The sequence below is a fragment of the Glossina fuscipes genome, unplaced genomic scaffold (genome assembly GCF_014805625.2).
Source record: "Glossina fuscipes isolate IAEA_lab_2018 unplaced genomic scaffold, Yale_Gfus_2 0, whole genome shotgun sequence".
NCBI lineage: Eukaryota > Metazoa > Arthropoda > Insecta > Diptera > Glossinidae > Glossina > Glossina fuscipes.
In genome coordinates, this window is record NW_023998414.1 from 1,893,191 (window position 1) to 2,035,537 (window position 142,347).

General features: G+C 34.4%; 17 protein-coding genes, 1 long non-coding RNA gene and 1 other non-coding gene across 23 annotated transcripts in view; 11 read left to right on the forward strand and 8 right to left on the reverse strand.

Annotated features, from left to right (window-relative positions):
• Positions 1–10,232, forward strand: part of LOC119632450 (tRNA dimethylallyltransferase) — a 108,877-nt gene extending 98,645 nt beyond the window's left edge. The window contains exons 5-9 of the mRNA XM_038025366.1: positions 4,056–4,194; positions 7,175–7,278; positions 7,561–7,715; positions 9,326–9,651; positions 9,727–10,232. Of these exons, the coding sequence (XP_037881294.1) occupies positions 4,056–4,194; positions 7,175–7,278; positions 7,561–7,715; positions 9,326–9,651; positions 9,727–9,891 (889 nt within the window). The 3' untranslated portion in view covers positions 9,892–10,232. The remainder of the gene's footprint in view (positions 1–4,055; positions 4,195–7,174; positions 7,279–7,560; positions 7,716–9,325; positions 9,652–9,726) is intronic.
• A 7,644-nt stretch (positions 10,233–17,876) lies between these two features.
• Positions 17,877–32,817, reverse strand: LOC119644207 (sodium-dependent neutral amino acid transporter B(0)AT3). The gene is made up of 10 exons (XM_038043743.1): positions 32,781–32,817; positions 28,778–28,854; positions 28,389–28,702; positions 27,948–28,317; positions 27,618–27,852; positions 21,559–21,911; positions 21,298–21,501; positions 21,072–21,229; positions 18,882–19,145; positions 17,877–18,794 (listed from the first exon to the last, which is right to left on the reverse strand). The coding sequence occupies exons 1-10, from the start codon at positions 32,791–32,793 to the stop codon at positions 18,590–18,592; spliced, it is 2,193 nt and encodes a 730-aa protein (XP_037899671.1). The 5' UTR covers positions 32,794–32,817; the 3' UTR covers positions 17,877–18,589.
• On the forward strand, positions 29,974–30,045 carry Trnae-uuc. The gene has a single exon. It is a non-coding gene; the product is annotated as a tRNA-Glu (tRNA).
• Positions 32,818–32,941: 124 nt separating the features above from the next.
• LOC119633039 lies at positions 32,942–36,363 on the reverse strand. Its single transcript, XR_005246845.1, has 3 exons — positions 36,220–36,363; positions 35,667–35,709; positions 32,942–33,135 (listed from the first exon to the last, which is right to left on the reverse strand). It is a non-coding gene; the product is annotated as an uncharacterized LOC119633039 (long non-coding RNA).
• Positions 36,364–39,779: 3,416 nt separating this feature from the next.
• LOC119644726 lies at positions 39,780–43,242 on the reverse strand. Its single transcript, XM_038044445.1, has 5 exons — positions 43,021–43,242; positions 42,599–42,965; positions 41,644–41,841; positions 40,390–41,577; positions 39,780–40,318 (listed from the first exon to the last, which is right to left on the reverse strand). The coding sequence occupies exons 1-5, from the start codon at positions 43,093–43,095 to the stop codon at positions 39,780–39,782; spliced, it is 2,367 nt and encodes a 788-aa protein (XP_037900373.1). The 5' UTR covers positions 43,096–43,242.
• A 2,132-nt stretch (positions 43,243–45,374) lies between these two features.
• Positions 45,375–45,950, forward strand: LOC119633017. The gene has a single exon (XM_038026212.1). The coding sequence runs from the start codon at positions 45,375–45,377 to the stop codon at positions 45,948–45,950; it is 576 nt and encodes a 191-aa protein (XP_037882140.1).
• LOC119632985 (alanyl-tRNA editing protein Aarsd1-B) lies at positions 45,941–47,601 on the reverse strand. Its single transcript, XM_038026165.1, has 4 exons — positions 47,427–47,601; positions 46,853–47,362; positions 46,536–46,789; positions 45,941–46,462 (listed from the first exon to the last, which is right to left on the reverse strand). The coding sequence occupies exons 1-4, from the start codon at positions 47,463–47,465 to the stop codon at positions 45,988–45,990; spliced, it is 1,278 nt and encodes a 425-aa protein (XP_037882093.1). The 5' UTR covers positions 47,466–47,601; the 3' UTR covers positions 45,941–45,987.
• A 79-nt stretch (positions 47,602–47,680) lies between these two features.
• Positions 47,681–49,621, forward strand: LOC119632999. The gene is made up of 3 exons (XM_038026187.1): positions 47,681–48,091; positions 48,157–48,261; positions 48,317–49,621. The coding sequence occupies exons 1-3, from the start codon at positions 47,709–47,711 to the stop codon at positions 48,675–48,677; spliced, it is 849 nt and encodes a 282-aa protein (XP_037882115.1). The 5' UTR covers positions 47,681–47,708; the 3' UTR covers positions 48,678–49,621.
• A 413-nt stretch (positions 49,622–50,034) lies between these two features.
• LOC119633009 lies at positions 50,035–50,993 on the forward strand. Its single transcript, XM_038026199.1, has 3 exons — positions 50,035–50,417; positions 50,483–50,584; positions 50,637–50,993. Exons 1-3 carry the CDS (start codon positions 50,224–50,226, stop codon positions 50,971–50,973), a joined length of 633 nt encoding a protein of 210 aa, XP_037882127.1. The 5' UTR covers positions 50,035–50,223; the 3' UTR covers positions 50,974–50,993.
• Positions 50,994–51,061: 68 nt separating this feature from the next.
• LOC119633029 (40S ribosomal protein S28) lies at positions 51,062–51,587 on the reverse strand. The gene has a single exon (XM_038026222.1). The coding sequence runs from the start codon at positions 51,482–51,484 to the stop codon at positions 51,287–51,289; it is 198 nt and encodes a 65-aa protein (XP_037882150.1). The 5' UTR covers positions 51,485–51,587; the 3' UTR covers positions 51,062–51,286.
• A 329-nt stretch (positions 51,588–51,916) lies between these two features.
• On the forward strand, positions 51,917–53,605 carry LOC119632993 (translocon-associated protein subunit alpha). The gene is made up of 3 exons (XM_038026175.1): positions 51,917–52,095; positions 52,248–52,967; positions 53,030–53,605. The coding sequence occupies exons 1-3, from the start codon at positions 52,032–52,034 to the stop codon at positions 53,140–53,142; spliced, it is 897 nt and encodes a 298-aa protein (XP_037882103.1). The 5' UTR covers positions 51,917–52,031; the 3' UTR covers positions 53,143–53,605.
• A 2,521-nt stretch (positions 53,606–56,126) lies between these two features.
• On the reverse strand, positions 56,127–64,165 carry LOC119643611. The gene is made up of 6 exons (XM_038042991.1): positions 63,661–64,165; positions 62,083–62,469; positions 58,308–61,309; positions 57,797–57,908; positions 57,468–57,715; positions 56,127–56,568 (listed from the first exon to the last, which is right to left on the reverse strand). Exons 1-6 carry the CDS (start codon positions 63,979–63,981, stop codon positions 56,127–56,129), a joined length of 4,512 nt encoding a protein of 1,503 aa, XP_037898919.1. The 5' UTR covers positions 63,982–64,165.
• Positions 64,166–65,397: 1,232 nt separating this feature from the next.
• Positions 65,398–67,621, forward strand: LOC119636426 (L-xylulose reductase). Its single transcript, XM_038031761.1, has 3 exons — positions 65,398–65,515; positions 65,582–65,828; positions 66,921–67,621. Exons 1-3 carry the CDS (start codon positions 65,476–65,478, stop codon positions 67,339–67,341), a joined length of 708 nt encoding a protein of 235 aa, XP_037887689.1. The 5' UTR covers positions 65,398–65,475; the 3' UTR covers positions 67,342–67,621.
• Positions 67,622–67,725: 104 nt separating this feature from the next.
• On the reverse strand, positions 67,726–88,594 carry LOC119632142 (AT-rich interactive domain-containing protein 4B). Its single transcript, XM_038024923.1, has 6 exons — positions 88,294–88,594; positions 87,507–88,112; positions 86,413–87,448; positions 70,647–75,725; positions 69,742–69,891; positions 67,726–67,993 (listed from the first exon to the last, which is right to left on the reverse strand). The coding sequence occupies exons 1-6, from the start codon at positions 88,297–88,299 to the stop codon at positions 67,803–67,805; spliced, it is 7,068 nt and encodes a 2,355-aa protein (XP_037880851.1). The 5' UTR covers positions 88,300–88,594; the 3' UTR covers positions 67,726–67,802.
• LOC119632151 (sulfite oxidase, mitochondrial) lies at positions 80,951–86,152 on the forward strand. The gene is made up of 3 exons (XM_038024933.1): positions 80,951–80,995; positions 84,290–85,271; positions 85,344–86,152. Exons 2-3 carry the CDS (start codon positions 84,293–84,295, stop codon positions 86,150–86,152), a joined length of 1,788 nt encoding a protein of 595 aa, XP_037880861.1. The 5' UTR covers positions 80,951–80,995; positions 84,290–84,292.
• Positions 88,595–90,513: 1,919 nt separating the features above from the next.
• Positions 90,514–91,757, forward strand: LOC119631575 (tRNA (cytosine(38)-C(5))-methyltransferase). Of its 2 annotated transcripts, XM_038024036.1 has the most exons (3): positions 90,514–90,585; positions 90,643–91,152; positions 91,204–91,757. In XM_038024036.1, the coding sequence occupies exons 1-3, from the start codon at positions 90,525–90,527 to the stop codon at positions 91,617–91,619; spliced, it is 987 nt and encodes a 328-aa protein (XP_037879964.1). In that variant the 5' UTR covers positions 90,514–90,524; the 3' UTR covers positions 91,620–91,757. The 2 variants fall into 2 exon arrangements, with proteins under 2 accessions (XP_037879964.1, XP_037879882.1); XM_038023954.1 differs by having other exon boundaries at positions 90,643–91,757.
• Positions 91,758–95,654: 3,897 nt separating this feature from the next.
• LOC119631689 (probable E3 ubiquitin-protein ligase HERC2) lies at positions 95,655–113,521 on the forward strand. Its single transcript, XM_038024163.1, has 15 exons — positions 95,655–95,691; positions 96,781–97,497; positions 97,564–97,957; positions 98,023–98,986; positions 99,044–101,087; positions 101,162–101,315; positions 101,371–102,285; positions 102,353–103,443; positions 103,501–103,880; positions 103,987–111,174; positions 111,257–111,782; positions 111,843–112,326; positions 112,396–112,572; positions 112,634–112,987; positions 113,094–113,521. Exons 2-14 carry the CDS (start codon positions 96,917–96,919, stop codon positions 112,784–112,786), a joined length of 15,051 nt encoding a protein of 5,016 aa, XP_037880091.1. The 5' UTR covers positions 95,655–95,691; positions 96,781–96,916; the 3' UTR covers positions 112,787–112,987; positions 113,094–113,521.
• Positions 113,522–117,922: 4,401 nt separating this feature from the next.
• LOC119644727 lies at positions 117,923–118,768 on the reverse strand. Its single transcript, XM_038044446.1, has 2 exons — positions 118,715–118,768; positions 117,923–118,653 (listed from the first exon to the last, which is right to left on the reverse strand). The coding sequence occupies exons 1-2, from the start codon at positions 118,766–118,768 to the stop codon at positions 118,177–118,179; spliced, it is 531 nt and encodes a 176-aa protein (XP_037900374.1). The 3' UTR covers positions 117,923–118,176.
• A 5,572-nt stretch (positions 118,769–124,340) lies between these two features.
• Positions 124,341–142,347, forward strand: part of LOC119644555 (protein piccolo) — a 197,533-nt gene continuing 179,526 nt past the window's right edge. The window contains exons 1-3 of one of the 4 annotated variants that reach the window (XM_038044138.1): positions 124,341–124,574; positions 125,583–125,877; positions 141,371–142,347. The exon at positions 141,371–142,347 is cut by the window's right edge and continues 2,904 nt beyond it. In XM_038044138.1, the coding sequence (XP_037900066.1) occupies positions 141,375–142,347 (973 nt within the window). In that variant the 5' untranslated portion in view covers positions 124,341–124,574; positions 125,583–125,877; positions 141,371–141,374. Of the gene's footprint in view, positions 124,575–124,687; positions 124,789–125,084; positions 125,878–141,370 lie in introns of those variants that run through there. The other 3 variants (XM_038044136.1, XM_038044137.1, XM_038044134.1) reach the window with 3 other exon arrangements.

Sequence of the window (142,347 nt, forward strand, 5' to 3'; positions counted from 1 at the left end):
AATAGAAATCGGCAATGTCCTCTTTTCGTTTTTTCCTTCTTTCTCTGGTCTTTTTTAGAAAAACGGGTGTAAGTACAAGATATTCGGTTGCAGTCGAATACGATTTTCTTACTTGTTTTAAGCTCAATTTCTTAATTCGTCAGTTTAGACTTTAAAAGTACACCCACGGTCCCAATCAGCCAATGCCTGGATATTGCAAAAATAGTCTCAAATAATATTCTTAATGTCGCTTGTGAACATGAACTATCCACTTGATCTGAAAGTTACTTATAGTGCAGTTCTCGTACATATGAGTTATGAGAAGAGCATTTTTCACGAAACATAAAGAGAAGAGGACAAAAGGATGCTGACAAGACAACTTCTTTTTTAAAGGTCCAATTTTAGGTATCGTCAGAAGAATCGAAGCCGTCGATTGAAGCAAGCAGTAATGAAAAGGAATAAGTCTTATTATCACATCCATATCCGGGGATAATCTCTCATGTTTCCGGGACAGGTTCTGCTATATTTGGTCAACAGTGATTATGGTGTGAAAGAAATAATTTTATCGCTAACTACTTTACCGCTAAACCAAAAAAAAAAAGGGTTTAAACATGTTGTCTTCAGTTTCCATTTGTGGGAGACTTTTTGAGAAGAAGTTTTAACATATTTCTTGAACTATGCGAATATAATGATCAGAATTTGTTATTGTTGTTATTGACAACAAATTTTCACCTTAGTAGTTATAGTAGTTATAGCTGCCGAGAAGGTTACACATATTTTTTAAATATTAATTATTTTGAAGTTGTGAAAAAAAATAGATCAAGAAAGAGGAAGAAGGAGAAGAGGAATAACTTGTCGTCACCCCTCGACTTCTTCGAACATAACTTTCATCATTTGTAAAATGTCTAAGCATTACTGAGAGACTTGCGGAGCGGGCAAAGACATCAATGACAACAATTGCAAGGCAATAGATTTGTGGCTTACGGTCAACCATTCAAGATATTTGTAGACGTAAGGTGGAACGCTGTGTCACAATTTTAAACAAAAATGGAGACAAATAGTAATGGAAATGGAAAGTAGAAAAGTTTCACAAAGTAGACAATACTCGAGCGCTGTAATTGCAATCAGTCTCCGCAGAGTGCTCTATAATAATGGTTGGTTCATAGGAGAATATCGAAAACATATATATATAACATACATGACATCACTACTGACACACCTGTAGAATTTCTAAATAGTACTCATCTTCACACCATATGTGCCAAGTTGCAGTTGTTTTAATGCATTTATTTTATAATTTTTAAAACAATTGAAAAAAAAACCTGATTTTCATATATTGATTAATAGGTGGTTTTTTATGAAGAAAAATACATTTACGAGAAGCGCTGACTTAAAAGATGTCATAGCGACTCTCACCCGTCGAAAAAATAAACTTGTGTGTGTGGTTTGTCAATGATGCTGAACGCTTTTGTTCGTCCGAACCAGCAAACTTTCGCTTTCTTTCAGAAAAAAGAAAAAAAAATGTGTACTAAATCGTTTTGAAAGATCGAAAACTGACGTCGCTTAAGATAGCTGACATCACCTGTCAGAGATGTCAGAAGGCAGTATATTTACTATTATGCATGAACATTTCCGCATGAAAAAGCTCTGCTCGATGTGTGTGCTGTGTTTGCTTACTTTTAGCAACAACATGTTTATGACTCGCAGCGTTGCCTGACGTTGTTTCGACAAAATAAAAGAGACTTTTACGCGATATTTGACAATGGACGAATGGGCTCATCACTAGACAGCCGAGTGGACAGCAAACAGCAAATGCCCTGTGCCGTATGTCGCGTACGCGTCTTGTGGGTTACGCGAAAGCCGATATAATGGATAATGTGCTCGGCTGACGACGATCTAGCTGGCTTATAAATCTAATCTAGGAAGAGAGAGAGAGAAAGAGAGAGAAAGAAAGAAAGAAAGAAAGAGAGAGAGAGAGAGAGAGAGAGAGCGAGAGCGCTATTTAAAGTTTTTTAAGAAACTGCATTGCTTTAGATTTATTTCTTTGTCTGTACAATCTGATCGACTCCAAGTTCGTTAACTCGTCTTCTTGAAAGTTACTTAGTCGCTGTGTATAAATTGCCGTTTCTTCCTGTTTCTTGCTTGGAATCTGATAATTGCCTGTAGACGTGTCATGTTGCCTATGCTTCTTTTGCTTGCTTGTGTTGTAGTGATTTCTGGGCCGCTAGTTGGCTGAATTCCAGTATGTTTGTGCAAGAAGTTGCTTAAAAAGACACAACCAACTATCTTCTGCGCGTAATGAGGTGAACGGATCATACGGATTGTATCAAAATTTTACAAAAGGTGTATGCAATATTAATTGGGAATTCGATGCTCACCTTTCGCTGCGCGGATTGTTTGAACGGTTCATCGGAGGCATTCCTACCTCAGCAGCTTCAACAGGCCGTTAATCAAATCATACGGAACTTCAACATAAGATTTCAAAAGAAGTTTAACTCATGCATTAACGAGTGATGAAGAGGGCGGGCTAGTCAAAAAAAACCGATTTTTGGAAATAATGCCGAGTCCACTTTCTCGATATTATAGTCATGCGATGCATATAATTAAAATCCGGCATTGGTGCTGAGATACTTTCTCGAATCTATATCAATGAACTTCTGCCGCCACTTTGTGTGAAGCTGAATGCTTTATTCAGACAGCTGAATAAGAATGGTAAAATGGTCTTGCGATCCGAAAACGTAATCTAAATTTCTATCTGCCTCTAAACTGCTTAACATACGCAACGTATGTTAACAATTATATTTAAGTGTTTTCTGAGTGCCCAAGGTATAACTTGGCGACCATATCCTCTCCATCGTTCACGTTTTTTGAAAATTCTCCTTTCGAGATTATCTAAAGTTCAAATTGCATCTCGCCCTCTACGAAATTATTGAAACTCGATCTCCAGCCCTATTTAAATGTACGGCTGCAGTTCTTTAGATTGAATAGAAGCCTTTTCATATTAATACCACATTTTTTTAACTCATCATCCAATCGATCATTTGCTGTTCGTGTTGCTAGATATCGAAATGTCTTATCACTAAGCATGAAATCTTTCAATTATTTTCGAACAGAATTGATTGGATTGCTAAGCTCATATGGTATATTTTATTGCTACTGGTAGGGATTGATGATTGCGGATTTTATGGAGCAGGATGTTTACATTAGCAGTCATCCAGCTGACTTGTAAAAAAAATGTTCTTCCGGAGATCGAATGTTGGCTTTGATAGGAAACGGATAGCATAAATAACTATTTGAAATCGATACATGTATGTATTGTTCATATGTACGTCCACGTATTTATTTAAGCTCGAAATTCTTAAGGAATACTTCGTATGCATGCATCCTCTCTGATGCAAAATACAAGTCAATTAATGCGAAAGCTTCATAGGATGAATTTAGTAGACATCCTTTTGCTTAAAATACAACAACAAACAATAAGAAACAAAAAGAGTAAACACTAATCGATCCACAAGTTATTAAGCGTGAACATCTACTATAACTTAGTATATTGCCCAGCCCTGACTATTCATACATACGGCAATAATGATGTTTATAGAAATCCTATAGAGATTCTATTGAATAACTCTCCGAAAGAATTATTCAAAGATTTTAACCTATGCATTTTATCCTAACATTTTTTTATATTACTTGCTGTAACGGGTATATTCGGTTTGTGCGAATGTATGCAACACACGAAAGGACTTGTGATAGAGCCATCTTTTATTCGAAACTGGTTTACTTGTCCGAAGTCTGTCTATTTTTAACTTACACTACGTAATTTTTAAGATATTTCTACAAAGTTATGTGCACGGAGACTTGCCTTGACCCAAGCACAAAAGGATCAATATTTTTACCCACTTCCCATACGATTCCTTAATTTAAAAAGTCGTAATCGTATTAAATATATTGTTGTAGAGTACTCGATGATGCCGGCTGTCCTGTTATCACGTGCTTGCTTATTATTTTTTAATTGTATTTAATTGTTTATCGAAATTTAATTTATTTATGTTTTTATTCGATTTATTTATTTGCAGAGCCATTCAATATTATCAAGATAGTGGGCAAACGTTAAGTTTTAAAATTAACGAACAACGCCAACAACCTGGTGGTAATCGCTTAGGTGGACCGCTACGTTATCCTCAGGCCATATTGTTGTGGTTGAAATGTAATCAGGTAGGAGAACGAATACTGCCTAATAGTCTAATAACATACCATCCCGCCTTGAATTGTAAGGTGCCCAACGTAATAATCTTATATTTTATGCAAAAATTGCAATATCTTTTTGTCAGTACTTAGTTAAATATATAGAAAAGCAGGCAATGTGTGTATGAGAAAATGTTCAAATCAAAATACGAAAAGTAAACGGCCAAGCCATGAAAAATCATAAAATGAAAACTCTATTGCTTTTGGTCATATTCATATAATTGGCATAAGCGCATACAGCATACAGCATACAGCGTACAGCATTTCCATTGTACCTCTAAAAAACATGTCTACCCAATATATTCTCCTATCGCACGCATCTACTCATAGTTTTACACATGCATATCGAATCAAATTGTTACTCTCTCATGTTCTCTTCTATAGCGTTCATTTGTATTTCGGGTCCTGAGGTACGACATAATAATTTTGTTGCGCAAATGTTGGTAGCGTAACGTTCCAGCCAGCTCTGCTCCCACTTTTCAGAGAAGAAAATGTAGCTCAATCATAGTTATAAGCATAGTGCCGTTAACCTTGTCAGAACGATCTACGCGCTGAATAGTAGCAGAATATCAAACACTAATTGATCACTAATATGTCGTCTTCGCTATAGTCGAAATGACAGTGCTGCAACAACAACAAAAGAAATGCTCAAAAAGCAAAATGATTTTGAAAACAATTGACTTTATTCACTGACAATACACATTTATTTTTTGTGATATTCATAAAGGGCTGGCTAACCATCATTATTCTACGTTATAGATGCTTGAATACCTTACCTTGTATCGTAATGTAATTCAAAATTTTAAAATAATTCGTTTTCTTCAATATTATTTACTTTGTTCGTATGTACATATCACCGAAGAATGCGAGATATATTCATTTTATTAAAGCGTTTGCAACGCCCAGATGAAAACATTAAAGACTCCACCAAATACTTATATTCTTAATTAGTATCAAATTCTAAATTGATTTAAGCATGTCCGTCTGTCCGCCTGCCTGTCTGTGTAATGTCTGTTGTAATCATTTTCCTGGCCGCAAAATGAAGCTATCGACTTCAAAATTGACGGAAACATTGAAAGTTCTTGCACGCAACTTGGTATTGGGCCAAATCGATCGAAGGATACGCCCACAGCTTCACGTAAACTGAGAACACCTCCGTTTTACAAAAGGATCGAAAAATTGATTTTTCGCTCATTACTACTCATTACAACAACAGTAAATAAATGTACAAAAATTTGAACACATCTTGTATGGGCCAGACTCTAGTATTCGTGTACAAAAATTGACCACGGTTACCCAATATTATAACGTATCAAACCTTTAATTAAATGTTTTCTCAATACCTTTAGAACGCGTAGAAACAAGCTTCAGAAACTTTACAAAGTATATAAATTCTTGACCAGTTTCAAATTTGGAATACACCTAAACATTTCCGCCTATTCCAACTGTCCATCTGTCTGTTTGTTGTCTGTGTGTGTGTATGTGGTACACATACTCGCGTTATCGTAAATGAAGATATCGCCTAAAAATTTGCAAAATAGTTTGAAATTGAGCAAAACTTTTCAAAGGACACACCTATAACGCCCACATGCGTGTACGATAAAAACTTTTTTTTGAAAATAGAAAAAATCTGCTGCGCCCACTTCATATTGTGGAGCGTACAAATTTTGCTCTTTTAACTCTTTTGTCTTTTTCAGGATAACGCGTATAGGTATAAAAGATACGATCCCGACCGAATTTAATTTTCTTGGTTGTTTTTTCTTAATGTTATTTTAATATATGATGCCTCTTGATTAGGAATCGCTTTATAATAGATATTTTTTTTGTTTGTTCGTTAGCATCGTAAAATTCATCAACACTTTCACTCTGATCTGGTGGTAAAGTTTGTTTTTGATTCTCATTTGGGGCGAAAGTTTCTTTACATTTTTGGTTTTTGGTTTTTTTTTTGCTGTTGTAAAGTTTCTTCAGATTTCAAGCTGATTTCTATGTTTCACAACACTTATCCACCTGGCATAATTCTATTCTTCGTTGTTCAAATATAAAATCCTTTCATTCATTCACCAAAAAATTGCGTTTGTCTTATTTACAATATTGACTATAATTATCATGATGTTCTATATTTTTACTTTTATACTTGGTTGATTGTCCGTTAACGTTTGAAACTTCTCCTGGGGAAGACGTAAATAATATTCGAGCTTTATACGTTATAGGAATTAATAAATAAAAATAAAAGTAAGTCCTTTGGCGGGAAAATGAAATATTTAATTTTTTATGCTGAAAATTGGTCCATAGTAGTATAAAGAACATAATCTTAAGCAAGCAGATTAAGTTTGCTAAATTTGGATCACATGAGTGAGTTGACGTTTTGGACATAGTCCAATATGATTAACTAACTCTATTAGGCGAAGTTACCTAGAGTGGAGTAGATTTTATCCGCCTATGAAGTTTTTCCATGTTTTCCTATTAAGCACCTTATTTACTGAACATACTCCGCATTGTTTTTATAAATTGTTTTTCACGTTATTTGCGAGCCTATCCCTATCCGATACAGTTTCACTGATCTTCTTTCTTTAGATGTTATTAAGAAAAAAACCATTGCAAAACTCGAAAAAAAGTTGAGCCCATGGTTCAAAAAAGAAAAGGTTCACTTTTTTAAAGGAAAGAAACAGAGAGAAAGAAATGGACAGAATAAAAAAGAACGAAAGAAAGCGAATGATAAAGAAAAAGAAAGGTTGACTACAGAGAGAGCGCTGAGAAAGAGGGCCAGGGCGTGAGTGAAAGAAGTAGAGCTAGAACGAGAGAGAGAGAGATAGATAGATAGAGAGAGAGAAAAAGAGAGAGTAACAACGTAGAATGAAGCGCATCACAATTAATTTAGCGTTAAATCAAGGCTTGTTCAAATTCTTCTATTCATGGTAATTGTTGGAAACCTTTATACCTATCATTACAGGATATATTAAATAGACGTTTGGAGAAGCGCATCGACTCTATGCTAGAAGGAGGTCTATTACGCGAAATACGAGGCTTTTACAATGAACACAATCCAAATAAAAAGTAAATACCTAAAATTTCATTATCTATATATATATATATATATTGCTCTATGTGTATGTATGCATACCTATGCACGTGTAAATTTATGAGGCAATTAATCATATGCGTGCATTTGTTTTGCCCTAATCATTTGCCATAAATCTCTTCTATTTTTTTCTTACCTTAAAAAAAAGAAAACAACAACAATAACAATAACAAAAGCTTGCTACGATACCTGAAGCGCTTTTATTTATATATTAAAAAAGCAAATAACTAACTATTCGTTTTCTTTCTCTTTTTAAGCTTATTTAATGCGGGCAATAATTTATATACTAAAGGGGTTTTGCAAACAATCGGTTTCAAAGAATTTATACCATATTTAGAGCAATTTGATGCGGCAAACGATGAACAAATTGAAGCTTATCTAAAAACAAATGAATACAAGATGCCAACTGAAGGTGAGATTTGACTGAAGTACAAAGTAAAAAAAAAAAGAAGAAAACAAAAAAAAAAACACTAGTAATAATGATATCATAAAAAAAGCAAAACCTAAATCAATCGTACAAAACTAAGAAAAATTATTTTTAATTTTTTTTTTTTTTTTTTGGTTTCAACCTTACATATCCTATAAAGTATCTTAGAAGCTTCACTAACTATATCCGAAATATTCGGTAAATAATGTGATTCATTCGTAGGAATAATTCATTTAACTGATGTTACTGACGTCATTTTTATGTTAGAGCAACTTTATTCTTTATATAACAATTTTGCCTCATTATACCTCACATCGTTTGCGGCTTAGGGTATATTAAGCTAATACGGATATATATATATCCGCTTTGAGACACCTCTCCCACCTCTTCTTATGACAGAATCATGTTCAGAATCGAATTACACTTCTCTGTCCGCTCGCAAATTTTCACGAAGCCTTGGCAAAGTTTGTTTTGTTTTGGTCCAAGGGAAAATGCATCTGAAAATAGATTGAGTCGGACCAGTTTAATGGCTTACACATATAACGTCCTGTTATGAAAAACCAGTAAAAACCTTACTGCCTAATACAATTCATAATTTACTTCCATGATAATATACCAAAAATTTTATCTTGTTTTCATATGAAGCCATCAGAAAAATTAAGCGGCCTGAAAATTGAACTAATGAGATTCAAAATCTAGCTCTTGTCAAAGATCTTTTTCGTCCTAATCTATTTTCGGCATAAAGTATTAAAATTTCGATTTTATTGCTATATAAAAGCTTATAATTCATAAGAAGCCTTACACGGGAAAGAAATTGATTCAAATTTGGTACAATCAATTTCTATGTCAAATTATTATTATGGATCAATTCTCTTTATCAAAATATAAAAATTAAAACTTTTTACCCATATAAAGGTTCACTTTTCATCAAAACCTTTATCATGAATCTGGCACACAAAAAATAGACTCAGATGACTCAGATTTAGTACAGCTGATTTTCATATCAATCTACTGCTATGGACCAATTCTAACCGTACACTATTGGAAGTTAGGCAATTTGCTCATACAGAGGCTACTTTGGTGTTATTAGTTTGCTGTTATTCAAAAATAGTAACGCAACAAATACGTAACGGATCGCAATTTATTTTTAGTAAGAAACGCGAATTTTTGCTGCACAAATTTTTTAATTAATTTCAGGTGTGCCAACATTCTGCAAGCTTACCAACTTTTTTACATTCTAAATATACCTTAACAAGGTTGCCATCAAACTTGAAACTGTTATTAACATAACAGAAGATGTAAAACATCGACCCATTCAATTCAAATTTTTCATGTCAATTTAATTATTCAACGAGTTTTATGCAATTTTCATTTTTTGATAAATAACGGGTTTTCTAAAAAAAGTGAAGTGGTCCAGTCAATCCGATCAATAGAATTCGTCCTTGTGTATAGTACCAAATTTCGCTAAAATATCTCAAAAATTTGCAAACTAAAATACATGGACATGTATAAAAATCGCACAGGAAAACATTCCTTGAATCCTTAAGTAATTATTATCAACTATAAAACTTTCTTATTTACTTGTTGTCATAAAGGTGCAATGAATGTAAGTGCCGGCGGTGGATCGGAAACACAATTACCAGTTGGCTTAAGTACTTTAAATACATGCTTGAATGAATTGAAATTGGTTACACGACGCTATTCGAAGAAGCAACAAAAGTGGATTAATAATCGTCTTTTGGCTTGCACTGATAGAGATGTTCCCGATATCTACGAGCTGGACACTGGCGATGTCAATCAGTGGCAAAATAATGTTTATAGACGTGCCGTTACCATAATTGATTGCTACCTTATGGGAGACTATTGCGAAATGAAACCGTTAAAGAAGCGAATACATCCTGGCGCCGGTTTAAATCAAGAGGTATAATGTTCCCTTCGTGCACATTTTTTTTCTTTCTTTCTTAAATTTTCTTCTTTTTTTTTAATCTCTTTGTAGATCTCAAATTATTGCACAATATGTGAGAGGCAATTTATCGGTGAATATCAATGGTATTTACATCTAAACTCCAATAAACATAAAAAACGTAAAGAGAGCAAAAAGAAACGAGAAAAATTGGAAATGGTCGAAAAGGATGACAGCAAAGTCGGGAGTACTCAATAAGAAAATGTCATTTTTATTGATTTTTTTGAAAATATTAATTACATACATACAAGTATATAACAATATTTTATTGTTTATAAACTGGTTTTGTGCACAAAATCGCGCGAAATCGTGATGCACTCTGCTATTTATTAACGATTGATTACAAGCTGGATAAGCTGGATAACATCTAAAAATCAAACATAATAATAAACTGTTACATAAAGACAAACACATTTAATAAATAAAAGACAACAAAGATTTTATACATAAACAGTTTGTCTGACTATAAATAATAGATATGTGTGTAGTGTAGTGTATAACATTGAAGTTCTTTATACGTTCATATTATAGTATAAATAGACTTAATTAATTTTTTCTATTAAAATTATTAATTAAATATAATTTAATTTTAAGTTATTCATTTCATTTTTTTTTTTTTTTTAATTTTATTTCATTTAATTATTTGCTGTTACGTAATTTCGATCTCATCTTACATTTATATATATTGAAACGTTGATAGAATTCTTGCAGCTAGCTTGTACATCATATATTCTTCTTATGCGTAATTGTTTTGCTTGAAATTAATAACTATGAACGGCTTTGATTTCATTTTAGTTATACCCAACACTATCGGGTAAGTTGTTCTCACAGAAATATTTTACAAAAAGAAAAAAAAAAAAAACACGCTACGTCTTTTTTGAATTCCTACAGTGGCGAGCGTTTAAGCTTCCAACCGTGTGTTGCCAAAAATTTCAAATTTCATCTTAATAATTTTCAAAAAAAAAAAAAATTTCAGGGAATAGGGAAAGAACGAGTCTTTGAACGTTTGCTGCAAAATTGAAATAAATGAAGAATAGGCAGAAAGACAAACTATATTCATCATGTCAAGAATTGCAAACGCTTTACACCCAGCTACTGACTGTCGCGTTCTAAAAACTTTTTTTGTTTTCTTTAAATGCCTTTCCCTCAAATTCCTAACTATTATCAGTTGATAAAGAGCGCTTTTAAGTTTGACTTGGAGGCATTAGTTAAAAACATTTTGATCATATTTTAGCATTAAATCTTTAGTCCTCAATTGTCCATAACTATGCCGTAAGGTTTTGAAAAAATTGCATAAAAGATTATGGCTACCTTCGACTTTCCATGTCCTTCCGATTATCCATTTTGCTTTTTACACCTTTGAGAAGTCAAACAATAGCTAACCGATAATATAATCGTTAAAGGGACCCGACTAAATGAATGTCGATTTTTAGTTCTCATCAAGAATTTGAACTTCCGTAATTCTTCCACACGCAGACGTCCACACATTACTCATAAACTTATAATATGCATAATTATGCTAATACTTTGGTATTAGACTATGTAATAAATAATATATATGTGCAAGCGAAAATAATAAATATATAATATATAAAATACAAATTCAAATCCATAAATATATACATATATATACATACATAATACATATAAGAATATACGCACATGCAATATCACAATTATAGGCAAAACAGGAGAATGTTATATTCGATTTCTGCCGAATTACGTATTAGGCAGCACCGACTGAAGCAATTCGTGGACAAGCTCTTGAGTACGTCTACTTAATTTTCGACCTTGGCATGAGGATTTGTGTTTAAGAAAAAATGGTATAATTAGGAAAAAGAGGGAAGTTCTTATCTCTTTCTTATCGTATCTCGCGCTACTGGCGGGCCCGGAAATCATGGATCGGTTTAGCTGACCTTGACATTGAATTCGACGAATACGGCGAAAACAAAAAATTCTACATAGATTGAAGTTTTCACGTCTTAGTCATAATAAGCAGCATAAAATCGTTTCACCATTCATCCTAACAAAGATCATATGTCCCCATAATTATGAAAGTGGTCTAAGTCAAAATTTAAAAGATATGACTTTATCAATTATTTCGAACCATTGTAATGTTTACGATATCGTCAATAATGAACCAGTAGACATTGGTTTTAATTTCAACATTATAGAGAATTCATTTAGTGTTAGTTATGAAAGCGGTATAAGTTAAAACACCAGAGCTCGTCATACTCTTAGTCGAAAACGTTTGAGTCGTGATTTCGATATTATGAATTGATAGAAAAGTGTAGAAGAAGAAATACGTATTCGGTAAAACGAATCTTAACGACAGGAAGAGTAAAAAATACCGCAGATGAATCTATCTCTTGGCTGCAAATTTAAAGGATTCTTGAAAAATGAACCTTATAAGACGTTTTGTAAAATTTCTTCAGATGATTCTAAATACCATGTTTTGGATCTTTTACCTAAAAAGGGGAAGCTTCAAAATATACGGATATATGAAATTACTTCCATTATACGCAGCTAGTACTAGACCAATAATGGAAGAAAAAAATAAAGATATTATGTGTTTACTACCATATATCCCTCCACTTTTTCAGGAACATTTTAAGAATCTTAAGAACTCGTAATGAGAAAAGCATAAAATGATAAAAATGAATTACTTCTTCAAAATAATTAATAAATGTATTCATGAGTTATTTCAATAAAATTCATTGTTTCATAGGACATTCAATTCAATTTGAAAATGGTCCAAGTCAATTCAAAATTTAAAGACAAGGTTTTTGCATGCATAATGCATACACAAAATTTTATATTCATAATAAATTTCCGTTAATCAAGATTAGAATAAGGAAGAATAAAAAAAAGAAATTAAAATATCGCATAATGTACAAATATTTTTTGATTCATTCAAATACAATTCATTATTAAATATCTCGAAAACGGGAAATATATGACTTAGACCACTTTCATAATTATAGGCACATGCACATATATACATATTCGATGCATATTTCTAGGCTTTATAAACATATGCAAAATGAAGGAAGTAAAAGGCAAAAAAAATTCCATTTGCCCATTGAAAATATTTGTAAACGTAAAGATGACCTTGAAAATGTGTAATAAATAAATAACTATTATTCATTATTGATTTATTTATTCATTCACTTATTTTCTACGTACTAACTTTCTTTATGTTATGTTACATAATGCTTAATGATAAGAAAAGAAATATGTTTGTCAAAAGATGAAAATACTAAGAAAAAAAAAAAAAAAAAAAAAAAACTTTGTATTAATAATTAAGCAGTGTCGCTCGTAACGATATTTCCGTCGATACGTGAGAAGAAAAGTTAAATGAAATTACTTTTTAAAAAATTAATAATCATATGCAAATATACAGGCCTTGTACTTTATATGCGGGCAATGCAAATTCCAAAAGATTTAATGAGTAACGGCTTTTTATTGAATTCTATTGTCAAATCTTAAGTACTTGCATGTGTTTGAGATCATTTTCTCAAGTATGATGTGGCATGTATCGACATAATTATTGCTATAGTAGAGTATATTGATCGCAATATTTGCCATCATTTTTTCGAAAAAACGATATTGGTTTGACAGCGATCCGGTCATTGGTCCATTTTCGCACTTCCTCAGCATTTCGAAACCGCGTGCCAGCCAAGCCGTGCTGCATCGATCTGAACAAATTGTAATCAGAAAGCACGATATCCGATGAATATGCTGAGTACAGAATAACACTCCATTCGAGCTGACAAGTCCGTGACAACTCTTGCAACGTCATGCAGGATGACTTTGCATCTTTGTTAAACACTATTGCTGATCCTTTTCCCATTTCGATTTTCCCTGGCTATGATAACCATTTTCCTTGCTTATCGATCTTTCTTATCGCATTTAAATATCTAGAAAAAATTATTTGATGAACTGCTAAGCTGTTTGATGTTTGCGAATCGGGCTTACAACCAATAAGTCTTGCAATTCATTGTCTTCGAATTTCTTTATTCCTCCAGGACGTTCTTTGTCATATGATGGAGTACCATCATCATAAACTGCTTAAAATGTTTGATGGGCTTCGACGGCAGTGTTCTTCATTGAAGAACAGAGCAATTTCGAACGTTCCACCGAAAACTGTCATTTTATGTAAAGAAAGATCGAAATCTCATCGAATTTAATCGCATTTGCATTACTTTAGCGTTTTCATCAATACATGCCGACGATCAAAATATATGCAAGCATCTATTAATACACTTTAGAAAGTGGGCGAAGTATGCATTATTTCATTATGATTAGCTTTTTTAAGTGTTTAGAAAAGGATAGGCTTTATTTATTTAAGACCACCCAAGAATGGAACGATGCGATATTCATTTTGTCACTCAAAAAGAATCTTCAGAGGCCCCATAGAGTATATCGACATATATATGTTCATGATCAGCAGTAAATTTTGAATCGATTTCAGAATGTCTGTCTGACTGTCATTCTAGCTCTCCGTGCGTGATAGTCATTGCACGCATTCCAGCCCTTGAAAATGGCCTAAAATCCTTTAACAGTCATAACCAAAGGATAAAGTAAAATGAAAACACTTTTGAAAACAAAAGAGAAAAAAAATTTGCCTATAAACAACAATAAATAAAACGATAAAAATTCTCATTTTCTGTTTTGATATCAAGTTGGTGGGTATAGAAGGTTCGACGATTGCCGAATATAATTCCCTACTTGTGTTATATGTTTTAAAATCTGTTATAAATTTTTCTTTTAGATTTTTCTCTCATTTTAAAAAGGCTAACGATATTTTATAAATTAAAAGTCCATCCGTCCAAGATATATTTAAATTGAAATGAAATTAACATTTGAAATTAAACGCCAGCAGCATTTTAAAAATAAGTTCACTTTTCTCACCATCATAAGCAAGATCATAAAAAATTTTTAAAACAAAATACGATTGCAAACTGTTGCAAAACTCTAAGTACATGGTCAACTGGACAAGCTGTCTTCAAGATGGATAAACTGGAAATATGCTTCAATCAATATAATGGCGGAATGTCGATGCGTTTTAACTTATTCAATAGTTGCACAGAATATAATAATAATAATAATAATATTTAATAATAATATTTGCCCATAATTAATTAAATTTAAAAATAAATACAAGATTTTTTTTTCTTTCTTTTGTCTTTTCTATTATGAAAATAAATTGAAATTCATTGACAAATTCTTATACGTTTGATTAAATGTATATTCTCTATAGTATGTATCTATATATATATATATATATATATATATATGGTAGGTATTTTTGTATGTTAAAAGATATGTATTATAGTAAAAGATATGTACGCATATGATAATGACAAACTATTTATATAAATATTTATATATTACATATATATTTATCAGAACTTATATATACAATCGTTTATATATAATATGAGATACAAGATGGATAACATACGAACATTAATCATACAATCATTTTCAACAACTTAGGCGACTTCTCAATGTAAATCTATTATCATAACTATATAATAAAATAATATATTTATGACTATATGCAATTTCTCTTAACGAAACTTAGTCCTGAATTTAGTTTTATTTCATTTCACTTCTAAGAACTACACACACATATATATATAAATATATATATATATATATATATACATATGTATATGTATACAAAAATGATTTTATTTATTTTTTTTTTTTGGAATTTTTTAATTATTTTATTTTTTTTTTTTTGCTTTTCTTTTCATATTAAGTCAAATATGATTTTGTTTTATTTTTCACATTTAAACTGTTAGCTTAAACGAATGAATTTCTTTCATGCAGTCTTTGTGGAGGAAAAAATAATGTAAACATTTAATTAATTCATTTTGAATATATGCTGATGTTAATGTATATGCATATATGTATATATACAATATATATGTTTATCGAATAGATTTCGTTTTGTTTCTTTTTTTTTTTTTTTGTTTTTTTTTTTTTTATTTACGAAATGATTTTATTGTCTTTTGAAAATAGCTGCAAATTATTGTTATTGTCATAAGTTACTTGACATCGCGTGTCATAAATGAAAAGTAAGAAAACCACATTCGCTCCGAGATGAAGGTTGTTTGCCCATACTATTGCCCACGTCCTTAATTATTGCATTAATCAGAGAATTTGTCTGATTTCGATTACTTTCATTAATGATCTGCAAAATAAACGCTTCGAATATTAAAACTGAAAATAAAATATTGAACCACTATCAACCGCTCTGAATGTATTATAATACGTTTCCCATGTTTAATACACGAGAAAGAATTACTTCTAAATATTTCACAATTATTATCGAAGGATATCTTAAATTTATGATTTTACATTATGAAATACTTTAGAATACTTGAGGGATTGATCTCACTGCTGTGTGGTGATACGTAAATTTTTACTTTTCAATTTAATAATATATGCATTGATCGGATCTTTCGCTTCTTAAGTCGCCAAGATAAATTGCTTATTTACCCTATATCACCTTGCTGATCTGTTTAATCTTATTTAACTGAAATATATATATGTTGCTATGCAGATTTCTTACTAGGTACGCTTTCCACCAAATTTTGAATATATGCTAGTACGCTTGTTTGCATTAGGGTATGTATAAATACATGTTTTATTCATGTAACTGGATCTACAATTCTAGTGTTATTGGAAACCATGTAGTTCTTGTAGTCTAGGTTCAGTAAGTAATAAGCTAAAAATTTACAGCCCTTAACTTGTATATTTAGATACAGCTAAAACATAGGATTGGCCAATTTTTGCTCCTACTCAACACGATAATTCCGTTATTTTTGTCAAAAAATTTTAAAAATTGCGAACTTTCTCCATATACGCTATTAGATGAGCAATGGCCGTAAAAATTGTTCAAACCAAATTATTCTCCAAAACATTATTCAATATTGTCAAGTTCAAAAGCAAAAATCTTAACACAAGCATTTAATGGGCTTTAATCGATTACGAAAATAATTCTGAATCAATTGATATAATAAGTGTATCGTCAGTCTTCGTACAAACTTAAGTTACCCAGTTGGGTAGAAATTTCATTTACAGAGCTCGGCAGCATTCAAAATTTATCCGGTTCGGAGCAAACGCACCTTTCTCGTCTTGTGAGTTACTTAAATTTTCTAAATGATCTTAAAATAATATATATGTATTATAACATTTAATAAAATATATTTCGGTGGCTAACTCTCTCTTTACTTTTTTACGTAAGTCGCTCGCTTGCATTTAATTTAATCATAAAATAAAAAAAAGGGCGTAATTTTTTTAAATTTTCCAAAAAAGAGATAATAAAATGAATACAAAGAATTACTTATGCTCATTATTATCTATCTATTATAAATTAAGTCATATTTCCTCGAAAATATAACAGAATTTTCGAAAACCGAAGAAAAGGGACGCGTACTGATTCCTTATTCTATATACATTGCTTTCAACAACTTTTCTAAAGCGTTTAAAGTCTTTTGTTATCGCATTGCATTTCTTAATCGTTTGCGTACCAGACGGTTTTGAAAAAACACTGTCGAAGAGCCCCAGGCAGCGCGATCGCGCTGTTTAGATTTTATGTCGAGAAAACCCAGCACATTTCGAGCATTGTCGACATCTGTCGGTACGTTACGTATTGTCGAAGTCGAGCGTAGTACAATTACAATAGTACTATAGTAGTGCAATAATATATTACAAAATAAAAATTTGTATTTTGGTGTTGTTTTTTTCTATAATTTTTGTGAAACAAACTTGAAATATTTATTAACAAACAATTTAAATACATAAAATTAAATAAGCATTATGGCGCCGCTTGGTATTTCTCGACATGAAATCTAAACAGCGCGATCGCGCTGCTTGGTACTCAAACGGTTAATAATGAGAAATTTGATCTCTGCAACTCTTAGTGAACTTCCATAGACGCAAGAAGTTGCGAAAGTAAAAAATTACGATATATCAAGAAGGCGGTAAATTATGAGCTTAAACAAGAATCAATTCATTATGGGAGAAAATCTCTGTAATTGCCTTAAGGGAGTCGTTTGTTTTACAACATCTTTGAATGAAAGAAAAATTACTAGAATAAAAATAAGTCCAAGAAGTTATTAAATACAAAAAAAAAAAAAAAAAACAATGATTCTTGAAAACCATTAAGCGGCTTTGTGCCACCTAGCTATAGCTGGTGCAAGTTGGCGAATGAGAAAAATAAAAGGAAAAAAATTGCATTAATCTGCATGAGAAGTATGCAGATTCTTAAAGAGATTGATTTCTCTGTGATTGACTTGTATTTATATCTGAATAGTTACATATCTAGGGTCTTATGGAATGCTGTTACGCCCACAAGCATCTTTTTTTTTTACATTATTCTTATCTATCTAAGAGATCGTTGCAGCGTTGGAAAATTTATAGAGCACTTGCCCCCATTGTTATATTGTTGCCTATAATTATCACATGTGATCAAGACAACAGTTTTATTTATTTTCGGAAACCGGGTAATTGGATAAAAAAATCTCGATAAAAACTAACCCATAAAATAAAATAAAACAAAAAAAATAAAAATAAAATAATTTTTAAAAAAATATCGATTACGCCCTATTTGTAAATGTTGTCGTTAAAAATTAACCTTAATTGTTATTATTATATGTGTTACTGAAAACACGAAAAATATTCTCTTAATTCTAAATTATATTTACAAATTCTCTTTTTCAAGTAATTTAATTGTATTCGGGTAAATAGGTAAATCGGTAGATAGACAGGTAGGCATGTTATAATGGTATGTTTAAATAAATATATTATCTTAAATACATTTAATCTTAATTATAATTTTACGAATTAAAAAGAAAACAAAATAAACTTATATTGAAATTTATTCATCATCCTCCTCTTGTAAGGATTTTTCGGGCAGGCCGTATGTAGGACAACACATACCCTCCGTGCCGTCCATGTTGAAGCAAAATAATGTACGCTCTAGTTCGGTTGGCTCGTGCGGTACAATTCCATGCACTTCTTTTAATTCGGCTTCCGGAAACCACGCGGCATCAGAATCTTCGATAATTTTTATACCGAAAAGTCTAAAACAAGAGACAAGAGACGAAAAAAAAAATAAATAAATAAATAAATATTTTTGATTAATTGAAGAGAACTCTTGCTAGACCTACCTGAATATTGCGACAATTGGTATCCATAATATAGATGAGAATATCAAAATGAATGCAATGACAATACACCAGTGAGGCCATTCCATTTTTTCGGTCATGCCTTTCGAGGCGATCCATGCTGGGTAACTACTGCCCTCGGTCATCAGCTGATAAAATGATGCAGTCAAAATGGTAAACATAGCGCATGGTGATAAATACTTCCAGCAAAACATCCAATATACACCTGGGCGAGAGCCAGTCATCATTTCAATATCATCCGAAAATCTACAACAAAGCAACAAAGAAATTTTATATGATTTAGATCGTATCCTTTGACACACATGGAATAATTCTTATGGCAAACAAATGACAACTTTATGATTATAAAGCAAGACTGACTATTACAGACCCCCCCCCCCCCCATAACGCTCCGCTTAATCAACTCCTTCATATATCTTCGTCATAAAATATTTTAAAAAAATTGTACCTAAATGCTTACTCTTCAAACAGATGTATGTAGTCCGAGCATGTCACAGTAAATTTGTCTGTTAAATCATTATTTTATATCAACTTTCATCAAATAAAGCTAAAAACTGCACATTGTTACTCGATAAAGTCTCTTATTCTTTCAAGAAACCATGATTCATCGAATAGTCCTCGTCCTATCTCATTTAAATTTCCCACATTCACTTAGTAGGCTAGAATAGCATTTCTGTCCGCAACTATTATAGGCCACACATTTTTTTGATGTAAGGATTTTTTCAAAATTTGACGTTCTACGGGCAATGTTCGGAAAAGTAGCCCGCTCCAATTCATTTTCAATATCGTTCATCCTTCGGCCAAAAGTACAAGAATGGACAGGTAGACTTGATTCGATATGCCTTGGCGTTATATAAATATACATATATCGGCATAAAGTTAATATAGTCCATATCGTAAGTGGGGTAGGGTAAAATGACTCTGGACCGACACATATATAGTAAAAGTTGAGTATACCTCAAATACTCCTATATACATACATGATGCAAGAACTTACCATACATGGTCTAAGACTTGTATATCTATGTTTGCCTATTTGGCTGTGATAAGCATTCGTACAATCGCAAAAATGAAGATATCGTTTTTAAATCTGTCAAAGGCATTAGAAATTCTTGTACGCAAGTTGGTGTTTGAAACGAATATATACGACGGCAATGCCATAATACATGAAAGTGTCTGCGTCTTCGAAAGCAATCAAAATAAGGATAGTTGGCCCGTTATACGAATAGATACAATCAGAACAGTATTCACGTAGATTCTGTAGATGATCTCATGGAACTGGTATAAAAGTGCAAAAATTGTTCAATTTGTTTTCTTTTCTTTCCAACTTTCCTTTTATATGCAGATGATGAATTTGAAAAATTCCACCACTGCCGAATACCCATATATATATGCCTAAAATACCGTAAATTTCAAGTTTATACGAATGTGTGTAATGGCCGAGAGGATTTAAGGTATACCCATTTTTTAGTACAGCGGTCGAATTAAAATTATTCTCTGAAACGAGGTAAGCTTATCTGTGTGCCAGTTTTTTCTATCATCCGTCTTTCCCGATGTCCGTTCACGTAATTTTGCTTTCAACTTCGCAAAGTCGCAATTTTTGCAATATTTTCCCAAAATTTGATAGACTGATAGGTTTCAACCTGAGACCGAACGCCCCTGAAAGTTGATTTGGGCGAGACCATTTTTGCGATCATTGTCCATATATAACGTCTTACTTTGAGATAGTCATTAGACGAAAAAAAATTTCCGAAATTTCTCGACATAAATCGCTGAGTAATTATATATTATCTATCATTCATGCAAAAGATTTGGATACGATGGGTGAGTTTTTCTAACTCCCTACCCTATATCAATTTCTACGAGAAGTCAATGTTTAAACATTTTTGAAATTTTTAAATTTGATAGTGAAAACTGGTGGAAATTTGGACCAAGTTAGTCCACATTTGGAACCAGCTCCCATCGAATGTTTTTATATTTAAAGGGATTCCCTTGAAAAGTATGGTTGTGTAAGTTAGTTACTAGTTAACGTTGTCCGACTTGCATTTGTTTCATTCGTTCATGTTTAGATTAACTAATACCTACTGCTTAGCAGGAATTCGATTTTGGGTCAGCATCTGGTGGATTTCGATTTCCGATTCGCTATAAAATGAAAACATTTTTTATGCTTACCTTCTAATACCGTAAATATAGCTAATGCTTATACATTCACACAAGGCGATAACCAATAATGGAAAATTGCCAGCAAAACTATCCATCAACTGAAATATGTAACTACCGGCACCGTTCGCAAAGCACATAGATATCATGCAGCAAGTGAGACATAAACCCTTGCAGAATGGCGAGGAAATTTTAATGAATATTTTTGTAAGAAAAAATGATGAACAGCATAACTTACTCCAACAATCCATTCTTTAGGTAAATTCGGAAATAATTTCATATCCACAAGGGAGGTAACTACACCTTCTAAAGTGCCAAACTGTGAGTCAATGCCCAAAGTGAATAGCATTAGAAAGAATAAGACGGCCCATAATTGGGCGCCAGGAAACTGATTAATAGCCTCGGTGAAGATAATGAAGGCCAGGCCGGTACCCGAAGCGCTCTGAAAATTAAATTTCAATAAAGATTAGAACATCGGACATTAATAGCTACCACAGACATTGGCTAATTCTTTTTCCAAATTGCATAACGGTAAATTGTTGGTTGCATTTTGCTTTATCAAATGATCGCGTTCGGCGATGCAACGTTCATAGGTGGCTGTCGCTTTAAAACCGATAACTGAGAAGACGACCACACCGGCAAACATCGATGTTCCGCAGTTGGTAAACGAAACAAGTATCGCATCACGATAACAATTATTATTAGCCGGATTGTAGGAGCTGAATGCTATTAAACCGCCGAAAGCCAAGCCCAATGAAAAGAAAATTTGTGTACCAGCCTCCAGCCAAACTACTGGGTCGAGTAATGTTTCCCAACGAGGTGTAAATAAATGTGCGACCCCATCAGCTGCGCCTATGAAATAAAAGTCAAAAATACATTTTTTTTTTTTTTTTTTCAATACGTTAGAAATTGATTTACAAAATTCTAGTAAAATAAATTTATTGATGCTTGGAACTCATTTAAAATGGGAAGTACGTACGTTCTTCGCCTAAATAAGCAAACAGCGGAGAACTCAATTTTGCCGAAAAGCCGACGAACATGGCAGAAAAACTATGCATGGTTTCCCGGCGCGCAAAAAGCAATTTTCTCCGAAATGGAACGTGTCTACAAAGAAGAGTATAAGAAATATGGCGAGGAGCTATTCAAGGAATACGCTCATAGTCGACGTCTCAATACACGCATCTATTCCGATATAAACGCTAAACTTATGAAACACGCTCTCTACAACAAATACGATGCGTTGCGGCCATACCGAAATGAATTCGGTCGTTTGCCTCTTTTCTATTATTTGACCGCATGTGCGCAAACAAATACTGACAATCGATAGCAAGTAACGATTCGAACGGGATTCAGTTATTCAATTTGTTATAATTTATTAATTTTTGATAACAAATATTTATTTAATAATAAAATAATATATTATATACATGTATATTTTAATTCTCAAATTTTTGATATTTCGCATTATGACCGAAACGATAAGGATTCGCGTCTACTAACATCAGCTTGGAAACAAATGTACATTTATCGCAGAAATTGCTTTCACTTCCAAGTCGTCTTCCAGTCTCGTTCTAATTTAACTATCATCAATAGATATATTTTAAGTACATATAGGCCGGCCTTGAGTTATGAGAAAGCGCATGATTCCGAATAATAATGATAGATAAAATATCGTTTCTTATTCAAAGTTCTTTAACTTTGTCATTCGTTGCTCGGCAGGGACTAAAACCTCGTTGGCTTATCATAGTCTATGACAGTTCGCGCTTGTGGAAGGCGCGAATTTTTTTTTTTTTTTCGTACTGAAGTGTTAATAAATCTTGATTTAAACATTTATATCGAACTAATAATTATGTTCCTTACTAGACAAGACATGAAAAAGGGGGACAATGTGCTGGACTTGACTCGAATCGATTGAAATTTGCTTGAGTTCTAAAATAAGTTGCAGAATACATTGGCAATTTTCGGGGCTTGTTGTAGCGTTCAGATCCTGAGGAATATTAAGATGGGATTTTATCCGAACAATAATCAGGATGACATGTCGCTCGGAAAATTTACGATTATATACCTTGCAAGTTTGTAAGCGACGACCCTGTTAAAATCCACTTTCAACTATTAGAATCGTACCTATTGGTATTCATGCCGTGTTCGATTATCCCTTGAAATGATTTCATTCGAAAGAAATGAAGAATTTTTTAACATAATTTTTGTTTTTGTATTTATAAAATGGAACAGTTCCGATACCAGATGCGTATGGCCATGATGAGTTGATGCGCGTGAACTCATATTATGACACTGATAAAAAATTTTGTATATCTTGTATTTCGTCTGAGACTTATTCGAAGGTGTCTTAGAGAGAATCCTTTATTAGAGTGAAATAGTTACAATTCCCGTTCATGCATGTTTTGGAAATGCCAAGACTATTAAGGGTTCATTAACATCTGAGAGTCTAGCCGAACGTATGAATGCATCAAAAAATGTTAGTATTTCTATATAGTCGGCCTTGTCCGATTGTGTTTACGGATTTCAAATGATATTAAAATAGACAAAAAAAAAAGAATTGCACTGATGGAAAAGGAATTCGTATAAAACTGAAGACTATGACAGCAAAAGCGAAACCCTAATCGCAAAACCAATTTTAATACTTTTTCTCGGAAATTAGCCCCAGATCGAATAAAAAATTTTTATTATTAATCACTACTTTATAAAGAAGAAGAGGAAGAAGAAAAAAGAAGAAGTTGAAGAAGACAAATCGCAACGATTAGAAGTGCCTTATTTTAGTCTAATAGTTTTCCTCTATTCCCACGAGATTATCAAATTTTGTTTTTTAAATTCATTTCCGACCGCAAAGGCTGATGTGCGATGGCATGACTTGACGACAATCGCCTTTATTATTATTGTTGTAGTGAAAAAAGTGTAAAAATGCAAGTATCAATGTGAATAAGTGTTAACGAAAGCCCTTATTAGGAACGAAATCTTGATGCCACCTATTGGCAATATAATCGAGATTAAATATCGCGGGCATTTGCTGAAGCAACACGTCACAGTCCTTGGAATAATCGACAGATTGAAGAAGCTGCCCACTTAAATAACATCCTTACTGTCTATTTGAACTTGGAAAACTAATTCTTCATATATATTGATGTAATAAACTGATCGCATTTATTGAAAATGAAGATAATTCCGTTTTATTTGCTAATCTCTGCTCATAACTATCTGTGGTGTAAGACAATGCATATGCTTGCTTTATTGATGATTTAATTTAACATACATGTGTAGGCGTTGAAGTGTACTTCAATCAAACAAGAAAAGGGGGAAAAAAATTTACATTCAAAATATTACATAATCATATTTTTTAGTTGACAAACATAATTTGCTCGTGTACTTAATAGAAATGGAAGTAATATTTTATCATCAACTGACACATCAGCGAACAATTAGCGGTACAATAGCAAAGGCTCGACGCAAATACAGGAGATATTACTCATGGTTTCCCGTTCAGCAGAATTGCCTTTACTCAGAAATGCATAACGTTTATAAGGACGTGCGTAAAAATTATGGTGAAAGCATATTCAAAAGTTACGCCAACGAGCGACACTTAAATGAAGCCATCTTTTGCGATGCGAAAGTCGAAAACTTGGATAATGAAATTTTCATTGATCTTAAGAATACAGACATAAAAGATCGCATGGAAGAGTTCTGTAATTTGCCCACATTCTACTACGAAATTTCTAAAAACTCTACGTGCAAGTTAAATAAATGAAAAATCTTGTTAACAATGAGATACCAAAGAATAAATATATTTATATACATATATCCTTATATATATATACATATATATAGAAATACAAGGCATTTTTATTAATGTAAAATCAATAGTGAAGTATATTGCGGAAGCGTGATTCAAAGTCTCAGCACGAAGTAAACGCGGAATTGCAAGCTAATTGCACGCGAAAGAGTGAAAATTTTCCGATAAAACTTGAAAACTCTCCGATCTCATAATCCGATATCTTCACTTATTCAATATATAGTTCGAGTTTTTTTTTGCTTATCAAACTGGTTATCAAACTTTAGGAACCTGCATAGAAGAGGATCGGAAAATGGGTTCATCACTAAGTGCCCCGCATAATTTCGCTTAATACAATTTCCCATTTATGTTCATGATAAAATACCAAATATTATACCTTGCTTCCTTGTAAGAGCCTATAGGATGGGATCCGAAAGATAAGCTTATTTACTCCCCAAACTTGGTATAGTTAATTTTGTTGTGAAATTACTCCTACAGACCAACTTTCATTATAAAATATTAAAAATTGGGCTTTTCTGCTCTATAACTGCCTATTTTTCGTAGACGTAGTTACATGACAGACCCATCCAATCAGCTCTATACGTTACACGATACCTGAGTGTATCAAATTTCGCAAAACAGTTAATTTGATGCGAATTTTTTGTAAATCGTTACAGCCGCCAAAAATTAAGAAAGGATACTGAAATTTCGCAGAAGCATTCCTCGATCGTTTAGGAAAACGAGGTAAAGAAATTGGTGTGATCTGTTCGCATACATGTCCCCTATATACGCTACGCTACTACAACTAAGACAAACTCGAGACAACGCCGACAAATTTTTAATATTTTCATCTACATCTATATTTTGATATCATGCATATATAGTTTCGAAAAACTCTTAGTCAGATATTTGTCAGAGCCATTTGCATGGTCGGCGCAAAAATGTTCCCGATCGATTCGCTAATGCGTTCACATTTGACAACTAAATAGGCGCATTAGCATTTATATTCCATGTTACGCTCATTGAGTTATTAGATTTATGATCGTTGACTTGATCGGTTTTATTTTCGTTGTCTACGGTTTTTTGACGGATATATAAAAAAGAAATTGTTATTAACCATCTTCTTTTGCATGTAAAATCTATCAATGTGTTGTTTACTTTCCGTACACATATTTTTACACTGATGCCTTACTTTTTATACTCTACACCACTTGTGGTATAGGGTATATTATAATTTTGTTGCGGACACACGTAACATCCAGAAGGGCTTAAGATAAGATGGATCAACCTTTTACTATACCGATAGATTTTAAATCACTTTCTGAATCAGTGTAAGCTTGTTTGTCCGCCCGCCTGTCCGTCTATCCGCCCGTTTGTCTCTGCGATTTTTGTTCATGTATTTTTGTGTTCATTGTTCAAAGACCGCAATTTTGGAGATATTTTGATGATATATAATACGCTGCCATGCTTTGATCTAAGGACGAGCGCTATCGAAAACGGTTCGGAACGGTCCATTTTTCCAAAAAAGTTAACAATTTTCAAAATTTTTTCGACAAAACTCTCAGCATTTTAGTAGTTTCGCAAACTAATTTGATATGAAAAATTTGGTTCGGATAGGGCAATTTTTTGAATCGCCTGCCCTATAACCGTTCCTACGAAAACCGAATGTTTATGCGATAAAGAGATAGAAATTTCAATATTTCATGGTGTATATTGGTTCATAGGAGTAAGTTAATAAAGCTATCAAACTCACCGAATTTGGACCACATGGATCTATTTTTTGGATATCACCAAACGCCAAAAAGACCTAATTAGTAATGATTTATGATGAAAATTTCTTCGTCATATTGATTTGGCATAAAATCTAAGTGGACCAAGTTTGTATTGCTTGTACTCCGCTCCAGATAAAAATTGTCGTGAATAGTAAATCGTTTGTAAAAAAAGTTTTAATTTTTAATATTTTATGATGAAAATTGATCGTTAATGGGAATTTTGCAAAGAAATTACCGGTAGGAATTTGGATCACATAGATCCGTTTTTTAAATCCTAACATATATAAGGGTCATCGTAAAAAGAAAGCCCTTATATGGAAAGAAAGTTTAATTTTTCTAGGAAATAAATTAAATTTGCTGAATTTGGATCAGGTCACGCGTTGTTTTGAGTATTCTCCAATATGCGGGCTTGCATGGAAGGTATGCGTTTGCATCGAAATAATGCATAATTTTTGGTTTATTATATATCAAAAGAAAGTGAATAACGGTATTAGGCAAAGTGATGTTAGATATTTAACGCTCGGCCTTGCCTCGCTATAATGTTCTTAATTGTTTATAATGAAAATAGTTGACGAATTAGGTTAGGCAAGGCCGGGAAAGGCGTTAAATAGGCCACCTTGCCCAATTACAACGTTTTAACCTATACTTTCTCACTTCGAACAATCGGAGCAATTTTTTTGATGAATCTCTTGTTTTGAAAGTGAAAATTGTTTTTTTATCCAATTTAATAGGAACAATGTTAATCTAAAGGCAGAACCGATTTTTTCTTTCCTTTTAAGCATAGAAATTCAATGCAACTTGATTGAATAAAAAGTTCTTCGAAATAAGAAATTTTTTACGTGAATGAAATGAAGTAGAGAACTGTAGCCCTTTACACATGCGCATCATTTTTCAGAAAATTTGAGCTTTTTAAAGTTCTTGCACGACCGAATACACGACTTATGCTTTCTTTTTATAGAACGTAGGCGTTCCCTTTCTTTCTGTGGTTTGAAGTGAACTAACCTTTTAATGTTATGCCACGAAAAAAGAATATAATCAGCACCACATAGGGAAAGATGGCAGTCATGTACACGATTTTACCGCTCGACGTAATACCTTGCACCATACAAATATAAACAAGAAACCAAGAGACAATTAGGGCAATAGCCATATGGTAATTGAAAGTTTCCGGTTCATCAACGTTCTCCGAACATTGCAATGTGGTGCGATACCAATAAAATTGCGTTGGCGATGCCATCTAAATAAAGATAAGTAAATAGATAGTCAGATATGACAGATAAAGTAAATACAAATTATCAATCCATATATACATATATATGTGCTTATGCTTACCACACATTCAGGTTCATGATCATAAGTATAATTGGCATAAAGACGCGTTGGGCAATCAGCCCAGGGCAGTGGAGATTCGAAACTATGCAATAAATATATGAGGCACCAGGCAATTATTGTATTATAATATAACGCCACAATGTAACTGACAACGGCCGATGAGATACCAATGCCACCCAAATAAGGCGACACTTGACTCCAAACACCGATAGCACCCTTACGTAAACGTTGGCCAATAGCCAATTCCAGGTAGAATATAGGTATACCTTGGATGCACAACATAATAAAATATGGCACCAAAAAAGCGCCGCCGCCGTTCTTTTGAGCCAAATAGGGAAAACGCCAAACGTTACCCAAGCCCACGGCATAACTGAAATTATAAATGCAGTGTAAGATGGGATGTAGCTACGTGTATATACGATATTCAGCTTAAATAGTTACCCTATGGTAGCGAGCAGAAACATTATTTTACTATCCCAACTCTCACGTTCGTCACCCTCTTTGTCGCCCTCGACTAAGTCATCGGCTGGTGGTGCACTTTCAATTGCTGCCACCAGATCGGCCACTGCCTTAGTAGTATCCACTTCTTTCGCTTCTTCCAGTTCGGACGATTCGTCGAAGGCGTCCGACATAAACGCCTGATTAGTCGCTCCATACATCGGTGTGTGATGCAGACCATGATGATGCGATCCAGGACGATGACTTCCCGTTGAACTACTTGTACTATGCTCTGACACGAGACGGCCGCGCAATTCCTTCAAATAGATCAAAGCGAAAGATAAGACAACTGCACAAGCGCTTAAGTCCGCATAATTTAAATATAAACTTACTCTCAACTCATGCTGATCAATACTTCTTTGAGTTTTCAATACAATATCTCTTGAGCTTTGTCTGCGCAACAATTGAGCTATTAAAAAAAATTATGGAATATCTTTGAATCACATTAAAAGGGTTGCAAAAGCTAGATAGTCTACGAATAATCACATAAAAACTCAAATAGAACTGCAGGTCTTCTTACAGGACCCCTATGTAATAGGCCGTCCCTTATAGAAACGTGTACGTATATAATTAATGAATGGCCCAAAAGATAGAATAGAACAATGCCGAGAATTCTAAAGATTTCGAGTTAAGTTTAGATTATTTAGTAGCAAGTGTTCTTAATATTGCATTTGATGAATAAATTTGAAATGAAAAACGAAAAGTAGGTAATCGAATCATCTAATGGATGCTAGATAACGCGCGGTATGAATTGCTTGAACGCCAATTCCCATTTAACCAATGTGAGAGTATCTGTATTGGTTAGTAACGCATTACTGTTACTAACGCTGACTGAAGACTGAAAACTACTGTAATAGGTGCCTTTGTTTTTTTTTTTTTTTTTTGTCAGATCGCCACAGTCATAAATATGAAGATCAGAAGGTAAAGTTCAGCACAAACATTCCTTGATTCATTGAGAAACCAAGGCTAGGAAATGATTGTGCTTTGCCCACGTACAAGTCCATAATAGACTAGAAATTTGAATAACTACGAAAAAATAACGACAATTTTTTCATGATTTCATCTATTATCTAACTTTGGATTCTGTGAAAATATTTGGAGAAAAGTTCTACCCAAGTATTCATCGCAACCAGCTGCTTATTTAGCCTGAAAGTGGTGCGAACTGGTTTATTATATTATTACTACATCCGGTTATTACGTGTACAATTGTTAAAATGTACACAATTAACAATAAAATTTGAATTGCAATCCATTTCCGATTTATTTCTAATTGAATGAAGAACGTGCTAATTAGCGTTAGTACAAGATAAATATGCTTGAATAAATTTTTTTTTTTTTTTTTTAATTAAAAAAATAACTTTTTTTGTAAGTAAGCATATATCATTTTTTTCTGCATTTTTATAATTTTTTTTCATTACTTTTCCTCTTTGCCTAATTTTATTAATTTTTAAATTGCAAATTTTATATTGAAACTATTTATTGCACTGTTAATAACTTTAGTATGATATGTTTTCATTGCAATTATGTATCCCATATGGTCTAGTGGCTAGGATATCTGGCTTTCACCCAGAAGGCCCGGGTTCGATTCCCGGTATGGGAACTCTGTCGTGGGTAGATGGTTTCTTTTCATTTTTTTTTTTTTTTTTTTTAAATCTATACCTCGCTTTTTGCTTATTTTAATAAAACTTTTACGACAATTCGCTTATAAAACTAAAAAGATTGATCTCTTTTTCGATATTTTCGTTTCTCAGCGACGAGCTTCAGTGAATTCAACGTTACTATGATTTTTCTTTTTTCTATATCAAGATTGCAATTCGTAAAGCAATGAATTTAATAGCTCGAAGAAATCAAAGAGTTATTTTAGAGAGAGCGTAGTAAGGGAAAAGAAAAAGAAAAAAGCAATCGAATGCTTTTACGAAAAACTTTAAAAACTCTTTATGCCTAAACATATGCTGTATATAACGACCTTTTTTAATTCAAAATTTTTTCAAATCTTTGTCAAAAACATTTGGTCCGTTAGATAATGTTAAGTTTTTGTTTTGCCGACGGCTTTTGTTAATTTGGTCCGTTAGATAATGTTATTCACAGAGTTGAACCCTTCTGGTCTGTTAAGTTGCGCGTTTAACATAGCTGATTGGCGTTAACATTTAAGTTGTTAGTTGGGCACTCAACCGTTTATATATATTTGTTTAAAAATTATGACGGTTTAATTCTAAGCTAACTTGTAAAATAAAAGAAACTAAGAAATTTTATCTGTGCTATCAACTGTGTATCTTTGTTAAACCGATGGTAATTAAACATTCGCTGTAGCACCCTGTATTGCCATTAATTCGTACAGCGCCCTATCGAAATCGTGCTATGTGAAACTTTTTTACTTCTTTATTTAATCTAAAATTTCACATACCGATTAACCTAATTTAAGCGTAGACATAATATAAGTTAAAAAACATATATATGTATATAGGTATATAAACCGAAACCGTGCTTTACAAGTACAGAGTTAAACGCGGGTTACGAATGTATACATACGATTAGTGTAGTCTATCGCACGGAGATTCAAAGCCGCGACCACTCAATTGATAGTCGCGAGTCTCGGTTTCCCTCAGTTATGCGATAGCCCAAAAAAGTAGAAATATTAATGCAAGGCAAGAGCGGCCATAATTCAGTACAATTTTTCATCGATTTTCGTAATAAAATAGGAAAAATTGTATATATTTTCCATATAAATATATTAAGAATTAAAACGAATCAAAAAGATGATTCCGATTCGATGGATTTATTGCGAATAGGCTTTGTATTCATCCTGACAAACTTTTTATATCTCAGTATCATAACTAATGTAGCGTACAAAAATATTACAAATTAATTACTTAATGACATAATAACCGATATGGAAAGTTTTTTATGATTTCGAAAACTCAATGTATTGTGTCTACGAAAAATTCATTTTCGCAATTGCAGCAAATTCTGATTCGAAGTTATCGTAATTTTTTCTTAATTGCTTCTCAAAAAAAGAAAAAACCCATCGCAAACACGTCACAAGACAAGTGCTATAAATGAAAATTTGTGTTTTTACTAAGCAGTACAGTTAAGACCTTAATCGACCACCATTAGCAACTACAGAGATACAAGTATAACCTTCACTGGTTTGCTAAATATTCTTTTTATGATATGGCATCGATGGAATATTTTCATCAGTTTTTATTAAATATAGTCTTTATATATGGCATATATTTATAATAGATTTCGTATACGATAAACACCCTAAAGTGATTGCTCAATATACGGCTTGAGAAGAAGTATAATAAATATATCGCTAATTAGCGATAATTTGTGTATTTAGAATCCGTATAAACAGAGCCGATACTCTTAGCTGGTAATGTTCATTCGACTTGAGTCCTTCAATTTGTTTTTTTTAGTGAACGTTATTTAAATGAATTTTAATACCAACAATAATAATCCAAGTTGTTCGATCTGTTCCATTATCGTTAAGCGTTTAGAAAGTTGGTTAGGCACACTGTCTCTATGGTCCTTATTTCCATAAAAATATCGAGTAAAAAAAATATTCACATACACGTTCGAACGCGTTCGGCTTTCTTTGACTTCAGGAGGCTTTAGAAGAGCCTTATAATCGAGTACAGCTCCTTTTTCTTTTGGACCTTGAAACTGAATTGTAGAAGTAAAGTAAAGTCTTTGACGAAACTGTAAATAATCTTAGGAGCATCGTGATTAAAGTTCTTCTTCTAATGCATTTGTTTCGAATGATTTATTTTGATTTTGGCTTATCAAACTGTCAAGGATATAATGCACGTACAGCTATTTCTCGCCTGAACGTGGGACAGCCGCTGTTACGCGTCTAAGCGTCTCCCGGAACCTAAGGATAATAATAGATCGCTGTTTCCTGGTATAAGAGATAATCATGCACAGCCATCTAAAAGGCATCTATGGCTATTCCTTACTATATTTATCGGTCACGATGGCTTCAAGCAATTACGATCTGGATCAAAATTTATCTCAATACCTATTGCCAAACGCTTCTTCTTCTTCAGCTAATCAATGATCGTAATAGTGACACGAAAATGTAACTTTAACCCATACGAGTGGAATGAGAAAACACTTGTCATTCGTAGTTCCCGAGAATGAGTCGAAAGCCTCATAATTTGTATAAATGGTTAACCTTAACGTGTTGAATCATTCGAATGCCTAAACGATTAAGACGCTAACGAGACATTTTCAATAGTTTTTCAATTCATTTTTTCAAGTATAAAATGAAACAAATAATTTATTTTTTTTTATAAAGGAGAGAGAGAGAGAGAGAGAGATGACTTCACTCACCTGTGTTGGCCATATTTGCAACTTTTTAATGTGTGTGTATGTGTGCGGCGTACGTATGCAAGTATTATTATCTTTTTTCCTTTCTTTTTCTTTTTGTTTTTTTTAATTTTTTTTTTTTTTTTTTTTTTTTGGTAATCAATTATTTATATATAGATATATATTTTGGATTTATATTTCATCAAGAAATGCATGCATATGCAGGAGCAACTTATTCATTAAATTTTCTGTGCTGGTGCATGTTGTGGTTTTGATAAGACGGTGCGATCATTATTGCTTAACTTCCGTATGTGTACAAGAGGTCGTGCAGCCAGTGATATTGTGCAATGCATTCTATATTCACAGTTTGAAAAGTTTTCTTTTTTTTTTAAAAAAGTACAAAAAAAAAAAAAATGAAAAAAATTAAATTTATAATATAATTAAATCAAAGTGAAAGATACTTTTTATTTTCTAATTAATTGCATATATATATATATATATTAATTTTTTATAAATTAACACATACTTAGTTGTTAGCGATACACTCTGGCTATGCAGCATAATGAAAGTTGATAATAAAACTTACTAAGCAATGAAATTTAACATACACATACACATACATATTAATTATTATTATACAATAAATATTCATACGTAAGAACTAATAGGATTACTGATTACTAACTATATACACTTATAACTCAAGATTATCATAATCGTATTTAACAATCAAAGAGATTTGTTTAAAAATGTATGTTTGCTTAAAATTTAATGATAATTAATTCGAATCCTTTCCTTGGATCCTTGGACCTTGGACCTTGAAGTAAATACTTTTCGTAAAATGTTACCAGAAATCGTTTGAATAAATGCTTTTTTAATTTTTTTATTTCAATCACGGGACCTCCCCAATACGAGTAAAATGATAACCGTTAGAAAGTGTTAGGAAAGAGAAAGAGATAATAAATGCGAAGCGGCTGCAGCATGGCTAGTGGATGTGTGCCCAATCGCTGTTTTTACCGACAAAAAAAAAAAAAAAGACTCAATTGCAAACTACTTTTATGCATGGTCTACCGTAGCGAGATTTGAACTCGCGTGCATCAATCTGGTAATCGCAACTCCGGCTTAATCGCTTATGCGATAGCTTATTTGAATATCTTTGCCAGCAAATAAATTTTTTTTATTATTTCACTTACTAACGGCATCGACAATCACAAATTAACGTCAAGATAACGTCAAGCCCATTTACTGAGAAAGAGCAGTCAAAGTGCAAGTGCAATGCACTTTCGTTTTCGTTAGGATTGGATTTATTCTGAAGTAAGCGAGAAAGGAAAAGTCTACAAATTCTATTTGTAATTCATAGGACACGTATCGCTGCCGTAAATGCAATTTCAATAGACAGACATACTTAGCTAATGTCAACTATTCTCGCTAATAATTAAAATACTTTATCTGGTACTGCGCGTACTGCTGCTGATATTTTAAATACAAGAACAATATGAGCTCACTTTTTTTAATGATTGTAAAATTAATCAAGAGATAAATGAATTGAAATAAATAATGCCGAATATGATGGTGCACATGAAGCTTTGCAGTGATTACATGAATAACAAAGAATGGATCGTCAAGATCACAACCGTACTTCTGGAATTATTTTTCTGTATAAATAGAAAACGATTGATAGAATGCCTACCGATATTATAATGAAATAATTTGAAAAATTGAGTCAAAAAAACTATTGAATAAGCATAGCCAAGGAGCAATCCCTTGCCTTGCATTTATTATATATATATTACATTCCCATAATCCCCTAACGAGACGAAAATATTGCAAATTATCAAAGGGAAAAAAAATTTCAAATCTGGTCATATTGTCTTTATACTAATTTTTACCGAATCTAAATTCAGCTGATGCGATATCATTTGTACCAATAACTCTTTTTTTTTTTTTTTTTTTTTTTTAAATTATGAAAATTGTAAAGAATTATCTCACCAAGTAAATGTGGTCTTAAAACACACTATACCGACACATTATAACAATACTGTAAGTAATAAAGAAATTTTACGCATAACTACGGTTTTCGCTTACATTATTCATATATGTTATCTTAAATATATATATATCTGAGTAGTTGTGATATTAAACCGTCTAGAAAATAATAAGCATTAAGCCTTGAACTTTGTAACATATCTCTTATAGGGCCCAATATTTTCTAAACATATTCACGTTATAATCTGGAACCAAGATTTCATCTAAACACGCGAAAAGGAACTACTCATACACTCACACACATGTATTTAATTAACTACACACAACCACACGCATATATATATATATATATATATATATATATAAGAACAGAAAGAGTGGTAGGGAATATAAAATAATGTTCATAAAGCAGAGATACCATCAACTAATTTACTTGTAGAAGTAAAGTAAATAAGTTATGCGCATAAAAGTATGCTAATAAATAATAACAATAACAGCAATACAGATTTAGAAACCTTATATAATAATAATGTCAGTTATCAAATCATACAAACAGATATAAAATGTAATAAATAATTTATTGATATTTCGATCTATCGAAGACACCGCACACATACTTGTTCAATATTTTATTATTTTTTAAGCAATTTTTTTTTTTTTTTTTTTTTTTTTTTTTTAAGAAAAACCAGCCAAAAAAAACGACAATAGTATAATCATAACAATCGAAACACTATAAACTATGAACAAAGATTATATATAATAGACAAAAAAAAAAAAAAAGGACAAAAAGAAATCATATAAAAAGAAACGATATTTAAACTTTGTATTTGTAAGCGAGGTAAAAAATTGTTGAATAGAACGATACGAGTTTCAACGATTAGAATGTTATGTTTACAATTGCTGTATAAAAACACCCACACCTACCACTACGAATTTTTCATCCATTCAAAATAAGGTAGCATCTGGTCTGAAAAAGCAAATTAATCCTGGTTATGTTTAAGGAACAGAGCAATGCGGATGATTGTAAACCCACGCACGCACACACACTTATTTATGTGTCTATGTACATACGTGCAGGTATTCTATACTCTATTTTTATATACGTATGCTATATATATATATATATATATATATATATGTATACATGTTCTGTATATATATATAAACATATGCTATATATTTATATGTATAAACATATATATATATATATATATATATATATATATATATGTATATATGTATGAATGAATAAATGTATGTATGTGTTTATGTATTTGTGGATGAAACGGGCGGAGAGTAACAGAGGCTATGTATATGTTTATGTGGATACGTAAATATATATATATATATATATATATATATATGTACGTGTGGAAATGTCCTGCGAACTTTTGCATAACAGTCCTCTTTTGAAAATTTTCTCTCCTTTTCAAATATTCGATAACTACGATTATATTTCATTGGTTTACACACATACAATTATTATTCTAGTATGAAATCATTCACAAACATTTTTCGAAATTTTAGTCATCACAAATGACACACAATTAAATAATTGCCTTTTTTAAATTAATTTTTTATGTATTTATTACATTATCGACCAAAAGCGTTCTTAGCCTTAACACCGAACCGTTAAAACTGTTGACACATAGCACAAAGTCAAGAGTGACTCTTGTAGTACTAAACTTGAGAAACTTGATACACGTATGCGTAAGTACTAAAACGTATAGTGGGATAATTTTCTATCTTTAGATATACGTACATCAGAAACTAAATATCCTGCGGAGAGTTACAAAAATTATATATAGAGAGCAAATATAAAAGAGAGCGAACGCGAAAAAAGAACAAAAGACTGCGTGGAGCTCACGGAAAATGAAAGTATATGTTATTTATGAATGGCATACAATTTCACGTATAAAAGTAAGTAAGTGAAAGGTAAGTAGTGTTCTTTAAATTATGAAAAAACGAGTAACGATAGATTGCGAATAAATTTTCAAAACATTAACAGTAAAAGTAATTGTTGACATTTTAACTTGACCTTTTTTGTTTTGTACACTCACTGCACTTAGCCCTAGCAATAGATTGGTTCAATAGCAAACTTATTAACGAACAATAATGTACAATATTCTTTTTAATATACATTATTATTATTATTATAGTAATCTACTAAGCATGCAAGTCTTTTGAAATAAATTTATCAAAGCCCTTTAGGTACTTTAAGCACTTAATTTTTAAACAATTTCTCAAATTTGTTTACTTTAATAATCAATGTATGTATTCAAGTATTTCGTATTTCGTGTGTATTTCTGCCTTTTTTTTTTTTTTTTATAAAACTAAGATCAGTCGATTGAAAGCGCTTTCGCTGCCCATTTATTTGTCGTCCTGCTGTCATCAGCGTGCACTGTACACAGTGAGACATTTCTTTCATTTCCTGGAAAATCCATTATAGGATCTTTTTTCTTATTAACGGTATAGTAACATCATCATATAGTCACTGCATAATTATATACTTCGTATATCAATTAAACTTACGTACAATTTAATAGCAGTTAACAGGCAATTAATTATACAAATTGAAATTCATATTGATGTTTATATGATTTTCCTTAACTTTGGACAGATCGATTATCTTGATTATGTATTTTACTAAGAGAAAATTAAAACTCTATCTTGATTTAACTTTAAATTACAACAAGTAAGAAAGCCATATTCGGCTGAGGTTGATGAATCTCTCTTTTGCTGCACTAAAAAGTGTTGGTAAGAAGAATTCATCTACCACGTCGTGACAACCATCATAACTAATTTAGAATTAACGCACACAGCTTTTCGCGTTCTTGCCTCCACGACTAATTGTCCTCCGTGTCGTGACGTTCCCCACAATTCAGTTAAAATTAACACACTTATCTTGTCGCCCTTAACTCTCCAAATCCTTTTATTCGGCGCCCACATCGCCCGTATTATTTAAAAAAAAAAACTTAATCCACCAGATCGTGGTCTCTACCATATTTGTTTTAGCATTAACGTATTTCTAGCCACGTATTCATATCTTTATTTGAACAATATACATTTAAACATTCTGACTTGTTTACCTAATAATTGATAAGCACAAGAAAGAAAAGAAAAATTTAATCACTTGCAATTTTGAGTGGGCACAGCCGATTTTTTTTCCATTTTTGCACATAAATAGTAGAGTTTTTCGTTCGTTCGTTCGTTCGTTCGTTCGTTCGTTCGTTCGTTCATTTGTTCGTTTGTTCGTTTGTTCGTTCGTTTGTTCGTTCGTTCGTTCGTTTCGCGTAATGAGCAAAACCGCCAAATTTTTGTTTAGAAAATCGGATTTGCGTTAACTTAAGATTCGATAGCGGGCTTGCGTTCCGGCCAATCGGGCCCATTTTCATTTCAATAGTATCATGCAAAGACTACTAATGTTTCTAACAAATTTGAAGTCGATATGTTCATTTTTGCGACCAGGAGGTTGCCAACAACGGACGCCACACAGACACGTAGACGGACAGACATGGATCAATCAAGTCAGACTTCATGCTGATTAAACATATGTATACTTTGGTAATAGGGTCTCTGACGTTCCCATTTGGATACAAAAACAAAATTTGCATGAAAATAAATAAACTTTTTGAAATTGATGAATGAAAAAACGAATTTAAAAAAGGTTAACAGGAAACACATGATGGTTAATATTACGGGCCGAGTTAAGCAAACCAAAGAAATGCTTCTTCTTTTTTATATGACCAATCACTCAGGGCATGTCTCTCATTCGCGTAACGCTGAGATGGGACAAGCGAGACAAGCGAGAAAAGTGAAAGACGTAAGAACATAGTGGGCCCAGCCGAGTGGATGTGTGCGCAATAGTGGTAAGTATTATGTCTTTATCAATTGAGCACGCACAACTATGGCTACGGCCAAGGTAAACTCTACCGCACTGAAATTAGAAACCGCGAAAACTGACTTAGCAGTCGCGATTCGGATTGGGACTTCAACTTTTCCGAAGAAATAAAATAAGTCATCAAATTTAAGCACATCTTAGATACCATGGAGAAATGACATAAAGAAACGTTTATAATTAAAAAAAAAAAAAAGAAATCCAGACTTGGAAAGCCAAACAACAATAATGAGTTTGCCATCAAATGCACCAATGCAATGCAATACAGTAAACCATACATGTTAGTGAAATCCTGCACTCATTTCTTCCATTCACGTCCGTTGGCCAGGGATATGCATTCAGTTATTAAATTTTCCCATATGAGTTATCATATTTTGTAAATAATTTTTAGATCAGTTGAAACGCTCATTCTAAATGAAAGGGAGAGATTTTGAACACGATCACTATACCCCAAAATATCGAAGGAATCATAGCGAATTTTATTGTATCCTTCATATGAATGTAGTACTTACAGGAGTTTGGGAAAAGGTCTACATTTACTTCAAATGGCCGACCGAATCGAATTTTTATGAAATTGATTTTTGAGAAATTCATGTAACAAATCGAAACTACTCAGGTTCATCCTTACAATTTCTTGAGCTATCTCATCGGTGGAATGATGTCGCAAAAACTTCACAAGCATCACATCTTGCAAAAAGTTATTGTAGGACATGCTAATAAGAGCTAAGCAATAGACGGTTTTTTTATATTTTTCCCAATACACCTAACACCCTTTGGCCGTCCGACATAAACACAGCGAAGCCTTGCCCTTAAATGTAACGCTTATGATCCGGCAAGAACGTATTACATATATACACATATAAATTTATTTTTCAAAATTTTTATAAGTGACAAGGCTTTAATAAATTGCCTACAGCTAAGAATGCTTTAATAAATTGCTTACAGCTAAAGTGAAATACTCATTATTTGCAATTAGCAAACATCTCTAAATGTCCAGAAAAATAAGTATTTAATGACCAATGTTATTTCAAATTGTGAATTTGTGGCCAGTGCTGTCGAACATTATTTTTGAAATATTAAAATGACGTTTGGTTCGGTGTATTAGAATATTAAGGAACACTTTATTAATTGGAAACGCTTTAGAAACCTTTTGTATACTTCTTTGATTTTTTTCGACTTTTTGATGCGTTCAAATCATCGATTTGTGTAGACTGATGTACATCTTCAAAATCACGTAAGATCTGCTGACTTTGACTTAAATCGAATAATTGATCATTAACAATGCTGTCGTCTTGAAAGTATTTAATAGCTTCGCTGGGTGCTATGGAAGTCATTGGTATGTGTTCAACGGTTTGAGCGTTAAGCCAATTATTCACTTTCGTTTCAGCTTTCATACTTTGATTAGCTGACAAATTCTTCAGTTGTATAGCATCTCCTTCCACTTCCATGTCAACATCCCAAATAGATAACAAGTCTTCTACCAAAGCATCTTTGTAGGAGTGAAGTTGAGTTGATGATTTTTGCCAACGGCCCATATGGAATCGCTTTCTTTTGCCGGAACTGTTAACGCCTTCTTGTCTTAATGCTACTTCGTCTTCATTGTTGGCGTCTATTGTCGTTTCGAAATCATATTTTGATGGATTACTTAAGAATTCGCAACGAAATATTTTACGCATTCCTTAAATAAATAAAGCAATGGGTAAATAAGTAGCTGGACAATGAAAATGTAATCAAATGGAATTAATTCACCTTTTAATTTAACTATATCACTATAATGTAAAGGAATTGATTGAAAACTACAAATATTTTCTGCATATTTGCCCATCATTTCATTGCTAACTTTTGTTGTGCGAGCATCAGTTTCTACCTTGTCACGTTTGATCAGTGTATGAGCGTACACATCACCATTCGAATTTGAAAAAATCAAATATTTACGTTTACAACTATCGTTCGCCCCTAAATCATAAAACTTTAATCCCGTCGTGCAGCATTGAAGACGAGCGTGGAGATTAGCTTCTGGCTGAAGACAATTGCCCTGCAGGCGAGCACTGTTATAAGCCTCCATTAAAGTGGGGGGTTGATATGGCAAACAGAAAGATTTATATATAAATGCAGGTTTTTCGGATGTAGGCGCCAATTCACATATTTCCGAATTAGGCGTGCGCGACATTTCGCAAATGCATAAATCGCCCGAAACGGGAGAAGAAAGTGCTATATATTCCTTATTTTCATCTTTGTATGTTTCCATCATTAGCGGAGCATATTGACACTGATGCGTCCAACGGCAAACGGCGTTTTGCGAATTAACAAGACTACTTGTTTTAAAATTTCTGATATCGAGACAGTGGAGAGCATGATTGGTACACACGTACAATAGATTATCGAAAGCACTGGTTGTTAATGCCGTGATATGATCACAAATACAAGTTCCATTTCGATTGATGTTGACATTGTCCGGCCATTGATCAGACGGAGTACGTAAATCAATTAAACTCAACTGCTTCTCATTAGCATATATGAATGTATTTTCACGCCATGGCTTAATGGTATTCCAAAGCCATCCCGATTTCTGCGATTTTACATCGTACAGTTTTACCAAAAATGGTGCACTTGTCTTTAAATCATATTGACGTAAATGCTGCTTCATGTTGGATATTAGCAATGTATCGACATTTCCCATAGATTGCGCTACACTAATAAACGGCGTGTTTTGGTTTTTAAATAAAGCTAGCGTTTTCGTTTTGGAACAATCGTCCGTAACACCATATATGGAGACAACATTGCGTTGTCTACAGATAAAACGATTTAAATAGGTACTGTTGGTTGAAGGGCTCAGTGACTGGACTTCAAATATTTCAGTATTTTCTTTCAGATCTAACGTGGCCAAGTTTTTCATAGACGCGTCAGAGGTCTTTTCTCTACTTAGTTTGCCAAGATCTATTATACAAATTAGATTAACGTAAAACAAAACTTGAAATTCATTTTGTATCTCTCTTTACTTACTCAACGTATGTAGATTATTGCCCGTAACATGCACTATTTGACGAGTTTGTGGTAAAATGCAGAGATTACCGCCGGTATAATAATAATCATAACTTCCATGAAAATATGGATCAGGATTCAAGAATACTCTCTCGGCCATATCAAAGGCGGAGCAATGGTATATTTCTTCCTTTTCAGCGGCTCTGATTTGTTTTTTATCTAATCAAAGGAATAATATGGTTTTTAAATAGATAAATATAATCGAAAATAAAATCGCTCTCTTATTATTCTTAAGATAAATTTGCGAGCGACAAAACTGTACTGCTAGGGTATCGTACAGATTGCTCCGTTTGGCGCATTAAAAGATATATAATACATTTTTTTATCTTCTACACCATCTGCGGAATAAGGCTATACTAAGTTTGCGTGCATGTATGTAACAACTATACCGACTTGAGGTAGATCCATCTTTTAAAAAAACCATCGATTTAGAATCACTTTCTTGTCTATTAATGAGCCCATCTGTCCGTCTTATTGTCTTGTGCCCCACCCCGGCCGCAATTTTTTCGGACGTGCTTTGTCCCAACGGTGAACCCTATTGAGAATGCTTCAAATTGGACCATATTCCATATAACGTCTCATTTGGAAAAGTAGCAGCTATTTTGGGCAAGTATAGACGGATCACATTTGAGGCCATTAATCAGCGAATTAAGAGCTTTATTATCTGGCGGGTCGATTTATGATGAAAACTGCGAAAAGAACTATCGTTTGTTTCCTAAATATAGAATATATTCCTGGTTCCATTCCTCATTAAGTTGCCTGTAGATAATGTCAAATGCATTATTAAACGTTGATTGCCCACTGGGATCCCGTTGGCGACGCGTAATTTTACTAAATTATCTACAAGTTACAAATGGGTTTTCTCGATTTTCTCACTAAAGGCAGCAGAATATTTCGATCGTTATATTCAACTTACTTTGCACCGCTCTCTGATATGTAGTCCGCGTGGTTAACAGTCGCTTTCTGTAAAAATCACGCGTCATAGATCGTTTATGACATAAGTCGACTGTTTCGCATTGTTTGTTAGCCACATATATGGGATGTGGTGCTGACACTTGGCAACTGGGATATAACGGTAGCACTTCTCGATTATCATGGGGGCACAAGGTTACATTGAATGCAGGAAATGCGCAGTGGCTGGCGCGCCAAATTAAGGATTGGCTATTGTCCACAAGTAGACGGTCTATTTGATCGATTTGTGAACCTTTCAAAATTCTCTTATCGTAATACTCGTCAAGCTCGTCCGAGCTCAAGTCTTTCTCCTCTGTGGCTTTGTCGGCGTCCTATAAACAAAAAATAGTATATGATTTTAATTGCAGAGCTAATAGTATTTTTTACCTTTTCCAATTTTTTTTTATTTCTTTCAATTATCTCGGGTTTAAATATTCGCGTCTTCTCTGCGCGCTTAGGCATTTTGAAATATTTCTAAGGTGAAGCTTTCGATAATCAATAAATTTAAAAGTTTCTCCTAACCCTTTTCTTCTTTCTTATAATTTTTCTTTTTTTTTTGCTTCACAAAACTTATTGATAATCTGCTCGACTGCCAGAGTACTCGTTGAGTAAAAACTCACCAATATTGACAGCGAACTAAAATTAGAAAATTTAGATACAATTTCTGCAATTTGTAATTTATGCAAGCAATAGAGGAATAATGACATATCTTTGAATTAACGATCGTTCGAAGCAAAGCTCATAGTTGAAAAATGAAGAGAATTAGATTGTGTTGGGAAAATCTTTTCAAATGAATAAATTTGCTACTTTTTCTGCTTCTTCTTCTCCATTGAATCTATCTAACAGAAATAAGGATGTTTTCATGTTAGAATTTCATAGCCGAGACATTCGAAGAAGTTAAAAAAATGTTTCTTCATGGCAGAAAAAAGAATTGCAGTCTTAAGATGACAAAAAAGACTGTTGAATCAATAATCCTTTAAAATTTATCAATTGACGCCAAACATAAGCTGAATTATAACTATAAGATTGACGGTGGTGGCCAAAAAGGCGTTCGAATTTTCAGCTTATGGAACATTTTTTATCAACTGCGTGCATTCTCTTCAAAGCAAAATGTAACTCGTACAATACGAAATTTTTTTTTGCGCTCGAAGAATTTCTCAAAACTCGATATTATCCATAATGGGCACAATGAGGCCTCATTTTCGGTTTCGGGAACCACGTTAGCATCTTGTTTTACAGGAAAATGTAAACAAACACATATGACCAAAACATAGAAACAAGAATAAAGAAATCAACATCAAAATCGATTCTAGATTGAGGGTCGTCCAACTTTCAAATGACACATAATGCCACCGCCACTTTAGACACCGTACACTCTAATGTCAACTGTTTGTCCATTAATATTTTATACTCAAGCAGCAGCTCGCAATATATTTTATTATTGTCAATCGTAATCAAATCCTTAACCTTAAGTTAGTTAGTAAAATATTTTCTACCATACGTATGAGGCTGGATGGCATAGTTCGTATTCTGTTATTGTCCTGTTCGTTTTCCCCCGTGATTTCCATTGTGTTCCCATCCTCTTCCATATCCTCTACTAATCTTTCTTCCGTATTTCCTATTAATCTTGCTTTCAATCATCGTCCGTATGCTTTGTTGCCTAATTCTTCTAAAATTTGTCTACTACGTTCGTGTATTTTGTCCGCATTGTCGAAATCTAAAATTTCTTCATCAACACTCAATGTCTGCCTCTGGGTCGTCAGTCTTTCCACCGTCATCGTAAACCCCAACTCCCTAGTGAACCATATCTAATCTATTAAATTTGAAAATTTTCCACTGCTGCTACTATTCAGTCGTTTCAAAAAACTTCTAATTTTTCTAATATTTTGTAAAACTCTCTGTTCTGTCATTAACTGTTCCATTTTCTTCTACAGCCTACCTGCAAGTCGCTTGCATTCTAACATCCAAGACCTACATTTTTTAATACCCCACAATTTTGTTTGTTCCTGCAGCAACTGACTAAAAAGTTCGTTTGGTAATTTTGCCATATATATTAAATTACAATAATAAACCAATATATAATATATAAAAATATATGTAATAATAATAATAATAATAATAATAATAATAATAATAATATAAATAATATATAACCTGGAAATAAAAAATATATACATATATATAAAAAATTTTTTAATCTTTCTATTTATTTCTTAAACACTGTTCAGCTTTATAAGGAACACTTCAGAGCTTTCATCAACCTCTGAAGGTTCCCTTTAAAGCAAGCCATTTAGTCACATTTCTATTAATTGAAGAAATTTCCGCTAATAAATTTAATACTTGTTATATCCACAAAAGCCACAATAGCTACAAACGTCTTACAGCATTATTCGGATGCTTCGGATATGAAACATTAAGGCCTGCCAACTACGTAAGTATGATTGTTTCTATATTATTAACATATTTTCATATAATAGATCAGTATTGTAATATATCTGACATTTAAAAATTTATATTTTAATATACAAACAATTATTACAACGTTGTACGGGATTTTGCAACAGCCGACTTTGGGCGACTTACGCCACATGTACTAGGCTTCACCGCAAATTTGAATGCCAAAATGCAATGCTGCCTAGTTAAGCTAACAGCTGATGTATATTTGTAAATGCCGATGAGGTGCATAATTGTTTTTTTTTATATATTAAATTCGTATTTTTTTAAAATAAAAATACCAAAGAATGCGTCTATTTAATCTTAGTTCTCGATTAAATAAGGTGCGCATAGGAATTGACCAAGCATTCACTTTCCCGGAACGTTTTAAAGGCACCATTGTAGAAAAATGGGCCAACTATTGGAAAGGATTATTCAGTGATTATACCGAGGTTGCAGTAGGAATTTTTAGAGAAGCTAAAGATAATCCGAAGAAAAGCTTGTTGTATGCATTAACCAGTTATGGTTTGTACGCTTGCGCTAGGAAAAATCCAGACGAAGAGGCCTTCTTAAGGCAATTTCGTACATCTTACAACGAAATGATTTTAGTCTCATCTGAATTACAAAATCCCGCATCGGAAGATTACATAAGACGACTGCAAGTGGATTTAAATCAAAATCGTTTAAGATTTTTATCACTGTGGCTTTTTACAATAGTGTGGGAAGACCTATATGATAAAGATGACTGCACGTATCCGGCCATCTGCGAATATACTAAGGTTACTTATTGGAGCTTTCATGAACAAATTATTGATATCGGGTTTTGGAATAAATTTTGGCGTCTAAATTGGAAATTAATAAATTATGATGTCAATTATCTGTAATTATGTTTCTTTTTTTATTATTAATATACTAAAATGTTTATGAAGCCCGAGCTACAGACTTCTCTGGTTGAAAGTATTCATCCAACAAAGCCTCACATTCCGGTATTTCTTTCACGTTGTTAATTTTTCCTTGGAAATTGCCATCTTTACCACTACCTTTGCCTTCGAGAATTTTCAAAAATTTTGTGGAAAAGTGATCTACAAGATTCGGTTGTCCTCTTAACACCATGTGACCTTTAGTAGGGCTATTACCAACTGGCGCTTCAGACACAGTAAGAAAATATAAACCAATTTCCTCAGGTGCATGTCTTAAGAAAGTGTTAATAAATTCAACTTCTATGCCATCTTTACGATGCAAAGAAAAATATTTTGGCAAAGGTCTAGGCATGGCTTCTAACTTCTCTGCCTCTATGATGGCCAAATCTTTAAGAATTTTTTGAAACGATTTTCGTGTGGCCTTTAGGTTATTTTGCAATTTTTGCAACAAGTCCAAGTGTTGAGTGGGACCTCCTCTAATAAATTACAAAACAAAAAACATTGCTTTTCATAAAATAATACGCATATGCAAATAATTGATTAACTAACTTGAACGCTAGATTTAATTGCTGCTCGCGTTGAAAGCAATCACCCAAACGTTTAATAACACGTAGGCCGGCGACAAAATAAACATTAATGCCAGTTTTTGTTTTCTCCGCAAACAAAAGTTTAATGGCTTGCAACTGTGATAAATTAGAGACATGAGTACCGCAACACATATTATCCCGCTGACCATCTATGCGTATCACACGCACCGGCCCTTCGACATCTTTAGGCAGATTACGCGCTCTAACTCCATCCATCTAAAATTACGAAAGCAGAATATCCTAATATATTGCATATAAAATAACACATATGTTCATTACCTCTGCTGATGCTGGATCTATAAGAACCACTTTTACCTCTTTCCCCTCTATAATTATATCATTAGCCTTACTTTCAATTAAGTCTAAAGATTCGCGACTTAATAAGTGCTTGGTATTCAATTCAATATAACACATCTCGGAACCCAACCACCATGAATTGGTTTCATAGTTGAATTCCGAATCGAAGAGTTCGGTAATCAAATGTTGTCCCGAGTGTTGTTGCATATGATCTAGACGACGTTGCCAGTCAAGTCGCTGTTGCACTTGTGTACCCTCCTCAAAACTTTTACTTGATTCTACAAAGTGGACAGCTTCTGAGCCTCTTCGTGCCACACTACGGACTGGCTCCCCATTTATGGTTCCATAATCACAAGGTTGCCCTCCACCCTCAGGAAACAAAATTGTATCTTCTAAAATCACATTAAAGCCAGTTAGCTCTTGTGATTCCGTTATGCCGGGAGGACACCATTGAAGTGAAGCTGGCTCACAATTTACGACTTTGGTTGTAAACTTGATAAAAGAATATCCGGTATATCCATTAATCATGCTTGCACATTTCTATAACTTCACTTACCTGCTTTAGAAAGCTATCTTCCTGGCACTTGAAAACCATTATCGCTTTCTTAATATTGCAATTAAATGTGGTTACGCAAATTAATAGCAAATAATTGGCAAAAATTCAAGAATTTTTCTTTTTCCTGTTAAAAAACAAATCGAAGTAATCGTTCAAAGCCAATTCTGCCAAGTTTTTGTTTGAAGTTTCAAAATATATAAAACAATATAAATAAAAACACATCGCATTTTTTTTTTTTTTTTTATAAAGATTTATTTAATTTGCATTAACTTTTTTCCAAACATGGAAAAAAAATACCCGAAGGATTGCGCGTTGATACCATCTGAAGTCGAGTATCCAGAAGAGCCGCCTGATTGTGTTTTTTGTTGGAAGGTCCGTCAAATAATACCACAACAGAAAGTGCGCCTTCTTAATCCTCAGTACTGCTGGCTTTATCCAAAATACGAACGCCGGCTATTAAAAAAAATTGAGCCAAATTTCGATCACTGCAAAACTTTGTATACGAAATGCGATTATCGTTTGGAACAATGCGCTTATTATATAATAATTCAATTAGAGGATCAATTTCGGGCGCACGACGAGTTGGTTAAAAAGGAAATGAAGCTGCAAGACGAACTGTTGGATGATATGTGGTTGCAATCTCAGAGGTTTATGTTATTAACTGGGTAAAATGTGAAATTTTTAAGAAAAAGAGGAAAATTAATTATTTTATATCGATTGATCTTATTAGTCAAGGCGTTTGCGTTAAACCTTATCCGGAAATCATTTCGAAGAATACTGAGAAGAGAGCTCTCTGCAAGTTCCATCGTGAACTACGACTTGTTCATGAATCCAAGTTAGTATCTGAATTCATCTAACCACGGGGAACACGATTTAAACTTTTCAATTAGTTGTTTGATAGGATCCTCAATGGCAGAAATACGAGTTTCGTTCACTGAATTAACGCGACGATGTGCTCAACTAGATATGACTGTAGAAAGCCCGCTCATAAAAGGAGCTTGGTATATGCAATCTTTAAAATATGTAAGAAATTTATTGGACGATTTATTTCAATACTTCTATCAACATATATGCAAATTAAAATGTTGGGCTCAACTTTTGGACCCCGGTGACCCCGAGGCTATTGAAGATTACATGGCCTTGATTAAGACGTTCGAGAATAATGGAAATAATTTAATGCAGTACTTTGATAAGTGCCTGTGTATGCGCACAAAGCGCAAGGAGTGCCTTAAGCCTCACGAACCGTGTTAAAGGGATATAAATCGCTTATCAGAATCGCGTATAACATATATTTCGAATTTCAATGAAGCATAAATTCGACTTCGTAGCTATGTGGCAATTTTCTAAAAACCCACATAAATTTGAAAACTTTATAAAAATTATTTTGTGGGAGAGAGAGAGAGAGAGAGAGAGAGAAAAAGTTGGAGAAATTAAATCGTGCAGTTACATTTTTGGAAATATTTTTGAAGATCACTTCCATTTCCCTTGTATCAACATAATTCGTGGAACTTTCGTTTTGATCCTAGAGAATATATTTACAATTTAATAATAATTGTTGCGGGTGGCATTATTTTTTCCATAGCACCACGAGCCTATCTAAATTCTTATTTAAGATATCGTCGGAACTTTATGCACCTGCTGAAGTATGCTTTTATACCAAAATGAAAAGTTTTTGTCAATTGTGGCTATACTGCACTACCAAAGGCCATCATCTGCCCGATGGATTTAATCAAATTTTATGCATATATTTTAGAATATTTTGTTTTACGTCTTTTTTGCCTTATTTTTCATCGTTTTACTGCCTTTGAAGTAACACCTGTTGCTGCACAAAGTGAAAAGCAAGACTGGAAGCATCATCTCAGAGCCCTGACATAAATCCAAGAGAAAATCTGTCGGATTATCGCAACAAAAAGGTTCAGGAGCGCACGGTTCCCAGCAAAACAGGAATGCGGAAAAATACCAGCTGACTTGCAACTATTTAATCGAATCCATACCAAGCAGACTCAAAACAATGAGCTGCATAAAAAGTATCTATTTTCCATTAATTGACGCTTTTTTAAATTTAATTAAAACAACAATAAATCAAATTTTGCTTCCCGTTTTTTATAGTTATGTAAATGTACAATGAAAACTAACTACATAAATTTTTGTATTAATTCCCTTTCGATAGATTTGCCAATACCGCGTCCCAGTTTGGCTTGGATTATATTATGGATGTAATATACACAGGTTATAAAGCCTGTCCTTTTGGGAAAATTCATAAAACATAGTTTCTGTCCGCTTCTCCGTGTAGGCAAAGAACACTTTAAAGTCTTACGGTTCTTATGTTTGAATATGTACAATATTTTATTATGGGAAAAGTGTCGACTAATAACTCAATGGTCGATCGGAACCTCAAGTGCGGTAGACTTTTTAATTAAAGCCGATAGCCTGAAAATGCTAGTGCTTTAAAACTTTATTCATAGAATTTATTCTCGGGCCAAATTTATAATAATTTTACGGAAATAATTTTCCTTTTTTGTAATAAGCTATTGCGTCTTGATTAAGTTGAAAAAATATATTTTCAAAATTTAATTTTCACTTTTTAAACTATCACATGACATATTTTCCTGCAACTGCTTCATATTTATTCTTTGATTTTCTTTTAGTTTTTGAATAAACCTGGCAGCTCTATTATAGCTTGAAAGTCTTCGGAAGCAAAGTAGGCTCCGTTCATATTTCAAAATATATTAGTCCCCAATACAATTTTTGTTTTTGCGATATAATTAATAATTTAAGGAGAGGGCGTTTAGACCATATGTCTTTAGCAGAGAGTGCAAGCGATCGATCGGTTCAGCATTATGAACTTGAGAAAAAAATCCTTAATCAATTGCTGCTGCTGGAGAATGAATTCCGTTCTCACTATCATTTCGCGAAAAAGGAACTCGCTCAGCAAATAGAATGGATTAATCGGTTATGGGTGATATCGCAAAGATATATGCATCTAACAAGGTAAATGTGATTTTGTTTCACTTTTTTCATTCATAAAATTTAATTGAAAATATTGAATTTTGAAGCACTGGACTTTGCTGCAAACATCCACAAATTTATACATCACCGATAGAAGAATCTATGCTCCAAGAAATGGCAGAAAAAATCAAGGCTATAAAAAATTCAAAGTAAGATACCGAAAAAGTTTTGACTTAAATTTAAGAATTATTTTCTTTCCAGCTGCCGCATATATACGTCAGTTAAAGAATTGAGAGAGTTTTGCACCATTTTTGAAGAATTATGTTCTCAATTAGATATGGCAGTAGAAAGTCCTTTCATAATAGGAGATTCATCTCACAAACCGTTAGCTTTCTTCATAGAGTTGGTTAGCGATTTATTTAAATACTTGCATGCATCTATCCTGCGTCAGAGGTACTCAGTGCATTTGATTGAACCTTCCGATTGCGAAACTGTAGCCAAATATAAAGCAGTGATTGAACCTTCAGAGGATTTCGAAGAGTACATGTCTGTAGGCCTCACATATTGCAGGTGCCTTATACCGAAACGAATATGTTAATTAATATACTGAACTGACATCCTGCACACAGTTCGAATATTCCATGTTTTATTTTTGATCAAATAAATTGATATATTCTATGTCAAACTGATCGTGTTGAAAATTTTAATATTTTCGATGTTTATTTATTTAATATTACAAAATTCGAAGTAAGATTACCGTTCAATGTACAGATTAACAATATTTATTTTTTGCCAGTAGTTGCTGCAAAAAAAACTATTTCTATACATTTTGCTTTTGTACATGTATTTACTTTTTAAATACAACATAGTAGACATTTTTAAAGAAAATAAATCTTTAAATACTTAATTTCCTAACGTAGTCTTCTTGCTTCGCGCTCGGACTCTAGCAAAGTTAAAATATCACCTTCCCGCACAGGTCCTTTCACATTGCGAATAATTTGCCGGTTCTGTTCACCAATAAATTCGACTTTTACTTGGGTACATTGACCTTGGGAACCAGTACGACCCAATACTTTAATGACACGAGCGCAAACAACTGGCTTATCCATTATTCTCTAACAAATCTTATTACTTTAAATAAAATTATTCACGTGCGATATAACTCAGTTGAATGCCGGATGTAAAAGAGATAAATGTCTGTCAATCCATTAAAACAAGTGTTTAACACAGGGCGACATTTATTTTAATAATTTTTACAGACTAGTTTTTTCCACGTATTACTTTAACAAGTTATAAGCAATTGGTGTATATTATATCTTTAAAATAATCAATAATTTTTTAAGCAAATAATTTACTCTGAAACAAAGAAAATAAATTTAGTTAATAGTAATCATTTGATGTGTTAATAAAATGTTATATTTTCAAATACTGGTAACTTTGCTAACGAAAAGTGACAGCAATGACACGTATTAATACAATTGCATTTCGGCAAAAACATAACAAAGTAACTTCGTTTTTGTTTTCTCTTTGCGTTCGGTTTCATACGTTTTTCTGATTTCGCTGGTTAACAACGTTTCAATTAGGTTATCTTTCTTCTCACATAAAAGTTAAAAAAATATAAAACTTTTCGATAAATCTTCAAATAAATCGACAAAAATGAAAGATCATTTGGTGATATTTCTGCTAATATTGCCCACAATTATTTGTACATTCAATACCCGTAAGTTTCAATTGAATAATTGAGTAGTAAGTTAGCGATATCTGTGGCCAACGCGGCAATAATTCTTAACTTTATATATATTATTTCTGATCGAATATTATTTCAAATTTGAGTTTTGTTAGATTTATACAAGTTCGTGTTATTTTTGTTAGATAACAAATTGTTTGTTTATGCCGAGGATGAGGCGATCGAAGACGATATCGTGGAAGTAGAGGTTGAAGATGGAGCGGTCACAGGCGATGATGCAGATGCGGATGATGATACCGAGAGTTTATCGTCGTCATCTCCATATGCAGACACATTCTTACTCTTTACTAAGCCCACTTATAAACCTGGCCAGCAATTGGATTTGCCGGGCGGAAAACCAGTTGAATTCTTAATAGGCTTCACGAATAAGGGAACAAATGAATTTATCATTGAAACGGTAGAGGCTTCCTTTCGCTATCCGATGGATTTTAATTATCATATACAGAATTTCTCGGCTGTGGCGTACAATCGCGAAGTAAAACCTGGTCTGGAAGCTACAGTCTCTTATTCATTTATGCCATCCGATCAATTTGCTGGTCGTCCGTTCGGTTTAAACATTGCCTTAAATTATCGAGATGGCAATGGTGTGCAGTATAGTGAAGCAGTTTTTAATGAGACTGTCCTAATTTCCGAGGTAGACGAAGGACTCGATGGGGAGACCTTCTTTTTGTACGTTTTGCTGGCTGGTATTGTAGTGTTGTTATTGGTTATTGGCCAACAGTATCTATTGGGCTCTTCAGGCAAGCGTAAACGAGCGGCAGCAAAAAAAATTATTGAGACTGGTACAACTAACGATAGCACAATCGATTATGAATGGCTGCCCCAAGAGACACTGCGTGCCTTACGTAAGATATTCTGCGAATATTTAAAGAAAGGAAAAGAAATTGTAATTTTTTTTTACTTACAGAGAAATCTTCACCTAAAAACAAAATTTCAAAAATCTCACCCAAACCGATTAAACCAAGCAGTCCTAAGCAAAGTCAAAGTCCCAAACAAAAGAAGACTGTCAAGCAGCAATAATTTTCTTAAAATTTGCCACGCCATCACTTTTTACAACAATTCATCAAATTTTTTTCGGATGGCAGCGACACTTGCTCCTATTGCCTTTTTCGAGAAATTCTCTAAAATAACATTAAATAAGAATATGACATTGATTAGCGTTCATATAGTGAAAGGAGCTTGCAAAGAGTTTGTTGATTAGTTGCTGCTGATTACATTGCTTTAGTTTTTGATGCATTATTTTTGTTTTTATAATCTTCGTTTACAGAAGATACGCCAATGGTTAAAAGGTTTAAGTTTATAGCGGGATCACAATATTTGCAGGCAATTGTAATCGCGGAAATGTTTTCCATTAATTAAACGAAAGTGATTTTTATATGTTTTAATTTAAAGTAAAGCGGTAACATTTGACTTGTATCGATTTAGCTCCTGATATTCTTTAAAATCTAATTAATGTATTTAATTTAATAATAAAAGATTTTATAAAAACAAAATAACTTAAAAAGAAAAGACTACTCATACCATTTCAGTCTTTTTAAGTTAATATAAAAATTTAAGTAAATAAAAAAATGGAAAAAATTTGAATTATAAATCAAAAGTTGACATTTTTCGTGAAAGCAACTTTCCACCTCGCCTTGGCTAAGAAGGGGCATCACGATAAAGTTTTCAACGTTTTCGTTGGCTGATAAACTTGTTATATAACTATTGTTTTTATATGTAAAGCGAAAAGGATCCGTAGCATTAATTGCTTCCTTCCATAATTTAAGCTATAGCCCTTCTGTTATAAAGGTATATGGATCAAAATTGCAGCATTTTGTTTTTGTTTTGGTAAAAATGCAGATAATCGAGACTAGTGCACTAGCTTAATGTATATACATATATAAATGTTAATATAAGGCATATTGAAAATGCAGCAAGCAAATTAGGTAACTCGACTTTTGCAAATAAAAACATTTATATGAGTGGGTGTGGTTATGTTTTTTAGCTGTGGGAAACAATAGCCATCTTATAACAAGAAAATCCGTAAATGCCCACTAATCGAATTTCTTTCACGTCTGGGCGCAAACAATGAAGTTTATAGAGTCCCGGAATAGATTGCACACTCTTGAGCCAGCAAGGTATTCAGAGTCGCGATTAAGTCTTATCTGCCGATTGCCCGTCCATAATTTTTTATTAAAACTCCGGCATATATAGTTTTAGCTGGCATTGCATCAAGCAGAACCCCTGTCTTTCAAGTTGCGAACCATACCTACCTTTCTTAGTCCGTTCTAATTGTGTTAATAAACAACGATAAATTTTATTTGCAAATGCTTTGCTGGAATAACTTACTTGCTTGCTGCATAGACGCAATATTTCTTATATTGGTATTAATGTCGAAATAATTAAAGGATTCATTCATTGCTTAGTTATATTTTGTTTTGATGGACATTTATTGTTCAATGTTATTGTTGAATTTGAAAAAAAAATATGTTATATATTGTGACGAAAATAGTATCCTGCAGTGGAAGTATAACGCAGAGAGCTGTACGTAATCGCAACAATTAATCAAGTATCGGAAACATCGGGGACATAACGCATAACGCACGTTTCCTATCAGAAGATTGGTCAACTTTCCTATAACACTGAATGCTCACCTCAAACTAAAGTTGTCTTACATTCTTAAGGACTTGAACATCAAGTACACCAGTAGGATGTATTATGTGTCAACTTTCCAGTAGAATATTTCTTTCATAACATGTATCCAAATGCGGGTGCTACCTACGAACACAAAATTGTCGAATTGTGGAAGTTCAGCGCGTATCCTAGCTCATAAATGAAAACATATTCCTTTAGCTCTAATTCAGATTAAACAAGTGAGAAAGAATCTTGCATACCCACTACTATGTTTTTCACATTCTGCTTTTATTTGATACGCATATCACTGGTATTATCAAAAAAAAAAACAAAAAGTAATTGCGGTGTCTGCCATATTAATTTTAAAATGAACCCACTTTTAGGCCGACAATATATCCTCATTTGAGGAGTGTACAAAATCATTTTAAACACTTTGTCTTATTTGCCTTATAGCAAATAAGCAGAAAAACCTCAAAAAGTAAAAAAAAAAAATAAATAAAATTTAATTACTTTTAACTTTGTGTGAGCATGGCGAATGTTTTCCATATTTGCACGTAACGTAAATGCGGTCAACTTCTAACTTTTAGATATTCCGAGTAACGAGCAAAAATCCCAAAATCTTTGTTAAAAAAATGCGGAGTTGCGTTCACTTTACGCTCCACTGTGCGCTTCTGTTCCGACCGATTTGGCCTATTTTTGAATATCAATTTGCGTGCAGAAGCTTCCAATGTTTCTACTAAATTTGGAGTCAATAGCGCCATTTTTGCGACCAGGATAGTGCCAACAACACATACCACACAGACGGACAAACATGGCTAAATCAAGTCAGAATTTCTTGTTAATCAAGAATAGGATCACTGAAGTTTCCTACATTGTTGAAAAAGCAAAATGAGTACATCTTACAATGGTGCGTATAAAAAACTTGAAATGCTTTCATGTATTTGTATTTACCCTTTCGACACGTGACGAATATATGTTTCCCTACAGAAAGCTGATTGTCAATGAAAGCCGTCTGTTTAATGATTTAGTTACTTTCGGGCTCTCGAATTTTTTTTTTTTTTTTTTTTTACAATGCGCAAGCGTTTATGGTCCATGATAATTTAAGTGCGAGATTACGAAGATTACTTGGCTTTCATGTCAACACTTTTTTATCATAAAATTTATACTAAGCTCTTAAGAATTAAGTTTTACGAAAATGCTGGAAAATTATACTAAAATTTTTATCAATTCTGAATGAAATCATTCTGTTCATGTTATTTTTTTAGCTTGGAATGGTTTTGCATTTTTTTTTTTTTTTTTTTTTTTTTTTTTAATTTAATAAATTATGAAAATTTTTATTTGTATTAGACATATATATATATATATTATGATTACATAATGAATATTATTGTTTAATTGATGGCTCTATTAAATTCGTTTATCATTTTTGTAACATATTTTTCTTCCTCTTCGATTTCTTCTTTCAATAAAGCTCGCAACTGCTGTAAATTGGGCATTGACTTGCAATTGCGAACGTTTAGTAATGTCTTAAATATTGTTTCCCAAAGTCTTTTATTGTGATAGCGGGGTATACGGGTTTTATGCATCCAGATACCATCCGAATTCTTTTCAATATCCATATATTTGCCGTAAAGTAGTACATGTATAACTCCAGCCAAACCATACAAATCCAATTGATATGTCCATGGTCGTCCTTCGCGCATTTCCACACAATTAAATGCTTTGTCGTTATGAACGTAGGAAAACGTTTGCCCTTCTTTGAAAAGTTTCATATCGATAGAAACACCAAAATCGATTAATTGTAGCATTCTATGAGTAACAGGATAACATAACCTACAAGAATAATTATTTTCTTTACATTAAAACAAATAAGAAAATAAAAAAAATAAATAAATAAAATTCAAAACTCAAATTAAGTATTTTGTGCAGATGTGCGACAAGAGTTAACGTGTGCTCCTGCCGTGGAGGCTTAACGATACGATGCTCGATGGCGTATGGAGTGAGAGAGCGTCACTTACGCCCCACAGGGCGCAGTAAAGGAGCAGTTTCAGATTAAGGGCATGTGTCTGGCGTGTCCTTCTCTCTGACGGGGCACGGTCTGTCTAACACATTTTGTTCAATTGGTTTTTTTTTTTTTTCTTTTTTTTTTTTTTTAATGCATCTACCGTGTACTAAAAAATTGATGAATTTATGTAAAAATACGAGTTCTTCAGAATCTTTGATCTTGATCAGATATTTATTCATCTAAAAAAAAAAGAAAAAAAACAACTTTCAAAATGATCTATCACTTGGATAATAGAGGACAATCTTTATAGATGGGTTGAACCCAATCAATATGGACGAAACAATTTGTGAAAAGACATAAAAGCCTTTCCCTGCGCGAAAGCCGATGACAAATGCTGTCTTAGCAACAGCGCAAAAAGAATTAACGGGATCGTCATATATATTAACATATTTTAGTTGTTATTAGTTCGAACTTAAATATACTTCCAGATTTCACTAAACACAGATATCACTGCTAAAAATTAATCTACAAAGTCAAACGATCGCGTAAGTTCGAATGCAATAACGGAAAATGGCTTTAAATTGCATTCTTTTGCATTGACCTGCATCGAGGAAGAAAAAATTTCGAAACAGTAGCTTCTACTTTACTAGAAAAGCTAAAAAGAGATTTCCATTTTATTTTTACAATTATCGTAACTAACTATTCCATTACAATTATGATGACTTACTTGTTCATTAGCAGAATATTATCGGCTTTTATATCGGCGTGAATTATGTTAGCGGCATGTAAATGATCGATTATTTCCAGTAATTCAGTGGCCAATAACATGACCACATATTCATCCATATTTTTTGTGGTCGATTTTTTGATTTTATTGCAAACAGCTATTAGTGAGCCATACTGGGAGAAATCTGATATTAATATGCTCGAATTATTACCAATTAACGCGTAATCAATAGCCATATACGCTGGATACTAGAAATATCGAAGAAATATATAATGATGATGATGATTAGAAGGATGAATTAATTTCTAATCGATTTCATTTCCATATACCATTTCATCGAATACGCGATCCTGTATTTCCAAGCAAATATAATATTCCCAAAGGTTTGGCGGTCGTTCCTGTTTTAAAGCGCACAGCTGGCCAGTGTTTAAATTTTTACCACTTTAAAAAATGAACGACAGTAAACTACTAAAGATTATGTAATGATTGATAAAGTATTCTTTCTGGTACAAAAAAAAAAAAAAAAAAAAAAAAACCCAAACAAAACGCGAGCACAGCATTAATAAAATCTTCTTTTTATTTATTTTTTTTTTTTAAGTGTTCGATGCTAATCCGAAAGACAGTTTTCCTTCAAACATTACAAAGGCTCGTACTTTGCTCGTACTTTGTGTTTCATCATATTGTAAGAGTAAAATATTAAGAAACATTAGTTTCGAAATAATAAGTAATCAATCATCTAAAGCATAAAATTGATTGATTAGTTGGTGAAAAGAGCCTTAAATTTTATGCTTTTTTTTTTTTTTTTTTTAAAATTAATAGAAAGGTCGTCCGTGTACTTACCAATATATTGCACCGTAGGCACCTGAATTAATGAATTTATTAACCTCAAAGTTAATGTTACCGATGGTGATAATATGTTTTGGAATTAGGCGTGGAATTTTCGCCATTAACGTACATGTTTGCAGACCTTGAATATATTGAGTGAACGTGACCTGTTCAAGATGGGCTTTGATTAAATCAATACTGAAAGGATTTACATCTGAGCTATTATCAGTGAACTGTTGATCAGATATATTATCAGTCGCATCGTGAATGTACTTGTTATTTTCGGGTGTTTTGGTATCATTATCCTCCCAAAGATGTGTAATGACTTTTGGAGATTTAGGTGTTTCTCTATAATATATACTCATTTCGTCATCATACGTCTCATTATCCCCGAATGATTTGTCTATTGTTTCGCATTTGTTTATTTTAATATTCCCTAAGCTCAGATAGGAGTTTTTCTTTTCTCTAACATTATCGTCGCTAGTGTTGGATCGTTCCGGTCGTTGTGTGTTCGAAAAAGCATTGACAGAAGAATCTGTCGCACTATGTGAAATGTTGTGCTCTTTAGTAGTTCGTTCAATTTTTGATAAATTTTGATTTACACAATCATTTTTCTGTTGCTGATAGGGCTTATCCTCTATTATTGAAAAGTCCGGCATAGAGGTATCCTTCAGCTCAGCGTGCACTTTAGACGTATGCGCCATACCTTTTGATTTTGTGCCAGAGCAATAAAAAGCCGCTGAAGGCACTTCATCTTCGAACAATACATTTTCTTTATTCTCATGCGTTTTTAACTCTAAATCGAAGAACTTTTCAATATCAGATTTGCATAATGATATTTTTTGTTTTGGAGGTATATCGGTGAAGACTTCAAATAAATCTTTTCGATAATGATCGTTTTCATTCGGCATTGCCGATTTTATTTCTTTCTTTTTCAAAACCGGTTTAGTAGACATATCAAATATGTCATCATCATTGAATTTGCATGGTGTAGGAGGGGCTAAGAAGAAGTTCGAAAAGTCTTCAGATTCATCTGTTTGAAATTTGCTTGGCTTTTGCGGGAACACTAATATATCGGGTATTGTTTCAGTCTTCTCTTCCTGAAATTTGCCACCACCTAATCGAGAAGTGAGCAATACGTTTGTAGCAGTCTCGGTTTTTTCTTCCTGAAAACGTATAGACGGCATTTTAAGAGAGAGACATTCTGCAGTTGGTTCTTTCCCTTCCACGCATGAAAGATTTACAACTGCATTTTTTTCGCCTATGGCGTCGTCTTCATAAATAGAAAAGTTGGAAGCTGAAACTGGGTTTGCATTAGTTTTAGACATAGCTCGAAGTTCAAGTGGTTCAGCAGAAACGTTTTTGCTCGCGATATTTTCTTCCTTCGAATTGGATTTCATATTCTCTTTACAGGGCGATTCCGTCTTTTGAACTAATTGCTCTTTTTGCGTTTTTTGAGTGGAGGAAGAAGTATTTTGCAATTCAACTCCGTACTCTGCAGAACTTATTGTGGATTTGGTGGAGCCCGATCCTTGCTCCGAAGTTTCTAGGATCGTTGATAATTGTTTACAAAACGGTGAAACGCCTTCATGCATATCTAGAGGGGCATTAAGAAGAACGACACGTTCTTGACTTTCCATGCATGGTTGTAATAATCGCCTATCAGTTGGCGATACAGTCTCTTTAAGAATAGTTCCAAATTGCCTGTGAGAAGTGGTCTTACATGGAGGCTTAGGCGTACTAACTAACTGAGCCTTCAGAAACAGATTAAACGTTTGAGTTGAACAACTTTCGTCCGCATCAAGAAATCCTTCTGAGGGGCAGTCGGTCTTGCAATTAATAGCTTTGGTATTTGGCCTCGTTACCGTGTCTTCGAAAATATCAAAACACGGTGCGTGTTGTTTTACTTCCTTAATATGGGGTACTGCAGGAGGGTTAAATTTGAAGCTATTTTCAAATGGTGCAGCCGAGTTTATTTTGCTTTCGATGCAATCGTCCGGCTCTGCAGATTGATTTTTAGCAGCGCCTTCTGTTTGTAGCGAAGCGTCTGGAACTATGTTTCGTTTTGATGTATTAACTGTAGTTTGTGTAGTTACCGTTATGTCGCCATAATCGTATACTGGTGATCCGCTTAATTTTGTTTGAACTGCTGCTAAGACACTGGGCGCCATCGATTTTCGTGCAGGGAGGAAGCTTTTACGTCTTATTTTCGCAGTGTTATGGTCAAAAATTGTTTCCTCCATATCGGTTGGGACCACAATTGTTTCGTTGCGTTTAATTTTTTTGGCGTAGAGCTCTGCAAACTCATATTCTTGCTTTGCAATTGGATCATAGATTTCATCATAATTGAGTACTAAATTATTTTCTTTTGGAGGTACATAAGTCTCGTTAGGCGTTTGTCGTATTGATTGTTTCGCAAAATGTGGATATTGACGTACATTAAAATTGGGCCCGTTACGCCAATATATATCTCTTTTTTTTGTGAAATTATTTTCAATATTTCGTAGCTTAAAATTGCTATAGGCCTTAAGTTCTTCTAATTGAAACTCAACATTCGGCCTGGGATATAGCATATACTTTTTGTATTCGGGTAAACTACCTTTATCGGGTGCCTCTTCAATCGTAACAGGCACGATCCATTCTTTTTGTGGTTTATTTTTGGGAAAGAAGGGTTTCGGATATTTAAATGTCATATCAAATTCAGATTTAATCGGAGCCATAGGGAGAGTTTGCGATTCATCTTCTAAAATTTTAAAATCCCGACTTAATGTCGCATTTTTCCGAAATAATTTTCCAGAATTTTTATCCGTATGAGATTTGTTCCAAGGACCTGCCTCCCGTTCATTTTCTTGATTGCGAGCGACACTAATCATTGAAGTAATCAAATTTTTAACCGTCTCGCATTGACCAGTATCATTTGCGTGCTTTAACTCAATTGCTGTCCCTGGATTGTCATTCTCATCTGTTATAACTTGAACTTGTTCAAAACTGCTTTTCGAAGTAGTAGAACGATTAACCTATATATAAAAAGTATTATGAAACAGTAACGTTATTATTGTTTGTATAACTAAATAAATTCTAATTTCAAGACAAATGGAACAATAATAGTAGTTGTTAGAGCCGCACCCAATGGATTAGAGTTGCACTAACTATATTCATTTAGATTGAAAAGCACAATTTAACAAGCCACACAAGCGAAATTCGTAGAATGTGAGATAAATATCTATTAAGAAGTTTTATTCTTCTTTCGATTTTAGAGAAATATAATAATACCTGAACTTAGATAGAGATGGAAACAGTGGTTCGTATAGTCTGCATTTCTCATAAATTTTTACTTTAATCTCCGTTCCCATCATAAGTTACACAAATTTATTTATAAATATTTAAAAGCCAAAATAGAAATAAACAAGTAAAAAAAAAAGAGTCATATTCAACATATACCTCGGATGTCCAAATGCAAAACATTTTGTTAAATGTGGCTGCGTCATTTGCGCGATTAAGATGATTTTTACCATGTACTTCCAGCCCGAAATATTTATGTCAATTGTAATGTCAATATCTCTGATCGCGTGAGGCACACAACATGCATAACATTCTCTATGCTATGGTTGTTAAATCCCAAAGAAATTTCTATGTTGTGCATTTAAGTTTTCTGTCCAATTTGTACTTTTAATCTCCTACTCAATCTATGACTCAATTTTAATTACTCTACTTTAAGCAAACTTTTCTTTAAGAAAAATAAGCAATAACAAAAGTAATATATATCTATTATATGAAGCTAAGTACTTACTTTTATTGTGCCTGGCATTGCATTTTTTATTACAGAACCCGTGCGTACACTTCCAACATTATGTTTTCGATGAAATCCCTTTAAGGAAGCTAAAGCCGAACGTCTTTCACTTAACTGTCGATTGGTTTCTTCTTTAATTGTTTCATTTTCTTTATATAATAGCCTTTGGGCCACTGTATATCCAAAATGTTGATGAGCTTCTTTTAAATCTTCTAATGGTTGCGCACGACAAGCTATGCCTTGTCGAAATATTTCATCGGCTTTACGGACATTCCCTTCCAATTCGTAAGAATAAGCCCAGGATATGTAAAAATCGGCAACCATGCCACCAAAGCCTGCTTCAAAAAATCGTTGATAATACGCAGCCGCATCATTAATACCATCCATCTAAAAACGTTTAGGTTAAATTTTCTCATTTAGACAGATTTAAAAGAAATTGAAATGTTTTTAAAAGACATAAAAATCTATCTGGCTGGTAATCATATAGAGAATCTATGCAAATTTATTTAATAATTGATTGATATAGAAAAAGGGCGAAAAAAAAAAAATTACATGTTCACGTCATTATTTCGAAGAAAAATTGTAACTAAGTAGAGAGGAACAATTTTTTTTTTCAAAAAGCATCTAACTATAATTATTACACCCACCACTGTAAGATTGGGATATAATTATTTTGTTTTTTTCAATCCAAAAGGAAGCTTCAGAGACGCTAGAAAATAAATATTCTTGATCATCGTGAAATTCTGCGTTAATTTAGCCATGTCTGTCCGTCTGTAAGGTATGTGTTGCTGGCACTCTTCTGGTCGCAAAAATTGAGATATAGACTCCAAATTTGGTAGAAACATTGGAAGTTTCGATACTCTACTCCTTGCGCGCAAAAATGGAAAATATCCGCCATGCCCACACAAAGTTAAATTTTGTTTTTTATCACTTTTTTGAGGTTTTTCGCTTATTTATCGTAAGACAAACAAGACCGAAGAAGACCGTTTAAAACTATTTTGTACATTGCTGCCTAAAAATGGGTTAATTTTACAATGAGTATTGTAGACACCGCGATTAATTTTTTTTGTTTAATACTACTGATATCAAATAAAATACCAATTCTTAATAATACCAACGATATGGGCTCCTAGTTAAAGAACTTTGCGAGTTGAATGCGAATAACATAGTGGTGGGTGTGCGAAATTCAGACGCCGCCGAATATAACTTTCTTACTTGTTAAATTAGTCAAGCCTACCTTTAAAATCAATTGCAAGGCCCTTGCAAGGCCAATTTTCTTGGAGAGAAAGTTATGTACTGAGAGAGATGAAAACCAAAAAGATAGGAAACGATAACGACTGACCGTGAAACATTCAAACTGGGTGCGAAATTAGGTCAACAAAAGCAAAAAAAATTCTTCTTATACATAAGAAGCACTTTACCTTAAAGGCGCAGACATTGACCAAAATATCGAACAAAGCGCATCTAATAATTTCTTTGATAGCAACGAAGACTCATTGTTGATTGTAACACTTCTATATACATATTTATGACTCGATATTGAATATAATAAACTTTTAAGATTATAGTTAAACTTACAAATTTAATGAAAAGTCTTATCATCCTTCCATCTTGATAATACCGTTCGTCGCTTGCAAAATAATCTAAACACTTCACAAGTACTTGCTTTAATCCCGATTCTTTACCGCCCGAGGGAAAACTTTGTTCAATCCAATCAATATAGTTATACCAGGCACTTAATGGATCATCTCCTCTATAATTATGAATTTCATTTTCTAGTTCGCGCCGTCTCAACGTAAGTTCTTGTGATGATTCCATGGTTAGCGATGCTTGCAGAACACTCGCATTACGACCTGTCGCCAACGGTTGTATATTTTCCTTTGCCTCATCAATATTCATTGTTGTCAATGTTCTTTTCTTTTTTCTTGGAGATTAATGTAGTTTAGAGTTTTTTGTCAAATAATTGCTTAAACTTATAGCAATAAAATAAATGAGTATTTTACTATATATACTAAAGTATGAAACACAGTAGTATTAGGATAGAGTACAAACTATTAAACAATATACACAAAATATGTAAATGCGCCAAATTTAAAAAAAAACTCGAAGAATTCTTCTGCGTACATTTATGCTCTTTACTACACACAGAGTTGCATTGGCGAAAAGCACGCAACTACATATATGTGCGTGCATAAAAGATTATAAACTTTGGACGGATGAAAACATAAGCGACATATTTTCACTTATTGGTATAATACTAATGGAAAGATTCAAAATCGCAATACTATGTGAAATTCTCTACACACGGTTCCTAAAATAGTACTTTCTGTTTTTTTTTTTCTTGGGCGTTTTTACTATACATTAAAGAAGCATTTAGCATAAGAGGCGGCACATTTAATAAAGAGAAGTATGTAGAAAAACACAATCCAGAACCATGAATTAACCATTTAAAAATTATCGAAACTGCTTTCAATTAAGGGTCGCATTAAATTATGTTAACTATTTTGCATCATATAAAATCGTAAATTCGTGGGATGTAATGATGTAACAATAGCAAGTATGTGCTGTTTCATTGCTCTAATCCGCAAGATTTGAAAATTTAAATCAATATAATGACAGCCTCGTTTGCAATATATTAATAGCTTGCTTAATGGCTGGGGGGTAATTATGTAAACAGGTGATCATCGCCTGATTTTATTGAGGAGACAAACTTTCCAATATTTCCCTTCAAATTTTCGATTGCATTTTCTGAACAACTGAGAGGGATGTAAAAAATAAGAGCCAAATTGATGTTTATTTGATTTTGTACAAACAAACTACATATACTAAACAATAACAGGCGTGTAAAATGAAATGAATAAAAAATTATGTAGAATTTGTGTTAGCATATATTTAGCTTAATTTAGTTCGATATTTAAAAAAAAAATTGTACTTACTTTTACCAAATCTTTTTCTATTTTTATGAAATTTTTCTAAAATTTTGGAATTAACAATTGATTTTCTAACAGCTGTTTATATTTTTATTTTACAGCTGTTTTTTTACAAACGTGAGTCTAACAGAGAGATTTGTGTTAATTTCGCTTGGTTATACTCAATGCTAATGCAAATTTACTCTCAGCGACAGCAATTTTATTGTCGCCAAATATGACGTAATTGAAGGAGCACATTTGGCGATAATCGCCAGCAACTTAGCCAATATGATAAGATACTCTTGGCAATTATCGCTTGCTTACTGGATTACCCGCCTAACTTGAAATATGTGTAAAACAGTACCAATAAATAAAGACAGACCTGTTAGCCTTCTATAGATATGAACGAAAAAATTAAATGACATAGTAGAATTTTCGTAGGCAGTTTTCATATTCAGTTCTTATTAAAAAATTATATGCGCTGATGAAAAATAAGAAGATATTAGTTACAGGTGCCGGGCAAGGTTAGTGGATTATTTTATAAATGTATATTCATTATAAATGTGTGGTTTCGATAAATATTTATGTAGGAATCGGTAACGCCTTATGCAAACAACTTGCTAATGCCGGGGCGTGTGTTATCGGTGTAGGACGTAACCATTTAGAGCAGTTAAAGGCAGATTGTCCTTCCATTGAAACTATAAAAGTTGATCTAAGCGATTGGCAAAAAACCCGTGACGCCTTGGCTTCGGTTGTTCAATTGGATGGTCTAGTCAATAATGCGGGCGTGGCTTATATTAAACCTTTTTTGGAATTAACAGAAGAAGATTTTGATAAGTGAGTTTTTAAATGTTTCGTTCAATTTTTCTATTTGAAAATCTTAGAGTTTCGCCCGTGGGGCAATTTTAAAAAGGGATTTTTTAGCAATAATGTATGTGATTTTATAGCTTATTGACTAAGCAGATAAGGTCGACCGCAGTGTTACCTTACTATATATAATTCTTAATCTGTCTTCTGAAGTAGTGACATGTCCATTTCTCTTACGGGATTTTCAAAATTTTGCCTATTTATGAAATAGATCTCCTAAGGAGGTCTAATTTGAAACCTGCTAGGACAAATGTCTAATCACTTGATACTTTGACTTTACTATTTGGTAATGATTTTAATAACATATTGCTTTTCTTTATAAATAGATGAATGTGTGGTTCTTTTCCCTGAACATTTAATAAAGATGATGTGTTCTCAATCAACCAATGAATGTAGCGATTCCGATTAACTAACGAAGATTCGAAAGATTATACCTTGCTAGTTCACTACTTATATCGGAAAGATAAGAAACACCTGTGGTGTTCAATATTAATTTTTCGAGATCTTATATCTGGTCCAGTAGTAGTCAAAGATAATTTTCCATTAAATCAAGCATACGTTCTCTAGGACCTTAACGGTAAAAATTCATGATAAATGTTCTTTGTGAGTTACGCAAGACGTCATAATTTTTTTTGAAAGAGTTACACGATATGTAGCTGTTGTATTAGCTTTTAAACACCTGTTTTCTTGCTATACCTTTGATCTGCACGAAAGAAATTGGGTTCACAAGTGTCCTCTTATTGGACTCTGACGCAATCTTTGATGATTTCGGGAGCTAGCTGTAAAATAATTGGCTATTCCACCAAACTAATTTCAATTTAGAATTCTTTTTATCATACGCTATAGTGTCATGGTATTCAATCTTATATTAGAAATGCCAAAAAGCTTACAGTTAATAATTTCTACTGCGTTTGTACATTTCAACAAAGATGCTTTCATACAACCCCAAGGGAATACTTTCGATTTAACTGACTCTTTACTTATGTAGATTATTTCGATTATTTCAAAATGATCAATATTTGGAACGCTATAATGCACTAAAGTCATAATTTACAATTTTAGCACTTTTGATGTAAACATTAAAGCTGCATTTAATGTAACTCAGATCCTATTACCCCAACTAAAAGATGGTGGCAGCATAGTGATGGTTTCTTCATTGGCAGCATCACGTTCTTTTCATGGTCATGCCGTGTACAGCGCTACTAAAGCAGCTTTGGATTCTTTAACGCGATCGTTAGCTTTAGAATTGGGACCGCGCAAAATTCGTGTGAATTCGGTCAATCCCACAGTTGTATTAACAAAAATGGGTCGTCAAAACTGGAGCGATCCGACAAAAGCAGAACCCCTCCTTGGTCATATACCACTGAAACGCTTTTGTGAAGTTGACGAAGTGGTTGCTACTATCATCTATTTACTTGGCAGCCAATCAAGTTTTGTAAACGGTCATCATTTAAATTTGGAAGGCGGCTATTCGGTATCGTAACGACCATATAAGATTATGTTTGACTAAATTGTTTCTTTTTACCTTTTTTTTTTTTTTAATTAAACAAAATTTTGAATATTGAAATTTGAATACATTTCGCACATATGTTAAACATTAGCATAATCTGTAATGTATAGATAATTGAAGCAATGTTAAACCTAAACCTAAAAAGGGACTATGATTGGATTGATTGACACGAGTTTGTCATAAACGCTTGATTAAAAGAGACTGTTATATTATACTACTATCGCGTATTCCCAATTATATATACATTTATATATATATATATATTTAATTATTATTCAATCATGTATGCATAACATGTATGTAAAATATGTATATGGAAAAAATACTTATTCCTTTTTTTCAACTAAAAACTTTTTTTTTTTTTTCTTTGATTCAGTTAAAAAAATAAGGAAACAAAGAGTACTTAAACATTAAATGTCTACAATGATTCACGCTTAAGATCCGATTTTCATTTGCTGTTGATTTTGCATTTGTTGTTGTTTCTTCTCTCTTTCACGTCGTCGCAACTTTTTCCGTCTTCGATCTATGCTCGCTAAATCGCTTTTGATTATGTTGTAAGTTTTACGTAAGTCCTGGATTTGTTTTAGCAAAATGGCTATGCACTGGTCAGGGCTGAGAGAAGGATCTGCGCAAAATAATATTAAAAATTAAAAAACAAGAAAAATTCTTTATTAGCTTTAAACATTTGTTACAATATTTAGGAGATAACGTTAAGGTTTTTCAATGAAAATGATATGATTTCTTCTTCACCTTGTCGTCGTATTATAAATATCAAAATCATTTTCTTTCGTTTCGTGAAACATATTCACTGAGATCAGGAACTTTATCATAGGAAATTATACGTCGCAATAACGTTTGGAAATTATCGATTTGTTCTTATTGAAATAATCTTTCTCATAACGCAACTTCACGTGTCTGATGTGAACTGAATTCACAAGTTATTAAAGAGACACCTTCACATATGTTAGTAAATGTGACCATATTTGCTTCGGTATAGTGAATGGAGTTCGTGAATTTTTTTCTATACATTGATATATATACACATATATATATATATATATTTTAAACAAAACAAAGACAGAAAACAAGCTCGTCATTTTTAAGAACTTTTATATTACATTACCCCAAGAATGGTGGCGGAGAGATTAATTATATATTTTTTTATAAATCAATTATTTACACGACGCGAATTGATAATCCTTAGATTGATTAACGGAAATAAATAAACTGCGCTTTTAATTAATATTTATGCAATTTCAACAATTGTGATGACATGTAGACCCATACGAAAATAGGATTCGATGAAATATATATGCACCGTTTAACACTAGAAGTACCAATAGAAGTACATCATTTTAATCCTTTGTAATTTTTGTTCTTCAAAAAAATATTTATACCGCAAGTAGTGTTCCAAAATTTTTTCGCTAGTTGCACTTAGATGAAAAGACCTTCAAATGACCAAAATCAATTTTTTTTTTTTTTTTTGGTCTACTTTTCCAGATACCGGTGACCTATACCTATTTCTACCAAAGAGGATCATTTTGATTTCCTTTTTTGTGGAGTTGCAAAAATAGCGCTAAGAAGTTGATATTTGGTGCAAACGTTACTCGATGCAAACGCTTCAAAAATGGTTTTAATCTGTCTAAATTCACGAGATAATTGCAGGAAAACATTAACAATTTTTTCATATTTTCGCTTACAGCTTTCGTTACTTTAGTAATATGTCCAAAATTAACAATAAAATTTTAATTTCAATTTACTTTAACGCATATTGAAATGTTTTTCAGCCAAATACTAATAAATTAGAATTAGCGTGCATGTGAATAGATCAGAACGGTTTCTTAATCATCAGTTCTTAAATGAAGTCCTTTATGCAATTTCCTAACGCTAAATCATGTTTATTAACAATGCCACCTTCTCTAAAGCGTAGTTATGAACTCGTATAACTTCCTGTTTTCTCACTGCCAGCTAAATCAATCATTGGCATTTTTACCGCGTGTTCGCTATCAGTTTTAGAATCCGTCACACGAATGTGCACTGGTAAGACGACGTGAGAACGGAAACTTTCAGTGTTAACAACGGTGGGATGCGGCGTTCGATTAGAATTGGCCAGGTTCCATAATTTAAGCAATTACTTGCCATAAATTTTTGGGATCAAAGACAAACAACTCACAGAACGTTGTTGGTAATTCTAGTGTTAAGATATCTCCGATTGTTACAAATGGAATGACATACTTGACATATTTTTATAAATCAATGCTGTACATAAAAATGATGTAATGCTAGTAAAGAAAGCATAAGTTATCCAGTACCGCAATAAAATCAATTTGAAAATTGTTATTATTGCTTTTCAAATGCTTACAAAATACATACCTAATTGCACAAGAAAATTATAAGGACAAGGCCTCGACCCGGATGCACTTTGTTGTTGATGTTGCGGTAAATGTTGTTGTTGCCTTGCTGAGTGTGTGGTACTACTACGCTGAGAAACATTATCTGAATTATCATCACTGTCAGAACCCGCTAGAAAATATAATAATATAATATTATTATTATTATTATTATTATTAATATTATTATTATAAATTTAGCCAGAGAATAAATTTTAAAACTCAAGTCTTAAAGCACTAGCATGTAAGGCTTTCAGTTTTTATTAAAAACTTTACCGCACTTGAGATTTGAACCCACGACAATTGAGTTGCTAGTCGAGACTCTTGCCCACTCGACCACTCAGGCGGATAATAATATAAAAATTTTATATATATGTACATATATGTACATATAATATATATATGAAGTTTTTGTACTTAAAGACCCTCCTAAAGTTCTATGTTTTAATTAGAGAATATTATGTTAAATGCGGTTGTGTCAGTTCGACGCACATAAAGATGTCTTAAACAGCCTGTAATTCATAATTTTCTTTGCACATATATGTAACGGATTTCAGACCAGTATCTTATGAAAATTATAATTTATAGCCGAATTGGCGGTCGGATCATAAATCAGCTAAGGCTATCACTTACGACTATATACGTATGTCAAATTTCTGCTTTCTATCTAAATTTGTAGGCGCGTGAACGTTCGATAAATGACAATTAGTTAACAGACGAGCGGACGAACATTGCTACATGGAGCTAGTCGAGAAAATTACGCTAATAAGAAATTCGTAAATTTTATAAAATCCCTTAGGACTATTTCTGGGTGTCACAGGTGCCAAAGGAAAGACAGTTAAAACGCGCATCTTTTCTTCGATGATGGGTGCATTAGATATTACTTACCAGCGTTCTTTTTAGTATTAGAAGCGAGAGGTCGCCGTCGCTTAGTTTGTTGCTGCTGCTGTTGAGGTTCATTGCCAGGTATGGAAACGGTTTCGCCTTGCTTTCGAGTACGTCTACGCTTACGTGGCGAGACTTCGTTTTCAATATCCATAGATTTTTTTACATCTTCACTACTTTCGTCATCTTGACTTGCGGAGTCGTTCGGTGAGCTGCTAGCTGTAGTAGCATTAACTGTACTCGTAATTTGTGTGCTTGGATTAATATTCGAAAAATCTTTATCATCTGATGTAGTTTCTTGCATTATGCCAGTCGCGGTCCGTTCTTGAGAATCTTCACGTCCGGCTATGACGGAAACAGGACTACCTGGTATCGTCTCCTCACAAAGCAATTGGTTTATGGAGTCGTTGTGATTGTCGGTAATATTCGAGCAGGATTCCAGTGCGGAAGAGGTTGTATGGATATCTTTTATTTGTGCAGCAATAGTAGGTGTAGATGACGTACTAATCGTCGTTATGACACTGAGCTTTTCTTTATCGTATCTTTGTTGCACGTCACTCAAAGGTTTCAAACCATCATCCGGCCTTAATTCTGTGCGAGGATCCAAATAGAAGCCTGAGGTGGAGCTTGGACCACTCATATAACTCACTGTAGGTGAAGAAGCATGAAATAGGCTTTTTGCGGCGCTTTGCAAATGTCCGGAGAAGCCGATTTGTTTCGCCGCTGTACAAATGGAACGTATTGTAGCTGTACTTTCTAAGGACTTCGCTACCGTCATGAATGCAGTGTTTGTTGAATTGCCTTGATTGCCCAACGTTTGTTGAATGATCTGGGTACTGGATTTACTGAAGTTAGTTTGTATGCCTTGTTGCGATGGTTGTGTTGAAATGTGTTGCAAATGCTTCTGGGTTGTCGGCTTCGGTATTTGTAATGCAGCGGCAGCAGCTTGGGCGGCTGCCATTACGGAAGGCACAGCGCTAGAGGCTACTACTACCGAAGCTGGTATATCGGGCAATTCAATGGGCACTCCCGTAGTAGTCGCTGTCAAAGAACTCGTGGTATGCGTGGTACTACTTGCCTTCAAAAGTGTACCAGTCGTTGTGTTGCTTTGTGTGAAATTAACACCACCTATTCCAGAAATTCTTTCACTTCTTGTAGTGCACAACTGTTGCATTCCCGTTGGCATTATAATAGCTGATTTTTGCGTCGCCGGTGATGAAGTTGATGTTAAAATTGCTGATGCTGCTATTGCTTTGCTCGGGGTTTGGTAAGTCATGACTGTTGTTGAACCTGGCAATTTGCTAACCAAACTGGACGGCATCGACGTGGTAATTGTGTTACTACAACCTGTGTTCGTGGTTATTGAACTCGCTCGTCCTTCAGCAGACGTTAGTATTTTAATCGGAGTAGGTGTCGGAATGTCCATTTGCGTATGATTGCTGCTGTTCGTGCTTTCGACAGAAGTGTCTAATTTAACAGGGGTTGTTGACTTACTAGAGTCTGGGCGCATTTCGACTGGGCTCGATTTCTGGTCAGATTGTGCCGGGGCTGATTCTTCAGCAACATCTTCGATTACCAAACGTCTCTCAGAATCGGTGCTATCGTTGCTATCATCTGAATAAGTTTCAGCTGCAGCCGCTGAAAGAGGTGTTGTGGGAGTTACAGGATGACTCGTAACTGGAGTACGTCTTTGTATAGCGCATTCCAATTTTTGTATGGTTTCACTCAGTTGATTTTTGCTTGCTATGGTTTCAAGCAAACCTATTTTCGGTTCAGGAGATGCAAGCGATGGCGATATGCGTTTGCTTGTGAGGAAACTACTTAATGATCCACTTAACAGACTAGTGCTCGGGTTCGATAATTCTGTGTTGATTTTAAGAGGTTCACTTAATAAACTGCTTGTGGAGAGATTTGACGGGCCCGGAACAGCCTCTAGTGGGGATTTTAATGCTGGATTTAGCAAGCCAGATATTACGCCTCCTAAAATTGGGAGCGTTTCTTTTTCCTTAATTTCCAAATCTTTTTCTTTTGAAGCCGCTTCTTGTTTTCTGTTTTCTTCTTCTTCTTTTTTTTGAGAAATCGCCTTTAAAACCTTGTCTGCTATGGAAGGGGTCGGTTTAGTTTCTAACTTCGACGGAGCCAAATCGAAAGCACCAACTGAGGCGGAAAGTAGTATTTTCGCATTTTCCAATTCAAACTTATTATCCCTACCGTTAGCGCTTGCCCCAAACGAAAGTTCAAATATATTACTCAAATCTTTGCGCGTTTCAACGAATGGGCTTCCAGCGATGCTTTTTGCTGTTGTATTACTTGCCGGATTATTCAATTTCGGAGTAGGGTTTACTGCTGACGACGTAGACGGCGCGCTGGCAAGAGATGTCACAAACGCCGTTGTTGATGTAGTTGATGCTGTTGACAGTGACGGTCTAACAGGGGTTGTGTCGTCTGTATTGGGCAATGACGTGGCAGTTAGAGGCGTTTGCATCGCATCAGTTAGTGCTCTGGTCGTTTCTTGCACAGTTTGGGCTAGTTCTTCATTTAAAGCATTAATATTTAGATTAAAATTGGGTGATTTACGTAAAGCATCAAATGCTGTTAATTCTGATTTTTGAGCGATTACGGGATTTAATAACGAGGTAGCATTGGCTGATGGTGTTAGATTAGATGTTGTCGTTTTGATAAGGGTTGGTGCATGCATAGAAGTAGCAATTACGGCAGGTTTGATTTGTCCCGCACTTGGATTTGATTTTACAATTAAAGAAGTTGCCAGAGATCCTGTGCCTGATGATGAGTGGTGCAATAGTTTAGCGTCTGCTACTAAAGGGGAAACACCACACGTATTCTTTTCTTCTAATTTTAAGTGTTTTGTTCTTTCGCTAATGGTTTCCTTCATAGGAGAACCACGTTTTTTGCGGTTAACCAAAGTGGACATCGGATTCGAGCCAAAACTGGTATGATGCTCCGTTTTGGAACATAACTTATTACGTACTAAATTCCCGGAGCTTGAAGAAGCCATACTTGATGTTATTACGGAAGAAGTTGAGGCTCCTACCATTGGGGATTTACGGATTTCAAACTCAAACGGTTCGGGATCTTTGAACTCATATACATCTGGAGAATTAGGTTTATCAACTGGAGGGGAATTGAATTTTTGTTCTTTACCGACGTTGGAATAAGAGGAGGATGAAGTGCTGGAAGAGCAAGATGACACCATTGATGAACTGCCGCTAATATCTAGTTTACTCATATCTGGTAGAGAACGTGAAGTCGACGTTGTAGATGACGATGAAGAATTAGATGAGGATACAGAAGAATTCGAGGAAATTGACGAGGGTGAACAAGCTGTAGGAGGCTCCACTTTGAGTATGTCTTTATGATGAGATGGCTCTACAAATTTCTTCGATGATTGGATATCGGTTTGCATAAGCTTTTTAGTTCCTTCTGCCTTTTTGATATTTTGCACGGTCTCTGGCTTTTTGCCCACTGCTAAGGGCTTTTCAACGATAACTGAAGTGTACTTGCTCACAGTAGAGCCCCCAGTATTTCCAAATCTTGCAGGAGCTATGATACTAACTTTTGCATCGCTGCTTAATACATGTTTCTTGTCCTCCTCCCTTAAGTCAACACATACACTACCACTTTTCAATTCACTTTCGGCTTTGCAAGATGCTATTGCGCTGAATACCTTAGATTCTTCCTTTAAAGGACTTGGTTTTGTCTTTAAACTTTCCTGTCGTTTTTCGTTTTCTCTGTCCTTAATAATTTTTTCCACAATTCTTGAACTGCTTAAAGGGCCTGTAGGTTTGTTTATCACAGCTACTGTGGGTGTAGTAACTGGCTTATCTTGTGTGCGTTGTTTGTCCGCATTTATTATTTGCTGGAATTTTTTTGTCATATTTTCCAATTGTGTAGTCTTGTCTGAAGATTGCGAATCATCATCGTTAAAAGAATCGGTTTCAGAAGAAATTTCTGTCGAAGATCTTTTATTGATTTCAATCTTCCGTTCCAGCTTTATGTCGTCTTTAAACGTGGTAGCGGTATTGACAATTCCCGGAGCCAACAATGTTTTAAAATCATAATCGGTTTTTTCATTTTTTGTTTTTATTACTGAAGAATCTTTATTTTCCCCTTTCACATCAGTTGCACTAATATCCGGATCAGAGCAAGTTTTTAAATTTTGAAATCCTTTTAATTCAGAACGTATCTGATTAAGATCGTAATCTCGTCCCTTGCGTGGAACATTTCTGCCGGTGGTAGATACATCACCGTCATCTTCATTATCGTCCGTATCTGATTGGCTATTGGGAGCCGAGATAGATGCTTTAGACTTGCCTGGAGATTTAAGTGTACCTGTATTTTTTCCACTACGTGCAGTTCTACGTACAGGCTCATCCGAGTCCGACTCAGAGTCTTCGGTAGGAACGGACACATCGGATACATTGGTGGAAACTCTTCGTGACGTATTCGGTAGCTGCCTTTGGGGACGTTTCTTAAGAGCAGAAGTAGCAGGTGACTTTGTACGACTCGAATTAGAAGCTACAGAGGACGGTGTAGTAGACCGTGGTGGCATGGAGTCGCTACGTCCGCGACCTCTCTTAGTAGCCCCCCCACTAGCCTTCACTGTTGAAGATGTTGTGTTATTGGTAGGACCGCTACCGCTAATAACGCTCGTGGATGACGATATTAAAGAACTCGCTGCAGGAGGTTTCGGGGGATTCTCTTTGGATTTTTCATTGCTTACACCTGTATTAGCCGCACGGCCTTTTTGCTTGAAGCACTTAGTAAGATTTTCAGCAATCCGCTCTCTGGGTACCCATTCATCGTAACGATTATTCCAGCCCGTATAATGCACCAAATACATAGGTGTTCCGCGTTGTACTGCAATCTCAATAACCTTGGCCTCGTATGTCACTTTCTTTTCATGATAATAAACTTTCAGTTTGTCGCCAGTTTCTACAATAAAATCCCCGGTATCAATTTTCTCAACTATTACTTCATCTTTTTTTCGTTTTCCACGCTTCTCATCACTTTGCGACGACTGTTTACGTTGATGTTTTTCTTTTTTGACTGAGACACCTGCACCTAAAAACGAGCAAGATAAGTGGTTAGAACATTCATCTACATATCAAAATTTTCGCTTAACTTATTTGATTTATGCAAATTATTTACCCTTCAAAATTTCTCATTATTTCAGTTCAAATATTTTTTTAAATTCAAAAATTGTATCAAAAGACATAAAATGAATGAGCATAAAAGTCGACAAAGAATATCCTGGAGATAAAAAATTTGTAAATGAATGTAAAAAATGCGAATGGCAAAAGGACTGGTGCAATTAGGGCAGTTCCAGGCAGGCCAACCAGAGAATACATTTTCCGGATGGTATCACCCCTAATCTATTTCCGAATTGCTCCTTCGCTTGGATTAAATATTTGAATGTTAAACTACTACAGGAATTTATCGGGAGCGACTACTTATTTGTCCGTCCTTTTGAAACCTACGCTATGAAGAAGTTCGAATGCTACTCGCATTTGTGTAGAATAACTATTATGTGTGGCTTGCGACTTTTTTGTTCGTGACAAGTGAGAGTTCGGGGGCTTGCGTTTCCAGGAGTTTTGTCAACTTTTTTTTTTGTTGCCACCATAGAAAGATGGGCGTCCTCTCGTTTGGAATATCAAAACACATGCATAGTTAGCTCATTCGCAAAAGATTCTGATGCGACGCAATCCTATTTCCAATTCTTTCATCAGAAAAATTTTGCGCAACATTATTTAGTAGCTAATTTGTATGAATAGAAAAAAGTTTAAAAAAAACCAGAGAATTATATTTGGCTATGAGCGAGTCTTTTATACATGTTATCTTAATATTAAAATAGAATATTGAAATTTTTAAAGTTCTAGCTTATGGATAGTCATGAGAAATATCCATATTTTTTGCTTTTAAAAAGATAAGCATTCTTAGTTTGACTTGGACTGTAGATGTGCCCTTTGATCAATGCTGTGAGAGAACTTTCAATGTTTCTGCCGATTTTGAAGCCGCTAGCCTCGTTTTTATGATCCGTTGAATGTTTACCCCAGATATTATATAGACATATGGACGGATATGCTTAAATCGATTTAGAATTTGAAGCTACAAAAGGTGAGTCCGTCTTAAGTCCTTCTGCGTATTGCATATGATCGCGAAAGGCTTTTTTTATACGAAAATCTCTTTAATACTCGCCGTTTGATTGACTTTGACTCGCGCCCAAAAAAGTGGTGTAGAGTGTTAAAAATCAATCTTAGTCATTCTTAGGTAAGGATTCTGTTAAAGTTTTCTTCAGCTGACATCATTCGTACATGAGATCGTATCTATATTATCTTATTTATTGAAGAGGCTGTTGGAAGAACATAAGCTAACAGACAAATTCTTCCTACGAAGATTCCAAGATTATGACGAAGCAAATATAATTTGTTTTCATTTTATCATTTCCATCGGTTCACATTTTTATCAGTTTTATAAACTACATTTCGGCGGAGATGCGTTAAAGTTAGAAGGTGTTACAATCTGAGATCAACATTTTAGTACATCGATCGTTTCAGAGTTATTTTCCGAATCGACCTAAGGTTGCCTGTCTGTTTGATGTTTGTCCACGTACTCCTGTGCGCAACTTACGGTTCTTTCGCATACACACGTCCTCTGGATAATCTCTGTTAAAAACGAATTACATCGATTCATATGTTCAACCATACCCCCCATCCCAATTTAAGTCATACCAATCGTCGTTTGGCCATTGTTCAATTAAAGGATTATCATGAATAGTGTGCTTATACATATATACAAATAAAGTATCATTTTTGTTGGATTATTACGAAAATTAATGAATAACAACACATTAGGTGAAATAGTGTAGGGTATTTAATTGATTGATCTTGTCCGATAATAACGATTTACTTATTTTAATACATAAACGTATGCTATATAATAATAACTTCATTCTTTTATTCTTTCATCCATCCTGAAAAATTGAGCGAAAAATGCTTAGTTGCTAAAGTGATACGTAACCCTTGCAGCAAAAGGATTATTATAATGAACAGATGATTCGCGAACACAGAAGATCTCCATATGAATTCTATTGCTTGATCAAAAAATTTTATCCAAATTATGAAAAATGTCAGAAATTCAACTAAACGGCTGGATGAAGAAACGGGAAACAAATCAGAATTCCGAAGCTAATGTTTTAACCCTAGAAAGACTGAAACTTAGTATATACCTATAATGCCCAAAGGCATTAAAATGATTGCTAGCTAATGTGTAAAATAATTTATTTCAAATTAATTTCAATCAAGTTATACAATACGTTATTAGTAAATATTAAATAATAGAGAAAACAAGGAAAATGTGCCTTATGTGTTATGACATACATTATAGACTAAAGTTCAACATTTTTCACAAACATACTTTTTGCGTTTTTCACAAATATTACTCGTTTTGTTATCGCGGCGAACTCATACTTGACCAATTCTGCGTTTGAACGGTTAGTTATATTCAAATATACTTAGCAAAGACACAAACGAATGAATGTTTACAGAGATACATTAAGCCGTTAATAGAATTCTGTTAAACCAACTTGTTGAAGGATTTTAATCAAAATGTTGTTAAAATAGAACTTTTGAAAAATTTTTCCAAAAATTTTATAAACAAAACACATCTTTATGTTGTTTAATTAAAACGTGATATGAAAAAGTTTTTGTATTATGCCGGAGGTTAAAGAATTGAAAGTTTGTTTAGCTACTGTGGCTAAGCCATGCTCTGCGAAAAAATGGAACTAGTCCGGCGTTAATCCTCTATTAATAGCGCTAACAGATATGCGCAGGTAATATTCAGTTTTGTTAGGAAAATTTTTTTATGGGACTTTGATAATTGCCATACTTAACTTAATGTAGGCTAATATATAAGCAATATTTGAAAGGCCGCTGTGGGCAAACTATGCCCTGTGAAAATATGAAGCTAGTCCAGCGTTAATCCTCTATTAATAGCCCTAACAAAGACGTGCAGGTTATATATTGAGTTTCGCTTGGATTATATAAAGAAAAATCGTAGCAATTAGAGTAATAAAGAAAAAACCGGTTACTATCCTCAACTGACTTTTGCCTAAATATAGCTCTCTTACCGGTCTAACTCAAAAAAAAAAAAAAAAAAAAAAAAAATGGCTGCAAACCGTGCTAATATGGCTCTCTTTTTTCCGTTTAACATAATTTTCAATCAGTAGAATCGTCCGCATATAGATATTTTTATTCACAAACATGCGCAATTAGATCTCAGTTTGTTAATCAAAAAACTCTGCACTTAAATATAAAAATGTTAAATATTGTGATATAAATGATACATCAGTTTTAAATTGATAACCATATAAATAAATTGGTTCTATTTTTTGATAACATGCAACGCTATTTAAAATATACTCATTACGAAGTATAGTTATAGAAATGTGCATGAGCATTATAGAGGGTCTTTTGCTATTTATAGGCTAACTTATGGATGCCCTCGCGGTAGAAACTTGCCGGTTTGAAGGCAAAATGGCCATCGACCTATGTTTGAACATCTTCAACTTTTGCGCACAGTTGATCTGCTAAATATGACTGCATCGATCTGAATAAGTTTTAATCAGAAAGAACTAAGTCTGGAGAATATGTGAAGTGCAATAAAACTACCAAGCCTAAGCTGAAAATTATTTCTTTGGTTGTTTTTGTTAGAGACGGACGAATGTACGCAAATTTTACAGTCTCCACGGCAACGCATTTTTTGCCCAAAATCTCGCGAACCACTTTCTGACTGTTTCGCAGCTTACTGCGTCTTTTCACTCCAAATCAACTCGAGCTGCATTTTTTTCAAGTTCAATCCAATTAAACACAGACAAAATGCAATACCATAAATGTCATTCGTTTTTTTATACTTTCATATGCGCTGATCGACAGCTTGTAAATAAGCGAAACTTGCATTGCTCAAACTTCAATTTCTAAGTTACCTATACCTGCAATACAAAAAGGATTGAACGCGTCAGTTACGTTTTAGGCAGCAACCAACTTCAGTTGCACAAATCTATTTGTACACCTAATGATATAATGAATAGCGACTTACAAGTCATTAATAGCCTCTCTTTTACTCCCATTTCTTCCGTATTTATGCTTCAGATTAAAGAGAATTAATGAGATTAGCTTTAGCTTGTGTAGTATTCTCTGTATTGATAGTGTAAGCAGAGACAACTAAATGATAAGATGGTCCAATATTTCATTTAAAATTCAAACTAGGAGATTATTTCCATTACCAATATGAATAGTAACGCTGTTAATTATCAACAATTTGACTGCTTGCTTTTTCACTTTCATTCTTTATCAGTATTGTACAAATTCCAGAACATTCTAATTTATCGTAAAATATTCTAGAACTTTCTAGAATATATTATAATATGAATATATACATATAATAGCTAAGTAAATTAGATAAAGATAAATTATTCCTTAAATATAATCCTTTTCAATAACAAATTTCTTTATGTTCCTGGATATGGAAATTTTCATTAAAATGTTTTTGGACCGTTTGGCGACGAGCATAATATTTAGAATTTTTCAATGTGAAATAAATGATGAAAAGAAACCAAATAACATTTGCTACGTATGTACGGGCATTTCATAGCCCGTATTCAGTTAAAAACATACAATTGTATGTGTTTCTGCAAACGTTTAAAAGAATGTCAAGTCACATCAAGAAATTATTAACAAAATCTTTGCCCATGCAAACAATGACAATGAAAGAATAAACATGCAAATGAGTGCTAATTAGCAGCGCTAGTACTGTTATTGAGAGCGAAAAGTTAAAAAATCCGTAATAGTCTCCCAGTTTGAAATTTTGCACAAAATATTGGACCATCTTCTTCGTTTAGTTGTTTCCATCTTTGTCTATTATATATATAAAAAACTCTTCATGTATTGCAATTTATACTTTACCTACCAGCCCTCTGCGTAACTTTTTACTCACAGTTTATTTAGTCGTTCAATAACTGCAAATTCTGACGTTTGCAATCAATAAACTAATGCAATAAAATTAGAAATTGAACAACGAATTAGAATTTTTGTAAAATTATTTCCCTACAAACGTAAATTGTGGATTTTCCGCTTTTTAAGGTAATTGAAACGCAGATTTACTAAATAAAACGGTCAATAAATGGTTATACCGTAAATAATGCATTACCGGTTTGCTTTAAAAACGTGCACACAGGGATGTTTACATAGTACTGAAACGAAGAGTATTTTTCCAATTAATAACAAAACATATACAATAAAAGTCGTCCTAAACAGTTTATATCAAACAATGGGGAGGTATTAATATTAAGTATAAGTAAGATTTATTAATGATATCAGTTGAATTTATAATTTAGCCGCTTTTGCCGACGCATTAACCCAAGTGAAGATACTATTGAAGATAGCGAATAGTCAATCAAACAAAATTAAAAAAATAAATTTGATGTTTGCTTTGTCGTCAAGTGTCGATGGGAAATTAATAAATGAAAATATTCTTTACACAAAATAATTCAAAAGAATGTGCCGATCATGGTATTGTCATTTTCCGCCAATAATGTCGTTACGATAGCGTAAATCATTCCTTTTCAGAAATCTATAAGACAATTGCAATTATAAATCACCATTCTAAAGATTGACACCATATTAAGTAATCTATATATATATATATATATGTATATATAAAACCTTGTTGCACAAAACTACCGCATGACAGTACGCGTCATAAGTTATTCGTTTTATAAATTTCAAACCAATATCTCTCAAGCTATTGGTGAAAATAATTTTCTTTTAACTTTATCATTTAGCGCATAACAACTGGGAAATTTTTTAGATTTTTTGGAATGCATTGATTAGAGGATCGATTTTCAATTTTAACATCTTCATCGATCAGTTGCAATAAAAATTGTCAACGGCGGTTGCTACTGAGAATGACTGATGAAGTTAAGCCGATCAGATCAATAAAGGAAAATCAAGCCTATTGCAAGGATAATAATTTAAAATGTATCAATACATTTAACTGCTGTAACATTTATCCATCACCGAATAATATAAGCCTTTCCTAATCTAATCTAAAGACGATAACATGTACTATAAGTAGAGTATTACTTACCATTATCAGGATAGTTAGATTGGAATGTTCTACACAAATTGTTACAGCCATAAAGTGCTGAAGAGTTAACAGATAAACGGTCACGTAATTTATGATCCACTATAGGCATAACGACAAAGGCTATATCTACATTTGATGTAATATGCAGCAAAGTGAGCAGCATTACGGAGACGTCTCAACCTAGAAGGCCTTTGTGTGTTTGTGGTATAGCAATATTTATATTGAACCTTTTGTAGTGACTATTTCTTCAGAAAACCATTATTGATACAAAGTCAAAAGGAGTATGAACAACAAATATATTGTTTTCTCTTATGACTCGGTCACAAAGCTAGATTAAAACACTAATTTTCCCAGTTGCTGAAGCACGGGAAACTCAAACTAGAACTACAGATATGTGCTAAACACCTCAGACTCAATGCTCATATTTGGTTAACTACGGAAAAACACTGAATGTATTCATCAATGTATATGATGTTCAGAAAGACGGATAGAAGTTTTGATACCAGGGGGGATTTAGTGAAGATATACATATATTAATAGATTCGTTTTTATTGCAATTTTTACGTTTTGTAGACGTTTTCGATAGCAAACGGCAAATTACTCCACGTATTTTCTTTAATACCCTTATAAGTTTTATAATCTTATAAAACGTTCGATTATCTTTTAACAAGACATAGACAAAGAGCTTGAGCATTCGAAAACATAACGTGGCCCTTTGTTTACGTAAGTTATAATAATAAAAACAATTTTATTTTGGTTACACTTTCCTTTTTTTAAAGCATCACTTGATTTGTTTACTCAATACAGTCGATAACAAGCAAAAAGATTATATTTCTCATCGTAGAGAAAATCTTCGCCACTCGTCGTTACAAATCAATGCATAAAAATTCAAAAACATTTTATTAATTATGGACGAGGCAAACGGCTGAATGCTCCTGAGCAGCATGTATTTGTATCAAATTTTAAATCTATATGCTTTCTATCTTTCATATGAAATGAATTAATTAATTACTGTCAGAATTGTGGGCTGATCGCATCAGGTTTTTTATGTGGTGTGGCTAAACATTTTTACAGAGATTTATATTGATATTTGCTGTTGGCTTTTGAATCATGTGCACAATAATGTATAGACTGAATTAAGCCTGTCTCCATCTTTTCACAAACGAGCCTAAATCAACTTAGAATACTAGGCCAATGAAGTCTGTGTGTGTCATGGTTCCGCGTATTCAAAATATTATAGATCGTTAGTAGATAATATCCTTTGCAAATATTTTTAAAATAGTATTATTAAATACTTGATGAAAATGATGTTAAAGTAACAGATTATTCAATCACGCTTTTTAATAGAATCCTCTCATATCAGTTCGTACTTGCTTTTCACCATAGCGAATTAAATGAAATTTAAAATATGTTTAATAATAACAAGTCAGAAAATTATATATCGATGCGTGTTTTAATATTGAGCACTTTTACCTTTAGAAAACTAAAAATTAAATTAAATGCCTGCACCGCATACTATTGGATACACACGGCCGGTTTTTGTCCATTTTCTCGTAGGCACAATAGGATTACGCAAGAATGTGAACAGCGTTAGTCTTCTATCTGAGCAAAACACATAAATTAGTGATTGCGAAAACAAAAGTGTTTTTAGTTTATATCGCGCTGTAGGTGTGTCCTTTAATCGATTTGGCCCATTTTCAATATCAACCTGGACAAAAGAATTTCGCTAAATTTAAAACTGATATCTTTATTTTGGCGACGAAGGGAATATTTTCCATGGACATGTACATAGATGGACATGCCTATGGCGATTCAGAATTTAATAATTCATCTTCTTTCAAATATCAAATAGTTTGACAAAAATCAAAATATCTTCCACGTCTCGGTTGTAAGGCAAGAATAAAATTATTGATTCTCCTTGCATAATGTATCTTGAGACTTGTCGCAATCTTCAAATACTATTATAGCCGTTAAACCAAAATTTAATTGCACATAAGTATGGATAAGATAAATATCGCGTAAATTTTAAACTCTTAAAGGCTTAATGATCGTTTCTTTCGCTGCATTAGTCAACATCTAGCCATCGCTCGCGAAAAGCTTTTATAAATTAGATCTAATGTGAATTCTTTTTTTTTTTTGTTATATCAATGTCATATTTTTTTTCCTAAGTCAGACGCCATGCTATTATGATAACGCACGATAAAAGTTCCATTCTCAAATCGTTCGATATTTGCATAAATAAGACTTAATAAAGCCACTCGCGCAGCTATACGTTACTCTATAAGAAATGTTTGAAATGTTTTATGTTTAACAATTCGGGTAAAATTTCGAAAATTAAAATGGACCGACAATTTAAGATAAAATATGATTTTCATCATACTTGTCATAGTGTTGTTTAACAAATCAGTGCGCGACGATATACTTCTTTGTTGTTGTCTAATACTTTTATCTTGAATTTATGTTTCGTTTCTTATATTACACAGGTGATGGTGTCATTAGTTCGAGCAGCTCTTAGGTTAAATTGTGTCTCATCGACTACTTTAAAAAATGCTTTTAACTGTTCGACAAAATTTAATCATTTGGATGACGTGTACAGATGGCGGCAAAAGTCAAACCAACAACACAGACTGGCAACGGGCATTGCCTCAGCTCGAAAGTCTAGATCTGAGAAAAAGTCAAAAACCTATCTATTAATTACGATCGCTGGCGTAACAATCGGTTACATGATATTTCTTAATCCTAGCGGAGTTGAAGGCAAAGCAAAACAAGAAATAACAACTGTACCTCAACCTGTAACGCTCAATACGGCACAGGATGATGAAGAAACATATAGGAAATGGCACGCAACAGAGCGTACAGATTTGCCCACCTATAAAATAGACGATGTGCATGAGCACAACAGCTTAGAGAACAAAGTTTGGGTAACTTACGGTATTGGAGTGTACGACATAACCGATTTCATACCAAAACATCCGGGCAGTGACAAGATAATGCTGGGAGCCGGGAATGCTATAGATCCATTTTGGGCAATATATCAGCAACATAATACTAAAGAAATTTTAACGTTGCTAGAACAATTTCGTATTGGTAATATTCGATTAGAAGATAATGTGGGAACAAATGACATGGATTCTACATGGGCACACGAGCCAAAACGTCATCCTATACTTAAACCAACGTCAGAAAGACCTTTCAATGCCGAACCACCAATAACCTTATTAGCTAACAGTTTTTATACACCGAATGATTTTTTTTACGTAAGAAATCATTTGCCCGTCCCCGTTATCGAAGCGGAATCGTACGAGTTAGAGATTGAAATAGAAACTCCTAAAGCTCAAACTAGTGAAACCAGCAAAGTTTTGACCTTAGCTGACATTAAGTCATTGCCTAAGCATTCGGTAACAGCAGCAATTATGTGCGGAGGAAATCGCCGTTCCGAAATGACTGAAGTGAAAGCTGTGAAAGGTTAGTCACATTAGAAATTAACCACTCAAGAATGTCTGTATGAAAATATTTTTGAAATCTTTTGCAATTCAGGCCTTTCTTGGAATGCTGGAGCAGTCGGCAATGCTAGCTGGTCCGGAGCTCGTTTAAGGGATCTCTTAATCGCAATGGGTGTTAAATCAAATGAATCTTTACACGTTGTATTTGAAGGGGCGGATCTTGATCCAACTGCAAGTCCTTATGGAGCATCTATTCCCCTTTCGAAAGCTATAGATGAGAGAGGTGACGTCATATTAGCTTATGAAATGAATGGTAAGCCTTTAAGTCGTGATCACGGATTTCCCATACGAGTGATAGTACCTGGAACTGTCGGCGCTCGAAATGTTAAATGGCTTACCCGAGTGACAGTAACAGATGAGGAATCGAGCTCACATTGGCAGCAAAATGACTATAAGGGCTTTAGTCCTAGCACGGACTGGGACACTGTAGACTTTACAAAATCGCCAGCCATTCAAGCTATGCCTGTTACATCAGCCATCTGTTCACCTAATGTAGGTGAAAAAGTCAAAATATCACCAGAAGGCTTTATAACTGCACGAGGTTATGCGTGGTCTGGCGGTGGTCGTCGAATCGTTCGCGTTGACATAACTGCTAATAAAGGTGAAACCTGGTATGTAGCAGATTTGGAACAAGAGGATCTGCCTGATGGCCGTCACTATGGTTGGTCTCTATGGACTGTGCATATTCCTGTAGATAAAAGCCTTAGGGGTCAAGAAATAGAAATTTGGTCAAAAGCAGTAGACTCTGCTTATAATGTTCAACCGGAATCATTTCATAATATTTGGAATTTAAGAGGTGTTTTATCGAACGCTTACCACCGCGTTAAAGTGACACTTTCTTAAATTACGGAAACGAGACACTATTATTAATAAGTATCGAACGCTATAATTTAATTTAACCTAACGGAACTGACAATTAATAAAATTACTATCTCCTATTTAAGCAAAAGCGAACATTGTTGCGAAGTGAATGCTTCCTTCTGAGAAGAATATTTTACTCCTGATAGCGAAACCTGTATAAAATTAAACCTTAGTAGAACTTGCTTTTCCTAAACCGTGCCAGTAAAAATTGCGGCAATAATAATAATATGTGCAATACATACTTGTTGGTGAAGAGTCTCTTGTAACTTGACCAGAAGATTCTTTTGAACCACCACTCTCCTTATCCTTTTCCTTGGATTCATCTTTCTCTTTACCAACTCCGGTTCCTTTCATTTTTGAAAGCGGTATATCGCCGTCATCCTTTAAAGATGCTTTCTCCTCATATTTTTCAATAATACTTTTGACTTTGCCTGTAGTTATGTTGGAGCTGCTTAAAGAGGTTTTCCGCTTGTTCTTGCTCGCGTCCTGACTTGATTCACTTGTGTTTTCTGATTCCTCTGAAGGCGCAGCAGCTACAGTCGATGTAATGTTAGCAGTAGTTGCAGAATTCGTAATTATAGATACATTAGCAGCCAATTTGCTAGTAGAAGCACTTGTTTCTTTATTAGTATCAGCTGGTTTGGGGGAAGCCACCGAATTCGCTCTTACTAAGCTTCGACCTTTGCTGCGGTTAGAGTTACGTGGAGACATAAGCATTGAACAACCCAATTTTCGATGGAATTCGCCATATGGTTGAAGAAACTTTTTAAATGCTTGCTTAACCAAATTCGTTATGCTTATTGTAACAGATGTAAAGCCCAAACGGATTGCTATTGACTTCCACTGATTTTGAGCTGTTACTCGATTATACCCGCCACGTTTTTGTACAGCTCGAAATAGACGATACAGATCAACGTCACGATTTTGTATAGAAGGTACCTTGTTTAAAGGAGTTCCTCGGTCATCCATATACTTATAAAGTTGGGCCACAAACCTATCTTTTTCTTCTCGCGGTTCGTCGTCAGATGAATCAAAGTCAATCTCATCTTCGTTTTCGCTCGACGAATTGCTAAGACCAAACAACGAATCGCGATCCCAATGAGGTGGTAAAATGTCGTTGTCCATATACTCAAGGGCAGCTTGCACCGCCGGTCCATCCTGTTTTGTGGCAGCTTCTCGAGTAAATTCGGTGGCTTCTTTCTTTGGCACTGTGTAGTAGCGACCGTCCTTAAAAGAACGCACTAGATATTCGTCTTTAACGCGGATACGCACTGTAGCCTAAATTGAAAATGAAATCTTACTAAATGGACACTTCTATTATCTAAATTCAAATTACTTGCGCTGTAGGTGCAACTACTAATGCCGGGAACCATTTTTCTTTATCCTTTTTCTTTGACTCTGTTTCCACACATACTACTTTACCAATATGCTCCTCTTTTTCGTTAACAACTTCCTTGGCATCGCTTTCGTCATCATCATCGGAACTTTCATCGTTCATATGGCCACGTCTTCGTCCACGACGACCTCCTACTACAGGATTTCCGAAATGTTCAGGATGCGTAAGCGGAAGTTGATCTAATGTCTCACTTTCATTAAAGTGACGGCCACTTTTTAAGCACAAAGCTGTCCGGCGCAAAGTAGTAATATCACCGTCGTCAAACACTACTGTATATTGCGAGCAATCTTGTATTTTGGTAATGGTAGCTTCAACATAATCCTTTCGCTCAGGATGTCGTACTTCTACTACAGCCCCAACTCTTAACTGACCGGGTCCCGTTTTTATATCGTCATCTGAGACAATTCCAGAGCCGAGGCCTTGTTTATAAGCAACTTTTACTTTAATATTGCGCACTACTTTGCTAACCTTGGCTTCGCAAAATGCACCTTTATATTTGGCACTGACCTCCGTGCCAACGAGTAGATAAGGTGGATCGTCGACTTGCTAAAAATACAAAATATATATTATTTGCAGCTACTTCGAAACCTTGTTAAATTGTGGGTCTAGTTAATTTTCTTTTTACTTTTTCTCTTGAGGGCAACATGTGTAATTCCTGCGCAAATAGACATACACACACACATAGAGATGCTGTTAGGCAATAATTAAGCGATTCACTTTAACTTACCTGCATTTTCTGAAGAAAATAACGTTCAAAACTTAAATTATCGCTTACAAACGCCACTTTTGCAAAAATTCTTTAAACATTTCTCCAAAATATAAATGTATTTTTTCTGGTGAAATCCAATTAGATTGCTCTTGCAGCGCTATGTCTTGATTATTGTTTAATTACATCGCCTTCTTTGAAGGAACAGATCTCCAAGTATTTTTCGTTTCTTCCACTTTGCGAACAATTCTGGTTTTAAACCAACTAAGGAAGCCTTCGTCCCGAAAAATATTTGCTTTTTGGCGGACGTAAAAATTTTTCACTTTATTACGTTTTTGTACTTCCACTTGACATTTGTTTGCCTCAGTGTGCCAACATTCAACTGAGTTTTATTATTAGAGTCAGGGCTGCCAAGCTTTTTTTATTTTTCCATAGCTTTAAAACAAATTCTCCAGCCTTCACGAATCTAAAATTCTCAATTCGCATTGAAACCTGTTTAGTTAACCCTTTGGGGGCTGACGCAATGAATCGTCATATTCGTTTTTGGATGGAATGTGCAAACAAAAACATATGGGTTTAGAACCAAAATTAAAAAAATTAACGTAAACATAACGACTAATTTTGTTAATCTTCATAATCAGCTTAAATTTTATAACACGATGAAGAGCCTGCTTGTGTTAATCAATCCATAATTAAGTAATTACCATTTATGACTCTCTAATAGAACAATTTCAACCTTAAAATATATGATCTGTATTTTAGGGAAAAAAAATACTGCATAATAAATTAGTCAAATAACCTTAAAAATTAAAAAAAACGATTAACATTTCTTCTTGAGCTTTTTTTTCTTGGAAGCCTTTCAAAGGAAAAGTTTTATTTTCTTTAGATATATTTCATAAAGTTTCTGGCACATCGAACTTGAAAAGTTGCTTTGGCAAATCATATCATGTTTATAAGACAGCCATAGAGTACGCAGAATGAAAAATAGGTAGAAGAAGAAACAAAGACAGTTCATTTTAATATAAAAATCAATTTCTCAAATTTTGTATTTATATATAAATTGTGTTATTTACATATTTTTTACATTACATAATTTGAAATTCTTATTTATATGATATGTATTATCGTATTTCCAATTTTGAAACCCTAAGAGGGTTAGCACAATGAAAGCGTTATTCCCATTTTCGGTTTGCTGACTTGTTACAAAAATTTATGGTAATTGACAAATCATATGGTTTTACTTTTGTATGCATACAAACAAGACAAAACGAAAACGACGCACAAGACAAAATAAAAGCAATTTACTTTAAATTTAGAAATTAATGTTCTCATTTTTGTTTATTTTACATTTACGTATTTTTTTTTTAACATCATTGGGAATTTTGGTTTAAACGACGTATTAATCTGTAAGAAATGAAAAACAAGCAATAGAAGTAATTTATTTTAAAGTTGATGTATATTCATCAAATTGTTTTATTAGAGAATGTTAAGTAGTTTTCAAATTATGGATTAATTAATGCACAAAAATATATCTAACATATATATTTACATATATCTAATCAATTTTCTTTATCACTAATCAACAAACAAACTTGTTTACTTTTAGATCAACTTTCCTATTCTTATTTATTATCAATCTGTTGTCGGTTATATTGATTTCTTTAGTTTTGTTTATAAAACCATATGTTTTTGTCTACACATTCCTGCGAAACAATATGGTAGCACATCTGATCTTTGCGTTTATCACTTGGGATTTTTTAATCTAAAAACGAAAATGACGAATTGTTGTGGCAAGTCCTTTATGTCGGAAAAATAATAAAATTTTGCACACTTCTCAATCTTTCCAGACGGCAAGAATTTTGTTAGACTTCCTCATTATAATAAATAAACAAGCTAATAAAACCACATAAGCCATATGTTCAAATCTTGAAATAGTTAAGAGTATTTTGAAATTTCAAATATTGTTTTGCTAATTTTCATGATGATATCGAAAACTACCATTTGTTTTTATTAATTACTTAAAAAGTTAAGCCTGGCTAAAACTTTGCGGCCTGTTAAACGCGTAAAATTATATTGTGTAGTGAGCCTTACGGTTCTAATATTAACATCCCTGCATTAAAAACATAATTTAGATTATGTGGTTATAATGGTCATCGTAATATCGTAAAAAAATTGCAATTTTCATGCCTTTTCTTAATGCAATCTTTATTGTCCAATACTTGAGATTTTTATTTAAGGAAAGAAGCGAAGAAATGAATTTACAGATACTGGAATTATTTAGTGGTATTGGTGGAATGAATTATGCTTTTAAAGGTACGTAATAGAAAGAAAATTTTCGGAAAGACATTATTTTAAAGGTTTTTTTTAAAGAATCGGGGATCCCTGGACAGATTGTCGCGGCAGTGGATATAAATACAAACGCAAACGCCGTCTACACCTACAACAATCGGCAAACAACAGTGTTGAATAATAATGTCCAAAAATTAAATTTGAAGACATTGGAAAAATTACAAATCAATTGCATACTAATGTCGCCCCCATGTCAACCTCATACACGCGTAGGTCATAAAAAAGATATTGAAGACAATCGTTCGCATGGTTTAATGCATATTTGTTCATTATTACCGGAATGTACATTTGTACGCTATATATTGATGGAAAATGTTAAAGGTTTTGAAGGATCTTTAGCTCATTCACAGTATATAAAAGCGTTAAGAAAAGCAGGATTTTATTATCGCGAATTTATATTAAGTCCAACACAATTAAATATACCTAATACTAGATATCGCTATTACTGCTTAGCAAGAAGGGATAAAAATTTTCCCTTTGAAGGTGAACACATCTGGACCGAAATTCCCACAATTAAGCAACACCAAAAATGTATAAACACAATAAAGAACATACTCGAATCTGATAATCTACTTTCTGCAGATTTTCTTGTTGATCAAAGGACTCTTGACCGTCGTGTACTGCTAATGGATATTGTTACGTCCAACTCTACCAACACTATGTGCTTTACGAAAGCGTATGCTTATTACATCGAAGGTACAGGATCTATTTTTTGTCCCTTAAAACCAGAACAAATGCATCAAATATTTGAAAAACTTAAACATTTAGATAATGGCAATAGCTCGAAAGAAAATCAAGCTTTAGAACGACGAGAGTTGTTGCAATCATTACATTTGCGTTATTTTACACCAAGAGAAGTGGCACGTTTAATGGGCTTCCCGGAAACCTTTAATTTTCCATTAGAAATTACAAACCGTCAAAAGTACAAACTATTAGGAAATAGCATAAATGTCCAATTAGTTAGCGAATTAATAAAAGTGCTTTGCCTCCAAGAATAGCTCTATTAGCTTTATATGATAATGGAGCAAATAAGCTGAGGAAACATTTAAGCTTACGAGCCGTCTTATAAGATTAGATTTTTTAAACTTAACAGGTAGTCTATAAAAAAACAAATATAAATTATATTTTTTATAAGAAAATCCACATCTCAGCTCAGTCGTATTAGCTCCAATGTTTCTTTCTAATTGCCATTTTTAGTTCAATCATGTTAGAAATCATCAAAACTTTTATACATGGAAGGTAATACATAATAAAATATAAATAATATAAATATATAATAAAAAACTAAAATAGAAATATAGAGTGGATAAAAAGAAAAAAAGATATCAATGCAAATACGGAACCCGTTTTCCGTGAAGGAAGTAACTATAATACAATTGTGAAGGCAGGTTGCCTTTGCACATGGAATCGGTTACGCTGGATACGTATCATTTCTTAATTTAATTTGAGATCCAAGTCGTTGCGATTTCACCACCTATCACTACCTAAAATGGATTTTTTTTTTTTTTAAGTGAAGGAGGGAAAGTCATCAGTAAGTTAGAGAGTTATATTTATGTTAGAGCGAATCTTCAAGACCTGCCCATCTCACACTAATATATAAAAATTGTAAAGTAGTGCTGAGCATGGGTTCGCTGATTTATAGGAAGTTTTTCCATACTGACTTTAAATGGATATATCTTCCGCGGATAAAGTATAAAAACTTTTCAAGATTTCAAGAAGGGCGTGCGAGGTCACTCCTTTCCTAATGTGAGCACACTATGCGCCGTTTTAAGCTTTCATTTTACTGTTTACTTCTATGAATAACAACGACAACTTTCAATAGAAGCGGGACGGAGGACTAAGGCGTAGTGCGAATATATCGCTTCAAAATGTTATGCAGATGAAAAACATATACAGGCATCCCCGACTTAACATGGCTATTTTTTACCGCGTTGTACCAAAACCTTGTTATAATATTTGGAAATTTTTTACCGTGTTGCATCGAGACCACGCCAAGCAGGAGGGGCCTGTATACACTTAACAAGGTCTGTGATCCGTATTTTATGCTTTATATTACAAATGGAAGAACATTTTTAGTATATTCTATCCGCTCAAAATCATTCTGCAAATCATCAAATCTTTGAGTCGAACATTCAAATGTCTTTGGTATCGGAATGCTCCACCTTGTTCATATATAATTTTATTACAACGCAATGTATTTGTTGTGAATTTAACCAGGGTTGGTTGGAACAAATGTTGAGAAAACCGTTGTTATCGTCCAGCAGATGGTAATGGATTAGCAGTGATGGTAAAAAGTCGCCTAAGATTGGCTCGAGGTATCAAGTCAACCATTTATGGCGCTATGTTTGCATTTTTACTCTTTATTAAGGAGTTTTGTAATATTGTCTCGACAAAAACTCGTCTTTTTGTGTACTCATGTGCCTATAAAAAAAATTTGGTCTCTGAACGCATGTCGAAAGCGATAACGAAAATCGAGTGACCGTTTCGAACGTGTATGTAACGTGTGCGTGTGAGGTTATTAACAAATACATATAGAAAAATATCGATGTTGCATTAATTTCAATAAAAGATATTCGCAGCAATAGCAAGCTAATAACGATTAGGGCGGTGCAAATTTCTACGCTATAGAATAAGATATTCATATATCATTGTCTTTTTTTTACTAATTAAAGATGCTCACCTAAACAAAATTTTGTTAATCCACCGTGAATATAAAAGCCTACGCATGTTGCGTTATTAGTCCAATTGGATTGAAGACGCAACGAAAAAGAACTTGATAATAGCAGAGTCAACGATATATAAAGATATTCCAGCATTTTGTTCAAAATTGAGGTTAGGAGATTCTTGGGTACTTTATCTGCACAAGTTACCGATAGCGGTAGTAACGCTGTTAATTGGTAGCCGGTTATTTGTTTTGGCAAAGATTCAATTAATAGTTTCTTGATATGATATCGCATTCTTTCAAACGTTTGCAAAGCAGAAACATATGCGATTATACGTTTTTAAGTGAATATGAGCTATGGTATGCATATAAGTGTGTGTGGAGCAAAAAAAGAAAATTTTTTCAGAAAATTTATTGAAACGATGAATAACCTTTTTGACAAATTATATGCCATAAAATTAAAAGAATGCTCGGGAATTTTCTTATTCGGAGCGCATGAATATTTGAAAGTTCTCATTGTTAAAAGTAAACGCGGATTGAAAACACGCTGAACGTTTTGTAATATTGTCTCGACAAAAACTCAAAAAAGACGTGTATCGTATGATTGATAAACGCCATACGCTGAATCGTACGCGGATCACGTACATTTATGTGGATCTCGGCGTGGTCGGTTTACAAGCTGGCCTGCAGGTTCGTCTTTTTGTGTACCCCTTTTCCCCAAAAAAAAAAAGTTGGTCTCTGAACGCATGTCGAAAGCGATAACGAAAATCGAGTGACCGTTTTGTGATGACGATAAGAGGCACGATATATCTTGTAGAGGGCATTTTTAGTGCATATGGTGAGGTAATTTTTATTTTTTTCCTAGAAACTAAGCCAGGACAGGACAATCTTGTAAAGAGGACGATGAGATGTTGCTTCCTTAAATTGTACAGAGGACGATGAGATGTTTTTAAAATGGGCTACGGATTGGCGAGAACAAATAACAGGGGATCTACAAATGACGAGTAAAGAAGGACTTGTGGACGTATACCCATTAAAAGCATATTATCAATTAAGTAATCAGAACGCCGATGACGATGGTTATATAAGAAGAAAACGACTTTAATATTGATAGTGATGATGAAGCAGCTACACCGGCAATGTCTATAATGAAGGATGCGGAAGAGGAGAGACAGATGTGCTTTCCAGAATATACCATACACTTAGATATTTTAGAAAATGTACGCTGTGACAAAATCTTCAAGATGAAATTTTTGAATTACCCTGGTACTAATTTGAAATATATACTGCAGAATGTTATGAAGAAAACGACGAGCAATGCAACTAGCATTGAGGCTATTTAATGGACTTTATGTTAATAGCTTTATTGTAGAAAAATAAAAGGACAGTTCAATTTGAATAAGTACTAGTTTATAATATTTTATTCATTTATTTAATTGTGGAGTATAAATAATATAATAATAATGTAATACCGCTAAACGCCGCGCAGAATATTTCAGGTATGATATGGGAAATAGGATAAAATGTATCAAAGACATATGTGTAAACAAGTAAAATTAATCAATATATAAATAAAATAAGTTAATTAGATAAAGATAAATGTATAATTACAACACAAATTCTTTTATTAATAAAACATTTCTTCATATATCTTGAAATTCGTTAAAGCATTTGGCGGACATGAAAAGTTAGAATATAGCACTTCTTCAAAATAAATGATGAAAAGAGAACAAATAATGTTTGCTATATAAATACCTGATGTTTGATGGTATGCATATCATAGCCCATATTCACAGTTTTATGTGTGTTTCTGCTTTGCAAACGTTCGAAAGAATGCGACTTCATATCAAGAAATCATTAACAAAATCTTTGCCCTTGCAAGCGTACAAATGGCTGTAAGTTATCGATGACAGATACACAAAAGGTCCTCAACACTCTTCTAATCACAATTTTGAGGAAACATCTTTGGAACATCTACGTATTACGTTGTATTTGATAACAACATTTTTGTTTACAACGAAAACATATGTTTTTTATTATTTGTTGTGCTCTATTCAGTCGTAAACAGAGCAAATTGCTCCATACACATTTTGACAATTTTTTTTTTTTTTTGTTACTCTCGCCACTTATTAGTTGTCAATTTGACAATAAGAATTTTCTTCTATATATTCATTTTCGATATCATTTTTCCATTGTTCTAGAAAAAAAAGCTATTGTCGCTCGAAAACTTTAAATAATTTAAAAATTAAAATTTCTTTAAATTGACGAAGGAAAATTAATAATATTCATTTAACTACAAATATTGTAAAAAAAGATTGTTTGCGATCCGCATAAAATTAGAAAGAAAAATTACAAATGAAAATTTCATTTCGTATAGGGAAAGAAAACACAAAGTGAAAAAATTTGAGGTGGAGTGAACAATTCATGAAAGACAAGCTTATAAAGTTTAAATTTTTTTATTATACGATATTGATATCATAAATAATGACTTTAATATGTTTGAATTTAACGAAGACCAGTTGTTTTTATTTTAACATATCTTCTTAAACAGTTTTACAATTTTTTGCAGCAAAAAAATTATATCAGACAAAAGATCCACATACAGAAGTAATATAAAGTCAGACGCACGCAAGACATATTACTACATTATAGCGACAATGGAAATCAAACTATTATTCAATGCAATCGCTAGTTTTTTAGATGGTTTTGAGGACAAAAAATACGCATTGCTTATAATATAATCATTATATATGTATATAAACAAGTCTCTATATCCTTAAAACAAAACAAACGAAAAGCAAACACAACGACGCTATCAAGGACAACGATATAACATTTTATTCTTCAAGTGTTTTAAAGCTACGAGGACGTTTCTTACCGTAAATCACCGTCATTAACTAAGTGAATCGTCCGTTTTCCATTACATACGTTTAAGGTATTCCACGCATCCGTGATTGAGTTGGGTGGTCATTTTCATTATCATTTGTTGTTATTATTCCATTAATCATTATACATAGATCAAGTAAGAAGATGAATACAAATTTTAAGAATTGAGAAAGTTACATAAGCCTTTGAGAGGATCTGCACTACTCGCGAACCAAATCTTTCGTATCGAAATCTTACATGTCTTTCGAAACTATTTGTATAAGTTATAAGATCGACAATTGCTTTAGACTATGAGCAGCAGTTTTTTTCGCAATTCCTTGGGCATTTTGCATATGCTTACATTCGGCATCCAGCCGAACACACGTTGATCTTTTAGATTAAGAAATCCAATATCTCTTGATGGATGCATCGACAGATAAAAACGTTAAGTTGGCTCATTATTTAATTAGGAATACATATACATTATAAAATATTTAATGGATATTTTCGCATGTTAGAAACGGGGCAATGAATGTAACCTGAATTCCTCGGTAGGCTTGTGGGTGGAAATATTTAGTTTTATGTATTTTGAGTACTAAAGTGTTAGTTTTGAATGAAAATTTGTGTGTCAGAATTTGTTTGCAGAAACAAAGAAAGCCATGGAAAAATTATAAAGGAGTAATATTTGATTTTTCTGTCAACATTCATTACGAGCAAATATATTGTTAGTTCAACGAGTGGAAAAATCACCGTAACGACGCCTATAATATGACCACAAATTCAGCTAATACTGATCTCTACTTGCGCCCTCTGCCTTTCCTTGATGCCAAATGGGTGCGTGCCGATCTCATAGCGTGTCTGCGGAATCCCGAAGATGCTGCTGTTTTATGGAATAATCTTATTCAAGATTGTGAACTAGTTTCCTCCGCGGCTGCTCCAGTTTTAAATGCTGCCGGCAACCTGTCTTATTTAGGTGACGATGGCAAACACTATTGTGGTGTTCAGAAATTGCAATGCTCCTGCTGCCCACCCAGCGATTATTGTGGCCCTCTGTCAGCTTGTAATTGTACTGCTTGCCACACACTTGATTCAGATGCGGCCATTAAAAAGATGACTACTGCTGCTCAGGTGGCTGCTATATATGCTCAACGTGTTGATAGTAACGAAATCTTTCTGTCTTGGTTGTGGGGATACACGCCAAATGCAGCAGCCAAATTAGATTGCCAACGTACCTTGCTAAATGAGATGCATGACACTGCTCTTCAGGCGGCCGGCAATTGCCTTTCCGCTCTACACCTACGACAACAGCTCTTTATCTATGAGCGATATTTTGTAGCCTTGACTAGATGTAAACAACTTCATATGGTTCAGCAACAACAACAACCGCAGCAAAAACCACAGCAGCAGCAGCAGCAGCAGCAGCAACAACAACAACAGCAACAGCAACAAATCTTTAATCAGCAACAAATTCAAACTAATGATAGTAATTTCACTCAAAATAATAATCCGACTATACCGTTTAATTCGTCACTGGGAGGACAAATGAATAAATTTGTTGCCAGTAGAGAGCGGTTTGGTAAAATTCGCCACGCTCCTTCACAAGAACTACGATCTCCCCGAAAAGATGGAGAACGAGCTACACTTGGCTTGGCTCGTGTGTGTACAAGGGCCGCTTTGAATTTTTCTTTTTTTTTTCTAAGGCGAGCTTGGCGTTCAGGTGAAGATACCGAGATGTGCAGTGAACTGTTGTGTGAAGCATTGGAATCTTTGCAAGATTTACCCGAAGCTCTTTTATTTGACACTTCACAGGTAACGTATACAACGCATGTTAGCATTGGGATAAACCCGTGATATAAACAGACGTTTAATTGTAGGTATCACCTCTGTGGATAGAAGTTTTGGAGCGCTCCATTAAATTTCTTCGCCAAGTAGCTTTGGGTGACTCTTTAGGAGGACGATGCACTGCCCCAAAAGAAGATAGGCATACTGCGCTGTGTTTGCTTTTAGAATTAGGCGTTCAAAAAGGTACATTAGCGGCTAGTCTTGAGGCGGTAGTGCTTTTGCTTACACTGTGGGAAAAAGAAAAGACTACCGACGACAACCGCGATGTCCCTCAAAATTCTGGAGCTCCCCTGATTCCCATCCTAAAACGTTACGAATCTGTCGGGAATTATGGTTTAACAACAACTAATTCCTCTGAAGCGTTGCCATCAAGTGCAACTGAATGCTTTTTACGTTTCCTCACCTTACCGGAACTTGAAGCTGCTAACGTAGATTTGAAACAAGCAGCAGTGGTAATTATTTCTCATTTAGATAGAATGGCTCAACCCCATATGTTATCAGGTCATTCAGTGCATGTTGCAAACCAGACAATAAAATTAACCATGACATCTAAGGGATCTTTGGAACCTCAGAACTCCGAAGAAAATGCTCATTGCGGTATGAACACAACTGATGGCAACAATAGTAATGGCGTGGATAGCTCGCCCATGTCACCACAATTACACGAACAACGTATATATGCATTGGGTTGGATTTCGCTGTGTCCAAATCAGTATGGTTTTACAGCCGAACCTGCTGTGAGCATTCCTTTGGCTGGCGTCAATAACACTTGTGCTCAGTATACAGCTCCAGTATTAAATTTTTATTTTCAAGTACAACAGGTTGTTATATCGGAAGAATATGTATTATTTTTAACCCAAGACGGCAAAATGTACACTTGGCGCATATCGAAGCCGGAAACAGAACCCATGTTAATTGAAGAGCTATCAGATGTTCATATAATTTTGGTAGCAGCTCATTGCGAAGGTCGTCACTATTTGGCGGTAGATAGCACAGGTGATTGAAGACAACGAGAGAAAAGATGTTTTAATGTCTATTATATTTATACCGCAGGTAATGCCTATTCTTGGGGAAATGGGGAAGGCGGACGTTTGGGCCATGCAGACACCTTGCCACGAGAGCAACCAACCAAAATTAAAACGCTGGAGCGTTGTGTTAAATCAGTTCATGCTGGCTGCACTTACAGTGCTGCTATCACACTCCATGGCAGCCTTTATACTTGGGGTCGCGGTACATATGGTCGCCTCGGTCATGGCAATTCAGATGATAAACTGTTGCCCACTCGAGTAATTGCTTTAGAAGAACACAATATTGTTGATGTAGCTTTGGGCAGCGGCGATTCTCATACCTTGGCTGTAACAACTACGGGATTGGTATTCTCTTGGGGTGATGGCGATTTCGGTAAACTCGGAAATGGCTCCTGCAATGGTTCGCAACCACCGCAATTGATTGAAGCATTACCCAGAGCGCAGAGAGTCTTTGCTGGTGCTCAGTTTTCGGTGGCCTTAACGTGTGATGGTAAACTCTATTCATGGGGTAAAGCAAATGGGGGCCGTTTGGGCCACGGACAGCTAGATAAACAAGTGCAATGTTTGAGCACACCAAAAATCATTAGCACTCTTCAATCCAAAGTTATTGTAGACGTTGCCATTGGGGTTTCCCATTGTTTGGCTTTAAGTTCAAACGGTGAAGTTTTCGGCTGGGGCCGTAATGATTATCAGCAAATATGTCCGGCATCCGTTAGCAAGGAGCCTTTGCTAAAGTATCCAATATTAGCTACTCACCCATCGGTATACGCATATGGCATTGCTTGCGGTGCAGCTCAAAGCATTATCTGGAGTCAGACATCTGTACAAGGCATACCAGTCCGTGTGCCTTTCGTTATAGATTTAAGTGAACATACGTTTCGATTGTTGGATCAGTTGCTAAATATGGTTTGCGGACAAGATTCGAATAATCGACAGACACCTAACCAGGAATCGGAATGTGTTGCTGTGGCATGTTTAAATTTGCTGCGATTGCAATTGCATGCCTTAATCGCAAACGGTGTACGGCCAATATCAGTAGGATTATCGGAAGGTTCTCGATTGTTAGTCAGTCTAAAAACTCGCATACTCTCATTGGCAGGCGGAGCGAATGTTTTACGCACGATGCAAGAAGCTGCACAATGGGCTCTTCAAGTGGGTTGGAGCGTTCTTTTACCAACCGCTTCAGAACGAGCTCAAACTTTAACTTCTCTTTTGCCGTCCGAGCCTGGTGTTTCAACGGCTGGACATCGATTTATGACTGACTTGCTAGTTGGATCGTTAATGGCAGAAGGAGGCTTAGAGACTGCCTTAAATCAGGCTATACGCTTGGAGTCTAACGACTGTGCCGACAACGGGCATAATCTGCCCTTATTGCATTTAATCAAACAATTATTGCGAAACAATTCAGCCCTTACTCAAGCCAAGCTTACACAACTCCTGTTACAAAATAGCAACGGCATTGTTAAGGTGGAGGAGGAGTCACCATCATTGTGTTCACTGAACGCGCAGGAGTGTTCAAGTCCCAGCTTAGATTTATTGCACAGATTTCAACGTTTATTATTTTCTTATATACATCAAAGCCAAAAAAGTGAAGATCTTAGTGGAGCAGAAATGTTACTCACTAAATATTTGCAAAGTGCGGTCAATTTATGCATACATTCACTGCAAAAGGCGCATGAAATTGCACTTCAGGGCAAAGAGGGTGTAGCCGATATTCTTATGGCTGACATATCAGACACTCTATTGTACGAATTACTTATAGGTTTAATTTTATTGAAACGGGATAAACCTTCGATTATGCCTGCTTTTGACTGGTGTAATCAATTTATCCCACTTTTACATGCTTTGGACAATTTGAATCGTCTAATTTGCGATAGCGATGTGCAAGATTCGGATGATTTGGGATGGCCGGGTATAATATGTCGTGGCAACCCGAGCAAAACTAGTATCCATTCTACGCAACCAGAAGAATGGATTTTGATACGTAAGCATGACCTAGAGAATCATATATTGGATGGAGGAAAATGGATCGTTCTCAACAATTTCGTTTGCGATATTAGTGAATATAAGTGAGTAACTTACTTTATCATTCCTGGATTAATTACACTTTTAAGTTAATTTAAATTTTGTTTATATTTTTTAGAGTTGATATTCCAGGGATCAAGGATTACCTTCGAGAAGGTATTGGTAAAGACCTGACTACAGACATAAGCAATAGTAGTTATTGTGCTCATTTGGAATACATTTTGAATAACTACAAAGTCGGCCGGTATGCTTCTAGCGTCAACGATGAGAAGGTAAATTTGCGGACGTTAAGTAAATATGACAACAAAGAATTTTCTCTCTTTGCAGCCCCACTTACAGCAAAGTAAAGTTCTTGCACATTTCACATCAGAACGGGCTCTGGCCTATTTGTTGGGCTTAATTGCAAACACTTTACAAATGGGTACACCGTTGCAGCCCGCAGAGTTGCAGGGCAGAACCATTTTAAAGTCTAGAATTTTTAGTGGCGGCCTACAAGTACTACAACCTAGCAACCCTTTTGATGAAGAGAAGGGTGAAGCACGCAGTAGTGCAAGTACCGCTGGAAGTACTCCAACGGAGCCCCCACCTCATAACCTACCATCGGTTGGAGCTTCGGCAGTTACTACAAACAATGTACAGCATCGTATTGAGACTTTAGTTTGTGGTTTGGCAGATGGTCGATTAACAGACCCATTGGTAGTGACATGGATGACAATATCGGAGCGCTTTTGTAAAGATAACAACCTTATTTGGCATCAAGAGTTCCCCCCTGAACATCCAGTCCAAGAATTAGAACGTTTGCTGACTGGTGTTCTAATACGCCATCAAAGCCTGGGAGGAATGATTTTGAATACTATTGAGCGGGAACTAACAGGCGTGGCAAACTCGGCAACCAAATTACCAAAGCAAATAGCGGAAATTATAAAACTGATTTATCAAACAAAGTGGTCGGTGGTGCGCATAAGACAGCAATTGAATCGCAGCTATAAAGAAGTTTGCGCACCCATGTTAGAACGTTTACGTTTTCTGCTTTATGAGGTTAGACCGGCAATTAGTCTAGAGCAGGAGGGCTTGAGAAGCCTCTCCATTTTGCACACTCTGCCACGCTTTAAACGTATCGCTCGTAAAATACTTTCAGATATGAGAGTTGCAAAAAAACAATTAGCATGTGCTAAGCCCGAAGACATTTTAAATGTGACAATCCAGAGCCAACATGTGGCACAAAGGCTGAATCAATCCCAGGTAAATATAGTTTAAGTATATTAGTAACAGACTAAGACTACATTTTTGATTAACTACATTCTCGTAGGAATGTCTCCTTGATGCAAGTCATGTACAAAATATAAGCGATGAAAACAATTCTATATCAGCCGCAGAGCCAGTGACAACAATATCCAATTCCGCAACGATATGTTCGCATTTAGCTCGTAATACATCGCACGAAAATCTACTGGATGGAGGAGATAATAATCTTATGTCAACTGAACGCAAAACCGTTAATGAAGAAGTCAAATTACAAGCTCCTGAAATTGACTTTGAGGATAAAAAACCAGACGCTGAACCTCGCCTGAATAACGACTTTATTCGTAAGCTTTGTGAAAAGTGGTATTTTTCTGGCGAGTTGAATGTAACACTTATGAATGAGATAGTAGGGTTTGTTATGCAAGAGGTTTGTGATGTGGAAACTGTGCGACGCGCCATGTATTGTCAAGTGCAGCGCTATCAGATCCGACGTCAGGGCTTAGAAATGTTTCATACTATTTTGCAAGTTAATGGTTTATTAGATGCGGTCAAGTATAATATATTGAGTGGTTACTTAGGTCTGCATCTGAAAAATAGTAAAAACACCACTTTGAACGTCTTAGATGATCTTAACTCTATAACAGCATTTCAGAAGGCAAATCTGATGTTAGCTCAAGCTCGAATTTTGGAATGGGCTATAGAAGAGTTGAAACGTTTAGTCAATCAAGAACAGATCCAATTAAAATCCAAATGTAATGTAACCGGCAAGGACAACTCAAATTTAGGCACTTATGTATTTTTAAAGAAATTGCCTAGAGCACGTTTTCTTCTGAGTATATTTGGAATTTTGGCCAAAGACATGGGTCCAAATGAGTTAAGTCTATTAATCAATTCTGGAACGCTGGGAACTGTTTTGGGTCTACTCAGCCAAACAGGTGGAGATATACCGGCAGTCAAGAAAAGATATGAATTGTCTGTTGTGTATGAAGATACTATATTGAAACAAAGATCTAATAAGGCCAATCTATCTGGTCCGGAATTGGCAAAATTAATGAAAATTGGCACACGTATTGTCAGAGGAGCTAATTGGAAATGGGGTGATCAAGACGGCAATCCACCTGGAGAGGGACGCATTATCAGTGAAGTTGGTGAAGATGGGTACGCATATCAAATATTTGTGACTTCTTTCGTAATTTATAAAAAATCTGTTTACAGGTGGGTTCGTGTAGAATGGTACACTGGCGCCACCAATTCCTATCGCATGGGTAAAGAAGGTCAATACGATTTACGTTTGGCTGATAGTGCCTTAAATATTGCTTCGCCGGATACAGAAACTGAAAAAATTGAATATTTTTCTGATGCTCAGTTAAATGGAGAATCTCATCCAAACCCCTCTAAATTATTACGCTTTGCTTGTATTCAAATGCTGCAAATTTTATCTGTAGGCATTGGATTGCATTCTGAGAAGATGAATAAACATGCAATTTATGGTATATGTTCCATGTTTCGTTCTATACTAAATCCTGATTCAACGTTAGCGAACATTTGTGGTCTTGATAATTGGAGAACATTAGGATTTTTAAAATCCATTGCTGGTAAGCTTGATAATGTTCAGAAGCTATGTCAGTGAATTATTGTTAAACATAAGTGCTTTTTCTGTTAGAAATTCTGTACGCATTTATTTTATCACTTTCGCAATAGGTGAGTCTCCAGCATTATCCAAACATTTAACTTCTTCAATATGGATTAACTTCTACATAAATCTGCTTGAGCAACCCACCCTAAGAGAGCAGGATGTGTTTCGTAAGATTCACTGCCTTCGTTTATTGCAGATTGTTCTTGTGTATTGGACGAGTGAAAGCGATTTACCACGCATGTGTGCGCTCGTCCGACAAATATTTTCCACCCTGGGTAAATTAACACTCTACTGTCCAAACGATTCTTCTTTGCTGCAGACAACAAACGAAAATAAACCTAGAGTACTGTTGACAGCTTCACACTCTGGCACTGTAGCTGAGGAAATTGTCGCCTTGCTAAGACGTTTACATACACTGCCTGTTTGGAATACATCCATAAACTCATTTTTATCGCAAAAGTTGTGCGTAGCTGCTGAATTATTTGGCGAAGACGGTTTAGACTTACAGCATCTAGAAAATGAGTATATATTTGTGATGGGCGTATTGAGTACTATTGGAGGTTGCGATATACGACCGCGAGTTGGTCTTCAAGTACATTTTGAAGGCGATTTATGCACTATTTGCCGGTTTACCACTAAAGGAAAATGTTTGCTTAGTATGGCTTGTCAGTCGTTGAGCGGTGAATTTCGCCTCCTTTCATTGAATACTGCTCTAGAAGGCGCCGACTATAGTGTGTTCAGTTTATCTCGACTGCCTATGAACGAGATGCTCTTAAATTCATGGTCTGTTCTTCTCTATGGTCCTGGAGAAAGAAAAGAGTCTGTTCCCAATGTCATAGATATAAGTCTTTTGCGTTCTCAACAAATACAGTTAGCTGTTCTTAATGCAAACTGCGTTTTATATCGTCATCAAATAGCACTTAGAAAAATTTTGAAGCAACGTTCCCCTGGAATGTGTTCATACTCATCAGAAGAAAGTGTATCTGAGGAGGAGCAGATACAAAAACCAGTTGGAGATGCAGATACCCCGCGGACACTGGATTCAAATAATGAGGAATTTTCCAATGCTTCTTTTTCAGGTGCAAATGAGAATGAACTTTTAATACAGAGTATATTGATTAGAGCAACACAACCATCCCCTGTTAAAGCGTGCTATAATTACAACGAGTTAGCCACAGCTGCTTTAAATTGTGCACAGGTGCTGGCTTCTCAAGTTCATTCGGAGATAAATGATTCAGGACCGTTAAGCGGACGTAGCGGTAATGTAATGCCTTCTATTCAACCTACTATGATTCATGGCACACCAATTTACAACATGAGTGTATTCGACGAAGCTACAGGGACTAGCAATCCTGTGGCACTTGAAACGAAATCGTCTGATCAATCAATAGCCTTTACTACACTCCTTATTTCACAAATAACTGAAATGGGTTTCAGTAAAAAATCTGTAGAACTGGGTGTTAAGCAACTTACCATACATCCAGATATAATACCGACCCCGGAGCAAATAGTACAGTGGATTTTAGAACATCCGGATATTTGTAACAATACTATAGATCCTATTGACTATAACGATCCATCAGAGTTGGAGACTAACACCAACGCTATGATGGCCAATAAAGTAGCTTTATTGCAGGATCGTGAAACGGACTCTGATAATGAGAGTTTAGATAGCAGCTCGGATACAGTTGAAGGTTCATCAATGCAGGATCAATCTGTAAAATTCGAGAGCCGAAAAGATTTTCAATCAGCAGATCAATATGCTATGTATGTCCGAGGTTTGGTTACCCCCGGAATGATAGTGCGCTGTTGTTTAGATTTCGAGGAAATCAAGAAGGGGGATATTGGCACTGTTCTTAAAGTAGATACGGAAGGCTTGCACGATCTTAATGTTCAAGTGGATTGGCAATTACATGGTAACACATATTGGATGTGTTTTGCTCACATTGAATTGCTTGAAATGTCTCGTGAAAAGTTAGTTTTTAATATGAATACAGGCCGTTTATCTCAAATACAAACGGGTTCTCAGGTACGAATGCGTGCTGCTCCTCGTTATAAATGGGGCAATATTTTACGAGGCAGTGTGGGAACGGTAACCGCAGTTTGTGGTAAACATGTTAGCGTGGACTTTCCACAGCATCCAGGTTGGAAAGGTTCTATTAACGATATAGAGGCGGTGGGAACCTCGGTACAGGGCAGTACCTTATTGGGCCTTAATAGTTTATCAACTCCTGCGTCTACAGATCTCATAGAAGACTGGTCTAGATGTATACGCTCTCTAACTGTATCCTCCAATGAAAGCACTGCCAAACACTTGCTTGATCGTAGTCCTAATTGTTGGCAAAGTTCTTCTAGCACACAAGGAAAACATTGGATTCGCTTAGAAATGCATGAAAATGTTTTAGTACATAATCTTTCTATACTTGTGAGCCCAAGTGACCACTCCCATATGCCTTCGTTAGTAGTTACAAGAGTTGGCGATAGTATTGGTAACTTAAAGGAATATTCGTGGATCTCAATCAAAAATACGGACACAACTGTGGTGCTAATGACAGATGTTCGCCAATATTACCCTTGGATTGAAGTAGTCATTAAGCAGTGCCGTAACAACGGAATACAATGTAAAGTTCACGCACTCAACATACTAGGAAGACGAAAACAAACTGATTTGGACTTAATGCTTATGAATGCTTCTTTCTTGGCCTGTGAATATGATAATCTTTCTGATTCTAATCAAAATCTAACGGCAATGTACATCGACCCAAAATATTCCGCCCTTAGTGATCCTCCTTGTACAGTAATGGTGTGGGGCTTAAATGATAAAGAACAATTAGGCGGACTAAAAGGCTCGAAAGTTAAAGTGCCCACATTCTCGCAAACTATTAGTCGTTTGCGCCCGATCCATATTGCTGGTGGCTCGAAATCTCTCTTCATAGTATCTCAAGATGGTAAGGTGTATTCGTGCGGAGAAGGAACAAATGGTCGTTTGGGCTTAGGGACCAGTGTTAATGTTTCAGTACCACGCCAAATACCAGTTCTACACCAGTATGTGGTTAAGAAAGTAGCAGTACATTCGGGAGGAAAGCATGCTCTCGCGTTAACACTAGATGGTAAAATCTTTTCTTGGGGTGAAGGCGAAGATGGAAAATTAGGCCATGGGAATCGCTTAACAATGGATAAACCTAAAATGATAGAAGCATTGCGTTCAAAAAAAATTCGGGATATAGCTTGTGGATCTTCCCACAGCGCAGCTATTACTTCCGCCGGTGAGCTTTATACATGGGGGTTAGGAGAATATGGTCGCTTAGGTCATGGAGATAATGCTACTCAATTAAAACCTAAATTAGTAGCCGCTCTAAGTGGAAAAAGAGTTATACAAGTTGCATGTGGCAGCCGTGATGCTCAAACATTAGCATTAACCGAAGAAGGAGCGGTTTATTCTTGGGGCGATGGAGATTTTGGTAAACTAGGACGTGGTGGGTCGGAAGGATCCTCGGTCCCCCATGAGATAGAACGTTTGACTGGGATCGGTGTAATACAAATTGAATGTGGAGCTCAATTTAGTTTAGCTTTAACACGCACTGGAGAGGTTTGGACATGGGGTAAAGGTGATTACTATCGCTTGGGTCATGGCAGTGATCAACATGTACGTAAGCCACAACCAATTCAAGGATTACGAGGACGTAAGGTTATTCATGTAGCAGTGGGTGCTTTGCATTGTCTTGCAGTAACTGATATTGGTCAAGTTTATGCGTGGGGTGACAACGATCATGGGCAACAAGGTTCTGGCAACACCGTCGTAAATAAGAAGCCAGCGTTAGTAATTGGTTTAGACTCAGTTTTTGTAAATCGGGTTGCTTGTGGTAGTTCCCACTCCATTGCATGGGGTTTACCACAGTCACCAGCAGAAGACGAAAAGAAAGGCCCAGTGCCATTTGCCACTATTAAAGATCCTTTAGGAGGAACTAGCCTTGGTATATATGATTCAGAAACTGCGAATACTACAGCGAATTCCAATGGTACAACCAAGCAATCAATGAAAACCAATTTGAGTGAAACACTTTTAACGCTTGAAACGAATGGGGCTCGTCAAACTGCTCTAAACTATGTGCTGAATGCAATGAGTATTCTACAAGCTAGACAACTCATAATAGCTGCTTTAACAAGTCACAGTAAAGTTAATTTACATGATAAGCTCACCAATGAAATAGAATCGGATTATGGTAGCTTGAAAGACACAGCCTTAGGAGTTAATCTTAACCATTCCATAGCAAACAATGCCAATGATATTATAGCTCAAGGTGGTGGAGAAGCTCCTGCAGATGCCACCGATCCAGCTGTTCATGAACCATCGCCCGAATTAGACGCCCCAGCTCCGGCTGGGCCACTGAGTGCTTTCCAAAGCTTAACAGGTTCATTATCACTGTCGGCATCGCTCTCTAGTGCAGCTCCACATAAGCATTCAAAAATGTCAGCCAGCGCTATGTCTGTAATGGCCGCTACCATGACACATCAAGAAGAAATGATCGCTGAAACATCGCTGACAGGACTCGATGATTTCACTTCACTATTAGGAGAATCAGAAGCTAAAAGTTTAGTCGAACTACTAAAATTAAGTGTAGCCGGCCGTACGGGTCCTTCGAGTACGTCGCAGACGATTGCGGATACTTTAATTGCGTTAGGCTCGAATAGCACTTCCATTGGCGCCATGCTTTTAGAGACATGTGTTACGGAGTTGGAAGATTTATGTACCTCGCGTCATAGTTTAGAGAAAATTCCGAAGCCCGTAATGCAAGAGAGTAGTCATCCTTATGTGGACAATGTTACGACGACTGGTCATGTGAAAATACTAGGTGCAGAAGCATTGCGCTTGGAATTCGACTCAAATTGTTCTACTGAGAAGAGGAATGATCCCTTGGTGATCATGGATGGGGCCGGGCGAGTTATCGCTATGCGTTCTGGTCGAGAAATTTCTCAGTGGGCTTCTGAAATCCGCATTCCTGGCGATGAAATGCGTTGGAAGTTTACCTCCGATAGTACGGTAAATGGATGGGGTTGGAGATTTTGGGTGCATGCCATAATGCCAACTTCATCAATGAATGAACGAGGTTCTGATCGTGCAGTGCTTTCCCAACCATCAATGGCTTTAGTAATGGCTTTGTTAGATGAGCGATTAGGACCCAATAATAATAGAGTATTGTTGCGCTTAGCGGCAGCATTGGCCGCTTGCGCTCAATTAAATTCTTTGACAACTGCTCAGCGCATATGGTCTTTAAAGCGATTACATGCTGTCTTATTATCCAAATATGCACCGAAACCTCTCGATCCTTCTTTGAATTCGATTTTAATGCCTTTGATTCCCGAATTATTGCGGCAGTATGAATATGAAGAACCGCAAGTACGCGGTGGAATTCATCTCATGCATTCAGACTATTTTAAGACATTGGCGGCTCTAGCTTGTGACATGCAATTGGATGCGGTATTGCCACCAACTGATGTTCATAAATGGGCTTGGTTCAAACGCTATTGTATTGCCGTTCGAGTGGCTCAATCCTTAATTAAGAGAACTGAATTACCCAAAGCATTTTGTTTAGAAGTTCGAAAAAAATTCACTGAAATGATACCACAACCTCAGAGTACCTGCCAACAATCAGGTCCGACTATGATTAATTCCACAACTTCGATAGCTTCATCTACGAGCACCACAAGTAATCCTACTCCTCCTCCTTCACAAATACAAGACGCCGCACCTTCTATAGTTAACATTTTAACCCCAAGTTCTTGCAATTTAATACAGTACATTGATTCGGTGATGTCGTTATCTCTACATGACAATTTAGGTGCTTGTGGTGGATCATCAGGAACTTTGCCGGGAGAAAATGCTGTACGATTGTTGCATGAAGATCAAAATGTTTTTAAAGCTGAACACGACAGTCAGCTTCTCCAGTGGTTGAACCGAAGGCCAGATGATTGGGCATTATCATGGAGTGGAGCCAGTACAATTTATGGGTGGGGTCATAATCATAGGGGTCAACTTGGCGGTTTGGAAGGAAGTCGTATAAAAACTCCTACGCCTTGTGAAGCTCTAAGTTTATTGCGACCCGTACAACTGGCAGGAGGTGAGCAGACGTTGTTTGCTGTTACTCCTGATGGCAAACTTTTTGCTACTGGTTATGGGTGCGGAGGTCGTTTGGGAGTGGGGGGAACTGATTCCTGGGCTGTTCCCACTTTAGTCGCTTCCTTGCAGCACGTTTTTATTAAAAGAGTAGCTGTGAACTCTGGCGGGAAACATTGCTTAGCTTTAACAACTGACGGTGAAGTGTATTCTTGGGGTGAAGGCGAAGATGGCAAATTGGGTCATGGAAACCGAATGAGTTATGATCGTCCAAAATTGATAGAAGAACCTACTGGCGTTGGGATTGTGGATATAGCATGTGGCAGCGCACATTCGGCGGCAATTACTGCAACAGGGCATGTATTAACTTGGGGCAAAGGGCGTTATGGCCGCTTGGGTCATGGGGATTCTGAGGATCAGTTGCGTCCAAAATTGGTGGAAGCGTTGCTAGGCTATCGAGCAATTGATATTGCTTGTGGCTCCGGTGATGCTCAGACTTTATGTATAACCGATGATGACAACGTATGGAGTTGGGGCGATGGAGATTATGGCAAACTGGGGAGAGGTGGTTCTGATGGTTGCAAAGTACCTGTTAAAATCGAAAGTTTATCAGGTTTAGGGGTGGTAAAAGTAGAATGTGGCTCGCAATTTTCGGTGGCTCTTACAAAGTCTGGAGCAGTATATACCTGGGGTAAGGGAGATTTTCATCGGTTGGGTCATGGAACCGTAGATCATGTAAGGCGTCCTAAGAAAGTGACAGCTCTGCAAGGTAAAAAAGTGGTTTCTATTGCAACGGGTTCTTTGCACTGTGTTGCGTGTACCGACACGGGCGAAGTTTACACTTGGGGCGACAATGATGAAGGTCAATTAGGCGATGGAACAGTTAGCGCTATTGCTCGACCTAGACTTGTACAAGCTTTGGTAGGGAAGCACATTGTTAAAGTGACATGTGGCTCGGCCCATACACTGGCTTTGTCTACGTTACAGTTATCAGAGAGAGTCAGACCGCCTCTTAATCCACCGCTAGAATATGATTTAGTTCGAGACTTGCCACCGGAAGCTCTACACGCCCGCTTAGTACTGTTGCATCACTTTTCAGAATTATTGTGTCCCTGTTTGGCCATGCTACCTATCACAGGTATGTTGAGGCTGAATAGAGAAATATATTTAAATGTGGCGTTATTATAAGTTTTCGGTTGTTCTTTTTTTGCCGCGTGTAGGAGACTTAAGTTTGGGCGCTTTAAAAGATGTTTTAGTATATACTATTAAAGAGGCAGCCTTTCGTAAAGTAATACAAACGACGATGGTGCGTGATAGACAGCACGGCCCAGTTATCGAACTGAATCGCATCCAGGTAAAGCGTTCACGAAACAAATCTGGTAATGGTCTAGCGGGTGTTGATGGCATGAAGAGTGTGTTTGGGCAAATGGTTCAGAAGTTGCCCTTACTTACTCAAGAAGCGCTGTCTTTACCGCATAGAGTGTGGAAAGTAAAATTCGTAGGTGAATCAGTAGATGATTGCGGTGGAGGCTACAGTGAGTCAATAGCTGAAATGTGTGACGAATTGCAAAACGGAAGTGTGCCCTTGCTTATAACTACACCTAATGGTCGTGGTGAAGCTGGTGCCAATCGCGATTGTTTCCTTTTAGATCCCACGCTAACATCAGTACTACAAATGAATATGTTTCGTTTTCTGGGCGTATTGATGGGTATTGCTGTTCGTACAGGATCACCTCTAAGTTTAAAGTACGTATTAATGAATCATTATCTATAAGGCGGAGATTAGAGCTTCTATGTATTATATAGTTTGGCTGAACCGGTTTGGCGTCAATTAGCCGGTGAGCAATTAAGGCCATCTGACCTTACCGAAGTCGATCGGGATTATGTAGCCGGTTTGTTGTGCATTCGCAATATGGATGACGATCCTAAGGTTTTTAGTACTCTGGAATTGCCTTTTTCTACTTCATCCGCTAAGGGACATGAAGTGCCGCTTTCCACACGTTATACTCGAATAACCCCTCAAAATCGTCACGAATATGTGCGTCTGGCTTTAAATTTCCGGTTGCATGAATTTGATGAACAAGTGAAAGCCGTGCGGGATGGTATGTCGAAGGTAATACCAGTGCCGCTGTTATCGCTCTTTTCGGCTGCCGAACTTCAAGCAATGGTTTGTGGATCTCCAGATATTCCCTTAGGTTTACTGAAATCTGTAGCTACATATAAAGGATTTGACCCCAATTCTCCAATTGTTCAATGGTTTTGGGAGGTTATGGAAGAATTTACTAATCAGGTGACACGAATCATATTTGAACCAACCTTTCAAGTTTATTCCAACTGTTTTATTGTTATGGGTTTTCAGGAGCGTTCATTGTTCTTGCGTTTTGTTTGGGGCCGCACACGTCTGCCACGTACTATTGCTGATTTCCGTGGACGCGATTTCGTTTTACAAGTTTTAGAGAAAAATCCGCCGGATCACTTTTTGCCTGAAAGTTATACTTGCTTCTTTTTGTTGAAAATGCCACGATACTCCTGCAAGGTACATTGAGCGCATGTTTCATATCAAGTCAACGAATTATTTTTTTTTTTCTTCATTTTAGCCCGTGTTAATGGAGAAATTGAAATACGCCATACACTTTTGCAAGAGCATTGACACGGACGAATATGCCCGAGTTGCCATGGGCGATCCCACCGAAGCAACCGGCAGTGAGGACAACAGCGACTTAGAATCTGTAGCAAGTAATGAAGCGTAAATATCGCAATACATCAAAAAAAGAAAAAAAAAAAAAAGAGAAGAGGACATAGCAAAAAACACAACATATTAGACTTAAAAAAATCTTATTTAAATTTGAAAATACGATGTAGTTTTTATTAGTGTGTGTAGTAGTAAATTTATGGAACAAATTGTTTTAAAATAACGGAAACATAACCGAAACAACCAATGCATACAATTGGTAAGTTTTCCGATTTCTCTCTCTCTCTCTCTCTCTCTCTATATATATATATATATATATATATATATATGTTCTTTATGAGTTTACAATTTCTCTTTATTTGCAGAACACTATGGCCAACTATGAAATCAGCATTTGCTAGAATTTGAAACGGCTTAGTTTTATCCTTTTAAAATTCTAAAGTTTGCATTATATTAAAGGTTTGCTTTGTTTAGTTTAGACGCAATATGCGGTAATGCGATAATAGTAACTGTAAAAAATTAGTTTCATTCTAACTTGCAACTCACGCAATATTCTCCTAATGAGAATTCCTAGAAAAAAAATGCGAACTCATCATATAGAGATAATTAGCTTAGTAACTCACTCTCATTCATTTAACTACATTTTAAATTTTAATTTCTTTCGGAAATTATATTGTATTTAGCTCACCATTCTCTTATATTTAGTGTACTTCTATTCAAATTGATTAAATTAATTTAATTCTTGTGCAATTAAAAAAGCAAATATTCTCCCATATTTTATAATGGTTATTGTAAATTTTTACGTGAAATATATTTGAACCAATTTTGCTTCAGAAAAAAAACAAAAAAAATGTCCGAAAACTTTTAATATATATCCTCTTTATATTACCGTTATTAGTATACTATGTGGCAAGTCCATTCCTGCATCTACTTTGTATTAGAAGTTGTCACTTTCGCTCTCTCTCTCTCTCTCTCTCTCTCTCTGCTTGTCTTTGTTTCCTGTTGCATACAATTGTCAAGTGTCGTTCGAAAAATTTTAACCTGAAAGAATCTGATCAAAAACTTTCAAAAATCGTATCCTAAATAGAACATCGAGATTCAAAATATGATAATCTCTACCATTGCAGTTAGACTAGCAAAAGTTTTAATATTAATAATCAAACGATTTTTCCAAATCCTTCAGGCTATTTCTATTGCTTTATAAAATGTTTAAAATAATAAAAAAAAAACATTTGAGTACTAAAAGTGAAAAGCAAACACGAAATGTTTCGTCGATTATTTGAAGTATGTCCCTTCAACATGAAATTAATGGCGTCCACTTTGTTACCGTTGACTTACAAGTAATTTTAACTATAAATATGACAAATATTTCTTGAAGCCTTTTGCTTACAACGGGTAACCAGAGTTTTTCGTTCAAGAACGTATCAATTAAATTGAAAAATAGTCTCCTGTAACTTTATTTATATATTTTTTTTTATTCTTGTATTAAAAACTTAAAACCTGTGTACGTCAAGCTCTCTCTCTCCTACCGACTACTGAGAAATAAAATGAACTTTATTTGGCTTGTAACATTCATACACAGAGACGATAAAATATATCACTGATTTTCGAATTATAATTGACGGTCTAAACAACTATATACAATAAAATACTAAAACAATTATTTTTTAAGCGTAGCCTTTTAATTCTATTCTAATTTATGGTATCCTCGTATTGGCCCCTAATTACTCCCAAGGAACTCTTCAAATTGAATTTTCTCGTCTTTCAGTTTAAAATTTTTAATTTGTAAGTAAAACGTAATTAATTTCGATAAAATGTTTATTTTTCCACTGCTTCACTGCTATTCTTATATAGGTTCCTAATTAATCACGGATCTTGTCGATCACTTGTCTCTTCGTATTTGAAAGAATACGAACATGCGCACAAGAAGTTCTCGTTAAATATATATTATCGCCTTGATAATGGGAGGTATAATCTGTATTTATTAAAAAAGTTTTTAAAATCGAAAAATTTCTAAACCACGCTTATAAAGTTAATCTGTAATAAAGTTTTATTTAAAAATTTTTATTAAAACGTTGAGAAAAATCTAGGTGAGATAGGTAATCTAAATATTCTCCTAAGACGATACTAACTTTGTTGTAATTTCTTATTTATTTGAATCACTTTCACTTTACCATCACCGTCACTATCGCCATCACCATTATATAATCGCATTTCATCATTATATGACAGCGACTAACTTTGAATTCATAGCATATGTAGATTTAAAGTTTATGTGAGTAGCGCGTAAGATTCATATAATAATACATGATATGATAACTTGTAATCAGTATGTAATTAATTTGATCGATAGTAATCAATATAAAAATGTGTATCAAATCGTTATTGATTAATAATTGTTTAAAACAGAAAATTGAATTACTTGTTAGCGTTAGTTATTATAGTATTTTTGTCTTCATCAAATGCTCTTATATTTTAGTTATCAATTAAATTATGTTTGCGCTTGAGCTTTCATTTCAATGGTAAGTATTCGTATGATATGTATGAAAACCATTAGAGCAGTTCATCACGAATATTTCTTCATTATATATAGAATATAAATTTATTCTAATATATAGAATATATTAGAATAAAAATTTTTACTTCGAAAAATAATTTTGACTTCGAAAACCTTTCTTTCAGTCGTAATATAGCCAACATATAGTCACCAAAAAAAAGTAAGTATTTTATAGAAGGTTGTTATAACCATCGCTAATGTAATCCCAATTTTAAGGTTACATTCCATGCCTGAGATGATTCAGTCGAAAAATTTCAAAATCGTTTTCCTTGCTGCGGTAGAAAGTTTTATAACGATTTATCTATTAATAACAAGTGAACAAAGAGAAAAAAAAGAAAAGAAAAAAAAATAAAAATGTAAAATGGATCTTTGACTTCGAACCCATATGTATTAAATTAATAAAATATATTATTAAATTTTTGCTTATCGATTGATTAATAATTTCTAACAACAGGCTACACAAAATAATTGCCCTACGTATAAATATCAATGTCGATGGATGTTCTTGTAATTATTTTACGTCTCAATATCGGCGATGAATTGTAGTACATAGTTTATAGTTGAATGTGTGTATTTTCAAAACACATAATCTATGATGATCATCAACTACGAGTGTGTTTCTCAGTTTTTGGAGACTCTGATATACGTTCCGAGATTTCTGATGCATAGTTTTTGTCGTAAAAGAACGCAAGGATATGTTCATTTGGTCTGCATTCCTGATGCTGTTATTTATAAAAATTATTTTCATAAGCCTTAATTGACGTTGAAGTTAAAAGGATGGATCCAACGATTACCGTATCCACTGACATAAGAATTTGAAATTAAAATATCGTTTCTTGTATTAGTTTTTTGTTAAATTCTGAATTTTTTGTAGGTATGACAACAATTTTTCTTCAGCGAAGCATTGTGATCGCTTCGCATAATACATTTTTCCATATAACAACTTATAAACAGACAGGTATAGAATCTCTTTCAAATGGATAAGTATAATAAAAGGTGAATCGGGTTTGTTGTATACATCGGTACAAATTTAATATACCCTGGTACCGCAAGTGGTGTAGAGTTTCAAAAAAAAAAAAAAATTTTTTTACTTAAGATTGATTAGCGAATTTTTTAAAATCCGCTGGATTCTTCGTTGCTTTCAGCTGCTGCTAATGTGGACATCTCGAGCGAAAATAAATTATATTCATGTAGTTGTAACAATTTAAATTCTCCAATGGAAGCGCGTAAAATATTACTTAACTAAATTCCTAAATTTCAGAAGGTACAATGGCAAGAAGAGGCCAAAGACGTCAAGTTTGCTTACAATGTACCTTGTGCTATGAACTGAATGTTGCACAATTTGGCTTACATTAAAATAAGAAAAAGAAAATTGTCTATGCAAAGAAAAGTCATGCTAACTTTAAACGGGCACTGGGATTTAGATGGTACTTAGGCTATTACAATACCTTGCCACAGAGAGCGGAGAGAATATAATTACATTTTATCATGAATAATGACAGATTTATCCGGCTACATCCGGGCCTTAATAGCTTCAACGTATGCTGTTTTGTGGTTAGCGTAAATTTCTAGCGTATTTATCTAAAACGCAAGCAACTTTGGCGGTTTCACTTTTATTTACTTTACTTCCACATTTCACAAATTTTTTATGTTCTTTTGTAAAAAATATTCCACTTCTAAATTTGAGATATATCCTCGTAATTACGACAAGAACAGCAACGAGAACAACAACATTCAATATTATTAAAAATTAATTCCTTTTCTAGGTATCGCTCGATTATCTTGGATTGAGGCAAGTGTTCACATGAACAGGTAGTAGTTATCAGGAAATGCAAAAGTAACATTGCTTCCAGTCAGTTCCTTATAAATTGGGGTAAATGTGTTTCGTGGTATTGTGTTGGGATTGGGAAACTATCTAATTGAACACGAACTCGTTTGCGTAAAATGTTAGCAGTAAATAACAAATCTTCTAGAATCGCATCATAGACAGCTCTTGCGAGTACGTGGGATCGGGGACATTTCTGTTTCAAAGGATTTCTGATTTTGCTTGTACGTTTCGGTAGAATTTAAAATTTTGTGCATAGGAATCGACACATAAATGATGATTAGCCTTCTTGTTTCACAAATTAAATTTCGTATGTTCCAAATCGCCCGTAATGCAATTTAGGATTAACGTTACCTTCAAGCTCCAATAAAATTGAAGGGGTGGATTTCTTACATCCATCCGGCTCAGCACTATCTGGCTTAACAATCTTCAATTATCCTGGTCAATTATTTTGACAGAAAAGGAAAGAAGGTTACGATAATTGCTTTCAGATCTGACTTCAGTTATCTGGTAACCCTTGCGTATGCCTTGCGTAGTCAACAAGAAAATGATTATAAGAATCATCGACTGGTACATTCTACACCAGCCGTGTGTATGGAGACGTATGCTACGTAGGGGACGCGACTATTATGACGAAAAAGCACCACGCATAGATATATGAAAAATCAATTTTGTACGTTGGTAACAGCCAAAGGCATTTATTTCCTTTTTTTTTTTTTTTTGGTTTTAAAGACGAACGAAATTAAACGTGTAATAAAAATGAAAATAATGCTCACACAAATGAGCGGCACATTTCAATTTTGTATACGAATTTTGCTAAAGTATAGCATAATATAATGGGAACTACATCAATGATAATAGTAAAGAAAAGTGTTGCTACAAGTACTTATGTTATTCACTGAAAAGTTTAATTAACGGATGAGGCGGTTTTCAACGGCTATTGTTAATTGAGTTATTTGCTTTGTCTATTCCCAAGGGTCCCAGGGCTCAGTAAAACTGCAATTATAAAAAACTATTCACATTTATGGGGCGTGCATTATTATAGGTTGCATCAATGCGATAAACTTCACCTTTTTTCGTTTGAAAATTTCAGATCCCGTCCCTTTGCCTTTACATCGACTGTTTCGAACGGTTTAACGGGGGCAGAGTTCATTACCTTATGATGAGTTTGCTCACATTTGCCTCCATGTGAAGGAACTGCTTGCTTTGGAGGATTATTACTATCGGATTTTTCGCACTGATTAACGACTGAGCTACGACTTTCATTATGCTGACAACGATCGCCACACTTTTGATCAAGTGACGGTTGATTGCGTTGATCAGACGACGTAGCAGGAGCTTGGTACAGTTGGCGTTTATCACAATTACAATCAGTAGATGAGGATTTTTCACATTGACATTTTGGACATTTCGTCAAGGCATCTTTTTCGGGTGCTGTTATGGCTGGTTTGTCAGGCTTTTTGACAGCCTGCGGTGGCGTCTTCTTCGTTAAGCGATGATATAGATACAAAATTGCAAACGAGGCGTATGTGGCCTTGGCAACCTTTACAATATTTTGAAAACTTGAAATCGATTCTCTATTTGAAAAACTGAAATGAACTTACGTTAGCACGTCCTTTAATGGTCGTGCTATTAAAATAATCGGATAATTTAACCATATCGAAAAATAAACAATTAAGATAAAGAATTTATATATAGCAATACTTTTAAAGGAAAAAATAAATTTCGAATATATTTGCTGCAATCATTAATCTATCAAATTAATAAAAATATTTCTGACAGTTGCATGCGCAGACGTCTATCGTCTTCGTAATTTAATTTCAAAAGTCTCTATTCTTTTTGTACCATAGTTTGAAAGGTTACAAGTAGTGGAGAGAGGAAAATTGCATTTTTGAGCATTTAAATGATGTGTAAATTGTGCGTTTCTTGGGAAAAGCCGCGTATGAAATCAAGTCATCAGATTAGACCCAGACTGACAGTCATTAGCAACTTCAGAGTGATGTTCTTGGACGGCTAGAATTTCGTTTATGGTCTTATCGAAGAACATAAGTCTTTTGTTCAATTAGTGTGCCATTGTTCGAACTGTGTATGAACTTTATACAACTTTTTGCAAAATACATTGCGGTTAAAGCTAAGCTTAAGGTTACTGCAAGCATCGAAAAAGAGGTAAACTTTAATAACAAGATTTTCAATGGCTTCTGTAAAAGATTCACGTTCGTTCTAAAGGTGCCAGTTGACGAGTTGTTTTTAACAGAAGTCTAGGTGTAGCTTATTGTTGGCTTCATTCCGTATAGGAAAATTAAAAGTTCTCTTAGTCTGACGATGATCATTGATCAAATGGATCTTATTTATGTTCCCGTTCAAATTCTTCGATTAAAAGAGCCCTATGCTTCCTTTTTGCTTTTTCATTCTTTTTGTAACTCTTTGAAAGAGTTCAAATTCAATGGTGGAATTAGTTTATCTTGAAAATTTTTGTCTGCGATCTTTCAATCTGCGAAATTTTGTGAATTTTTGTGAAATTCATACATTCTTTGATAAGTATGGCAACACGATCACCATAACTATAAGGAACGCATTTAAATATAGATCTATAATTTGAGAATTTCAGATCTAATTTCTTTCTCTCTTTCTGCTCTGGATATTATATTGCAAAAAAATCTTTTTGGTAATTTAAGAGATTTAACCCTGACGTGGACCCAAACTGTTGCAGCAAATTGAAAGATGATTTCAAAGGCGACATTTGCTCAATAAATTTTGTGCATTTATCATCAATAGCAGGAAAAGTTTTGAAGATTTCGTTAAGCACTTTTTCAAATTTTGTTGTTTTGTGGTTTTTGTTTCTTTCGGAACCATTCAATCTGACTACAATTGATTTTTGTAAGTATCTTGTTCGCATCAATTATACGCATTTCTCATATTTGGTGGAGGGAAAGAGTTTTCAATTAGAGGTAAGCTTTCTTCCATATTTCATATTGCTTAAGCATTCAAAAGAGTTAACATATTTTTCCTGGTCCTTATCGTCCTTATTTTATCAATTTGTTCATCATGTTTTCGCTTCGGAGAGTCGTTGCGCCGGATATTGCGGGAGGATTAACAATAGGCAGATTGCAGATATTCCCCAGCTGAGACATCTTGCCTCTTTGCTTTTGCAGATTTTCGCAATGTATCCAAATCTTGCATATTTTAAGGATTGCTTAATGGTAGGTCTAAAATAATCAACATGAAGTATACAATAATTAAAAATTATTGTTTTGGGGGAGAGTATTTCCTTTAATATCAGTTTTGAGTCTGCTTGCCGGGATAAATTTTTTATTGCCATTAGGATCTTGATGATGGTATCTCGCCACCGATTTGATATAAATCCAAAACTTTAGGTGTGAACTAGTGTGCTGTCAAATCTTTATCAAACAATATTTTGAGTACCGGTCAGGGGGCCATTCCCTTAATAGTATGTATATTAAGAAAAGTATTTATTATATGTATATATATATATATATATATATGTCTTTTTCATTCGCTATCACTTTTTGAACACTAATCTCTTAGGGGGCGGGCAGCTTTATGGTGTCATGCCCAGTAAAAATAATAAAAAAAGCAACTAACTTGCCAGGAATCGATTGATGGTTTAGTCCAAATTTACTTATGCAAAACAGACAACTATAAGGTTAGATAGGTAAAACAGAAAAAAAAGCCTTTCGCCAATGGCTTGACTTTGTCTCTATTTTTCTCCTGTAATAGTTTTTAATGCAATTTCTTATATGTTCTGCAAATGACCTTCCACCAGAGCTTCAGGTTGATAGCCGCAATGAGATGTGAGGATTTCTTGTCTATAGTAAAGGCATTTGTTTTTGTTTTTGTTTTTTTTTTTGCAATGTAGGACCTGGCAATAAATGTCTTAAATTCAGTTTTTCTTTGCCTAAAATTCTAGGTTTAATGGCATAACTCATTAATTTGACATACCTTCAATGAGTCTATAATATGTCAGTTAAACAAAAACAGCAGTAAGTTCGTCGGACACATTCAAATCTTTAAATTTATCCAAAAGTTAGATATCGCTAATATATAACCTTGAATTTAATGTTAAGCATCGAGTTGTCTAACTATGGAAAACGGCTTTTGAGTCGCCCGACATTAGCAGATGACGGATCGGAGGCTTCGATTTTTATCGGAGGCCATGGTCTATCCGTGGAATCACTTTCTTTTTGAGAGATAAGTAAGAGAGGGGAAGAGTTGCAGTGCCAATACACGATCCAAATCATCCAAAGTCGTAATCATATGTTCGAAAGACCATGCTAAAGTTTTAGGTCTTAGCAATACAAGAAAATACAAGAAATACAAGAAAAAGAAAAGCTTGCATTCTGCTATTTGGACCTTCTACGATAGTAACATCCGGTCGTCGAAGCAAATGAGTCATCGTGTATATGCTGCTTGAAATCAATTTATTCTATGTAGAGGGATATGAAGGAAGTGAAGTTTATCGTAATCTTCTTTGCCTTGAACGGGAAAGGGCAACCGTACATTAATGCGGCTGGGTCGGCTGAATGCGAACAGAATCAGAGGATTTTGGGATGTTTCGCTAAGTGTGAAAACAGATTCCCGGCGACACCGACCTTATTGTTAGCTCGTCAGACATCGAAGACGTCTGCGCCCTGGTAGCATAATGGCTACGCCTGGTCATTATATCATCAATCTTTTTCGACGCAGGGATTTTCAATTAACTGCGACTAATATCTAATGATTTCAGGTTAATAGGTTAAACAGCTTTCTTTACCCTTAACCAAGTTCGAGTTAAACCGAGTGATTACGGCAGTTTTGCTTGCAACATGCTACAGTGAGATAGCCGAATGGGGAAACGTCATTGCTAAAAATCGAATACTTTCAACAGTGGGATATTTTTTATAGCCTCACCATCTCACTCGTCATCTCAGTGAAAATTTAATATCTGCAAGATGAACCAGCGAATTCCTTTGGAGACTATGAAATGCAATGAAAATGGAAGATATGTCACTTAAGTACTTTCATATTTTCGAGTTAAAGTGAAAGCCGAACCCTTATAGAAAAAAAGTACAGTTGCCTTCATAATAATAATAATTTTTTTTACGTCCACACTTTCAATTTTGCTCGTTAAACCATGAAATTACTTTGTAGCCGGTGGCCTCTGATTTCCATTGCCTACGCCTTTACCTTTGGTGCAGCATACAGTCCCGTTTTTCGTGAATTGTTTTTTTCTTTTTGTTTGTGGAGTAAATAAATTGAGAGAAAAGCTCTATTTTTCATGTATTTTCCTTTTTTTGTTACAGAATCACATTGAATTAATCGCATTATGAAATTAATTAATGCAGTAACATGAGATTAACAGTACACTGCTAAATGGGCTCCGATAACGAATTGTTAACAAAACTGTTGAAAATTTTTCAAAAAATCAATTTTTTTTATTGTTGATCCAAATGATCCAATCCATTACATGGTCAAGAATGATATAAAAAGATTGTTAAAAAAATTGTAATTCTCGAATATGATATCATCACAGTGTACGGGCATTTGAAATTTGAATTATGTATCACTCAAAGAATTTTCATTTGTTGCATTCGAATTTCGTAGAACCTCTCTTAAGCAGCATCGTCTGGAAATATACGCGGAATATAGAATGTAGATTAAATGGCGTTTTTTGTTTTTACATTGATATTTGGTGTAGTTACACTGTGTGGGGCAGAGGACTTTATACTGATCGTGTCTCGGCGCTGCCTTTTTTTTTAACAATTTTTAAAAATTATTTGTGGTTTTTGTAAGGACATTCATTGAATAGATGATCAAGTTAAGCAAAAAAAAAAAAAAAGATTTTATTGTGAAATGAAATCTTGCGTGATATTCGGTAAATAAGTCCCTTGGTCTACATACATACGAAATAAAGAAAATTGCATTATTTTGGGAACCTATCACATATCGCACACGATGAGCTTAACACACCAACGAAGATGTCGTCAGCGTCTTCGTTTTTGACTTTGTTTCCATAATAATAAACTAAAATCATACTGTCATTGTACCGTTATCCCGAATTGAATTAAAAAGCAATAAATGAATAGAATTTTGTGCAGTTTACCGTAATGCTATTACAAAAGAACAATTAATTGGTGAAGAAGTGTTACTTTTTTTCGCATTGCGTGTATGTGCGCGATTTTCATTAAAATTCAAAATAACAAAAATTAAAAGCAAAAAATATAAAACTATTAAAGAGTAAAGAAACATTTCATATTCGTTTCGTTAAAACTTAACTAGGAAATGGTTTGAAGAGTAATAAGGTTTACATACGGTTTTACCTAATTCGGTAAATAAATATAGGAAGTTTAGTTATCTATATACATAGATAGAGACCGGAAATGATTTCTTGCCATCAATTTTAGTTGATCTAATATATGAAGAACTAAAAATTATTTTATAAAAATTATCTTCACATAAGGATAAATATCTGTACATTGCATTATATGAAATAATCCGATATAATTTTATAGGAGATTATTAAAAAATATTTTAATGTTTTTATTGTCGTAGTTAAACTAGAAAATACAAGAGTTTTTATGCGTATATAAAGGTATATGTACATGTACAGCAAGACTTTAAAAGTAAAATGTGCGCGTATTGTGTACATGTGCGTAAATGTACGACGAACACATGTTGAGAGAAAAATATGTGGTGACAACAAAACGCGATAAAGTATGACGTTAAAAGGAAAAGCCAAAAAAGCAGTAAAAGCAGCGAAACAAAACATTAAAACAATTCGCAATAGTCAAAATTAATTTGCAGACTCAGAGGTGAGAGCATTAAAAATAAGAGAGAAAGAGAGAGGTGGAGATCGAGAGAGAGTGAGTGCAATTTAAGTAGAAGTGTGTTTGCAGAGTTCAGTAGAAAGAGTAAGAGTTGTATAAAGGAAAAATATGTATATGAGAGATGGTGAGAGAGATGGAGAGAGAGAAAAAGAAAGAGAAAGAGAAAGAGAGAGAGAGAAAGAGAGAGAGAGAGAGAGAGAGAGAGAGAGAAAAAGCGCATCTGTAAGAGTCAAGTCTAAGAAAAGAAAAAAGAAAAAAGAAGCAATTCACGCATACGGACGATGTACTACTATACAATAAGCAGAGTGTAATAAATTTATGGACAGAAATATGTACATACACACGAGCAAAGTGAACGAACCGCCTTTAGTTACCAGTTTTGACTCCCAATCTATGTAAATTGGAATCCAGTGTTGTGCCGAAAATCTTATAGACACAATGTGTTCCCGGTTGGAGTTTTTCGCTGAGAAAAAGAAAAGAAAAAAAAATATCTTAATATAATTCATTGTTAAACCATACAAACGCATTAACTTCTTCTTAAAAGCAAGAAAAGAAAAAAAAAAGTTTAAAGAAGAAAAGCAAAAGATTGCATTGAATTAAGTGATAATGATTTACAGCAATCGACAAACAACAATAAATTGTAATAATATATTGCTTTTAGAAAAGAATTAATGTCGAACAAAAAATTATTTAATGAAAAATGAAAAATATTTATTGCGAAAAAAAAATTTTTAATAATAACAAGAAGAAAACCGTTTAAAGTTTTCCAAAGTTGAAGGGAAAAAAAAGAAAAAAAAAAAAATTCATTTTAAAGTCGTGTACCTATCTGTATGTGGTTGGATGTATGTATGTATGTACGTATGTATGCATGTATGTATGTGATACATATGCAAACGAATGCATAAAACTTAATGTGTACAACAAAATAATTAAAACGCGCCCAGTTTTTAATGAGTTTTTCTTTGCATCAAATTGTTGTTGTTTAGCGAAATTTTTTTTTCCTTTATTTTATTTAGTAATTTCGTTTAGTCTTTTTATTATTTTTTCTTGTGTGTATTTATTATTTTTTTATACACTTTACATTTTTTTAAATATGTATATACCTACATGTATATATATATGTATATATATATATATATTTTTTTTTTTTTTCATTGTTCACATATATTTCGTGTATCTATGAAATTTTTTTCTGAATCTGTTGAGTGTATCTGCAAGATTTATGTTTATTTCCTCTCGTATTCCTCTTTTTTTCGCAGAGAGTGCCAAACATTACAAATCAATTAAAGAGAGAATGTGAGAGTGACATATAGAGAGCGAACGAGAGAAAGAGAGTGAATTTATTTCTTTTACTTACCATGCAATGCACTCCGTTCTCTCGGTTTTTTTTTTTTTTTTTCTCATATTCATTAACTGGATTTGTTGTTGATGTCTGTCGTTTTTTGCCATCGTACGCCGACATTGAAATATTTCTTGCGTTTTTATTTTTTTATAAATTTTGTTTGTGTTTTGTTTTTCTTTTTTGCACAAAATTCGTGACTTTGCAAAATATGAAAGCAACAACAGTAAATATCGTTACATGAATGTACTTTTATTAAATATTCTGGACATCAATTTTCTTTTTTCTTTGTTTTTTTTTTTTTCGAAGATGCTCTCAAAAGAAAAAGTGAAATATAACAAAAAAAAAAAATTAATAAAAATATGTGCAAACCCAAAAATGTTATCATGACTAGTAATAGTTGGCATAAAAATATAGTAACGCTAGCGTTTATTGAACTAAATGTTTATGCTTAGTGAATATTTTATTGAAACTGCATTTTGTAAGTTTGTAAAAACGTTACGCAAATGTTTTCCTCTCAATTATACTCATTGGATATTCCGTCTCAGATGTATAATTATTTCATTATTGCCGAAATATTATTTCAAGCTGTTCACATGTAAAGGTAAGCTTAAAATGTTAAATTTTACATCGCTGAACTCTCTCTATAATAAATATTTTATTTATCAAACAGAGTCATTTTAATGTCCATGCCAAGCTTTAAAATAAGTAGAGATATGCGGCTAATTAAAAAGTTCATTTACCGGAAATGATTAAAAAAAAGCAACAACAACAAAACAAAAAAAAAGCTTGTGTTTTTTACCTTGAGTCGAATCTATTAATAACCATCAATTGCATCTGTATGTGCGATATTTGATTGAACGAAGATTTATCGAATGTTAATTGTATCGCACCTACTGAATATCGTTTATATACATAGATCACATATTTATGACGATATCTTTCCGGTTCGATTGTTACTGGAGTTTCAAACGAATAAAGTATACAAAGCTTTAAAATATTGAGATTTTAATTTAGAAAGAAGGACAAAATAATGATCTCCTTGGCGCGTCCATGCACTGATTTATCTGCTTTACACTTAAGAATATATTTTCGTTTCTACGTCAAGTTTTGGGATGACAGGTGCATATGTCCAAATTGTTTTTACTATATTCATATTTCAATCCACAACATACACACAACATATATAGTTAACAAATCAGAAAGTCGTAACATTCAAGCGTTGCTCTTGTGAGACACAAGTTCTCCTATTCGTTCACTTGAGTTTGACCAGTTGTGAGAAGCACTTTCCTGAAGGAATCCCTTTGCTTGATGAAAGCAACTAACAGCTCAAAATAGGCGGCAAATGTTTGCCTTTCGACAGACATCTATTTTTTCTTATCAGTGCTCATTGCCACGGAACATCTTGACTGGTCAACTGGTACAGAGCATGTTCAATTTTTGCCGACCGCACGTGGCTAAAAGTTGATTTGATTGGTATAAGCAATAGGTGATCGATTCCATATAGTTTATGACATTTTGTGAATGACCTTCGTTTCAAGTACTTTTTCTGTAAAGGGTAGAATTTATTTCTCTGGCTAAATTAATTATAATAATAATAATGTCTCGTATCTGTTTTTTTTTTTTTTTTTTTCTTCCTATCGCTTTTTCTCTCTATTTCATTTTCAAGAACATCTATGTCAAACTATAGTTTTAATGTCAACTATTATGATGGCAAGCGTGCCAGCCGTACGCAATGAACAAACGGACATGATTAATTCAACTAAACATCATATTCATATCTTAGACACATATGTAGTCTAAGGAGTCGCTGATGCGTATGATGTGCGCCATGTCCACTGATAGTCAGCAACATGTACGATTTAAACGATTCTTATGGAATATTCTAATGTTTTAAATCACTTGGCCGCAAGTTTCAGTTAAAGCAGTCAAGTAATAATAAATTATTTGCCGCAAACACACAATCCACATCTCACAATGTTTGGATAAATATGTTTTGTTTAATAAAAAGTAGATGTTTTAATTCAGATTATGCGTTATTTTGGTCATCAAAATAATTTCTTAATATCTAGGTCTATCTCTTCTTTCTCTAAACTTACTTCTAGAATAATCAAATTACGAATATTTGAAAAGTATGATAACACATTGTTGACCGGTGACGAGTTGACTCATTCAGTATAAATAAAATTTATTGGAGTTTATTTAAAATGCTTACTACCAATATCAATTACAAAATAATCGCCAATAACATACACATAGTTTCTGTACAAAATTCGCCGGTCAACAAAGTGTTAAGATACACTCGCAATTGAAAATGAAATGAGATATTTGCCAAGTAACTTAACAGACTTCTGTAAAAATCCATTACATTGGCATGTTAATTAGCTAGCAGGATTTCAGATATTAAAAGCATAACATAGGCTTGCATCCAATTTGTGTTCACTTCTAAATCTATACTATTGTTATGTATTTAACCCAATCTTGTACGTATAGAAGCGTGGGATTACAAATTTGCAAGCACAATTTGTCCCAACTAGGCATTGCGGTATCCAGCTTAACCTATGTAAAGGAATTGAAGTATTTTTCTCGGGAAGAATAACGCTGGGAAGTGTTGAAATTTAAATTGGAAACGACGTCCCCGTCGCAATAGAAAAGATTATGCAGTTGGTATTTATCATGTGTACATAGTATTTTTCAAAGAAAGAAGAAGAAGAAGAAGAAGAAGAAGAAGAAGAAAAACGAAAATTCGAATATATTTTTCGGGAACTATTTGTTTTTATTTTTTAGTATTAACAAAAGTTGACAAGGGGATAATCGCCACATTTGTAAGCAACGGATATAATTGAGTTGGTTTGGAGTGAAAACACAGAAAGCAATGAAAAAAGTAAAAGCAACCGCGAGCAAATGATCTTCAACTTGGACTGAAAGCATCTCTTGATTGCGACATATTCATCAGACCTGTCTCTTTCTCATTGCCACAGAATTGAATGGAAAAACGGTCACTTTCAAGTTGTACGATGAGTTCTTTAAAATTAATACAAAAATTATGATTATTCGTTATTTGTTTCATTAATGTCATTTAAGGGGTGTTTCTTCGAGGTGATATCAATATGAATTTTTGTTTTCTTTAGATATTGGTTGCATCTTAATCTAAGGACGATTTCATGTAAATGACTGCCTGTGGACTCTGGAATTTTTGAAGATTTAATAGAAATATATCGTATGATCTTTTTTGGGGATTACACGATCATTGAACTTTTCTCCCAATAAATTGATTTTGTCACGAAATGTATAGCATAGTGCACCCATATATCGTCCAAGTCGAAATTATCTTATGACATTTTCAAGTTCATAAAAGATATTTTTTTTTGTCCACAAACCAAGCGTAAAAGCCCCTCAAAAACATCAGATATAATTTTTTTTCCACCATAAGGGCAATAATCTTTATTTATAATACTAAGTTATTTAGCCAAATATGGGCTTCATCTTACATCCTCTATACGATGGATAACTTTGTATGTATTATATTCCACATTCCAATTGCAAGGTCCAAATAATGTATTGAAAAAAAAAAGTTGATCCAAATCTCAATTAGAAGTGGGTTTTTTCGGAATCACACACTGCATGTCGCTATATAGTTCGAATTTCTCAAAATCTAATGTCCGTTAAACGCAAAGTTATGAAACGAAAATAACAGTAAAAGAGATCTGGTAAACTGGAACGGTTTTCCGCTCAGTAAGCTTCTTAGCAACTATGCTTCTCTATAACTAGTGTTTTCGCAAAACTGTATACTTTATAGTTCGAAAATTTTTTTTTATATTTTTACTCACGACGGATGATTTTGGCCTTTCTCTACATAACATAATAGTTTTTCATTTCGTTTTATTGAGTTATTCAGTGTGTACGTCCTCTGTGACTTCTGTTGCTTGATTTGAGGCAATCTACTGCCGAATTCCATCAAACAACTTTTATAGGCTTATAGTGATGCTGCTATATCATATCCCAATTGTCGGTTTTGATGTCAACGATTTAAAAGTGACGATTTGGATGTCAATGACAAGCAATCGCCTGGAGAACGGGAAAAGTTCGGAGACAATGGATTCCCAGACTTATTGGACAAAAACCCAATTTAAACTCTTAAAGAACTTTCGAACAGCTTAGCAGCTGATGAATGTGATAAACTGTTTCTAGTCGCTTACATGGAAAGATCCAAAAGCAGGGGAAACAGCTACTATACGAATTGGTTCAGCAGATCAGCAATAACGGTTAACAGACGCAAAGTCATCTTATTGCATGACACCGCTCGGCTATAAGTTGCAAGAGCTGTCAAGGATACACTGTTGCAGCTCGAATGAAAAGTGCTGCCACGCCCAGCTTACTCAACAGTCATAACACTTTCTGATCACCACTGCTTCATACCTGATACGGTAGCATAGGTTCGCTGCCACATGGTTTCGAAATGCTGAAGAGGTGCGAAAATGGATCGATAATTGGATCGCTGCCACACGAATATCACTCTTTCGTTACGGTAGAACGGAAGAAGTTGTAGAAATTGATGGCAAATATTTCGATCAATATATCAACCTTTCCGCGATAAGCGCCGTTTTTAAGCGCAAAAGCGACTAAAATACACGCAAACACATAACAAAAACTTTTATGTGCGTTCGCAATTGTTCATTGAATGTTTAACGCCCAAGATATCCTTTGAATTATGTTTTAGTTTCAAGTTTCAAGATAATATAAAGATTATAAGAAAGTAAAAACTTAAGTTTAGCTTTAATGAAATTATTTACTGATAAAATTTTCAAACTACGTATTAAATTGTTTTAAGCAGTTTTAATCACACAAAGTACAAACTTTTTTCGAAACGAAATAAAATATCTTGAAGGAAAAAGTTAAAGATGTACGTTCTTGTACCTATACATTCCTTGTGGTATTCCAGCTGCTGCGCTGAGATGGGCAACAATTGTTTCGAAAATTTACTTTAAAAAGATACTTTGGCTGGTCTTATAGCTCTCACTACACACACACACAAAAACATGCTCTTCGAACTATACGCAGTTTTTGCTGCATTGCGTCGTCTTCCCTGTACACAGACTTTTGCTTCACTATACCGTATGGTTCTACTGGTCGCAACGGAACCCATACTAGGACAAAACAATTTATATGCAGCGCATACTTAAGGGTCTTCAATATCAATATGCTAATGGTTTCTGCTGCGTTTAATTGAAAGTTTCCCTTCACTAAGGTATTGGTAAGCTAGTCTCTGCAATGTCTTCTTTTTAATATACAATGTACTTTTGAGGCACTTATGTACGGTCCGTATAGATATATGTACTCTCTAGATGGCGGCATCATTTGCGGATCTCGCACTAATTACTTTCCATATTTACTATAACAGACAATGTAGGCGTTCGCCAATTGTTCAATTCCACTCCTTCCTTTTTATCAATCTTATCAATCATTACTGCTTCCGCACATTGTTGCATCGTTTATTCCGATTCCATCAATATTACTCTACTCTACTCTATCCTACTACTACTCTATTATGGCGCATAGTAAAATAAAGTTCTTTAAGAAAGCATTAAGGTCAATATGTGGCCATATATCTATACCCTGGATTTAATTTGTGTAAGAATGTGTAATTCTTATCATTTGGTGACATGTTTCAAGGTCAGCACTTGTTTCCTTTGGAATATTCATATAACATATTCTTAACGAATACGATTCTAGTACGCACATGCCTTCACATATCACTGTTTCTGCCCTTTTGACATCGTCTTCGTGCCAGCAATTTTCTATGACTCGATGGCCGTTAAGCTGCGAATTGGACCGATTATGTTAAACTTAAGCAAGTTAATACTGCTTCGAAGTTAAAGCTCTCTTCTATGCGACAGTTTGGATCTTCTCCATACAGCTTCTATGGGAAGTTTGTACTCACGTTCATGTTCTACTCTTTCAATTTTTTACAAACTTTAGCGGAATTGAGTAAATCTCTAGTGTCTACCCTGCCCTTCTATTTTTAACAAAGTAAATTATTCGTTTTATTTCATATTAAACGCGACCCCTTTTATTAAAAACACTCCTCGTGTAGTTGCGATTGCGATGGGGGCGGCTGATGGTGCGGCTACTGCTACGGTTAGAAGATGTTCTTCGCTAAGTCTGTCTGTCACATTTTGATTCGTGTTCTCGATGTAAGATTATCACGCATTTACTACACCTCCCTCCGTCTCGATGGATAAAAAAAAAGCTGCAAAATATTATGTTAACTACGGCCATATTAACACCAACAACATTACAGTCTAACTTATAGTGAAATTGCAGATAGTTTTAGAGAATACTTGTAACAAGGTCGAACTGGTCTACGGATTATGCAGTTTAAACGGAAGCATATTAGTTAAATACGTCATAAAATACATATATATTTTTTAATGAACGAAAAATTTTAAATCGATTTCGGACGACCGCAATCGGAAAAATTTTAAAAATGCAACATGTTGCAACGAAAAAGATGCAAGCTGAACTAGCCCACAGTAAGTTGGTTTTCTTAATTCGAGTAAATTTATGTCTGGTGGTTACAGTCATATTCTCAGACTTCGAAGTTCCTATACTTCCTCTGGATGTTGAATGCATTGCGGTTTTTGTGATTGTGTGTCGCCAAGATTACCATCTTTATGACTTGCTTTCTACGTCTCGCCATTCGTCTTTTATTCGTGAAGTGGTTGAACATATGAAGTTACCGGATGTGATAGTAGTGCTTGCCAATGTTAATTTGCTAAATTTTTCTTGGCGTCTTAATGGTGACATCGGATTGTTGGTTTCCATATAAACCAAACGGTTTACCAAGGGACGTCTGTCACGTAAACCTTTTTTAGCGCATCGACATCCCTAATACCAACAATAATATTTTAGACCTAATTCTTTGGAGCAAGTCTAATCTCTCAATTAGCCGTCTTACCAGAAGATCCTTATCACTCTTCACTTAGCATATCAATTCAATTCAGGCAGCTCATCAAGTCTAATCGCGCTCAACCTTAGTCTCAACGTGCAAAGATTGACTTATAATCAAACCGCCTTCGTGTTGTGCAGAAGGCTTTTCTCTCTCTCCCCTTGACAATGCTAGGTATTCGTCCGCTATCACAATTCAATCGTGTCTGCTATGCCAGGTATTTATTTAAGATTAAATAACCCTAAGCGAGTCTGTTAGTTAGTGAACTGTAAGGAAACATCACTATTCATTTCTCTCATTTATGTCTTTTGGCGGCTGCGAAATGTCCGATGGTCTCATCATTTCAAACCTGCTTGCGAAATGCTTTCAGCTTAATTTTAATTGCACAAATTTCAATCCTTCTCTCACCTGTGTATACCGAATAGATGATTGTTCATCGATTCAAAGAATTATTATCTAGATTCTAGATTACTACGTACTTCCAACTGGTTATAATCGAAAAGGTGAAACAACGTTGCGAATTAACGAACAGCGGATGATTTAGACAATAGAGTCTTTTGGTTTCTAAGTCAAGTTGTTAGCGATTCTATATGATTTTTCCATGCTATTCCATCATTGGTCAATGTTTAAGCGTCATTTTAACATTCAATTTGTTCAGCCAAAGCGAAATTTCGTTGCAATCAATTTGTAGTGGTAATGGTATCGCTAGATGAAAATATGATTGCTGTTTTATCAGCGTACGCCGCAGCGAAACAGGAAAATCGAAAATAAAAATTGTATAGAGTATCGGGCTTAAATTGCTTCTCTGATGGCTTCACTTCATCTTCAATTTTATGCATTATATATATGATCTCATCATTTGAACTCTGCCAAAGGAATCCCTGTTTTGTAAATAGGATCGAAGTAGCAGATACATTCAGGTTCGAAAGCGGTACAGTAAGTCATCTATTGTTGATTTGCTAAATTTTACGCGAAGAAGAAGAAGAAGAAGACGAAGTAAAAAAAGAAATTTTTTAAATATGAAAAGTAGTCGTCAATCATGTCAGACTTTATCGAAGGTTTTCTTCACATCTATCTTTAGTCGGTTTTCCGATGCACGGAACAACACTGTAACACTGTCCAATGATGTCCATGTTTATTTTTGAAATCAAACTGAGATCTTATTTCGTGTATCTTCGTGGATATGCTTTTTTCAAATATTTCACAAAATGTTACCCGTAGGCTAAGTGATCGCTATGAGTTTGCAACAAGCTCTGGTTCATATGACTTTATGGTATATAGTATAGTTATTTCTACGGATTTTCACAAAGTTGAAGATTGGTTTAATCTTAATCTATTGTTATAAAAGCGAGAGCCTTATTTTTAACATTTACTTTTTTATAATGTTATCTTGTGTGTTTGTTAAGATCTAATACCGTAGCAAAAGTGAATAAATATTCAACTTTTAATTTCTTGCATTGTTAATGCTTTAGCTTCTACCATAAACGCCTGAGCGGCCGAATAGGCAAGAATTTCGACTAGCAACTCAATGGTCGTGGGTTTAAATCTCAAGTGCGGTAGAGTTTTTAGTAAAAACCGAAAGCCTTACATGCTAGTGCTTTAAGACTTTCATTTTAGAATTTATTCTCCGACTAAATTAATAATAATAATAATAATAATAATAATAGTTTTACTATAAATTTCCATTTTTAAAAATTATTCTATTAGATCCGCGTTCAGATCAGAAATTCAGAATCACTTTTTTTTTCCTCATACCTGTAAAATTGCATTTCTAATAAGTGCAACGGATCTTTCCAATTATCAAAAATTTTTCACTGTTTTCCCAAATACTGGTAGTTTAGTTTATCTCCCTGAGAGTGATTGCTCTTTCGGCATTTATATCATAATTTAATTTATATTTCGCGAAAATTTATTATTTTTATATATCGAGATACAGAAGAAATAATGTAAGGAGTCGTTTCAAGTTAAGTCCGTGTATCTTTCCTGTATAAAGAAATCATATTTTCGGAAAAGAAAATTTTCAAAGTTAAAAAAAGCACGCGTGCGTGCATTGATCTCGACACTGACATATTTTTTATGACAATAAGAAAACAAAAAAAAAAAAAAAAAAAAAAAAGAAAATACAAAAGAGAGCAAAACGGAGTAAGAAGAAAGGACTTGATACAGGCCGAATAACTTGAATTCCAATCAGACGGAGCAACTGTGCATCCACCGATGCACACACACAGAGAGAGAGACAGAAAGAGAGAGAGAGCAAGCGAGTTTAGCAAATAAGACTCTCATTAAGTGAAAAATGAAAATAAATGTAAGTTTGGAAAATAAACAGAAAATTCACGTTGACAGCTGATTGCGTCGAAACAAAAAATAAGAATGGCCGTGGATAGTAGAAAAAGAAGCTGATAATGATGACGATCGAAACGGATGAAATTTGAAAAAGCCATGAAGGGAAGATAGAAGGGCATATGCATGCGTGCGGAGATGCCTTTGTAGAAGCATTTAAAAGAAACTAAAAAATAATATTAATAATAATAATAGCAATAATAATAATAATTATTATTATTGTATATTATTAATATACACGATACATACGATGTTGCGGTTACACATATCGACATTTTCTCTAAATAATGTTTAAAAATATTTTTCATATACATTTATAAAGTTAATATTATTTCATCATATTATTCTCTTTTTCCCCCCTCTCTCTCTCGCTCTATCTTTCTCTCTCCCCCACTCTTTTATTATGGCTTTCTCTCTTATTTGATAATTCTCTTCGCGCTCTTACTCTCTCTTTTTATGAGAACTCATATGGCATTCCGCAGCAATAGGTTATCCAATTAGAGTGTTACATACGTATATGACATATAAACATACTTTACATATATATGCAGATTCAGCGCTATCTTCTTGTTCGCTCACTTATTTAAATAAGTGCGCGGGGTTGAGAATTTTTTTAAATGGTTTTCTTCGTGCTGCCGTTGTATGTAATTTCTCAAGCAAACGTAAAATAAAAAAAAAAAAAATAAAAAAAATTAAAAAAAATAAGACAAAGAAAGACGGAGAATATTTGTTTAGTGGGTTATTGTTTATTTGACTTTTCTTATTATTTATTTACATATATATATATATATATATATATATACGCTGACTTGTGCATATCATATGCAATAATAAAAAAAAAAAAAAAGGAAAACTAGCAAATTGAATAGAAATGAAATGAAATATCTAAATAAAACGATACACGTTGTTTATCATGTTTGAAGAAATAGTTTTTTTTTTTTTCGTTTTGTACACACACACACAAACACACAAACACACATTCATCCACCATCAGAGGGGGTGATATTGGATTTATCGAATCTTTGCAATGCGCAAAAATAGTAAAGATTTAAGATAAAGAAAAAAGGGGTGTCACAAATTGGGCTACAAATGCCATCGATATGAAAGACTGGTGCAATAAACTACGCAGTTATGTGATTATTGCATACAAGCTTTAAATTTTATATCCGTCCAAAGCTTTGCAGCGATGATTTATGATTTATGTTTGAACAAACATTTTGAATATGCTCAGGTACATTAATAATTACATTTTGGGCGCTTTTTTTTTTTTTAATTGCTATCGCAAATTTTATCCCCAGGCCAGACGATATTACGTTGCCACGTGTTGCTACTGCCACCAGACCGTTTTTTTTTTTTGAATTTTTTTGGACAAAACTCGCCTCAGGAATTTCAATAAAAACTCCTTTTACGAACAAGTTTACGTATCTTGTTAACTGTGGAAAATATACAAACAATATAAAGAAATTCTTCAAACTCGCCTATTAGGCATGTAGAAGATTTGTAATTTCACTTTCTTAACACAACTAATAGTCGTCTGAACGGCTATGCGAATCAAAGGATCATAATCGCTATCAATTTTGAAACAATCTCGATTTAATTGATTTCGCAACAGATCACGCAACAGATTGAATACATGCCTATAACCAACCCCCGTGCCTTGGAACGAGGGTCATAAATGTGTTTGAAAAAAAGGTACGCTCTTCTCAGAAAAAGTGCAACATTACGCGACAGTATTATAAATAAAATCATTATATTATAAATAAAATCATAAAATCATATATCGGCAACTAATGAATATTAACTCTAAACGTTAGAGAACATGCGGTCTGTTTGTTCCGAAAAAGCAAAATTTCAACACATCAGAAACGATCTAACATTATGTTATTGCTATTGAACATATCCTCCTATGAAATATAATTTTCTAATATAGATTTCAATTTATGCAAAGAACTTAAAACTTGTGGGAATTCTGGGAGAGAATCTGGAATATGTGATTTTCATAATTCATTTATTTTTTTGAGTAAAAATTTTACATCATTAAGCGAGCGATACAAGCTGTTGCCTGGTAGGGAAAAGTCAATTTTGGATGCTTTTATTCAATCGCGCGCTTAAATCGCTTACGTTGTTAACAGCAACGAATGGAATCAATCGTCTAAACAGTCTAGAGCATCTGATAATGCACTTAATCCTTTCCAATGCCATGAAACAGAAAATTATCTTACGTCTTGTCAAGCTAGATTTCTTTACCGTTTATGCAAATTCGTCCATGTTCTTCTACGATACTTTTCACACATTATTATCGCACGTCCTCCACTTTCGTCTATCGTATATCGTTAATTGCCTGAAGAGTTTGCGCAATTTCGTTTCGTTTCAGCCAATTCGATTCGCAAATGGAAGTTTCGTTAATACGCTAGGCATCGAAATGTCAAGCGTTTTATTCTATTCACCCTTACGCAAATGATCTAAAATCTGTTTTATGATCAATGTGTCATTTCGCGATAATAACGTTAGATGACATGTGTCGGTCTACTTACATTTTTTCGGCAGAATTGGTTTGACTTTATCAATGATTGCTCAATCGGACCGGAAACAATGAAACGAATCATTTGCTATTAATTTTGCTAAAGTGTCTTTATCGTAGGTACTGTAAACTTTTCTGTTTTCTGCTCAGCGTTATCGACCTGATAGATCTTCTTATTGTAAAATATGCGAATTTTTTTTTGAAAATTTTGACTCATTATCAAAACTCAATTCATTTTCACCGAATTAACAAATGCTGCAATGTTTTTTTTATCTTTAGTCGTGCCACCATTCATCTTTTTTAATTCGAGCCATGATTTATCAATTTCTTCTTTCTTTCTCATTTATTTGTTGCCAATTTACACATCTATAATTAATTAGCTTTTTTTGTATAAAAAAAAAAGAAAAAAAAAACAATTGCCTTCGAGCTGATCTCCGCACACTTTGCACATATCATGAGCAGAATAGTATATAGAACTTAAGCCTCATCCTTCCTTAAAAGATCAACTCATAAGGTCATTCAATAGATATTGTCGAGGAAGTTTCGTTCGAATTCGTGTTTGATGCCCTTAAACATTTCTAAAACGGATTTATTGCTTTAAAACTTCATTTATGATCCTAGCTAAAGTATTCGCCATCAATTGAAGGCCGTCGAAAAACCAATCATATGTCTTCAGTGCGAGTCGTCTTTAATCACCGTACGCTATAACTTTTAAAAGTAAAAATTAAATTGAACAAATAATCAGAACGATTTGGAATTTATGATGCGGTCACTCGAAGCTGTATTATGGTAACGCTGTTTACGTAAAAGATGTAACAAGTTTCCAAGTAACCTAAATTCATTCTTTCCGTATGCTAAGCATATTTTTCATTTTTCACTTATTTTATGGTAATTTATTGACCAGACAAATTGTCTCCGTCGTCTCCATTCGATTGAATTTAATTTGAATATAACAAAAAAATTTTACATTCTCTAGTATGTCTAGTATATGCACCTAGAGTGTAATGGATACAAAAAATGTATAGGAATTCCTTACTCACCTTTTGCATAATTGTTCCACATTTCATAGTTTTTTCCTCTTCAAAGCAACTTATTTTGCTTAGATTCGTGAAGAGATAAGCATTGCTTTTCGCTCACGCCCCTTGTCAATATTACGGACATAAAACAGTTTAGTTGCTTTTGTTGTAAAAGTGTTGATTTTCGAAAATCTCATAGAGCAGCAAGTGACAAAATTGAACGGAGTGAAAAGTACAAATAACTCTAAAGTGTATAGTTGAGGGTATAGAAGCGCTTGTCAAGAGCATCCTTGGCGTTGATCTGCATTAGAGAGGCGCTCTATATCACGAACGGCTACCCAATATAATACACTTGATGTTTTTGTTTACCCTTCAGATGCATGAAATTTTGTTTTTAATAAATAAAATTTGAAATCAACCGGGAAATGAATGCAATTGATGAAAAAAAAAAAAAAAAAACATACGAATTTTTCTTTAATAATGCTTCTGATTACGTTCATGAACATGGTTAATGCATGAAACAATTATTTTTTTTGGCATCTAAACATAAAGGAACATTGCATTTGCCACATGACCACTGTGTGATGATATCCTTATATAGTGGAATTTTACTCGTCAACCTATTTGAAAATATAGGCCAGTGACTAACGTCGTCTTTCCGTACATTCACAGACGACAAAAGAAGAATTGACCTTCCATGGTTTTTCGCCTGTAAACTTTGCTCTAATCGGCCGTTAGTAAACCGATTTCTTTTATTGGCTTTTACACGAGATACCCTATTGTAAAGAGCATCAGAATTTTGTGGCAAGGGTTTAACGTGGGTTCCTGCCTGGAAGGCTTAACCCCACGGTGGCCCAAGCCACTTTTAAGCGTACTACGCCCCCTGGCGAGTTAGACAATCCCCACAGAGTAGGGGCCTAAACAGCACCACAGTCCAGAACAGTTTATTGTGTATGGAACAATAAACCCCACTCTGGTGAATGGCGAGGCCTAGCTGCACTCAATTGTTCCATTTTAGCTAGGAACTCGCCAACCACAACCACCACGAGTACTCCCCGAAGGGCCGCACCCAAGCAGTCAGGACTCACAAATTGATCAACTGACTGCTTCCGCCATAAGGCTTCCACTGTGCTGTTGATCAATTACCAGCATTACCCGCAGGCATCCGTGACATGTGTTCAAAAGTAAAAATAGGTAAAAGGGGAAAACTTATTCGTCATATCCCTTTTCCATTTTTGCATGTATTAATTAATTTACCAGACATTTTCTATCAATCGGCCAAAGGGAAGGCCGTCCGTCAATTCCTTTTTGCATTAATAGTATAATTAATTAATTTATTTATTACGACTTAAGGACAAAGTCCATCATATACCCGCAGGCATACGTGGCTTTGTGAGGCGAGCTTCCTGACCCCCGTGGCTCCCAGTTTGTTTTGCAAAGCCTTATGGCATACTTTGGGCGGTTGTTAAAAACAACCGTACTTGCTTCGGATTCTCCATACTTTCCTGGTTGCCAGCCCCAAGTGAACTACTTTTCTTCAAGATATATAGGTCTCGGGTATTGCACTGAACATGGTAGACTAGTCTAATGCACTCTACCATGCACTCGCTAGATTACTACCTTCATTGTACTTAAATACCATTCAATATATTTCCTCGGTAAGAGCTCTTCTTCCAGCCAACCCCTCCACCATCTCTCAGAAACTCGTCGCCGAGTTAGCAGCCCAAAACCTTAAACTCTTCTTAGCCGGCCGAAGCCGTTGCCCGGGGATCACCGCTGGGAGGTGAGAGTTTCGGCACATCTATGCTTCTCATCAAAGCATAGTTCATCTCCCCTGTAAAGAGCATCAGTCAAATCACTGCTGAACTGACTGAAGATTTGTTAGTTGGTATCTTTGTGATGTTCCTTGCAATGAAGTTTCTCTTCATAAATAGCCATGTATTTATTACGGCAAGATGCAATTGATGATAGGCGAAGACGGCCGTTGGCATTTATACGATGGCGATCTACGTTGCCCATTCCATCTATACGCATATTATACTCTTGCACTATTTTGGGGCAAGAGACATCGATCTTATACTTAAGTCGCTTATCATATCGATGAATATTGTCTAGGGATTGCGAACCGTCGTTCTCATTAGATCCTTATTGCCCGCGCATCTGCAATTAGGAAATCTATTCTATTGTAAAATTTCGATTCGATCGATACCTTGTTTTGATAAATAGTCTGCCAAGGGCAATGATGTGTACAAATTATTGGAAAACACTGTACAATTCCCCATTCTTAGTATCACACTGACATTATTGATAACTTCCAAATCTGCCTGATCTCCGAATCTATTTCTTTTGTTTTCCTGGCCGGCGTACATTTCGGTACAGCATGCGTACCACATTATGCTACATGAAACAAATAGCCCCAGTTGTACGGCTTGCGCAATTATTGTTTTAAAAAATGAACTATTTTTGTCGAAAGAAATCATATAATTATCGAAAGAATGGCCAAAGATTACCCAGTAATATGGCATTTATGTGATTGCATGGTATTTTCTTTTAACGATGACTGATCAAAAAGTTTTTTCACTTAACATTCAGTAAAACTTGTAATCGGAAGTCTTATCACGAGGCCGAGGATATTCTGGCGCTTAAGATAGACGATAAAATTTAAGTAGCATTAATCTTAATAAAGTTGGAGTCTAAATGTTCACAAGTGATTTTAATGGGCATTAAAGGAAAGTTAACGGCAGCCGCAGTCATTCAACTCGAACGCAGTTATTTTTGTTAAACTAGTGTCTACCTGTGTTTTCCGTGTTTAAGAAGGATTTCTTTTTCGTTTTGTTTTTCAAGGTCATCCTGTCAGCATTTAAATTATTGTCTAGACTGCCTCATATGTTTTACTACGTAGTCCTTACTTCGCCAAACAAGGCAATCTTCAGATTTGAACATCTATTTAAAGTCTTGATTGGCTTTGCTAAGTTTGCGCTAAGTTTGTTTGGAAAACATCGATGTCGCGATAATAAGAAAATTGCATAGGGAGTTAGCTTGCGAATACTGGGGCTCGACCGCTATTTGAATGAATTTAGTTGATTTCCATTATCGTCTTCAGTTCTCCGATCAAGTAACATTGCATAACTACATCTTTTGACTCTATGTCCAATTTTATATTTTGGATAGCATTTAATTTTCATCTATTATTACAGAGACAATGACTCTTACATAGAAATTAATATAATTATTATTATAATTTTTTTTTTTTTTTATATAATATTTTTAGGGGGATGGGACCCAAAAGACGTGTTTCCGTTGCTGAGCGGCAGCACCGTGCGCACGCAACACCCAATTTAGCACCAAAGAAACGTCCCGCAACTACAATTTCCAGTCAATCTCCAGCAACGAGGAAGCTTTCCTTAGTTGCAGATTCTTCAACAGCGTTGAGAAAAGCTCCATCGAAACAATTAACATCGCCGCTAAAGAAATCATTGAAATCGACTAGCAAAGAAAGAAAATCGGAATCGGATAAACCGTTCGAAAACCTAAACGAAAGCAAGAGTGAAAAAGTAAAAAACGAAGAGAAGAAAACAACAAGAGCTTCGTCTAGAGATAATGCGAAACGAAATTCCCAAGAATCAGTGAGTGATAAGAAAGCACAAAAGAAAGAAGATTCACCCTCCTCTGATGTATCCTACAGTTCTCTTGCTAGCAATTCTAGCTTAAGTAATGGTTCTGAGAGCGTTACAAAACCGGAAACAAGACTTCACGATAAGAAAGATGAGAAGACAAAGGCAATTAGTAAAATGTTAAAGAGTCTTGATATTAAAATAAGTGGTTTTGATAATATATTACCGAAAAACGAAAGCATCACCGAACTTGGTTTGAAATCTTCTATATCGGAGAATGTCAAAACCAAGTCAAGAGCGGCTGCTGTCAAGGTGATTGCTAGCATGAATCCTCCAAAACCTATTAAACGAACAAAAAGTGACGAGGAGAAGAAGCGAGCACAAAAACAACCAGAGAAACATTCTCAGCAACATAAAGAGAAAGAATATCAAGAGAAGACTCAATATAAACGAATAGGAGAAAAGAATCCGAGTGATGTGAAGCAAAAAGAAGAAGAAAGCAAGATGCCGATAGTTGAAACAAAGAAGAAATTGGCAGCAAAAAAGGCCAAATTGGAAAATACTCAAAAATCTAAAAAAATACAAGCGACACTTAAAGGAGTTAAAAAAGATAATACCTGCAAAGAAGCTGCAT

Coding starts and splice junctions, on each gene's coding strand:
- LOC119644207 (XM_038043743.1), bottom strand. Junction 21,230..21,297: donor CTAAAGAATGGATTGTTGGA/GTAAGTTATGCT, acceptor CCATTCTGCAAG/GGTTTATGTCTCACTTGCTG. Junction 19,146..21,071: donor TATATTTACGGTATTAGAAG/GTAAGCATAAAA, acceptor GCTTTGTTGTAG/ATTTTCGGATGATATTGAAA.
- LOC119644726 (XM_038044445.1), bottom strand. CDS start 43,095: ATGCCTAAGCGCGCAGAGAAGACGCGAATATTTAAACCCGAGATAATT. Junction 42,966..43,020: donor ATAAAAAAAAATTGGAAAAG/GTAAAAAATACT, acceptor TTTTGTTTATAG/GACGCCGACAAAGCCACAGA. Junction 40,319..40,389: donor TGATATAGTTAAATTAAAAG/GTGAATTAATTC, acceptor TATTTATTTAAG/GAATGCGTAAAATATTTCGT.
- LOC119633017 (XM_038026212.1), top strand. CDS start 45,375: ATGCGTCTATTTAATCTTAGTTCTCGATTAAATAAGGTGCGCATAGGA.
- LOC119632985 (XM_038026165.1), bottom strand. CDS start 47,465: ATGGTTTTCAAGTGCCAGGAAGATAGCTTTCTAAAGCAG. Junction 47,363..47,426: donor AAGATAGCTTTCTAAAGCAG/GTAAGTGAAGTT, acceptor TCTTTTATCAAG/TTTACAACCAAAGTCGTAAA. Junction 46,463..46,535: donor CAATTAAATCTAGCGTTCAA/GTTAGTTAATCA, acceptor GTAATTTATTAG/AGGAGGTCCCACTCAACACT.
- LOC119632999 (XM_038026187.1), top strand. CDS start 47,709: ATGGAAAAAAAATACCCGAAGGATTGCGCGTTGATACCATCTGAAGTC. Junction 48,092..48,156: donor AGGTTTATGTTATTAACTGG/GTAAAATGTGAA, acceptor TGATCTTATTAG/TCAAGGCGTTTGCGTTAAAC. Junction 48,262..48,316: donor CGACTTGTTCATGAATCCAA/GTTAGTATCTGA, acceptor CTTTTCAATTAG/TTGTTTGATAGGATCCTCAA.
- LOC119633009 (XM_038026199.1), top strand. CDS start 50,224: ATGTCTTTAGCAGAGAGTGCAAGCGATCGATCGGTTCAGCATTATGAA. Junction 50,418..50,482: donor AGATATATGCATCTAACAAG/GTAAATGTGATT, acceptor TGAATTTTGAAG/CACTGGACTTTGCTGCAAAC. Junction 50,585..50,636: donor AAGGCTATAAAAAATTCAAA/GTAAGATACCGA, acceptor TTTTCTTTCCAG/CTGCCGCATATATACGTCAG.
- LOC119633029 (XM_038026222.1), bottom strand. CDS start 51,484: ATGGATAAGCCAGTTGTTTGCGCTCGTGTCATTAAAGTATTGGGTCGT.
- LOC119632993 (XM_038026175.1), top strand. CDS start 52,032: ATGAAAGATCATTTGGTGATATTTCTGCTAATATTGCCCACAATTATT. Junction 52,096..52,247: donor TATTTGTACATTCAATACCC/GTAAGTTTCAAT, acceptor TATTTTTGTTAG/ATAACAAATTGTTTGTTTAT. Junction 52,968..53,029: donor AGAGACACTGCGTGCCTTAC/GTAAGATATTCT, acceptor TTTTACTTACAG/AGAAATCTTCACCTAAAAAC.
- LOC119643611 (XM_038042991.1), bottom strand. CDS start 63,981: ATGAATATTGATGAGGCAAAGGAAAATATACAACCGTTGGCGACAGGT. Junction 62,470..63,660: donor TAAGACTTTTCATTAAATTT/GTAAGTTTAACT, acceptor AAACGTTTTTAG/ATGGATGGTATTAATGATGC. Junction 57,716..57,796: donor ATCGCGTATTCGATGAAATG/GTATATGGAAAT, acceptor CGATATTTCTAG/TATCCAGCGTATATGGCTAT.
- LOC119636426 (XM_038031761.1), top strand. CDS start 65,476: ATGAAAAATAAGAAGATATTAGTTACAGGTGCCGGGCAAG. Junction 65,516..65,581: donor AGTTACAGGTGCCGGGCAAG/GTTAGTGGATTA, acceptor ATATTTATGTAG/GAATCGGTAACGCCTTATGC. Junction 65,829..66,920: donor ACAGAAGAAGATTTTGATAA/GTGAGTTTTTAA, acceptor TTACAATTTTAG/CACTTTTGATGTAAACATTA.
- LOC119632151 (XM_038024933.1), top strand. CDS start 84,293: ATGGTGTCATTAGTTCGAGCAGCTCTTAGGTTAAATTGTGTCTCATCG. Junction 85,272..85,343: donor TGAAGTGAAAGCTGTGAAAG/GTTAGTCACATT, acceptor TTTGCAATTCAG/GCCTTTCTTGGAATGCTGGA.
- LOC119632142 (XM_038024923.1), bottom strand. Junction 69,892..70,646: donor TAATACTAAAAAGAACGCTG/GTAAGTAATATC, acceptor TATATTTTCTAG/CGGGTTCTGACAGTGATGAT. Junction 67,994..69,741: donor TAATTTTCTTGTGCAATTAG/GTATGTATTTTG, acceptor TATTTTGCGCAG/ATCCTTCTCTCAGCCCTGAC.
- LOC119631575 (XM_038023954.1), top strand. CDS start 90,525: ATGAATTTACAGATACTGGAATTATTTAGTGGTATTGGTGGAATGAAT. Junction 90,586..90,642: donor AATGAATTATGCTTTTAAAG/GTACGTAATAGA, acceptor TTTTTTTTAAAG/AATCGGGGATCCCTGGACAG.
- LOC119631689 (XM_038024163.1), top strand. CDS start 96,917: ATGACCACAAATTCAGCTAATACTGATCTCTACTTGCGCCCTCTGCCT. Junction 101,316..101,370: donor CTAGCGTCAACGATGAGAAG/GTAAATTTGCGG, acceptor CTCTCTTTGCAG/CCCCACTTACAGCAAAGTAA. Junction 112,327..112,395: donor TGGAAGAATTTACTAATCAG/GTGACACGAATC, acceptor ATGGGTTTTCAG/GAGCGTTCATTGTTCTTGCG.
- LOC119644727 (XM_038044446.1), bottom strand. CDS start 118,768: ATGGTTAAATTATCCGATTATTTTAATAGCACGACCATTAAAGGACGT. Junction 118,654..118,714: donor CCATTAAAGGACGTGCTAAC/GTAAGTTCATTT, acceptor AATATTGTAAAG/GTTGCCAAGGCCACATACGC.